The sequence below is a fragment of the Natator depressus genome, chromosome 7, assembly GCF_965152275.1.
Source record: "Natator depressus isolate rNatDep1 chromosome 7, rNatDep2.hap1, whole genome shotgun sequence".
NCBI classification, from domain to species: domain Eukaryota; kingdom Metazoa; phylum Chordata; order Testudines; family Cheloniidae; genus Natator; species Natator depressus.
The window spans coordinates 59,530,363-59,638,728 of NC_134240.1; the positions used below are offsets into that span (position 1 = coordinate 59,530,363).

General features: G+C 54.4%; 4 protein-coding genes across 6 annotated transcripts; 3 read left to right on the forward strand and 1 right to left on the reverse strand.

Annotated features, from left to right (window-relative positions):
• The first annotated feature begins 6,852 nt into the window (after positions 1-6,852).
• On the forward strand, positions 6,853-19,675 carry PAOX (polyamine oxidase). 2 transcript variants are annotated; one of them, XM_074958597.1, is made up of 8 exons: positions 6,861-7,269; positions 7,874-8,004; positions 8,143-8,363; positions 9,517-9,716; positions 16,016-16,271; positions 17,236-17,348; positions 18,094-18,251; positions 19,208-19,675. In XM_074958597.1, exons 1-8 carry the CDS (start codon positions 6,939-6,941, stop codon positions 19,355-19,357), a joined length of 1,560 nt encoding a protein of 519 aa, XP_074814698.1. In that variant the 5' UTR covers positions 6,861-6,938; the 3' UTR covers positions 19,358-19,675. The 2 variants fall into 2 exon arrangements, with proteins under 2 accessions (XP_074814697.1, XP_074814698.1); XM_074958596.1 differs by having other exon boundaries at positions 6,853-7,269; positions 7,874-8,363.
• Positions 19,676-24,530: 4,855 nt separating this feature from the next.
• On the forward strand, positions 24,531-36,722 carry MTG1 (mitochondrial ribosome associated GTPase 1). Its single transcript, XM_074958598.1, has 11 exons — positions 24,531-24,897; positions 25,417-25,481; positions 26,726-26,830; positions 28,548-28,628; positions 29,646-29,702; positions 30,426-30,516; positions 31,122-31,183; positions 32,224-32,320; positions 33,055-33,136; positions 35,052-35,164; positions 35,824-36,722. Exons 1-11 carry the CDS (start codon positions 24,570-24,572, stop codon positions 35,919-35,921), a joined length of 1,179 nt encoding a protein of 392 aa, XP_074814699.1. The 5' UTR covers positions 24,531-24,569; the 3' UTR covers positions 35,922-36,722.
• Positions 36,723-37,527: 805 nt separating this feature from the next.
• On the reverse strand, positions 37,528-46,203 carry SPRN (shadow of prion protein). 2 transcript variants are annotated; one of them, XR_012640277.1, is made up of 3 exons: positions 45,964-46,203; positions 37,983-41,398; positions 37,528-37,866 (listed from the first exon to the last, which is right to left on the reverse strand). XR_012640277.1 is itself a non-coding variant. In XM_074958599.1 (2 exons), the coding sequence occupies exon 2, from the start codon at positions 41,376-41,378 to the stop codon at positions 40,959-40,961; it is 420 nt and encodes a 139-aa protein (XP_074814700.1). In that variant the 5' UTR covers positions 41,379-41,398; positions 45,964-46,203; the 3' UTR covers positions 37,528-40,958. The 2 variants fall into 2 exon arrangements, 1 of the variants encoding a protein (XP_074814700.1); XM_074958599.1 differs by having other exon boundaries at positions 37,528-41,398.
• An 8,563-nt stretch (positions 46,204-54,766) lies between these two features.
• On the forward strand, positions 54,767-69,582 carry ECHS1 (enoyl-CoA hydratase, short chain 1). The gene is made up of 8 exons (XM_074958600.1): positions 54,767-54,900; positions 61,802-61,999; positions 63,658-63,785; positions 64,436-64,535; positions 65,727-65,831; positions 67,777-67,896; positions 69,016-69,083; positions 69,185-69,582. The coding sequence occupies exons 1-8, from the start codon at positions 54,813-54,815 to the stop codon at positions 69,248-69,250; spliced, it is 873 nt and encodes a 290-aa protein (XP_074814701.1). The 5' UTR covers positions 54,767-54,812; the 3' UTR covers positions 69,251-69,582.
• The last annotated feature ends 38,784 nt before the right edge of the window (positions 69,583-108,366 follow it).

Genomic DNA, 108,366 nt, shown 5'->3' on the forward strand with positions numbered 1-108,366 from the left:
CCAAACACAGCGTCCAAAAATTCCCTTTCTCGGCAGACATTACAGGGGGTTTTAATTCCTTGTATCTGTACACGGATATCGTAGAACATCAGTTTGTGGGGGACTTTTCTGTTCCCCTGTTACGTTGTGTCCCCGTCCAAGGAAGGAACAACGAGTTTGTCACCATCACCTACGATAAACCTCATTACGTCCCTATCAGTAAACACCACATCGACACCATTGCCATTGAAATAAAGACAGATCAGAACAAAAGCGTCTCATTTCGCTTTGGCAAGGTGATCATCAAGCTACACCTGCGCCCCCGGAGAGAGCGAGTTTTCTAAAAAAGCAAAACAGTATTATGGCGATCCTAAAAAATTACGGCGACCCCAATGTCTACAGAAACTATTACAAAGCTCAGGCAGGATACGCCCTTCCCGGATATCGTGGGGCCCCCGTGATGTATGGGGCAGGCGTGGGTGGAATATTCCGTAGCCTCTTTCGAAAAGCTGTACCACTTTTGAGGAGGGGGCTAGAGATTATTAAACCCCACGTAAAAACCGCCACTCAAAACATAGCTAAAGACGTGGTAGGTCACGTCTCCCGCGCTGTTCTGGAGAAGGTGGGGAACACAGCTTCACAGGAAGGATCGGGGCTGATGTACATTAAAAGGAGGAAGAAGAGAAAGAGAAATGCGTCATACCCGCGATGCGCAGGTCCCCCGAAACCCTTTAAAAGAAGGGCTTTGACCCGCAGGGTCAGCCATAAGCGAAAGTCCAAGAGGAAGCCTGGGCGAAAGAGGAAACACTCGCCGGCTGATACGAGAGATATATTTTAATCAACATGGCTTTCGTTCACTGCGGGTCTGAAGAATGCACCAAATCCGAACTAGACTTGTTCCAAATAGCCCCTACGCAGACCAGCATTGAGAAAAGCATCTACATCGAGGTGCCACCTCTGTCAGCCGTTACGGAGTCTGCCCCCATTGACTTTTTTATAGCAGGGAATGGCGTAGATTATATGGATTTAAACAACACACTGCTGTACCTGTGTTGCAAGATTGTAAAAGGAGACGGAACTGAACTCGACACGGACGCCGAGGTGGGCCTGGTGAATTACCCAGTGGCCTCTATTTTTAGTCAGCTGGATGTCACGCTCGGAGACCGCCTTGTAAGCCAAAGCAATAACTGTTACCCTTACAGGGCCTTTATAGAATCGGTGCTCAATTACAGCAACGACACCCTCGCCACGCAATTTTCCGCTGGCCTCTTTTACAAAGACACTGCCGGACAACAGGAAGACACAGACTTGGATGGCGAGAATCTAGGGTTTGTGAGGCGTGCAAAGCTGATCGCTCAAAGCAGAACAGTAGAGCTTCTGGGTCATCTACACAGCGACCTCTTTTTTCAAGAAAAACTATTGTTGAACGGTGTGGATGTGAAAATTAAACTGACGCGCAGTAAAGATCCTTTCTGTTTAATGGGCAGCGGAACCAAAGGCTTTAAACTGCGCATTCTATCAGCATCCCTTTTTGTGAAGAAAGTACGGGTGGCCCCGAGCGTTCGTCTGGGGCACGCTGAGGCCCTGCTTACCGCTAATGCCAAATACCCCGTGGACTGTGTGGGAATGAAAGTGTTTAGCATCCCTGCGGGCAGCAGGGTCAGTAACCAGGAGAACCTGTTCTTGGGACAGTTACCCAAAATGCTTGTCCTGGGGTTTGTGGATAACGATGCCTTTAGCGGAAGTTACGCTAAAAATCCCTTTCATTTTAAGCATTATGATATTAATTTTGTGGCCTTGTATGTGGACGGTGAGCAGATACCGACCAAGCCTCTGCAACCAGACTTCGAGGCAGGACACTGCATGAGAGAATACATGAATCTGGTATAGACGGCCGGTAAACACATGAAAGATCGTTCTCTGTTAATCGACCATGAGGAGTTTGCACAGGGTTACACCATGTTTGCCTTTGACCTGTCCCCCGACCAGGAATGTGCCGATCACTATTCCCTGATTAAAACCGGGAACCTGAAAGCAGAAATTCGTTTTGGGAAGGCTTTAACCATTACCGTCAATATGATCGTGTATGGGGTTTTTGACAACGTCATAGAGATAAATCAGAGGAGAAATGTTCTGTTTGACTACATGTGAACATGGACACCGTGCAGCTCTCACGTGTCTTATCAACGGACCCTTACACGAAAAAGAATTTCTTAGACGTGTTTCCCTGCGATTGGCTCCCTGGCGGCAAGCTGTCTCAGAGACCCCTAGGTTTGGTGGTCAACACGCATCCACACAACCAACCGGGTGAACACTGGCTTGCCGTGTATCTGGTGGAGGGTTTTTTGACTCAAAACTTGGAGAGTTTTTTGACTCATACGGGCATCCCCCAAACAGTGTGTTGTTTCCTAAAAGCATTATGAAATTTTTAAACAAAAATGCCACCGACATTGTGTTTCACAACAGACAATTACAAGACCCCAGCTCCGTCGCCTGCGGCTATCACTGCGTGTTTTTCTTACACCATCGTAGCAAGGGTTTATCTTTTGACCGGATTTTAAAATTGTATTCTAATGACTTAGTGCAAAACGACCGGATGGTGATGAATTTTGTAAAAAATAAATTTAAATACTTGGCCATGCCTAGCCTTGCTCAAAGCATGTTTCAACAAGCCCAGACATGCGTATCCTGCAATGCTTTTCATAGTCATGTTACCCAGTAAAGCACCCCTGGTGAAGGGTTTAAAGACAATCGATGTTTGGCGTGGTTTTTTTTAAAAAACAAAACACAATGACCCAATTCAGAAATGTTTTATTTAAAGCAAAACATTACCAGTTTAAAAAAAAAAATAGAACGTGAAAAAGATCACAAACTGAGCCATTCGGCTCTTTTAGCCAATTTTCGTTTGTTAGATGGCAAAAAAGGTGTCACTGTTTCTTGGTCCACACCGGTGTCGGCGATTGAGGCCTTGAGGCGTTCCAAAAGATCTCTGTTGGTCGCGTTGCCCATGACGGAAGATGTTCAGTTCCACCATGGCATTCATAAACACATCCCATCCTTTAGGTACATGTCTGCTAGGAACAGAGCGCGTCTGGGTGACGGCCCTAAGTCGAGCATGTTAGAACCATTAACCACAGAGCCTTTGTACACAAAAGACCCTTTATCGGTCCATGAAGAAATGTTTTTATCTTGGCCCAGCTTACTTAGCAATACTGATGCATTTTTCTTATAACGCTTATTCACGTTATCCAACACCTCCTGAGCAACAGAGTCTGAGGTCTTTGGTGTTTCGGAGGGTTTGGCAGTCACACTCTGTTCCTGTTCTGGTAGAAACAGACTTATTTTTCCTTTGTCCACATCGCTCTGCTTCACGTACGTTAGGTACCTTTGAAGCACGGTGCTGTAAAGTTTAGCCTTTTCATATTCACCTAAGTCAGTTCTTTGAAGAACAGATTTCATTTCAGCATCCAGTAAGCGTGTTGCGGTCGTTCTGATATTTTCCTCTGCCGGAGGGGGAGCGCTTAATTGCTCCAACTGCCAGCTGGGCACCCGGTACATTTTTTCTGCATACTCCATTATCGATTAGTTAAAAGCCCCGTTATCAGAGGGATAGCAAAACTTAACAGAGGTCCGATAAACCCCCCAGACTGCTTCACCAGACGCTTCATTCTTTTAAGTGAAACCCTTTTATTACACAAAGTTTTTATAAGCGTCTGTTTCTTTTTCAGCACACGCACTTGCTTCTGTGTTAAAGGTACGTTTCCTTTTAAGGTGTTGAGCGCTATTTCTGAGATGGCTGCTACTAGATCGTCAGAGGCTGAGCACAGTATAGCCCTCCTTTGCTGCGGGGACGATTTGCTAAGTAATTTTAAAAGGCCCAGGTTTCTTTTCACGCAGCTAGACATGTTTTCAGTCAGCAACCCCGGCTGTTAAAAAGGGGCCTGCCAATAATTCATCTCTTTTTATACCGGGCTGTTGTTCTTTTTAAAGTATAAACTGCCGGCCAGTCTGGAGGGAAAAGACCAGTTCTTAGCCTATAAGCTTCTGGGGTGGAAGCATTTAAATCCACCACCAGGTAGCCATAAGGCCTTTTGGTAGCATCCTCAAAAGCTTCTAAAAAGAACTGAGCTTTGCCGGGGTACATTTGCCGAGCGAGTGTAGCAATTTGTAATCTGTCCCTGGGGTATTTGAACAGAACCACGTACTTTGTGTTTAGGTTAATAATGTGACTCTTTTTTCCCTGGCAAAATACGTTCTGAACTATATACATAATGCTCAGGTTCCTGTGATGCACGTACTTGGTAAAGGCTTTCTTGATTTCATCGCTTTCACAAGCGGAGTTCATCAGATCGTCTATGATAATCATGTTCACTTTATTGGTAGGAAACAAACGGTCATCGTCAAAAGCATCAGGCAGACCCTCCACAAAATTGATAAAGGGGTATTTACAGAGGAGTTCTTTATACAGAGGTTGCCAACAACTGTAACACCACACAATATTCTCAGGCGTAACAGACAATGTTTGTTTGGCATTATCCAATACATTTTTTATAAAGTAACTTTTCCCGCAGTTGCTAGGCCCCGCGAGAATTGCAGAAAAGGGGTGTTTCCACCTCGTATCCATTTTTCAAAAGCCGTAGGGCAGGGTTTTAAACCCTTCTCCTAGGACCCTCTTGTTGTAAATGACTTTCTGTGTTTTTTTAAGGGTTTTTGTCTCTATTTGCCACTGATTTTTGTTTCTTACAATAGAGGGTTGCTGCACCTCTATCTTTTTTGAGGGGTTTTCTCGCAGACCCGTGCAATAGTCCAGGACTAGATCTTTCAAACTGTCAAAGTTGATCTTTTCACAGTTTGCTACGTTCAGGGTAATACCTTTGACCTTCATACAGGCCTTTCCTCCCGACAGTTTATACCCGTATGTTTTTGGGCCTGCCGACACAAACTCGGTGATGTGTTGATCTGGTGGGATCTCGCTCGTGAGGTCCCCTAAATAATCCCCCAGAGGGGGATTCCAGGCCCCCTCCCTTTTCACAAATATCACCGAGTCAGTGTTGTGGTAGAGGCACCGCTCTTGCAATCCGTCTAGGAGGCTGTATAGTTCTAAGCGGGCATAAGCGGTGGTGAAACAGGCTATGAAAACATTGGTATTGCCAGAGACAGAATAACGGTCTTTTGCGTGCTTCCAAGATACGCACGCTGTTTCATCGTCGATAAACTCACAGGATGAAACCTCGTAGTTGGGGGAAAATAGGTACTGAAAGAGTTCGTCGGGGTCTCTCACGATGCTGATATTGGGTAGGTTGGTTCTTTGGCCGAATTTACCCCACAGAGAATTTAAAAACAATTTAGCAATTTGGCGTTTAGCGGGGTTTAGCCTGATCTCGTGTCGGCGTAAAAGCACGCCTTCTTTCTGGTAGAAATCGTTAACATACTTATTTTGTTTGTCTTCGTCTGTGCACCAGCTGGGATACCCTGAAGCCTCTTGTTTCTGTCGGAGGTGTAATTTTATGTACTCTGAAAAGAGTTCATCAGATTTTTCATTAAAATGCCAGATTTCATAGATTTTAGCCACCACGTACCCCTCACTATGGCTGCGTTCAATTCCACCGTGCACCAAGTCCCCAGGATGGCCCTCTCCTCGTCAGTGTGGGTGCACATCTCCCGCTGCTCGGTTTCCGTGCAGGTTCGGCATAGCGGGAACATAAGCTTGCCGCCCACTCTGACAGGTAACAAGAGGGGTTTCGCCCCTGTAGGACCTCCACAAGAGGAGATTTGACAGTAGGGCCTTTATACTACTGGGGGTTCCAGGTGCAGGGGCAATGGGACTCTGCAGGGGATCCAGGTGAAGGTGTTTGGGACTCAGTGGCGGGGTCTAGGTGCAGGGGAGGTGGGGTTCATTTGGGTGGGGGTCCAGGTGCAGGTGGTTGGGGCTCAGTGGGGAGCGTGTCTGGGGAGGCTCATTGGGGTGGTACAGATGCGGTGGAGGTGGGGCTGCTCAGGGTGAGGGTTCAATGGGCCTGCTTAACAGAGAAACCCCAGCTTTTGCCAAGGGGATGCCGCATGCTGGGCTCCCGCTTCCCCAATTCTCTTCTCTTCCCCATCCCTTCCCTTCCACACCATTCCATCTCACCCCCTTCCTTCCCCCCGCCTCTTCCCCCTGCCCCCACTTCCCTCATCCCTTTCTCTTCCCCATCCCATGCCCCTTCCCACCGCTCCATCTCCTCCCCAGGCCGGGGCGGAACAGGGGTGAGAAGAGATGGGGTGGGACGGAGTAGGGGTGGTGGCAGCTTTTCTGGCAGGCTCAGCCAGCTGGGGGATCAGGCTGGCCGGGGCCCCTTCTGACTCTGGGCCCGGTCCCATAGCACCAGTGGCACCATGGTAAACCCGGTACTGCCTCTGGAGCCCTTTTTAAAAATTGGCATCACATCAGCTATCCTCCAGTCATCTGGTACACAAGCTGATTTAAACAGTAGGTTACAGACTTCCGTTAGGTTTCAGAGTAGCAGCCGTGTTAGTCTGTATTCGCAAAAAGAAAAAGGAGTGTTTGTGGCACCTTAAGAGACTAAACCAGTTTATCTGAGCATAAGCTTTCGTGAGCTACAGCTTATGCTCAAATATATTGGTTAGTCTCTAAGGTGCCACAAGTCCTCCTTTTCTTTTTGAGACTTCCGTTAGTAGCTCTGCAATTTCACATTTGAGTGTCTTCAGAACTCTTGGGTGACTGCGATCTGGCCCTGGTGACTTATTGCTCTTTAACTGTTTGTCCATTGCAGAGCCTGGGCCCACTCTGGGCAGACACACACTCTGTGCTCTCCCTTGACGGACGGACATGACATTGGTTCTTCCTCGGTCTGAGCTAAAGTCTGGTCCCAGTAAAGGGCTGTGGCTGCTGCTGTGTGTGGAATCACACGCCCTGGGGAGCAGGCTGCAGGGGCTGCGTCTGACACCGCCAGGACACCATGCGTGCCCCAGCTGAGTTCCTGCTGGGCGAGGGGAATGCCTCTGCCCCCGCTCCGGGCTGTCCCTCTCTCAGTCCCACGCATCACATGGGCGGAGGATTGGGGCGGGGCAGGAGGCGGCGAAAGGCCGGGCCGGAGGAGGCGGCGGGCGCTGCTGAGTTCCGCGGGATGGAGGCAGCTGGCTGGGCCCGACCCCGGGTGCTGGTAGTGGGCGCGGGGCTGGCGGGGCTCGGCGCTGCGCAGCGGCTCTCCAGCTCCCGAGCCTTCCCCCACCTGCGCTTGCTGGAGTCCACGGGCCGGGCCGGGGGCCGCGTCTGCTCCCAGCGATTCGGTACCCGCCGGGCCCCGCGGGGAGCTGGGCCCCGACCCACCCGGCGGCTGTGCCGGGGTGTGGCTTCCTGGGGCAGGGCACTGGCGAGCTGGGCCAGACGCGGGGACAGCAGGCTGGTGTGGCAGGCTCTGGGACAGCGCCCCTCTGCGTCCAGCTGCCTCTTGCTCTGCGGCCCAGCATGTGTCAGTGGGTGGGGGGATTCCCCCGGGGCTCTTTGACACAGAAACCTGGCTCTGCCTTTGAGTGGCCTGTGGGTGAATGATCCCCTTCTGGAAACGTGCACCCTGATCATGACTAGTGAGAACAACCACTCTGCGTGCTTCTTAACCCTCCCCCCTCCCTGTTAGAGACCAGGATGAGACCTGTTGTGGGGGCAGTGTCCCTGTGCCTGGCTGTGTGTGTGTGTGCCAGGTTCTGGGGCAGCATCTCTGGGGTACGGGGTTGGGGTTCTCTGCTGGGGGGGGGAGCAGCAGGCTGGGTGTGTCTGTGCCAGGCTGGGGGGTGGCATCCCTGGGACAGGGAGTTGGGGAGCTGTGCCAGGCGGGGGGGCAGCAGGCTGGGTGAGTCTGTGCCAGTGCTGTGTAATGTTTCCCCTGCCTCCTAGGGAGTGAAGTGGTGGAGATGGGCGCACAATGGATCCATGGACCCTCCAAGGAGAACCCTGTCTTCAAGCTGGCGTCCGAGTACGGGCTGCTGGATGAGGAAGCCATGTCCGAAGAGAACCAGCAGATTGAGGTGGGGGGCAACCCCTTCCTGCCCACGGTTTTCTACTCCAACGCGGGGCAAGTCCTGAACCCAGAGCTGGGGGAGGGGGTGAGGAACCTGTTCTCCACCCTGCTGGACCAGACGCGTGAGTTCCTGCACGTGCCGCAGGTCTCCGTGCCCAGTGTGGGCGAGTATCTGCGGAAGGAGATCGCCCAGCAGGTGAAGGAGTGGACGGACGATGACGAAACCAAGTTGCTGAAGCTGGCCGTCCTCAACACGTACTTCAAGCTGGAGTGCTGCATGTGTGGGACCCACAGCATGGATCACGTGGCGCTGGGGCCCTTTGGGGAGTATGCCATGCTCCCCGGCCTGGACTGCACCTTCCCTGGGTGAGTAGGGCAAGCTGGGGCTGGTTGCGCTTTCTCAGTGCTTGCAGGCTTTGAGAGTGACCTGACGCAGCGTCCGTCCATCATAAGTAGAGTCCCATGGAGTGGGAAAACCCAGCTCCCCCTTCCAGGCTCTGCAAACAACCCAGCCTCTGCTTTTAAAAATGGCCCTTCAGAGCAAAGAACTGGCTCCTAGCCCGCAGTGCAGGGAGCCTGCACAGTCCCAGCTGGCCCCGCCTGAGCCTGGAGCTGGCAAGGTGAAGGTGGGCGGGGCTTTCTCCCATGGAAGGCAGTGGGAAAGGCTCTTGCAGGAGTTGCATTGGGCCCAGCATAACAGGGGCTGTGTCCCTGGTTTAGGAGGAGCTGAGAGCTCTTTCCGGAGCCCTTAAAACGGGGAATGCAGGCAGGGGAGTGTTTCCACAGTGCTGTGTTTGCAGACAGCTGGGAGCAAGGCCCTGGCTGCTCAAGAAGCAGTGACCTTGTTGCAGTGTTGTTTGTGTCGCTGTCCCAGAGGGCAGCACGGGGTGACCTCTCGCTTGTCCAGGGTGGGCTGGTGTTACCCTGCATTGCCAGATGCTTAGCTTGTCCCCTATGTCTGTGCAAAGTGATAATAACACTACCAGCTCACTGGGCAGCAGGGTGCAGAGCCCCAGGTGCCAGCAGCCCTTGTGGTGGTGCTGTTTTGGGGCACACTGCCCGTAAAAAGAGAGACCCCCCACCATCCACCTCCCTAGGAAGTTGAGTCTCCTGCTGGCGTGCGTGTGCCCGTCTGTGTGTCTGTCTCCCCCACCCCTCTGCGTCCCTCTCCAGGTATTTCTCTGGTCTGCCCCGCACAGAGGGAGCCCAGCAGTCATACAGTCGCCCATGTGCTGGGGAACCCCAGTAGTCCAGGGCAACTCCAGCAGCAAGGGAGGCAGTGAGGGGGTGTCAGGCTCCCCAAGGGGAGCCAGGCCCGTGGCAGAGAGGGGGTGAATTAAAGCCCACTCTGCTGCCCCTCTCTCCTGAGCCTGGTCTGGGGCACTGGGGCTGCTCTGGGCCTTTCCCTGTGGGGAGGCAGCTGAACTTGCGTGTGGGTCTGTCTGAGCTTGGGGAGGAGGCCGGCCCCCCAGCGAGGCCCAGACTGATGCGCTGATGCTGGGCACTTCCTCTCCCGCAGCGGCTATGGAGGCCTGCCAGACTGCTTGCTGACCTCGCTGCCCAAGGAGAGCGTGGTGTTCCACAAGCCAGTGACGGCAGTTCGCTGGGGTGGCTCCTACCGGGAGGAGAGCCAAGAGGGGCGGACGTTCCCAGTCCAGGTGGAGTGCGAGGACGGCGAGAGGTTCCTGGCAGATCACGTCATCGTCACAGTGCCTCTAGGTGAACTGACTTGCGCCTCACTCCCGGCTGTTCCCACCGTGGCCCCTCTCTGGTGAATCAGACACTGCCCCGTGGGCTGGCTTGGCCGGGCCCTGCCCTGCCTGGACTCGCTGGCCTGTCTGCTGCCCACGGGAAGGGCAGCTCCCAGCTGTCTGACACCCCAGCTGTGGCATTGTCCGTCCTCCCAAACCGAGCCCTGGTGAAACCCCATTGCGGGGTGTTAGGCCGGGGAGGAAGGAGCTCTGGTAATAACTCAGCCTCCCCTCCCCCACCAAGGGGTTCTGTGCAAGAGAAACCAAATTTCCGTGCATTGTAAAACAAGAGCACAAGCCGGCTTTGATCAGTCCGACAGACCCCATTCCCCTCGCTCACCCGTCCCCTGGGATGCGCTTTGCTAGATCTCCTGGCCCCAGGGAGTCTTCAGGGCAGAGAAGACCCAAACCTCCAGTGTCAAAACCCAGGAGGAGAAAGACCCTTGGGTAGCATCTCTGTACCTCCTGAAGAAGCTGAGGGGCCCATGCCCAGTTGCGCAGAGAGCCCAAGCTGGGCAGTACGGCATTCCAGCACCCACGCCCGGAGGGCGTGGCAGGATAAATGGGGGCAGCCCTTGTGCACCCTGTGAGACTGAGGGAAAGGCCTTTTAGCTGGTCAGACTTGGGAGGCTTCCCGTGGGGAGGGCTGGCCAGGAAGGGCACCCAGATCCCTGCCCTGATGCTGGGCGAACCCAATCGGTAATGCAGCAGCTGGTTCCTGCAGGGGGCGGACGTGGGAGCTCCACTGCATCCCCCAGTTCAGAGAACCAGTGTGCAGGGCCCCTGAGGACAGAGACGTGGCTGCACATCTCACCAAGGGCTCTGGAGACAGCCTCACCTTTGGAGGCCCCTTGATGGATTGTCCATCTTGGCCCAGTGGTTCCTACCATCCAGGCCTGCCCTTTCCCAGATGATCGCAGACACCAGCACTGGGTCGTAGTGGCCACAGCAAGGGCTTGTGCCCTGCGACAATGAGGTGCCTGCACATTCAGCGCCTGGGCACATGTTGTGCCTGCTGCTTCAGCACCAGGGTGGATTTGATTTAAATCATGATTTAAATCACTAGTTAGGAAGACTCGGATTTAATCATGGATTTCTACATAAAAGTGCATTCTTGTTGGTTGTTACCAACCTGAAGATCCTGCATGTTCAGACATCTTCCTTTCATCATCTTCAGCGCAGCTTCCTCCTGAGAAGGAACACTTCTCGTGATGTTGTTTCATTGGGGCAACCAGGCCTCGCATTTCTTTGTTTGCATTTTGCACACATGCCTATTTTTACCCACAGGTAGAGGAACTTCATTAAAATATTCCCAAACTGGGTCTCTTTTACGGCCTGCTGCCAGTATAGGTTTTCCCTTCTATTGGGAGAATGGTATGGTAGATCTCAAATCAATGAAGGCTACACTCAGAAAGACCTCGAGACTTCTGGAATATACTCCTCAAACAGTTTCACTTTTGTTTCTGTTGCCTGTCCCTCCCTTCTCACATTTATCTCCAGACTTCATCTCCTTGTCCAGATCTATTCCGCCCCCAACAATCTTCTATTCATTGAACTTTTAGAAACTTTGCACTTTTAGAGAGAGGTAAGGTATAATCTGTGTACACAAATTTGCAGAGGAACAATGGGGTTGCGGTCTGTTATTTCTCACCTCTATTTATTTATTTAAAAATATTTTTGCTGTTAACAAGCATGTTATCTCTGGAGAGACAAATCCAGTTTGAGAACTGCAAAACTAAGCATCTCTGATGGTATCTTCTAGACTGAACCCTGAGTCCCATTGGGTAGATAGAAAGATTAACCTAAATAATCTATACAGAAGCCCCTGGAACCCCATAAGATTGCATCCCTAATCCATGAACTATTGAAACGCATTTACAAAATTTTTCTTAATCATTACATGAATATATTGTCTCATACTATAGAATTAGAATTTATAATCCCTATTCCATGACGAGATGTCTTTGAGCTGTAATGTATCTATCTTTAGATAGGTTTTTTCCTCAAAAAGCATTTTATCAAAAAAATCCAATTTAAATAAAATCCATTAAAAATCGATTTTTTTTTAAAAAAAAAATCACTGATTTTTATCCACCCTGTTCAGCACCCACCAAACATGTGGCTCTGGGCTTTGCCAGCCACGCCCACCCTCGCCAGCTCTGTCCTGCTGCAGCAGGGGCACTGAGAGCCCCGCAAGAGCAGCTGAGCAGTGCAGGGATGGAGTTCTCCCAGCCAATGGCCCAGGACCGGAACTGACCCCCAGGAGCAATTGGATGGGTGTGGAGCTCGGCCAGGTCCCTCTGCCCTGACCTGGTCTCCTTGCAGCAACCGTACGCTCAGGCTGTGGATGAGGCCGAGACCTTGGTGCCGGGTGGCATCCATGCCATGCTCAGTTATACAGAGGCCTGGGTGGTTAATGACGAAGGACCCCGGGCTATCGCAGCCATGTATCCAGAGCAGAGAAGTGGCCATGGCCGCTTCAAACAATGCTTGTGTCTTTTATAAAGAGCCAAGACTTAGAGGCTGCCAGGAGGAGTGTATGGGTCAATCTGCTCTCTGTAGCAGAGACCAAGGAGAGGGGCCAGCTCCCCTTTTGCAGTCTGTCTCAGTGTGCCGGTGCCCAGGTGAGGTGGAGCCCATCCACCAAGGGGCTTGGAGGCAGCTCTGCGAAGGGCACCATGAGGGGCAGGATCGCTGGCTGTGGCTGCTGCAGCAGTGCCAGGGACAGCAGCAGATTAACTTTCTCAGACCAAGCCCAGGAATTGACCCCGCTGCCAAGCTGGGTGTGATCTCAGCGAGGACAGACGGCTGTCAACCAGGATGTGCCAGTTCACCACATACTAGGGGAACTGAAACCCCGGTGGGCTTGGGAAGGTCAGGGGGTGGAGCACATGCTGCTCAGCGAGGGAGAGAGACAATGAGATGTCAGCCGTGCTGAGTGGCCCTTGGCGGAGCAGCTGCGTGAGAGCTGAGGGGACCTGCCGAGGAAGAGCAAGGGTGGTGGCCATGTTTGCTGCTCTGGGAGGAGTGCAGGAGGCTGGGATGTTTGGGTCCTGCCCACCCTGGCAGGGCCTCCAGGCAGTGCCTCCTGGCTGGTTAAGGGGAAAGGCTTGGTACTCGGAGCTGTTTAAAAGTGCTGTTTGTCGCCCGTTTCAGCCCAGCACTATAGAAGGAAGCTCTCCACACCCCAGCTGAGTGTGTGAAGGGCTGAGAATGCCCCATCCACATCTCAGCTAGCCAAGGAGTGCTCCCCCAAACCGGACACCCCTGCTATCTCTGCAGCAAAGAACCCCTTCCCTTAAAACTCTTTCTGCCTCTACCTGTCCTACAGGAGCAAAACATGGTCCAAGCCCATTGTCTCCCCGCTGGCAGGGCCCCGGATTGATGGCTTCCTGCCCCGGCCCCGGCCAAGCAGGGGCAGGACTAACTGCAGTCAGTCTGGGGATTAAATCTAGCCTGTCTGGCGTGGTCCCGCTCTCTCCCCTGGGTCAGATCCCTTCTCCAGCATTCAGGAGGCAGCAAACACTTTTTGTCATTGTTCGGTTCTTGAAAAGAAGTCATCCAGGAGACTTGCAATGTCCAGTTCAGAGGTAGAGTTCTTATGAATGTGCAGAAATGCCAAGTGATTTAGACATTCTTGGCCCATTGTTGTTCGCAAATAATTTTTTCAGTCTGCACCGGAAACTGAATGATCGCTCAGCGGTGCAGGTTGTAGTCGGAATTGCGTAGCACAATTTCAGGAGAGTTGTAACTTTTGACATGTTACTCAAGCCTTCATTTTGTTTCAGAAATTGCTTCACTTCGCTCACCGAATTAAGCTGGCGATTTCTCGATCTGCAAATATCACTCAACATTTCTAAATGAAGAGAGAGCCTCTCCGTGTTAATGTCACCATGGAAAGCTTCACTTATTGGGACACTGTCCCGTTTCAAGCCATTTACTGCATCAGTTATACGCTTCTCCAATTTTACTGGGAATGTAAAGCTTTCCATTGAAAACCCCTGTTCAATGACAGCTTTGCAAGCATAAATGATCCTGACATATATTTGATGAAAATACTGTTTGGGGTCACTGAAAGTGTGAGGAAGGCTTCCTTGGTCAAGCCATCTTGGTGGCTTGTGTTTTCTCAGGAATGTGGGATCATCTAAATAAAGATTTCTTGCCTTCTCTCCTGTTGTTTCCCAGAAGTGACTGTATGATGAGTTGGTGCTCATCCCACTTGCACCTCTTGCAACAGGCCAGCTTTCTTCATAATGCTTGCCAATGACATGCTTAGGTTTTGAATTTTTGCATTAACGTTTTCTACAGAACCCATGCATTTCACAAGAACTGTTAGTGTGAGGTGCGTTGAAAAAGACTGAAGTTGCTTTGAGAATCCACTGCATTTTGAGCCAAATTCATCTGAAGAGTGACTAAATTCATCCAGGCAGTTGATCATGGCCTCGTAGTTGTTGAGCAGTGATTTAATGCTGCTGATCCTTAGCGTCCATCTTGTTGGGCACAATGGTCGTAAAGAAGGCTCCCCTTCTCTCTGAATGCTGCCATATGCTTTGGTGACTCCCTGAAGGCACTGATGAGATCTTTCACCATTGAAAACATATCACGACATTCTGGATGCAGGGCATCCGGCATAGCAGGGTTAAGGGAATGTGCAGCAGAATGCACAAATTCCGCTCTTGATTCTTCACTGTGGCTTGGAAATTTGCCAGTAAATTTGCCAGACACATTACTGGCTCCATCGTAACACTGCCCCCGGCAATTGGAAAAGGGCAAATCACACCTGAGAAGCATATCTTCCACAATTTTGAAAAGAGAAGCAGCATCCATTGCATCAGTTTGGTAAAACCCAATAAACGCCTCATAAATCTCCCAGTCTTCGCTAGAAAAGAACCTTAAAGAAGAACTTACTCATTCTTTTCTTGACGACTCAGCAGTCTCATCCATTACAATGGCGTAAACTTAAAAGCCTTTATCTTTTGCACAATTTCTCTTAGCACCATCATTGCCATCATTTTGATTATTTCGTTAATAACCTCATGTGACAGTCACTTGTATTTTGTGTGACTAGGCCACTGTTTCAGTTCCTCTGAATCTGTGCTGCGAAGCAACAAGGGCTGCATCAAATTTGAACCACTCTCATTAGGTCCACATAATGCTATGCCTTGTTGAGGTAGGTACTGAACACTGTAAACAAATTTGTAGTTTATTCCTAGCTGCTTGTGATTCTTTTCTGTAACTGCTGACATTAGTGCAGAAACATTTACCTGTGATTGCAGAGCAGCCTGCTTCATTACTACTTCCTTGTGACAGGAGGATTTTTTGTGTGCTGTAAAACCAATCTTGAAAATAAACGTTGGTTCAGCCTTCAGACACAATATTGAGATCTTCTTTTCAGAACAGTTTTTTCTCTGTCTAATTTTCTATTGTACTCCAAGCACGTAAATCTTGATAGCCAAGATTGCTGAAAACTCCTGTTCTTATCTTGTCGTTTTGCCGTCACTTGATGAATGACCCTTTTTTTCTTTTTCTCTGGGTAACTTTTATTAAGAATTTATCCATTGTTGATCATTATTACTGGTCTTACAAATCGAGAATTTGTTGCAGGCATAAAATGAAGCTAAAGTGCGCCAGGGCCACAAGATTGCGAGGGCCAATTAAAAGTGGAAAGTCAGCAGCAGCACTCGCCTGCTTCAATATGTTATATTTTGTGATATGCTTACACAACCACTTATATACTTTATTTTAAGGAGTATAAAATAATCAAGGATTGTGCTAAACACGATTATCCCACAAGACTGCCGAAGTTGCGTGTTTTTTCCCTCAGGCACCCAAACAGTATCCGGACGCCTTTCAAATGAAGCCGGATCAGGGCCTTATTTGTAAGAGATGCAACAGTGCGGAGTGGGTGAATTCACGACACAGACTTTCAACCTTCTGCTTAGACGATGACGAAAATGACACCAGTCTGCATCACAGTCCCGCGTCATTGTCATCATTGTGTTTGCAGACGGTCTGAAGCCTGCGCGTCGTGAAAGCACCTTGATAATTTAGCCTGCTTTCATGACGCAGGGTTGCGCTACCTTAAGAAATAAGGTTAAGCGTGCCCTTCAGTTGATGCTCAGTGGACAATTGTGAACAGAGATAATGTTCACGTCAAAATGTATGTAAAATATAAGCCCAAACATTGTTGGAGCCGGGCCCACATTCTTGAATAGTGGTGGAGCACGGGCACCACGGGCCCATATAACTCACTGCCTATGTTCGTAGGGTTCCTTAAAGAGCATCATGAGACCTTTATCGACCCTCCGCTGCCGCCCCAGAAAGCAGACGCCATTAGACGGCTCGGCTTCGGGACGAGCAACAAGATCTTCCTGGAGTTTGAGCAGCCGTTCTGGCCACCGGACTGCCAGCTGATCAAGGTTGTCTGGGAGGACGAGTCTCCTCTGGTAGAGGCTGGGACTGACCTGCAGGCCGGCTGGTTCAGAAAACTTACCTGCTTCTTAGTCCTCCAGCCACCGGAACGGTATGTGGGGGGCCTGGGTTGGGGCGTGGGAACTGGCATCTGGGGGTGCTGTGGGTTAGAACAGATGGTACATTTCAGCTTATAAGAATGCCACACACCAGCCCCACACTTCCCTGTCACTCAGGAGACTGGTTCATGGCAGCATTGTGGCCTTTTCTCACTGGAGCCATCCAGCAAACTCTACCCACCCAGCCCCTTGAGAACTGTCAGTACCCAGCTAAGTGGGCAGAATGCCAGGGGCCAAATACTGGGCAATGAATGTTACTGACCGGGCCTTGTAGAATTGATTCATCCACTCCAGTTTATGTAAAACCCTTGGTTCTTGCCCTTGTAGCAGCACAGAGAATTTTCTGAGTGTGGCCCAAGTGTAACTGTTGCAGTGTTGCCCTCCTGAGTCTGCCGACAGGCAGCTCCAGTGCTGCTCAGAGCTCTGCCAAGCAGCAGCAGCAGAGTGCATCTGTAACCCTAAGAGCCCCTAACGCCCACTGGCATAGGGTACGCTGTCTCCCATCAGACCTTCCAACTCACTCCACCCACCCCTCCATTGTCACAGTATTAATTCAAAGGGTTCTGTCACCCCTAAAAGTGTGAAAGCAGATCTCTTGCCACCCTGAGTGTGCCCTGCTCCCAGCAGAGTTCTGGCTCACAGCTATCCTTAAGTGTGCCAGTCTCTCTTCACTCAGCATTTTTCCCCTGCTCCCAGCAGAGTCCTGGCCCACAGCTATTTCTTACCTGTACCAGTGACTCACCGCACCTGGGAGTTTTGGGCCACAGCACCTGCCAGCTGTGCCTCAGTTTCCCTGCTGGCTGAAGCGCTGGCCTGCAGCTTTCCCACCATTCCCAGCAGTCATCTTTGCTCTCAGCGGAGTTGTGTCCCCCAGCTATTTACCTAGCTGTACCAGTGTCCCCCCATGCCTAGAAGATCCTCTCTCTGGAATGAAGCTGCTCACCTGTCTTTTCTTAGGTATGGGCACGTCCTCTGTGGCTTTATTGCTGGGAAGGAATCTGAGTACATGGAGACCCTCAGTGACGCTGAAGTTCTTACGGCATTAACAGATGTAATCCGTAGACTAGCAGGTAACCCCCCTACTGGCCCACATGTAAACTCTTCGGTCCATTGGCCTGAGCTTTCAAAGGGACTAGTGATGTTGGGGCCTTGCTGCCTGGGGCCTCAGTTTGACTTGCCTTAAAGGGACCTGCTTTTCAGCAAGTGCTGGGCACCCTCCCTCTGGAAATCAGGCCTCTCCCTGGTGCCTCCAGCTGAGGCCCCCCAAAGCACTAGCCTCTTTTGAAAATGAAGGCCATGAACCAGAAGCCGAGCGCTCCACGCCGCCAGAGCCCCACCATAGGAAGCGAGCCACCCACCATGCGGAGGGAGAGGTCGCCTGGGGCGATGGCGGCTGTTGAGATTCCAGCTTTGCTGCGTTAGTTGAAGTGTGAGGCCCCGCGTTGGTTCGCAGAGCTGACTGCGGAGGTAGGTGCCTGTAGGGTGTGGAACGGTGAGCTGGGCTCTTCAGCCATGTCCCGGTTTGTAAATGATGCGTAAGCAGATGGCATTATCCTGCTCCTCATCTGCTAGCACACTCTGGGTGGGATCCCAAATTACCCCTTCCTGCATGGCCCCTTGTTGTTCACTTTGAAGCCCTGTTATAATCCTGAACTGGAGCTAACGTGACTCACCTGGTCTGGTTGCTAGGGTGAGTTGCAGATCAGCTCGGCATGTCTGTGCAGGGTCCTAGCGCCTGATGCTCTATGAATGCTGCTTGTGCTCTGAGATGCAGGCCCCCTTGCCAGGTGTTCAGCTGCTGTGTTTGTGGTTTAGGGAACCCTCACCTCGCCCCACCGAAGAAGGTGGTGCGATCTCAGTGGCACAGCGCTCCTTACACCAGAGGCTCCTACAGTTACGTGGCCGTCGGCAGTTCAGGAGACGACATTGACGCGCTGGCTCAACCCCTTCCTGAGGATGCAGCTGACCCCTGGGTAATGGGTTTGTTTTCATACCTGGGTACGGTAGCAAAGGAGTGCAGTGTTCCTTCTGCACGGCCTGTGGGGTGAACAACTGCAGTTGCCATGTGGGGCTGGAGATGGGAATTAGCTGCCTTTGTTTGATTGTGACCGTCCTTTCTGATGTCTGTTTTCCCCCACCGTCTCTCGCTGCTCCCTCTGTTCTGACTGGTCAGGGCCCAGCTGCTGCATTGTCTCCCTCTGCTGCAGTATGGAGCGTTTCTCCCTGGTTGGCTGGCATAGCACGGGGCATTGCAACAGGCTTTGCCGCCATGGGGAAATCTCCCCCCTCACACTAGTGCAGTCGGAGCTCTGGCAGGGCTAATGCGGGGATGGACGACACACCAGATGCTGGCATTTGTCAACTGTGAGCAGGGCTAGATGTGCTGATGGCAAAAATGCCCAATCCCTGCTGCAGCACAGCACCAGAATAATGGCTGCAGCACTGGCGCATGTGCCAAGGGAAATGGGAAGGGCAGCTTGGCATTGAAATACCCATGGAATCCACTGCTTAACAAAGCCCCATTCATCAAGAGCTAAACTAGGATGTGGGCTCTGGGCCTTCCCCAGCCATAATGAACCTACAGGGCATGGGTATGTTGCAGCAAAGCCCGTGTGGACGGTTCAGCAAAATGCCATAGGCACCATGACCCTGGGCAGGTCACTGGGACATTTGCTGTACCCAGCGTGGGAAGTGCCATGGGAGGTGTGGTATATGTAGTGCTGTGCATGTACAAAGCTGTGGCTGCAGTGGGGATTACCCCGGTAGTCCCCCTCCCTGGTTGTGTGTGCGTGACGCGTCCTGTGGGAAGCTGGATGATGATCCCTGAAAGGGGCACGCAGCCACCTTTCCGCGTGAGTCTAAGAACAGCGTGATTAACCTTGCGAGGGCTGTTCTGTGCTCACGCCTGCTTCTGCCCTTCCCATTGCAGCCACTGCAGGTTCTCTTTGCCGGAGAAGCCACGCACCGGACTTTCTACTCCACCACGCATGGGGCCCTTCTGTCGGGCTGGCGGGAGGCCGACCGTCTGCTCAGCCTGTATGACACGTCTGAATCCCACCAGCACAAGCCTCAGCTCTGATGCTGCTCACTTCTCCCTGCTGCCGGGATGCGGAGGTCTCTGGTTTCCAGCTCATTCCTCAACCTCCAATTCCTTCTGTCCCCTGCCGTTGCCAAGGGAAAGGGGTTAGTTTGTGTCTAGCTGGCGTGCCCGCTCTTTGTGGCTTGTCTCTCTGATCTCCCTGCGATCAGACTAAAGGCTGGGTGGCTGTAGGCTTAAACCCAGGGCAGGGAGCTGCAGCACCCCCACGGACGAGGGTGACTAGGAAACTGAAATGCCACCTAACTATGCAATGGAGTGCTGTCAGTAGAAATAAGTAAATCTCTATCGTTAAGGCTTTGCGGTTGCAGCTTGTCTTCTTTGTCTGCTCCTGAGAGGAACATGGTAGCCAGGATGCTCCTGAGACAGGTGGCGTAAATGTGTGACTCACATGCCAGGCCACAAACCCCGGTCGCTCCTGAAACAGGTGGTGTAAACGTGTGACCCAAGCCCCGAACACTCCTGAGACAACCGCTGTAAAGTTGTGACCCACACGCCAGGTCACAAGCCCCAAACACTCCTGAGACAGGCGGTGTAAATGTGTGACGCACAAGCCCCGGTGAAAGCAATGGGCAGAGTTCCGTTCTCTCCAGTGAGCCTTGACTTCAGCTCTGACCACATGCAACATTCCCAGCGCGAGGGTGGGAAGTCAGCCCATGGAAAATCCTTTTTTCCCCAATAGCAAATGTTTTGGCTATTTTAAAATAAAACTTTGTCCAGCACTGTATCTTGAAACAGGTCTCAACAGTTTCAAGGTTGAAATAGTTTTATTAATCTAAAATGGAGAATATACTGTCTGTGGCCCCATATCCAGTATGGGCCTGTGCCCAAGGTGTGGGGAAGATAGAACTGAGTGCTGTGCCCCTCAGCCTGCTCCATGGACACCAGCAGCAAGTCCAGGTAATACAGCCTGAGGGAAACCTAGGGGCAGCCACCTCTCTTGGGCCATAGCATGAGTTCTCCATTGTCTAGGACAGGGGTGGCCAACCTGACCCTGAGAAGGAGCCAGAATTTACCAATGAACATTACCAAAAAGCCACAGTAATACATCAGCAGCCCCCCATCCACTACCCTGGTTTAGCCCCCAAGCACCTCCCACCCGCTGGCAGCCCCACCAATCAGCGCCTTCCCCCTCCCTCCCCACTCCTTCCACCCACCACAATCAGCTGTTTCACAGTGTGCAGGAGGCTCTGGTGGGGAGGAGCAAGGGCATGGCGGTCTCAGGGAAAGGGGTGGAGTGGTGGTAGGACCTGGGACGAGCAGGGGGTTGAGCACTGAGCACCCCACAGCACATTGGAAAGTTAGCATCTGTAGCTCCAGCCTCAGAGTCGGCGTCTTTGCAAGGAGCCACATATTAACCTCTGAAGAGCCGCATGCAGCTCCGCAGCCACAGGTTGGCCACCCCTGGTCTAGGAGTTCGTTCACCCCGTCCCTGTGCAGACAGGAGGGAGAGGAGCACTTGGCTCTCGTTGCTGGTGCCCAAAGGCCTGGAACATGCTGCTCCTGTTCAAAGCAGAGCAGTTTCTGGGGACCGAGCATCCCCTCCCTTTGCCAGCAGGAGACACCCCACGAATCTTACACACGTCCTGGAGTGTGAAAGCATAGTTTGGCCTCAGCTTATCTGCTCCCTGGAAAAGGTTAGTGCCGGGTTAAACTTCCTCCAAACTCGGCTGGGCTGTTATCCACTCAACCTGCCTGGATTTAAGCCACGTACAAGGCAGAGGCCATGGAGATGAGCTGCGGGAGCCAGGACAACAGCAGCTGAGGCTGTGGTGTACTCAGGCAGTGCTGCAGGGGTGGGAACGGCAGGGCCAATGATGATGCTACGGTTATGCCGTGGAGGTGAGTGAAGGGTGGAGTCAGTAGGGGCAGACGTGCAGCTGTGGGTGGAGACTCTTCTCACCCAGGAGAGCTGGTGTCCAGTGGCTTCAGTTTACTTATCAGAAGAGGCATGGAAAGGGCAGTTTCTGCTTGTAGCCATCGGGACCCCCACAGCAATGTGACTGTGCAAGAGGGGACTAGGAACACAAACACACACACACCCCCAGCAGAGCTGGAAGAGTCAGGTGGATTTAACACCAAAGCCCAAGGAGTTGTTGACAAGAATGGCAATGTAGGGGGCATAGGCGGTGGGGGCAGAACTGAACTACAGGAGGAGGTAGGGGCTCATTTTCTATCCTCCCAGGCTGCTGGCCTGAAGATCCTGGAGCACTGAGAGATAGCAGGGAAAGGAGGAGACTGTAGGCGTGAGGAGCGGGGAAGAGAATCCATTGGGACAATCTAGGACAAAAGGAGGGAGGCCCAAGCTGGACACTTGGCAAAGGGAAGGAGGGAGGATCTGAAATCAGCATGGGGTGGTGGTAAGGAAAGGAGCAGCCAGCCTTGACGTGGGGTACTGTCCTGTCTAGAATGACACTGGGAACAATTCCATTTCACAGCCATCACCCTGCTCTTGAGCCAGAAACCCTAATGCCCTTCTGTCCCCCTCCCAGAGCACCGTCCGCTGGTCACACTGAACTGTCAGCTGCTGTGCAACGTCCCAAGGAGGACAGAGTCGTCAGAGGATTTGCTACAAGAAGCTGCCCAGGCAGTAAATCACTGCAGAGGAGTGCCCCATCTACCATGCTATCAGGACCAAGGTTCAGCCTGCTGCTGTGAAGACAGCCTCTATGGCCAGCAGCCAAGCTGCTGTGAAGTGAGACTGCACCTGTTGGGGCTGGAACACAACAGACCCAGTGGGGCTGTCGCCTGTAACTTAGAAATGAGCTCAAGCAATGCCAGACAGGCTACGGCCATGCACAATGGGGGTGGTCCCACCACCCCCACTCAGAGATAAAGGAGGGGGGAAATGAGGTGTCAACAGTACCCCTTAGCCTTCTCCCAGCAGCCTTGGCACCACACAGAGTTGCATCTTTCAGGCAAGTACTGAGCCCCAGCCCTTATTCTTAGAAAACTAATACATTGCCATTCTGTCAGTTGAATAAAGCGCCACCCTCCCCTCCTTCTGCCCAACGGGGAGATAGAGACTTCTTAGACCAGAGGTTCTCACTCTGGGGGTGCAGAATGTATTCTGGGGAGCACGAGAAGCTTTAGGGGGAAAAAACCCACACTTTACACATTCAGAGCTGGGCAGTCGCAGAGCGGTGGCTGCTGTGCGGCACTCAGAGTTGGGGGCTGTAAACTAGTACGGATACAAAGAAGGGAGGTGTGATCAAATAAGTTTGAGAACCATTTACACCGCTATTTTCAGACCTATAGCACAAGTTCAGATCTGACATGCACTTAAACCCCCATAGACCAAGTCTGGTTAGATCTGAACACATGAAGCCCAGTGCTGTTCCCCGCTAAGCCAGTGCAAACTCTAAGAAACCTACTGTAATGAAGTGGTGAGTCACGTTTCGACCCTGTGGCAATTCCCTGTCATGTGAGAGTCTATGTATTTTTTCTGGCTGGAGGAATCTTACCACATACCTCTGTACATTCCCCTGCGTACATGGCATTGGCCACATTGAAGGAGGTCTGCATGCTGGTTATTTCATTCTTTTCACACTTCTAGCAAAAGGACAAATGTTGCCTAAAGGCAATTATTTTACTCAGCATTTCAGGAAGTGAGCAGCAAAAATGATGGTAGAGGCAGCCCCAACTTCTCCAACTTAGGCTATACAATGGTTTCCGTTTCACACCGCTTCCAGTCACTCACGGGTCTGCAAACCTCATGCAGTTTGGGCTCCTGCTATTCACACTTGCTTTCTGGCAGAAGACAGTATTAAAAAAGGTTTCAGCTGCCTTGAAGTATTAGAGCCGTGGGAGAGGGAATACACTCACCATTATTAAAAATACCTGGCCTAATGTGTTCAACAACTCTGTAGCTCAACTGGGTGGGGTGGGGGGTTGGAAGGTGAATTTTGGTAAAGCAATATATTCTGTGGGGGAGAAGCACCAATCCAGCAAAAAGTGGATTTGATTCTGAAAACCGCAAGCTGTGCAGTCAGCACAGTGTGCTCTATTAGCGTACAAAGCACAAGAAGGCAGGACACGTGTGCACAGGGGAGAGAGGGGATATGGCCCCTTGGGAAGGAAAGTTTCTGTGGGAGAGAGTAAAGCCCCATGGTTACGGCCAGGGTCGCTGTCCTGGTGATTTGGGGATATCAGCATGAAGGCTGGTAGAACTGGGAGCTTAGTAGCAGGAGAAAAGAGCAGGAACTCAGCAGCTTTGACCCTGGCTCTTTATTCAAAGCATCAGATGCAGCAGTACGCAGGATGTCATCTTCAAGGGGGACAGTGACACAGGTGCTCCTGGGGACGACATGGAGCCCATCTGTATCCCTGGGTGCCTGGCGCACCAGGGTCTGGGACTTGCCCTCCAGATGCTGTGGTGCTGGACAGCTTTAGTACCAGTTGGTGCACGCGATCTGGTACCGCACATCATCCAGCAGCACGGGCGTTTCCTCAGCTGGCTTGGGGGATATTGTTTCAGATGCAGTGGGGGGAGCGGCCCTGGCAGGGGGGCTTGGGCCTGGCACAGGTGGTGATGCCATGGCAGGGGGCGCCACGGGGGGAGCGGCCCTGGGAGGGGGGCTTGGGCCTGGCCCAGGGGGCGCTACCGTGGCGGGGGGAGCTGCAGGGGCTGCTGTCCCAGCGGGGGGGGATGTGCCCGGCAGGCCAGGGGACGAGTCCGTGCTCCTTGTGCCACACCCGGGCTGCCTCTCACGCTGCGGCTCTGCCATCGCTGCCTGGGGAGAGAGACAGAGAGAGTGCCGCGGGAGCAGCGGTCCGGACCCTGCCTTGCCCCGCCCTCCCGCTACCACCCCCGGCGCCAGCCCTCCCGCAGTACTGGCCCCGGTACCAGCCCGCCCGGCCCGGGCCGCCGGAACCGGCAGCCCTCGCCGTGCCCACCGGAAACAGCCCGACCCCCGGTACCAGCCCGCTCGCCCGCCCGGCCCCTCCAGGTCACGGAACTGCAGCGCCCGCGCCGCCGTCTCACCTTAGGCCGCTTCCGGCAACACACGAGCAGCCACCATTGACCCACCCCCGCCAAAGCCCCGCCCTAATAGCGTATGCGCGCCAACCCTCCCCCTCCACACACATACAAAGCCCCACCCCTAACATCTGCGTCACATAGCCGGGCCCCCAATGGGGTCACACCACAGCGCGGGCCCCCAGCGTTCGGGCAGCGGCGGGGCAAGATGCGCCTATGACGGTCTTGTTGCTGGGCGATGAGGGATCCCCGCTAGTGGAAGGGTTATCAGGGGGCTGCTCTGGTCGTGACGTCTTCGCTCCTCCCGTTACTTCTGGCCCGGCTGAGCGGTCTGGGGGCGGGGTCTGTGAGCGGCCGGAACCGGAAGCTGGCTGGCGGGGGGGGGGGGTTACGGGTTGCGCGCTCCGGGTCGCTCCCCCGTGGCGGCTGGTGGGTTCCGGCGGCGGGATGCGGCTGGCGGCGGGCGCGCTGCGGGCCTGGCGGGAGCGCTTCAATTTCGGCGGCCGGGACGTGGCCGCCTGGTTCCCCGGGCACATGGCCAAAGGTACGGGGCTGGGTTCCAGCGCTCTGCCCCGGGGGGCCCCGGGGCGGCTCAGGGATTTGCCACAGGAACCGTGTCATCTGCCGGCTTATTGTGACGTGGGGCTCGCTTGTTCCCCCATCGCCCGGCGGGGGCGGGGGCGGGGGGGAGCCGCCTCTGTGCCCGCTGCGGAGCCTGCCGCGTTCCCCCTCCGCAGCATACGCGGGAGCCCGTCCCAGCCCCGAACAGCGGGTTTGAGTCCGGGGGGGGGAGAGACCCGATGTGATCGGTCCGCGGGGGGGTCTCGTCGCTCTCCAGGGACTAAACATGCCCGGGGTCCCGGCTCTCGCAATATTTGGGGTCCCGCTGGAAGTCCCGGCTCCTGCAGGCGCCTTATTATGGCCAGGCAGGCTCAGGCCAGGCCTGCGGGGCATCTGCCCGGGGCCTGGCCCGAGCTGCGGGCAGCACTGGCGGGGCTGAGCCAGTCCCTTCCCCTGGCGGCCAGGCTCGGTGGGCACAGCTGACCCGGCTCCACTTCGGCAGGCCTGCGGCGGATGAAGGAGACGCTGCGCAAGGTGGACTGCCTTATCGAGGTGCACGATGCCCGAATATCCTTCAGTGGCTGGAGCAGGTGGCCTGGCTGGAGCCCTGCCCCCCTGTGCAGCACCTTGTGTAGCCCCTGGGCTGCAATGTCCTCCCAAAGCCGGTCCCCATTGCACTGCACTGCAATGTCCTCCCTCCGGTCCCCACTGCCTCCCTCCCTGAAATATTTGTTCAATATCTTCATTAATGACCTGGAGGATGGCATGGACTGCACCCTCAGCAAGTTTGCAGATGACACTAAACTGGGAGGAGTAGTAGATATGCTGGGGGGTAGGGATAGGGTACAGAGGGACCTAGGCAAATTGGAGGATTGGGCCAAAAGAAATCTGATGAGGTTCAACAAGGACAAGTGCAGAGTCCTGCACTGGGACGGAAGAATCCCCTGCACCCATGCTGGGACCGAATGGCTCGGCAGCAGTTCTGCAGAAAAGGACCTAGGGGTTACAGTGGACAAGAAGCTGGATATGAGTCAACAGTGTGCCCTCGTTGCCAAGAAGGCTAATGGCATTTTGGGCTGTATAAGTAGGAGTATTGCCAGCAGATCAAGGGATGTTATCATTCCCCTCTATTCAGCATTGGTGAGGCCTCATCTGGAGTAATATGTCCAGTTTTGGGCCCCACACAAGAAGGATGTGGAAAAATTGGAAAGAGTCCAGCGGAGAGCAACAAAAATGATTAGGGGGCTGGAGCACATGACTTATGAGGAGAGGCTAAGGGAACTGGGATTTTTAGTCTGCAGAAGAGAAGAATGAGGCGGGGATTTGATAGCTGCTTTTAACTACCTGAAAGGGGGTTCCAAAGAGGATGGATCTAGACTTCTCTGTCGTACCAGATGACAGAATGAGGCGTAATGGTCTCAAGTTGCAGTGGGGGAGGTTTAGGTTGGATATTAGGAAAAACTTTTTCAGTAGGAGGGTGGCGAAGCACTGGAATGGATTACCCAGGGAGGTGGTGGAATCTCCTTCCTGTGAGGTTTTTTAGGTCAGGCTTGACAAAGCCCTGTCTGGGATGATTTAGTTGGGGCTTGGTCCTGCTTTGAGCAGGGGGTTGGACTAGACCTCCTGAGGTCCCTTCCAACCCTGATATTCTATGATTCTTGCAGTGGCACGGTGTGCTGACAGGGCTGCAGGAACCTGCCTTGTGACTTTGAGAGGTGAGAGTTTGTTTCCGATGGGGCAGAGTTCTGCAGGCTGGGCCCTTTCCTGTCACTGTGGGTATCTCAGTTGTTTGGCTTTCTTAACGGTGGCACATCCCATTCTCAGGCCGGAACCCGGCCTTCCAGGAAGCCCTGGGAATCAGACCTCATCTGCTTGTACTGAACAAAATGGACCTGGCTGATCTGACTCACAAAGCAGTAAGAACCGAGTTTAAAGTCTTTCTCCTCGCACTCTTCACAACCATCCTGCCGTTTAATTCACTGATGCAACTTCTCCTTGTAATCTAAAGTAAATGTTTGGGCTGAGGCCAGGTCTACGTTGCAAGCGTACAGTGGTATAACTATGTGGCTCAGGCATGAAAAATCCACACCCCTGAGCAACACAGTCATACCGACCTAACCCCCTTTGCACACAGCTTTATGTCGCTAGGAGGGCTTCTCCCGTTGATCTAGCTAATGCGCCTCACAGCGGTGGATTAGTTACGCCGGTGGGAGAAGATCCCCCGTTTGCATAGTAGCGTCTTCACTGAAGCGCTGCAGCGTTTTAAGTATAGACCTGCCCTGATGGTACTAACCACGTGGCACATCCGAGCAGGGCAGCAGGTTTTCTGGAGTTATCATAGGCAATGCCCATCAGTTACAAGGAGCCTTGTGCAGTTGTATTTCCTGTTATCACAGGAGAATTGGGGTTTCTATTGAGAGCGTGGTCCGGTCAAGCCGCTGGCAGGGGAGGCCCTGGCACCAGTCCACGGATCCATGGATCCGTTGTATAAATGCAGATGGAATCTATAGGCCAAATGTGTTAACAGAACCCAACATTAAACAGTGTTAAACAAGGTTCAGAGTTTGGTATACAGAGGCCTCAGCTTGCTTAGTGCCATGGCAAATACACCATGAAACATTCTTTTATTAAAGATCCAGAAGAAAAGAAAAAAATAGTTGAAGTGTTTGAAACGGGGAGGTATTAAGTACGGCTTTCAGTTCATCAACATCCCTTGTTCCTTCTTCCTTTAGTCCTCCATCTCCCAGCGCTAGGCTGCGGATGCAGGATGCGGCCAGCAGTCCATCAAGATGGCACTAAGGAGATCCAACACCCCCGACTGTCAAACAGGCCACGTCTTTACAGGGCCTGAGCCAGCTGCAGCTCTTTACGGAGACCGTCCAGCTAGGGGCCCCCAGCCACACAATGGGTGCAGTGGGGGAGATAGGTTCCCCATCGGCGTCTCCTTCACCCAGCTGGCAGTAATCCCCACTGGTGATACCTGGCTGTTCAGTGACCTGGGCGGGGCACCCTTGCTGCTGGCTTGATCTGCCACTAGCTCCGTGTTTGAACCATCCGTTCGCACACTGTCTTCTCGGCAGTCTAGCAGTGAGGCTAAGGCCAGAGAGCTGCCCTCTGGGCCAGGGTAGAGGCACCATGGGGCTGGGGTCCTTGTGTGGCAGAGGCAGTGGAGTTGTCATTGTTGTCATATACCCCTTGTCCTCACTTGGCTGAACGATCCTGGATTCAGCCTGCAGTCTCCATTGTAGATAGCATGGCCATGTAACGCTCTCTGATCCTCACTGCATTCCTGTGAGCTATGGTGTGTTGGCTGAGTGTTGTCATCCCCATTCTACTGATAGGGAAAGGGAGGCACAGAGCAGGGGGGCCTCCCACAGGAGCCTGTCTGCTTTTCTGAGCTGGCCAGCATTCATGCTTTCCAGACAGGTAGTGGGGAGCTGAACAGATGTTTGTGTTTTAGCATTGTGTCTTCTCTGCAAATGGTAACTCAGAGCTGATGGCTACAGCACATTTCACCCCAGTTAGCTCCAGCCTGAGCAACCTCACCGTCGTTTTGCCCTGTGTGACCGGGGCAAGGGGTCACTGTGGGCCACTGCATTCTCTAACATGGAAATCTCTCTCATTTCTTGCTAGAGAATTCTGACGCGCTTGGAGCAGGAAGGGCTCAAAAACATCCTCTTCACAAACTGCGTAAAAGATGAAAATGTCAAGAAGGTAACAGCCCCTGTCTCTTCTAACAGCAATTCCTTTCGGTGTGTGTCTGCTCTACAATGTGACTGCTTGGAGCTGAGGGCAAGCCGCGCTGCACTCAGCTGTTCAGCGCCCCGGGCGCCTCGGTGAAATCAGGTCCCATTAGTGACTGCCCTACGTTTTTACTACAGGATTCCGCTTTAGATGATGCCGCCTCGGAATTGTTGACTTCAGATCTAAGAGCCCAGCTTGAATCTCTCATCTTTACTCGAGCATCTCTTTACTCGTACATTGAGTGCACCTTCCCCTGGGCTTGCTGAGACACCACTAGGCAGCGCTGCCTGCTGGCATCCGTACAGCATGCTTTTCTGAGCAGTCCCCTAGTGGTGGGCATGGCCGTTGCAATACATGCAGAAGTAGGATCTGAGCACTCGTGCCAGGGACATCGGGGTCAAGCTTTGATTCTTTTAAATGTTGTTAAAGTGACACTAATGCTCATGCAGCCACATCTATGGCCAAGCGCTTCTCTCAGACCTGCAGGGGAGTCCTCAGCTCCCATATTCTGCCCTGCCAGTGGAAGATCTGTGCATGCAGAAGGAGCTCGGTATCAGCTGGCATCCGCCCTGTGGAGGGCAGAGGAGAGTCTTGCCTTTTATGTGGAACAAAACCACCCCAGTGTGAACATCCCCTGCTTTGCATGCATTAAAGCTGTGCATTAGTTGTTCTCTGAACACAGCTGGAAGTGAAAGCTGGCTAGGAAGGGCTCACCCCACTGTGTCTCTGTCCATCCTCTTAGCACCTTCATTTGGAAGCAGTTGCCATTTAAAGTTGTGTTAAAGTACAGGCTAGCTGCAGAGAAGTCCCTGGATTTCCCACTAGCTGGTGAGTTGCAACAGGAGACACGCCTGTCCTGCCAGTGAATTCTGCCTGGCTTCTCGTATCAGCACTGTGCTAGCCAGGGAGTCTAACAGCAGGTTACTACCCTCTCAGGACAAAGCCACCAGTGCTTTGCTTAACATCTGTCTTTGTATTGCCTTGCAGGTCATCCCTCTCGTCACGGATCTGGTCAGCAGCAGCCAGCGCTACCAGAGAGCTGAGGTCAGCTAACGGGCCAGAGTGAGAATGGGGCAAGTGTGCGAGTGAGACCCCCACACTGCTGCCCAGTTCCCCACGTGGGCAAAGGGCTTGTCCAGCTGGACACACTGATTGGGAACCTGCACGCACATTAGACGTGTAGATGGCACCTGAAGAGGTCCTGGTTCTCAGTGCTGAGCGCCCTCCGTCCCCACTGGAGCCAGCGGGAGTTACAGTGCTCTGGTGGCTGCAGGGCCCCCAGCATGCACTCAGCTCCTGGGGCTCAGTCTTGCTCCTGGTTACGTGAGAGTCAGTGCTGAGCAGCTGACTCCAGTGGAGTGAATCTGGTTTTCCATGGTCTGAGTGGGAGAAGAGTCTGGCTTCTCTCTTCAGATGGAAACATTCCACTGGTGGCCTGGGCTTCCAGCTGGTCTCTCCCAGGCTGTGCTGAAGCCAGGAGTGTAATGAACTGTACGAGCCTCCATTCCCTGGCATGTCTGGTTTATGATTTTCCTGGTTTCCATGCAGATCCAAATTAATCTGCCTTGACGCTTCCACGCTCCTGTTGTTAGCTCTGCCCTGCCTGGTGTGTGGAGGGGGCTGGCTGAATGGGACGGGGAGCCTGGCGTGGTGCCAGCTGGCAGATCTGGGGCTTGGCTGGGTGGGACGGGGAGCCTGGCGCGGTGCTGCCTGGCATTGCTGCCGAGGGAGGGCGCGTCTCATCCATCTCCCTTCCTGTTGTTCCAGAACGTGGAGTACTGCATCATGGTGATCGGGGTGCCCAATGTGGGGAAATCCTCCCTTATCAACTCCATGCGGAGGCTGCACCTCAAAAAGGGTACTTCCTTGTGTGCCTTTCCATTGCGCCCCGTGGTTCGGGGGGAGAGCACCCCCTGCCTGTGGGTCACAAATCCCTGGAGGGCTGGGGGCTTTGAGGTGGCCTTAGGGCGGGTTCATCAGACCTCCTAGTGGTTCAACCCTCTCCTGCAGGGAACTGGCTCTCCCAGCTGCTGAACTGGCCCTGCAGGCTGCATCTTTTCCCTGGCTGTTCAGTGACCCAAGCTGAGCAGGGCTGGGCTTAGCCAGTGTTTAGCTGGGAGGCCCCAGAGGCAGCAGGGGGAGCTGGGCCCTTGTTCCCCTCTCTGCAGCTGCTCTGCCGTTGCTGTGAAGTTTGATGAGGGATGCAGAGGGGCTGGCAGAGCTCCCTTAGGAGCAGTGAGAGAGAAACCATTGAGTTCTCTGGAGAACAGGTGCTGGCTGAACGGGGCCTCAGTCCCATGAGGCACAACAATCAGGGGGACGGCTGGGAGACCTCTCGGATATGCACAGGGCCCACCCCTGCGCCGTGAGGCCAGTGGCAAAGCTCCGTCACTGCCCTGGGAGCAGGCCAGGCCAGAGTGAGCCTTCCTTCTCCAGCTGACTGGGCCTCTCCTTTTCCTGAAGGGAAAGCGTCCCGCGTGGGTGGCGAGCCGGGGATCACCAAGGCCGTGCTTACCAGAATCCAGGTACTATCCTTGGGAGCTGTGCCCCTGAGCATGGCCGGCCGGGGCGCTGTGCTGGCCATGGGCAGAGCATGTGTGTGCTTGCATTGCGTAGCTAGTGTGTGCACAGTGCGAGGGGCTGCGTGAGGCCAGTAGCCATTCAATTGAAATGGTCAGAAGGTGGCCGGGTTAAGAGACCCCTGGGACAACACAGCGTTGGTAGCTTTCAAAGTAACCGTGGGGTGCTGCCTGGTTGTGTTCTCCAGGCAAGGCCTCCCGGTCGCTCCATAGTGATAGAGTATGGGGCTGGGTCCCAGGGACTGCTTGGCGAGGTCCCCAGGGCTGTAATGAAGTGTATGCCAGGATCTGTAGTCTCTGCAAACTGCACTGCTGGTAAAGGTCACCTTTAAAGGAAGTGATCCTGGGTTCGGGCCCTCTCTTAACTGGCTCTAGAAGATCTGCTGGCATCAGGAGGGAGGCGATGTTTATGCAGACTGTCTGACGATTGGGGCCCCTCCAGCAGCCCCAGGGGTGTTGGGGGAGAGCTCTCTAAGGATTCAGCATCTCACCCATTTGGATAAGGGCTGGGAGCTCCGAACCCACCTCCATTCATCCCCCTAGCAGAGCCAAAGCGCCAGTACCCCACACCTGGTGCGGAACCCTCCTGGGCCTCTTTGCCTGCCAGGACAGGTCCTGGACAACGCCAGCCCAGTGTGGTTCTTTGCGGGTGACCCGGGTAGGAGGGGGCTGGGCTCTGCCCTGCTTTGTGCTTTGCTTTGGCCCTTGGGCTGCTGGCAGGTTGCTGGAGGGATCCTCTGGGGCGGAGCTGGGGTGCCTGGTTATAATGGGCCATTTCCAGTGCCAGTGTTTGTGCTCCACAGAGTCTCTTCCCTGGGCTGGTGGAGCACAGAGTTGTCATGCCGTTCCCAAGCCAGCTGGTGGGGGGAATCGGCTTGGAAGTGCCAGTGTCCCCTCCGTTCATGCTGGTGCTGTTCAGAGTGCTGCTTTGGGCTCTGCTCTCTGACCCGTACGGCCTCATAACAAGCCTGCTTCTGCCTGTCTAGGTCTCCGAGAGGCCCCTTATGTACCTGCTGGACACGCCTGGAGTGCTGGCTCCGAGAATAGAGAGCGTGGAGACAGGCATGAAGCTGGCCCTGTGTGGTGAGAAGAGCTTTGGAGCTGCAGCTGCTTCTGGCCAGGGCCTGTCCTCACTCGGCTGGGGCTGAGAGAGGAATCCCCGGAACTCATGATCATGGGCACGGTGTGGGGGAGGGAGGCACGCTCCACCCAGGCAGCAGGGAGTTGTGGAGGCAGCGCGGGCCCTGCCTTGAGACATGTTGTTGTTGTTGTTGGGTGCTTGGGGCAGAGCCACTGCCTGTCCCCTACCCTGAGGAGCCCAGCTCGGGACAGGCGGCTGCTGCTCCCAGCTGTCTGGAGGAGGGAGCATCACCCAGCGCATGTGCTCCAGCCCAGCTGTCTGCCCTGGCCCTCTCCCCCGCCTGGCCATACCGACTGTGAGCTGCAGCTGGTGAACATCCAGATCAGCTGCTGGGGCTCTCGCCCGGGGCTTGAGGGGGGCACTGTGGGCTCTAGAGCTCAGTAGGAATGGCCCATCTCCCCACCCTGGGGAGTTCTTACTAGGCCAGTGGCTGCCTCCATACTGTGCCTGGCGCCGTGGGCTGGAGCCTGGCTGTGCCCAGGGTGGCCCCGCGGGAGCAGCGCCTCGGAGGTGTCCTGTGCACACAGTCTCAGGTTGGCCAAGCCGGCCCCTGAGCGCACTGCTGGAGCCCTGTGGGAGAGGGGTCGAGGCACAGCTCCCAGGCCAGTGCAGAGGGGCTGTCTCTTGGCCTCTGCCCTGCATGGATGGCACTCAGGCTTTGCTCTGTCTCTTATAGGGGCCATCCGGGACCACCTGGTGGGCGAGGACATCATGGCCGACTACCTGCTGTACACCCTGAACAAGCAGCAGCAGTTCAGGTGAGCACTTCCTGAGCACCTGGCTGCTGTGGGGCCAGGGGGTGGAGCTGGCTGGGCTCATGCACTGAGACCCCAGGGGCTTCCCTGGTTGTGGGGGCTGGCTCCTGCCTATGTCTCCCCAGTGCCACCTCTCAGCTCTTGCTTGGAGTCTGCTCTTGTGCACACTATTGGCAGGGAAGCTCCTGCAGCGGGGGCACTCCTTGCCAGAGCGGAGGGTCTGTCCGCTCCTGATGTGAGCCTGGCTGGCGGTGCCCCCGCACTGAGCTGCCAGGAGGGGCTGTAGGAGATGGAGTGGTGCCCAGAACGTGTCGTATGCAGAGTGTCACGCTGCATGACTTTGAGGGCCAACCTCAGGGCAGACTGTCAAAAGCAGGCCGACACCCCAGGCTGGTAATACGGTCTCTAATTAGATTGTACCAACCCAGTAACAAGTGTGAACTGAAGAACTAGAACAACCTTACTGTGGAGTCACAGACAGTCCCCTTGGGCTCTCCGGTCTGCCGTGCCACCCAGGCAAGCTGGACTTCGTGAAGGCTGGTTGCTCTACATCAAAGATCACAAAAGATTTGGGTTGCTGCTAGTCCCGTTTGTACCTCAGATCTCACGCCAAAGACAACACTTGTAGCCAAGCCTATGGTAAACTAACGAATGATGCATTAACTAGGAAAAGAAATGCTAGAGCTCTTAGAAGGTTAAAGCAGGCAACCGTATAGACACACATGATGTGTGCCTATGGTTTTTAAAGGTGACAGAACTGTAGTGATCTGTCAGCACAGAATGTCTAACCCAGGTTGACCCTGCGGATCTCTGCTTCTGTTTTGTGGCTCCAGTCCTGGGAGAGTCAAATGAGATGCACGTTTTTCTTGTTCGCTATTTTTATTTCCTTTGTGGCCTCTTCATGGATGTGGAAGGGACAATCAACAAAGTCTTTGTATTGTGATGTTCCACAATGGCTCATTTAGTTTTGATAGCCCTGCCTTCTGGGCAGGAGACATCCTGCAAGGCTCACCATTCCAGAGCGCAAACAGTTTACGGTTACAAAGCAAAAGCTTATTTATCTTAGATCATGTAATAAAGATAGGACAAGTGTGATTGATGTGAGCAGCAACTTTCAGACATTTCATAAAAGTCTAAGTTCAGTACCCACCTTAGCCATACTGACGCACAGGGGAAACAAACCTCGTTTCCAGCAATGAATTTGTCTGTGCTTGGCTGAGGCCTAAAGCCTTGGCAAGAGCTGGCACCTGTTGAACAAAATGCAGCTCTTGTCCCAGAATCAGCTGAAGCTCTGCTGTACTTTGCTGGTGCCTTCAGTGCTCTCTTCTGGCCGCTGGGAGGCACAGCGCTCATGGCTTGAAAGGGACAGCCAGCCTCCTTGTTAGCGGATCTGCAGGGGCTTCTGGGTGGCTTTGCTAGTGAAGGCTCCCACCTGGAAAGGGCAGGTATCAGCCCTGCTGCTCCATGCCAGAGCAGCAAGGTGTTCACTGCCTGAGGCCCCCGTAGCCGGCCGGCGCTGGCAGCCGCCCTTGTAGAGTGGCAGCTGGGGACACCGCACAGGTAGGAATGTGCAGAAATCCCTGCGGTCTCTAGGAGGTGGTGGTAGAGCTGCTCGGGTGACTGGTGGGGCCAAAAGGAGCCCGGAGGGACATGGGGCCTGTCTTCTATGCGGCTGGCTGGTCAGCCGGGGCATGGAGGGTGCTGGCCGTGCCCCAGAGCAGGCACTGCATGCATTGCAGCCACACCATCCCTCTGCACGCTCCAGAGCACCCTGAGCGCTGCGGCAGTGGCCCCCACTCGGGCACTGCAGCCCCTGGGTGAGGTGCTCTGCACAAGGAAAGCTGCCCTTTGCCCTGACCTGGCTGGTACTTCTGCCCCTGCCCTTTGGTGCTAACCCGCTCTCGCTGCCCTGGCACAGCTACGTGGAGCGCTATGGGCTGGGAGAGCCCAGTGACGACATCGAGAGCGTGCTCAAGCGGGTGGCACTGAACCTGGGCAAGAAGCACAAAGTGAAGGTGCTCACAGGGACAGGTGAGTGCCCCTGCAGGCTTGGGACCCCGTGGGGGGACAGGTGAGAGCCAGCTGGGGGTGGGGTGGGATGGATAGTTGAGTGCCCCCCCATGCTGGGCAGAGAGCCTGGCGGGAGGTGCCTAAGTGCTGTGCCCCATGCCACCTGGAGATTCCAAGGGGGGAGGGCAGGACAAGGGAGCCCCCTAGCTGGGTGGGTGGGGGAGAGAAGGGGAATGCCCCACCCACTGCTGGCTGGAGGTTCTGGGGGAGTGCCCCAGCCTGAAGGTGCGCGGGGTGGGGTAGGAGGGCCCGAGCTGCTGCCGACTGCAGACCCTCTGTTCAGCGTGATCGCCTCAAGAGGTGTGGCCAGGGCGTGGGACTGGCACCAGGATGAGCAGTGGGGGCTGGCAGGAGTTGCCCGTTGGGGCGATGGAGGCTGGTGACTGTGGGTGCGGGGAGGGAGGATCTCTGAGCCCTGGTGTGTTGTGTTGTGGGGGAGCCTCTTGTATCCTTTGCATGGAGCCAGGGCCGTGCAGTGCCCAGGGACCAGCCCGGGCTAGCTCCTTTCCCTCCCCTCCCTCTTGGCCTGCTTTTGGAGCAGTGTCTGTACAGTCTGGAACCCATCGAGGGGCTGGGCCATGAGCTCCCCCCTCACCTACAGCCTTTGCTTTCTCTTGCAGGGGATGTGAACGTGATTGCGCCCGACTATCCTGCAGCCGCCTATGAACTCCTGCGCACCTTCCGCAAGGGGGAGCTGGGCCAGGTGCTGTTGGACTGAGCCTTGCCCAGCCCCCACGCCTGGCTCGGGCTCAGCGGAAGGATGGACCCACCTGCCAGTGCGGGGCACTCAGAGACCTGCCAGTGGGTTCAGCCATTGCCTTGTCCCCTTAGTGCTGCCCACCGAGGGCTGAGAGTGCCTGGCCTCAGGGCGAGCCACCATCCTCTTGGCCAGGTTGATCATGGCATGGAGGTGGCTCACAGGCAAAGCGGGATGTGGCAGTGCCCAAGCTGTTTCCTCCTCCTGCCCCATGCACATGGAGCTCTGGGGTTGGTGTGACCAGGAGAGCAGCCCTCGTGTGGGTCTGTGTTTGGCTTCCCAGCCAGGGCCCCTATCATTGCTTGGGTGGGCTCTGCCTGCCCGTCATCCCCAGAGATGACGTGCTGTGAACAGACCGTAGCCCATGGACTCCCCCATCCTCTGTCGGGGGCAGGGAGGTCCTGGGGCAGTTCAGGGCCCTTCCTTTCCCTGGCGTAGGTTCATGTTCCTTTGGGCTGTTGCCCCCGTGGGCAGAGCCAGCCTCTGTGTTTCCTGGAAGAACAGGTCACCAGGGACCCTTTAAAGAGACATGCTCCAGCTGTGTCCAGGCAAACCCTCGTCTGCTCTGTCACTGCCGCAGAGCTGGCAGCCCACTGCTCTCCAGTGCCAGCAAGCCCCAGGTGCTGGGTCTGGACTCTGAGAGCAGGTACAGCGTGTGGTGGCAGCTTAGTTTAACATAAAAACTGGGGCACATGTAATGAAATCCAAGCCCTCTGCTGCTGGGATTTATTGGCCATTAAATTCAGTTCCACCTTGTCACCACATTGGTATTTATTAAGACCTCACTGCGTCGCTGGCATTCTCAGAGGCTGGTACTGGGGGCAAGCGTGTGAGCTGGATGTTTGTGCTGCAGTGATCTGTGGGGGGAGCTAAGTGTTGTGATGTAAATTGTCTTTAGGTTTCAGATACAACCCGAGGGGCAGCAGCAGCTCCCCTCTCTCAAAGCGAGGCGCTAAGGCTCTCTGCACACTCAGGCAGTGTCGCTGTGTCGGTCACACTCAGGGCAGCTCTCCCCTCAGAGCGAGGCGCTCAGGCTCTCTGCACACTCAAGCAGCATTGCCATATCAGTCATACTCAGGGCAGCTCCCCCCCCCCTCGCAGAGCAATGGGCTCAGGCTGTGTCTTACATTCAGGTCACACTTCCATGGTTCTTTTTGCAGGCCCCAGTGGGAGTGATGGAAGCCGAGATTGTGAACATGGTTCTGATGTAAGTGGTGGATCTTGCAATGGCAGGGCTCGTACCTCCCTGCAGACATAGGACAGCTGTTCTTTGGCAGAGGCAGAGAGTGAGTTTCCTGCAGAGCCCCTGAGGGCCCTCCTGTAGTGGGCAGTGGTCTGTCCAAGAGTAGTGTCATTTGCCCCTGTATTTGGGCGGGCAAAGCAAGGACTGAGGGGACAGTGCAGCACCTCTCATGCTGCCCCACAGGAGCTGGCTGCTTTCCCTGTGCAGCTGCCACTAGGCCCCTTGGGGAGTGAAGTAGCTGGGCCCAGCTGAGCTGCCTCCATGTGGGGTTGAGTCTGCCAGGGCAGGGTATCACACAGGAGTCCTCCTTGCAGACCAGACTGTGCTTGATCACCGCGTCCGTCAACCTCCCTGAGGTAGGGATCCCTACCAGGAGAGAGCTCCTAAATCCAACGGCTACCCTAGTTCCAAGGGCTGGAAGCAGTGACTGGACAAACTCCGGCTGGAAATAAGGTACACGCTTTTAACAGTGAGGCCAATTAACGCCTGGAATAGCTGACCAGGCACTTGGGGGATTTTCCATCACATGAAGTCTTCCCCCCCACAGCTCACTGAGTCACACTCTCCTCCTAGACTTTATTTCCACGTCACTGTGAACACACGTATAAAACCATTACAAACACGGAACATTAAAAACAGGTGAGTGCAAGTACACGTGGCCTCCTGCTTGCTGGGCGAGCTGGCATCAGGCCTGGGAAAGGGGCTGGGGCAGGGCTCTGCATGGGGAGGAGGGGGTGTCATAACTACCCTGTTCACATGCACATACAGCAAGCAGGGGCCTGTCTACACACACTGCCCAGAGCCCAGCCTGCCACACAGGGTGTGGAGGGATCCCCACCAGTCCTAGGGCACTGAGGAACAGCTCAATGCCAATCTACCGCCTGCACCCTGCCTCTGGCTGCTGGTGGGTTAAGTGGGAGTGGGGGGAGTTTGGTCCAAAATGTAGAGGGCATTTTTTAATAAAAGCTCAGAACCCCTGTGCCCCCAAGTGCAGTGATTCCATGAACAGCCCCCTCCCCGTGCTCTTCAGGGGCCAGAGCCTGCGCGTCTGTGCCAGTGTCAGGCAGCAAACCCCACTGTGTGTGGGGAGGCCAAGCTGTTTGATGGACGGCTGCTGGTGAGCCTGGTGGGTGGGAAGCATGGAGCCCCCTCCCCCAGCCTGTGTAGAGCAGGGGGATCTGCACCCCTCCAGGCCGGAGCCCCCTGGATGTTGGGAAGAGCACTCTCCCCCCACCGCCTGTGGAAAAGCTGCAAGGACTGAGACTATATTAACTCCTGGCTGTGTTGGGAAAGGCCGCCTGGCTGCTGGCTGGGGCTGGAGCCAGAGCAGGGCTGGTGACTGGAACTGGCTTCCAACCAATCTGGATCCCCACATGGATCTGCCTGTTTCCTGCCCTCTTTGCCCCCCAGTGGAACTGGGGGCAGTTTCCTCCCCCCCCCATTTGCACTTCCCCCATCAGCTCCTCGGTCACCTGAGCCCAGTTTCTCCCTCGGCCAGTGCCCAGAGCTCCCTGGCAAACTTGCTGCTGGTACCGGAGGAGTTTCCTGCTGCAGCAGCTTCCCAAACCTACCAGTGGGACAGCAGGCAGCACAGCTGCTGGCCAAGGCCCATGAGCCTCACCCCTGACCCGCCACCGTGGGACACGTGACTGCACTGAGGGCTCTGCCATTTATAGCGCAGAACAGGCTGGGAACCATGGTTGCTGCAGCAGCCAGCAGGGTTGAGCTCTGGCCTGTTGGAGACCTACCACGCAGCTCTGCCGGTGCCACCGGCTTTCCTTTGGGGACTGGCCTCTCGAGGAGGAAATGGACACTTGACCATTGGCTAGACAGCGTGGGAATACAGGACACAGGACTCTTGGTCCTGCTCCTGCTCTTGGAGGGGAGTGTCATCTCATGGTGAGGGACAGGTTAGCCAAAGTGCCTATATTTGGCACAGTCACTCTGCCAGGCAGCGTGGCTGAGTTTGGGTCGGCCATGCCAGAGGGTGGGGTGTTAGTCCCAACTTGCTTGAAGTGACCTTGTGCAATCTTCCCATAGTAAGAGGAGGTAGGGTTAATACCTGACTGCCCCTTGGGCCTGGAGTGCAAGGTAGTGGGGGGAAGGGGGCTAGGAGCTGGGGAGCGCACGGCAGTGACCGCAGGCAGGAGAAAGGAGCACTGAGCTCATGGGCTCCCCCTCCCCCCGCCTGATTGCTCTGCCACGTGCCTTCTGGGCTTCCAACACTGTGTCGTTCTCAAGCTCGAGGGGCCTGCAAAATCAGGGCATTTAGAGCGGGAACTCGTTCTGGGGCCAATTTCTGACGGATCAGCAGTTCAAACGCCAACGGACTGATTTTCCCGGAACGCCTCTGACGTGCCAGTGCTGCGCTGTGATTAGGTGCGGAGGATTTGGGGCTGAGGCACTGTGGTCTTCACGCAAAACCAAGAGACTGACCTGGTGTATGTGCGAACCTGAGCCCACCCTTCCCCATGCTGGCCCTGTGCTGTAACGGGCACCCGCTCCACGGCCCTAACCGAAGCAGCCGGAATGTTTGCTGGCTGGGACGTGGCGCGGCTGGGTCAGGAACGCAGCACGGCTCTGTGTGGCTGCGCAGCCCGGTCAGGGCAAACCTGCAGGCTGAGCGGCTCCCAAGGTGGGGCGATGGCCGGTAGTGCTGTTCGGGCCTTCCGCCCGAGCAGCCTGGCTCGACGGGCCTCGTTTGGGCAGAGAGTTCGCGGAAGCCAGTCCGTCCTGCGGGGGGGGCGTTGCTGAGGTCAGTGGGGGTCAGACCCCCTCAGCCAATGTCCGGCAGTCTGGGGGGATCCTGTGAGTGGCGAGGAGACGGCAGCTGGGCAAGGAGGGTCCTTGGGTGTGAAGGAGCCAGGGCGCTCGTCTCTGGTTTGGGAGCGGCTGGCTCTAATCGTTGCCTCCAGCTGTGGAATCAATTGGCACCATCCTCACCAGCCTGAGCCAGTGCCAGCGGCTGGGGTTCAAACCAGGGGGAGGTTGGATCCTGCTTCACACCCAGCTCCAGCCCCCCAACATGCTCGGACAGGCTGGCCCAGAGTCCCAGATCCTCTCCCCCCCCCCGGCCAGGAGATCCTGCTCCGCATTGGTACCGGCATAGGAGTGGAGCTGCTTCCCTCACCACGCAGCTTCACCCCAGCCGGCCTTCACCGCAGCCCCCACGGGACACACAAGGCCGCTCCGGCCTCCCTTCCATGTCTCAGCAGGAGAGCGGGGCCCCGAGGCACGGGGCTGGCAGCAGCTCCTTGGGGCTGGGACACATGGCCCTATCCCGGTTTGTGGGCCCAGGCTCTGCCCCTCATGCTCTGCCTTAGCCTGTGGGCCCAAGCCCCTCCCTTCGTGGCACAGGCTAGCAGGGCCGGTGCTTTGGGAAATGTCCATGTCAATCAGCATGAGTAGGGCCGTCACAAGCGGCAGTGATGGCAGTGCCTGGCAACCTCATGCCACCCACAGCTGCTGCGCTAGGTTCCCCTGCTGCACCACCTGCCCTCACCACAGCCAAGGGCAAAGCTGCAGCGGGATCAGGCCTAGGGGCACTGCCCCAGCTGTCTCACTGGCAGGTGCTCCCGCTCCAGCCCGCGGGGCAGCGCAGGCTGCTCCGGCCCCGCAGCAGGCGGGAGAGCCGCTTGGCCTGCAGGGGGCTGGGGCAGACGCAGCTGGACGGGGCTGGTGCTGCCGAGCCCCAGCAGGGTGCTGCCGCTCTGCAGGCTCCGACACGGGGAGGGTCGGTCGGGCGCCACAGGCCCTTACAGGGGAAGGAGCTGGAAGAAGCCAGTCACCAGGCAGAAGGAGATGGCAAGGTGCGCCGTGTCCTGGGCCCCGGCAGCCGAGGTCCACGAGCGGTAGCTGTACACGCCGCTGCCCGTCCTGTTGCCTTCCTGGAACTCGGAGCCGTCATCTGGACCAAGCTCCCCAGAGATCCTCATCCTCCTGTGGGCCGCTCCTGCCGCCACGCCTGCCGCCGCGCCCGCCGCCGCCGCTGCCGCCACCCGCAGCCCCGCTCCCGAGGAGCCGTAGCGAGGGGCAGCCTTGGCCCGGCTGCGGGCCATGCCCCTGCCACGGGCCGCCCCCCGGGCCCCGCCCCGCCCGCCCTTGCAGGTGACGCTGTCGCAGAAGGCGGCGGCCAGCAGGAGGAGCGTCCAGCAGGTGGCGGTGCGTCTTTTCATCCCAGCGCTACCCCCAGCACCTGGAACAAGAGGGACCAAAAGGCACGTCAGCGCCAGGCTCCGGGCGGGGCCATCAGCACGAGCGGTGCCGTCCCCTGGGGCGGGGAAGGCTAGGTGCGGTGCCAGCAGTCAGGCTGGGCTGCAGGGGACCCATGCCCCTGCCTCGGCCCCTGACTGGAGCTGGGCGCTAATGGCAGAGCCCCGCCTCTGCTGGTGTGGCCTGGCCAAATCTGAGCGCAGCTGTGCCCCTGTGCACCAGGTCTCAATGCCACTCAAATTTGGAGCAGCCGGGCAGGTAACCCAGGACCCTGCCTTAGCAACAGTCTGGCCGTGCCCGGCGTGCTGCCCTGAGCGTTACCCTCCCAGCAGGGATCGGCTGCTGGGCTCTGCCTGGGGCTGGCTGACGTGGGGGGCCCACGGGGACTGGATCCCAGGCAAGCACAGGAACGGCTGCCCCTGAAAGCTAGCCTGGCCAGCCCCAAACTGAACTCTGATTCTGAAATCCCTCCCCCTGCCCCGCTGCTCCTCCTGGCCATGATCTACTGCCTCCCACCACCAAGGGAGTGCCAGGGGATGTGGGCAGGCTCCGGGGAATGAGTGGGGTACAGGGGCTGGAGTGGGGTTGGGGGCCTCAGGGAATGTGGAGGGTGCCGGGGACTGGAGTGGGATTGGGGGGCTCAGGGAATGTGGGGGTGCAAGGGGCTGGAGTGGAGTTGGGGGGCTCAGTAACATGGGGGGCTGAGGGCTGCAGGGGTTTGGAGGGCAGGAGAAAACAGTAACCATCACACACTGTTTCACTCAGCCCGGCCAGTCCATCTCCCTTTGCCATAGGGCCCATTTCCCATGTTCCCCTCCTAGGCACAGCACCCTCAGGGGCTGGGCTGGGGGAGCAGCAGGCAGGGCCTTGCCCTTTGGCTTTGCGGGAGCTCAGGTTTGCCGTGTGTGGCTGGGCTGCGTGCCCTGCTGGCATTGCAGGACGTGGCGAGGCCCTGACAGGGATCCAGTGCAGAAGGGGCCAGGGCCTGGCTGGGAAGCCAGCCGTGGGTACATGGTGCCCAATCCACAGGCTGGCAGCAGAGAAGCCTGAAGGCAGCGATTTGTCAGACCCTCTGCTGCCGAAGGAGCCAATCCAGAGAGATGGGCGCCACCTTGTGCCCCGAGCGCCTATGGCCCAGTCCTGCCAGGCACAGGGCTCCCTCTGTAGAAGCTAATGGGTACGCTCCTGGTACTATGTGTGTGGGGCCCCACTCTGTGTCCTGGCCACCCACGCTCCCACCTGGCCCTTCACATGGGCACTCAGAGCTGCTGGCCCTGCCAGCGGGTTGGCCCCAGGACTCCAGGACACCATCAGCTCTTAGCACCCCAAACCCCTGGGAGCCACACTGCTGAGGAATACGAGACAGCCGGGCTTGGGTGCCATTGGGGCCCCCGGGTACAGCTGGGCTGGGAGCTGCAGGGCAGGGAATGGATGCCCAGGCCTGTAGCCCTGCATATGTGGGCCAAGCTGCACCGCGGCCCTTCACGGAACCCCCCAGCAGAGGCAGTTTGGAGCTGGCTGCCGAACATTGGCAATGGAGTGAGGGGTGGGGGAGGGGGGAACTGTGCCAAGGAGAACCTCCTTGAGGACGAGGGGAAAGGGTTGCCTGCCAGGAAGGGGGAGTCGGGCTCAGAAGGGGTGCCTGGCTTCTGGAAGGGGTGAGAGATGGAATAGCAGCATCCCCCACCGCCAGGGTGGGAGTCAGCAATGCCCCGCAGCTGCTGCTCCCCCCTCCCCTGTATCCATGCCAGGCAGCAGAGCTGTGCCCATGCTGATCCCAGCCGTGCCCTCCACTGAGCGTCAGGCTGCACACAGCACAGGCATTAGCACGCTCGTTTCTAAGCGACGAGAAATAGATTCAGCTCCAGCAGAGCTGCAAACCCCTCCCTCATAGCCAAGGCCTTGGCTTCCCTTGGCACCAGCCCTCCAGGCCGGGCAGGTGAGAGGCCAGGATGCCCACCCAGGCTTCCTGAGGGCTGCAAAACCCCCACCCCATCAGCCAGAGACCCCAGCGCCTCTGTGCAGCTGCTCCGAGGGGGAAATCTGCTCTGTGGCCCTGAGCACCTCAACTCCTGCCTTGTCCCCGCTGGCTCCAGGAGGCCAGCCTGCACAGCCCACATGGGGCCAGGCCTCTGCCAGATGGTCCCGTTAACGCTGCACGCACCACGCTAGTCTTGGCACTACGGTGCCCCCTTCCCTGCTGGTCCCCCCAGGCCAGCAAGCTGTGGGCATCCCTGCACACTCTGCGGCCAGGGCAGAGTCCTCTGCTGGGGCGGGACTGTTCCCGCAGTGCCCCATGCTGGACGCAGCAGCACCTGGCTGGGGCAGGTTGTTCTTCTTGGTTTGGTTTTGCCCGGATGAGAAGAGTCAGTCCCAGTAACTGGTTACAGTAGCCTCCTAGCCTGAGCCATGCAGGGCCAGCATGCCCACGTCCGCCCCCACACCCCGAGCACGCAGGAGCCCCCTACACCAAGGGGATCCCATCAGCAGTGAGAGCAGTAATGGTTCAGGTTGACTTTGAATAGCCCCCCTCGCCCCAGGATGGGCCAGGGTCTTGCTGGTGACCCCACAGCTCACCCAGCTGCCTCCAAACGTGCCAAGCTGCCACTGTTTATAGGCAGGGAGCCAGGAATAGGGGCGGGGAGGGGGCAGGGTTGTGAGGTGGGGAGGGGACAGGGGGTTGAGTGAGGAGCTGGGAGCAAGGGCAGGTTTGTGGGGAGGGGGCTCGGGGGCAGGGTTGTGGGGCAGGGAAGGGACTCGGGGGCAGGGTAGTGGGGCGGGCAGGAGGCTGGGAGCAGAGAGAGGACGGGGCAGAGGCAGGGTTGTGAGGTGGGGAGGGGATGGGGGCAGGGAGGCCCTGGGAGGCAGGGACAGGGTTGTGGGGCTGGCAGGCCCTGGGAGGCAGGGACAGGGTTGTGGGGCTGGCAGGAGGCTGGGAGTAGGGAGGGGACAGGGCAGGGTTGTGAGGCAGGGCAAGGGGCTGGGAAGCAGTGTGAGGAGCTGGGGGGCAGGGTGAGGAGGAAGGTTGCTGGAACTTGCAGGGTGGGGCTGGGTCGCTCCGCAGAGGGGATGGGCCCGGGCCCGGGCCCAGACACCTCGGCGCCCGCTGGCCGCAGGGGGTCAGGTCGCCCCAGAGCCACCTGAGCGGAGTCAAGCTGCACTCGCTGCCCGCTCCCCCAGCACAGGTAGCCCAGGGCATGGCCCCACCACACCCGCAGCCACCAGCATCGCGGCAGGGCCAGCCCCGCTCCCTCACTGCACGACCAAGAGGGATATGGACCCCGCCATCCTCTGCACCCCCCCACACCCTGCCATCCTCTGCAAACACACACACACACACCCTGCCATGCTTGGCACACACCCCCACACCACCTTCCTCTGCACAAACACACACACACACACACACTCCACTGTCCTCTGCACACCCACACACCCTGCCATCCTCTGCACACACACCCTACCATCCTCTGCACACACCCACACAGACACACACTGCTTCCTCTGCACACACACCCCACACACTGCACCATCCTCTGCCTACACACACACACACACTCCACCATCCTCTATGCGCACATCCACATGCATGCCACCATCCTCTGCACCCACACCCCCACACCCTGCCATCCTCTGCACACACACCACTATCCTCTGCGTGCACATACCTCCCCACACACCACCATCCTCTGTGCATGTGCCATTCTCTGTGCACACCCAAAAACACCCACACACACCGCACCATCCTCTGCACACACACACATACTGCCATCCTCTGCACACACACCCCACACAGACACACTCCCACCATCCTCTCGACACACACACACACTCCCCACCATCCTCTGTGCGCACACACACATCACCATCCTCTGCGCACACACATACAGAACCCACCATCCTCTGCACACACGTACCATCCTCTACACACACACACACAAACACAACCTGCCATCCTCTCTCTCGCACACATACCATCCTCTCTGCACAAACATACAAGCACACACATACAACCATCTGCATACACACACCCCACCATCCTGTCTCACACACACACATCACCATCCTCAGCACACACACACACACACACACACAGAACCCGCCATCCTCTGCACACACACACGCATCACCATCATCTGCACGCACGCACACACACCGCCATCCTCTCTCACACACACAGAGAACCCGCCATCCTCAGCACACACACACACAGAACCCGCCATCCTCTGCACACACACACACACACATCACCATCCTCTGCACGCACACACACACCCCGCCATCCTCTGCACACCCCGGTGCCCACCCCCACCTTCCTCTGCGCACACACACACACACCATCCTCTCTGCACAAACATACAAACACAGTACACACACACACAAACCTACCATCCTCTGCGCACGCACACACACACACACCATCCTCTCCGCACAAACATACAAACACAGTACACACACACACACACCTACCATCCTCTGCGTGCGCGCGCACACACACACACAAAGACAGACAGACACACACATACACAGCTATTGTCCCACGCTGCCTACCGGGCAGGGAGGGGCCAGCCCCGCGGCCGAGGCTCCAGATCCCCCTGGGCTCCGCGCTGCCGATGGACGCTGCGGGCACGAGGGACCCCGTGTCCTGGGCTCGGCTCCCGGGTCCCCGGTGCAGAGGCGGCGGCGCTGGCAGCTCCGGTCTCTCCTGCTCCGCCCAGGACTCCTCCCCGCCCAGCGCTAGGAGCGGAGCAGGGTGGAGGGAGAGCCGTGTGGTCGGCTGTGGGCGGGGGTTGTGGTGTTCAGCGGTGCTGTGTTGTGGGGGGGGTGGGGGGGGAGGGTTGCAGAGTGGCACCGGTGCTCTGTTTACGGGGATGCGGTGTGGCATGAGTGCTCTATGTGGGAGGGGTTGTGGTGTGGCACGGTTGCTCTGTGTGGGGGTCGTGGTGTGGCACAGGTGCTCTGTGGCGGGGGCTACAGTGTGGCACGGGTGCTCTGTGTAGGGGGGTTGCAGTGTGGCACGGGTGCTCAGGGGGATTGTGATGTGGCACGAAGGCTCTGTGTGGGGGGTTGCGGTATGGCACGGGGGCCCTGTGTGTGGGGCTGCGGTGTGGCACGGGTGCTCTGGGGGTGTTTGACACGGGTGCCCTGGGGGGAATTGTGGTGTGGCACGGGTGCTTTGTGTGTTGGGTTGTGGTGTGGCACAGTTGCTCTGTGGGGAGGGGTTGCGGTGTGGCACTGGTGCTCTATGTGGGGGGGCTGCGGTGTGGCATGGGTGCGCTGTGTGTTGGTTTGCGGTGTGGCACAGCTGCTCTGTGCAGAGGGGATTGTGGCGTGGCACAGGTGATCTGTGTGGGGCGGTTGCAGTGCGGCATGGTTGCTCTGTGTGTGGGGTTGCGGTGTGGCACGGTTGCTCTATATGGGGGTTGTAGTGTGGCATGGGTGCTGTGTGTGTGTGTTGGTGCGGTGGGCTCTTATTTTTAGTGACACCCTCATCGTTCCCACAGGATCTTTTTGCTAAGTCCCCACCCACCCCTCCCCCTCTCAGTGCCGCAGACAATGATGAAGATTGGCATCTATATCTGGGGCACGGCTGGATTATACCGCACTATGTGATGGCAGGACTCAGTGTATTTTCAGGGCAATGTATGTGAAGCGGTTGGGATTAGAGGGGGCAGAGAGCTGGGGGGCCCTTTGGGGGGGGAGGAACGGATGGAGGGAGGGGCAGGGGTGAGTGGGGATAGGGCCAGGGAGGGGACATGCAGGCAGGTTGGCAAGGGATTGGTGGGGAGACAGGGCATGCTTCTTTGTCTTCCTCCTGCTGCTGCTGGGAGTCCCCCTCCCCCACTATGTTGATGGGGGGCTAGAGAGGGGCTCAGGAATGGTGCAAAGGGGGTTGAAGCTGGGACCTGGCATGTCCTGTGTGCCCAGGCTGGGCTCTTGTGTCTGCTCTGAGACTGGGGCTTGCAACGGCACTGCTATCTTAGAGGGACAGCCAGCACACCATGCTGGGCACAGAGAGACCCAGAGCACGATCACTTGGGCCTACGGGGAGGAATTTGCTCTCTTTATTCTTGTGTGCATGGGTGCTTGTGTGTGTGGGTGCACGCATGCATGTGCACAAATGTGTGTGGGTGCTTGCGTGCAGGGGTGGGTGGGTACACCTATGTGTGTGTGCAGGTGTGGGAGGGTACCTGTATGTAGGTGTGGGGGGAGGGTGCATGTGTGCACATATATGCATGCCTGTGTTTGGGGACATGTGTGCCGGGCTGTGCATGTGTCTGCACAGAGGGGGTGGAGATGTTATTTATAGAATCACAGAAGAGATGGAACATTCCTCCACCCAGCCGCAGGGGTTAGCACAGATTGTTCCAGTGACAGATGCATTCTCCAGCGCTTTGTCCACCCCCGAGGAATGAGCTTCCACCACTCCTGTTGTCTCTCATCCGCTCACTCCTAGGAATTATCTCCGGCTGTTTGCAGAGGGCTTGGTTATGTGGCTGCCTTGCCTTTGTTTTCTAGGTACTGCAGGGTTATACCTGTAAGGACTCTGCTGCCTGTAAAGCTGCGGGCAGCATCTCATGAGCGTGAGTACCAACCTCAGGGCAGACTGTTAGGAAGCAGGGCACACCCCCAAACTGGTTGTGAGTTCTATACTTAGATTTCACCAACCAGCTATCAAACGTAAACTGCTCAGACGCTATAACAGCCTAACCATGGAGTCACAAACAGTCCCCTCACTGCTCCGATTTGTCTTGCCAACCAGGTGAGCCTGCCTTTGATAGATGGTCCCTTACATGAAGAATCACAGCAATATTCAGGTTACTTCCAGTCCCAAGGGACCAGCCATTTACCCCAGGTCAATTGCACCTTAGATCTCACACCAAAGGCAACGCTTGTAGCCAATCCCATGAGTCACTCCTGTGCTAGGTTCCAGCCAATCCACAAGCCAGGAACTGGCCGTGTGATTTCTGGAGCAGGTATATAAGCCCCACAGAAGCAACAGCAATTCAGTCTGATCAGTGAGACTTCAGGGCTTGGAACTCTCTCCTGCCTGATGGTGGCAAGACTCCCCAGGCCTCAGCTTGCCCTAGTCTTGCTCTCGTTGCTGCCCTGCTCCCAGTCCTCCAGCCTCACGTTGACCGTCATGGACTCCTAATTCCAGCTCTGACTGCTAGGCCTGGCCATCTCCATCCCAGTTTCTGACACACATCTCTGTACAAGGCAGGCTACTGGCCCAACATTTGTAGGCTTGTGGGCATCTGATCTTTGCACATGAGCATTTGATTAGCTGAAGGATTGATTCAGGAGCACATGGTACTTCACACATGTAACTCTAGTGCACTCGTGGCCGAGATGGAGTCCGCTCTGCCAGCAGTTCCGGCCAAGAAAAGGCGCCCACGGGAATGCAGCAGAGAAACTCCCTTCCACCCTGTCCAGGGCACCAGTTCCAAGCCCCCTGGAGTAAACACATACACACACACACCCTGGAATAGTACAATGAATATAGGAAAGGGAAATATTTACAGAGGAATGAATGGATAAAAATGGGGGGAAAGATAGGGGGAGTGGTAAAACAGCATTACATCCAAAAAGAGGACCCACCGGTCCAGTGCTACCACAATACGGAGTGGTAGTCACTGAGCAGTGCATCTACACTCAGAGTTCAGGAATCCTGGGCAGAGTTCCAGTTTGGCAGAGTCTTGGCTGCTCCTGGTTGTCTTTGGCATCAGTAAACTTTCCCCAGCAAACCCCTCTGGTGCCCTCTTCTGCCACTCCCTGCAAACCCACACAGAGCGACAACTTCTTTGTTTAACTAGCTACAGCCTCCCTCCTTACTGTAACGCAAAGGCACAAGCCCCAGTACTCACGGCCCCATGCAGCTCTGGGCAACAGCAATACTGGGTGTGACTCTGGAGCTGTGCTGCTGTAGTGCTTCAGTGTAGACTCCATCTATGCCAACAGGAGGGGTTCTCCAATGACTGTAATTAATCCACCTCACCAAGAACCCGCAGCTAGGTTGACAGAAGAATTCTTCCATGGACCTAACACTGTCTGCACCTGGGGTTAGGTAGGCTTAATTACATCCCTCAGGGGGTGTAGCTGGGTTAACCTATCTTTTTTAGTGTAGACCTCAGAAATGCCAAACACCAGGAATAAGATATGGGATGTTCATCGAATTCTTCAGATGCTTGTTCCGCAGACAAGATTTGCATGTGGAAGAGCTTCCCATTTTGCTGGTTGGCTCCAGGGAACCCCACAGGTTGACAAACAAAGAGTAGCATTTTGTTTTCTGCTGTAGAGTGGACCATTGACCAATTGTGTCCTGTGAATAAAGTAAGTGCCAGAGAGAGGGAGTCAGGAACTCTACATCAAATAAACTAGTTAAGGAATGGGAGGTAGTGTTTAAGGAATAGCTTCCCATGAGACCCAGAAACCTTCCAGAGGTCACACTTCCTGATACCTCAGCAAATCCAAACAAACTAGCTTTTACTTCAAATTCATATCTCTATATTGGTCCACTGTTGGGATCAGCTAGACCCCCTCTCTATATATGATTAACCTGTCTTGTTCCTTCAGCAGAATGTCTCTTGTTCTGCTGCAAGCATTGAAAGATGAGCAATTAATGGTACTATATAATCAAAGAATGTACAGGCTATCGTCCTTTTAATTTAGAGGCAGTATGAAGGAGGTCTCCTTTTCAAATGACTGTTGTATTATAGAAGTGATAAGAATTGCTATGGCACCAAAAGGAGAAAGAATATTGAAAGAGATAAGCACTTAATCAGTGTGTAACCCTGGAATATTAAAAGAAATGGGTAAGTAGGGGGAAATTCCATTTAATAGTAGGGGTTAATAGAGAAAGATAATCCTTAAAATGAAGAAAACAAAAAACCTTGCAAGAAAAGGTGAGATGTGTGCTATCCAACAGTGCCATCTACCTGATACTGATGGAAGCATCAGAGAAACTGAGCTGAAATCTAAGAGCTCTGACAGCAAGGGTCCAACAGAAAAAAAGAGAGTCACCACTCAACCCTTGTAAACACCCCGAGTATAAAAACTGAAGTCATGGGGTGGGAGCTCCCAGGTGATCCAACCCACAAATAATCTGCAGAACCTAAAAGTGGTACTGGACACTTGGCTTAGTAGGGAGGGACCACCAGTGCTACAATTGGGTTAAGACTAGAGCATCTGATCCTTCACTCCCTGGAAACATGAGAACCTTTTAAGATACTGCATTCCTGGTGAGCTAATAAACAACTAAGTGTTGTGATGGGTGCTTCAAGACTTCTCTGGCCCCTGCTGGAGTCGTTGTAGAAAGCTGACATACCAACGCGAAGGAAGAGCATTGCCTGGAATAGAAGGAGAGGGGTCTAGACCTCCCAGCACTGCCTAGGGACATCACTGATTGGGAGGCAGGACTCCTGGGTTCCATTGCTGGTTTTCCTATTGACCTGTTGTACTTTGGGCAAGTTGCTCCCCCTCTCTATCCTTGGAACCAACAAAACATGGTCCTCCAGCAGTTAGAAGGGCCGGGAGGGGGCAGTACCCTTTCAGGAGGCGTGTGGTGGTGGTCGGGGACTCTCTCCTCCAGGGGACTGAGTCATCTATCTGCCGCCCTGACCGGGAAAACCGAGAAGTCTGCTGCTTGCCAGGGGCTAAGATTCGCGATGTGACGGAGAGACTGCCGAGACTCATCAAGCCCTCGGATCGCTACCCCTTCCTGCTTCTCCACGTGGGCACCAATGATACTGCCAAGAATGACCTTGAGTGGATCACTGCGGACTACGTGGCTCTGGGAAGAAGGATAAAGGAGTTTGAGGCGCAAGTGGTGTTCTCGTCCATCCTCCCCGTGGAAGGAAAAGGCCTGGGTAGGGACCGTCGAATCGTGGAAGTAAACGAATGGCTACGCAGGTGGTGTCGGAGAGAAGGCTTTGGATTCTTTGACCATGGGATGGTGTTCCATGAAGGAGAAGTGCTGGGCAGAGACGGGCTCCACCTTACGAAGAGAGGGAAGAGCATCTTTGCGAGCAGGCTGGCTAACCTAGTGAGGATGGCTTTAAACTAGGTTCACCGGGGGAAGGAGACCAAAGCCCTGAGGTAAGTGGGAAAGCGGGATACCGGGAGGAAGCACAGGCAGGAACGTCTGTGAGGGGAGGGCTCCTGCCTCATACTGAGAATGAGGGGCGATCAGCAGGTTATCTCAAGTGCTTATATACAAATGCACAAAGCCTTGGAAACAAGAAGGGAGAACTGGAGGTCCTGGTGATGTCAAGGAATTATGACGTGATTGGAATAACAGAGACTTGGTGGGATAACTCACATGACTGGAGTACTGTCATGGATGGTTATAAACTGTTCAGGAAGGACAGGCAGGGCAGAAAAGGTGGGGGAGTAGCACTGTATGTAAGGGAGCAGTATGACTGCTCAGAGCTCCAGTACGAAACTGCAGAAAAACCTGAGTGTCTCTGGATTAAGTTTAGAAGTGTGAGCAACAGGAGTGATGTAGTGGTGGGAGTCTGCTATAGACCACCGGACCAGAGGGATGAGGTGGATGAGGCTTTCTTACAGCAACTCGCAGAAGCTACTAGATTGCACGCCCTGGTTCTCATGGGTGACTTTAATTTTCCTGATATCTGCTGGGAGAGCAATACAGCGGTGCATAGACAATCCAGGAAGTTTTTGGAAAATGTAGGGGACAATTTCCTGGTGCAAGTGCTAGAGGAGCCAACTGGGGGGGGAGCTTTTCTTGACCTGCTGCTCACAAACCGGGAAGAATTAGTGGGGGAAGCAAAAGTGGATGGGAATCTGGGAGGCAGTGACCATGAGTTGGTTGAGTTCAGGATCCTGATACAGGGAAGAAAGGTAAGCAGCAGGATACGGACCCTGGACTTCAGGAAAGCAGACTTCGACTCCCTCAGGGAGCGGATGGGTAGGATCCCTTGGGGGACTAACATGAAGGGGAAAGGAGTCCAGGAGAGCTGGCTGTATTTTAAGGAATCCCTGTTGAGGTTACAGGGACAAACCATCCCGATGAGTCGAAAGAATAGTAAATATGGCAGGCGACCAGCTTGGCTTAACGGTGAAATCCTAGCGGATCTTAAACATAAAAAAGAAGCTTACAAGAAGTGGAAGGTTGGACATATGACCAGGGAAGAGTATAAAAATATTGCTCAGGCATGTAGGAATGAAATGAGGGCCAAATTGCACCTGGAGCTGCAGCTAGCAAGAGATGTCAAGAGTAACAAGAAGGGTTTCTTCAGGTATGTTGGCAACAAGAAGAAAGCCAAGGAAAGTGTGGGCCCCTTACTGAATGAGGGAGGCAACCTAGTGACAGAGGATGTGGAAAAAGCTAATGTACTCAATGCTTTTTTTGCCTCTGTCTTCACCAACGAGGTCAGCTCCCAGACTGCTGCACTGGGCATCACAGCATGGGGAGTAGTTGGCCAGCCCTCTGTGGAGAAAGAGGTGGTTAGGGACTATTTAGAAAAGCTGGACGTGCACAAGTCCATGGGGCCGGACGTGCTGCATCCGAGAGTGCTAAAGGAATTGGCGGCTGTGATTGCAGAGCCATTGGCCATTATCTTTGAAAACTCGTGGCGAACGGGGGGAAGTCCCAGATGACTGGAAAAAGGCTAATGTAGTGCCCATCTTTAAAAAAGGGAAGAAGGAGGATCCTGGGAACTACAGGCCAGTCAGCCTCACCTCAGTCCGCGGAAAAATCATGGAGCAGGTCCTCAAGAAATCAATCCTGAAGCACTTACATGAGAGGAAAGTGATCAGGAACAGTCAGCATGGATTCACCAAGGGAAGGTCATGCCTGACTAATCTAATCGCCTTCTATGATGAGATTACTGGTTCTGTGGATGAAGGGAAAGCAGTGGATGTATTGTTTCTTGACTTTAGCAAAGCTTTTGACACGGTCTCCCACAGTATTCTTGTCAGCAAGTTAAAGAAGTGTGGGCTGGATGAATGCACTATAAGGTGGGTAGAAAGTTGGCTAGATTGTCGGGCTCAACGGGTAGTGATCAATGGCTCCATGTCTAGTTGGCAGCCGGTGTCAAGTGGAGTGCCCCAGGGGTCGGTCCTGGGGCCGGTTTTGTTCAATATCTTCATAAAAGATCTGGAGGATGGTGTGGATTGCACTCTCAGCAAATTTGTGGATGATACTAAACTAGGAGGAGTGGTAGGTACGCTGGAGGGCAGGGATAGGATACAGAGGGACCTAGACAAATTGGAGGATTGGGCCAAAAGAAATCTGATGAGGTTCAATAAGGATAAGTGCAGGGTCCTGCACTTAGGACGGAAGAACCCAATGCACTGCTACAGACTAGGGACCGAATGGCTAGGCAGCAGTTCTGCGGAAAAGGACCTAAGGGTGACAGTGGACGAGAAGCTGGATATGAGTCAGCAGTGTGCCCTTGTTGCCAAGAAGGCCAATGGCATTTTGGGATGTATAAGTAGGGGCCTAGCAAGCAGATCGAGGGACGTGATCGTCCCCCTCTATTCGACATTGGTGAGGCCTCATCTGAAGTACTGTGTCTAGTTTTAGGCCCCACACTACAAGAAGGATGTGGATAAACTGGAGAGAGTCCAGCGAAGGGCAACAAAAATGATTAGGGGTCTGGAACACATGCCTTATGAGGAGAGGCTGAGGGAACTGGGATTGTTTAGTCTGCAGAAGAGAAGAATGAGGGGGGATTTGATTGCTGCTGTCAACTACCTGAGAGGTGGTTCCAAAGAGGATGGTTCTAGACTATTCTCAGTGGTAGAAGAGGAGAGGACAAGGAGTAATGGTCTCAAGTTGCAGTGGGGGAGGTTTAGGGTGGATATTAGGAAAAACTTTTTCACTAGGAGGGTGGTGAAACACTGGAATGCGTTACCTAGGGAGGTGGTAGAATCTCCTTCCTTAGAGGTTTTTAAGGTCAGGCTTGACAAAGCCCTGGCTGGGATGATTTAATTGGGGATTGGTCCTGCTTTGAGCAGGGGGTTGGAGTAGATGACCTCCTGAGGTCCCTTCCAACCCTGATATTCTATGATTCTATGACCCATCAGGTGAGATAGGAAGGCCTCCCCATGGCCGGCCACCCACCCCCTCTCCTGAGCCGACCTACACCCCGATCCTCCCCTGAATTTACCCACAGCCCATCATCCCTGCTCTCCTCAACCCACCCACAGCCCCTGCTTCTCCCCGTATCTCTGAACCCACCCAGGGGCAGGGGGCGGGGCTATGCGACGAAGGTCTTGGGGGGTGGGGCTGTACTTATGAAGGCTCTGGGGGCGGGGCAGAGGCGGGGGCGGGGCTATGCGATGAGGGCGCTGGGGGCGGGGCAGAAGCGGGGGCGGGGCTATACGATGAGGGCGCTGGGGGCGGGGTCTGGGTCCCGTGGCTCAGCTCCGCCATGGCTCTCTCGCTCCGCGCGCTCCTCCGTCCGGCCCGGGGCCCAGCCCGCCTGCTGCTGCGAGCCCCGGCTCGGCTCTGCTCGGCGGGTGAGCGGCGGCTGGTGTCCCGGGGCCGGGGGTACAGTGGGGGCTGGGGTGCAGGGGCTGGGGTGTCCCGGGGTATAGTGGGGGGCTGGGGCGCAGGGGCTGCGGCACAGGGGTGATTCAGTTCCCCGCAGGGTGCTCGGCACACCCGCCGTGGAGCCTGCTGCCCCTGCCCGGCTGGCTCCTCGGGCGATCGCTCCCCTCTCTGGCTAGCATTGCTGGGCCTTGATGTGCTTTTTCTGTGTGTGCTCCCCCACCTCCTCAGGAGAGGGTCCTGCCCCATGGAGCTGGCTCCCTGCACTGCCCCATCCCTCTCTGTCTGCCTGATCCTGCGGCCTGGGGATTCTGTAGGGCGGGGGGGGGGCTGTGCCATGCTTTGAGATTACTGTCTGGAAGTTCATGCAGGGGCCTCCGGCCCAGCCAGCGTGGCCAGCTCTGGAGGAGGACTTGTTGCCCAAAAGCAGAGGGCAAAGTTCTCCTGAGTTGAGCTCTGCCAATCCAAACAAATGCGGTTCCCCCAGTAGCTCCTGTCTCACTCTCTTGCTGCTTGCTACCCACCCGTGGAGTTGCCGCCCAGGAGCTCAGGGCTGCATTGCACTGTGGGCGGCAGTAATGCCAGAGCTGTGCCCGGTGCCCTGTCTTCTCTTCAAGCTGACTGGGGAGCTGTCAGTCCTGGTGACTTCCAAGGCACTCTTTGCACCCACCCTGCTTTGTGGGCATGGGGCCTTGTGCACTCATGACAGCACCTCACAGCTGTCAGTGCCTCAGCCTGGTTCTAGGGGGCTTGCCTGAGGACTGGCCAGGGGCCACCTGGTCATACCCTCTTCCCTCGCCCTGTGCAGACAGCTCCTGTGGCTGATGTGGATGTGTCCAGAGCCATGCCAGCAGGGCTCAGGGTGACGGGAGCCCATCTGCGAGGCCTCCACATTCAGTTCTTTCTCAGTTAATTCGGGGCTTGTGAAAGGGACCGGATGTGCTGCCCTGGAGAAGGAAAACCTGTATCCAAGGTCAGGTTTAGAGTGGGCAGCAGCGCAAGCCTTCCCCATGCTGCCCCACGGTGTGCCTCAGGCCTGCTGAGAGGCAAGGTCAGTCTCCAGGCGTGCTGGTAAGGGGACATTGGGATGTTGCTGGTGCTAGGAGCTGGGTTGCCACTCGTGTGGGAAACTGAATGGCCATTGGGAGCTCCCCCCCAGCTGGCTTCCTACTAGCCATTATTTTGTACCAGGTTCTTTTCTGACACCAGCCTTGTAAAATTTACCAGTGGGCCTAGGCCCAAATCTCTTCACCCATCATTGCTATGGTGAGGATGATGGAAAAATAAGGGTCTGTTTTAATTGCAGACCAAAAGACTGACCTCTCACAGGCTGGGTTCTGCCAGGCTGCTCTGGCATAGTCGTGGGAATGTTAATTTCAGCTTTGCAGCACTAACTCTAGCTCAGTGTGTTCAGAGCCTTTTACAGATTCCCCTTGCTTGGTACTGTTGGTTCTCTGGGCATTTGTTGAACGCTCTGGAGAACAATTCGTGTTGCTTTTTTTAACACCTCTGAATGACACAAGTTTTATCTTTCACTTGCCAGTGTAGACAAAGCCTTAATGTCATATGTGAAATTATTCACTCTTCAGGAGGAGAAGTGAGGCTTCAGGAGAGATTTACACACAGCACAGGGAGTGGCTTGGCAGATTGGAATAAGGGCAGGGGGTGAGAAATGGAACTAAAATAGTTGTGGGAGGAACACACTGTGCATCCAAGTTGGCATTACTGACCGTGGGAGAGAGCTGATGCAATAGGAGCTGATACACAGGGCCTTGCATAAAAATATTGCTCGCATGGTCTCAATGAACTTTTTTTTTTTAATGTTAAGAAAAGAAATTACAGCCAAATTCATTTGATTGCAGGTCTGCTGAGGAGTGTTAGTGAGTGGGTTAGAGTGAAGAGACTTGCTACATTTAGTTTGTGTATATATATCTGGCAATTCTAGGTATTGTAGCTGCTGGATAATCTATTCACACAGCCTCTAGTATGCCTGGGTTGCTTTTCCTCACGTGTGTGTGTGGAAAGTGCTGTGGATTGGTTGTCCCAAGGAGGAGGGAGGAAAAATTATTGTTCTTAACCTCGGAGGATAGGACAAGAAGCAATGGGCTTAAATTGCAGCAAGGGAGGTTTAGGCTGGACATTAGGAAAAACTTCCTAACTGTCACGGTGGTTAAGCATTGGAATAAATTGCCTAGAGAAGTTGTGGAATCTCCATCATTGGGGATTTTTAAGAGCAGGTTAGACAAACACCTGTCAGGGGTGGTCTAGATCAGTGGTTCTCAAAGCCAATCCGCTGCTTGTTCAGGGAAAGCCCCTGGCGGGCCAGACCGGTTTGTTGACCTGCCGCGTCCGCAGGTTTGGCCGATCGTGGCTCCCACAGGCCGCGGTTCGCTGCTCCAGGCCAATGGGGGCTGCGGAAAGGGCGGCCAGCACGTCCCTTGGCCCGCACCGCTTCCCGCAGCCCCCATTGGCCTGGAGCGGCGAACCACGGCCGGTGGGAGCCGCGATCGGCCGAACCTGCGGATGCGGCAGGTCAACAAACCGGTCCGGCACGCCAGGGGCTTTCCCTGAACAAGCGGCGGACCGTCTTTGAGAACCACTGGTCTAGATAATACTTAGCCCTGTGGCTCCTTCCAGTCCTATGATTCTATGGATGAGTGTCTGAAGTGTGGGTGCATGTTTGTTTGCCTCCCATACCTTTCATACAGGAAATGATTAATGTGTTTTGGTTTTTTTGTGTGTAACATTCTTTCAAATCCAACCAATGAAGCAGGATTCAGGCATTGTGCTCTCTCAGTGGACGGTTCGTGCTGAGCACCATATTGGAGTTGATGCTCCTGGTGTATTTGAGGGGAGCTGTAGCCTGAGCTGGGTTGGAAGCTGGATCTGGTTATCCTAGAATATGAGGGTTGTAAGAGACCTCAGGAGGTCATCTAGTCCAACCCTCTGCTCAAAGCAGGACCAATCCCCAACTAAATCATTCTTTATTAAATTATGCTTTCCTTTAAACTTGGGGGTGGAATCCTTGTGATTTCTCCATGTATTCTTCTCCCCTTTTTTGGTTACTCAAGGTAGATGCTAGCCATCATAATGCTTTTGGGCAATAAAACTTATTTAGCCTAACTAAACCTTCCTTGGGACCTGGTGTGTAAACAGGATGTTTGTTCCTTTAAGCATCTGCCTGCTAATGTCCTCACTTAAGGTTCTGTTGGCTGCTGTGGAGGTGACTGTGACCTCACCAGTGGAGGGTTATGTCATCAGTTGTGGAGTAAGTGACCAGAACAACTGCGGCTCCTGATCAGAAAAGCACATGGGCAATTATTTCCCCTCCATTCTGCCATTTGTAATGTGGGATGATGATTGTGATCTTCCTTTGACAAATGCTTTGAGAGCGGTGTATGAATTACACTTAGCACCAGTTAGGTGCAATACAGAAATATACATAGGAGAGACGTGTATGTAGAATGCTTTGATTCTGTTTACACGAGATGAGATCTGCTACTCTTGTATGAGACTTTCATACTGGTGGTGCACATATAGATCAGTTTACTCGATCAGTCCACTTCCATGCAGTTAATTCAGGAATTTGATTTCAGAGGGCACCAGCTTCAAGGTCAACTTGAAAATCAACCTTGCTGTTGTGCCGTCTGTTGTTAAAGTTGTACGTAAGGCCCCTGTCCTCCCATACGATACCAGACTCCTGAACAGAGCCCCTTGTCGGCACAACATTCCCGTAACTGAAGGATTGATCGAGGAAAAACTATTTTCCTCTTTTCAGTTGTGCATCGTGCATGTGACAGCACCTTGCAGAGTCAGTTTCACTGGTCTCCTGGCTAGTCGGAGAGGGGGAGACAGCTAATTGGAAAAAGATCCTTATAAAACTCAGCAGAGGAGCGGGAAACCTCGTAGACGCTTTAAAAATGGAATTTAAGAATAAAATCCGGATTTATGGTGCCCCTGCACAGAGCATCAGAAAATGGCTTTTCTTACAATTCCAATGTACAGTGCCCCTTTAATCAGTGCCTGCAGCCAGGCTGATTGGTGGGTCTGTCATTGGTGGTGCTGCCAAAGGGGTCACCGCGGCTAATGTGATGTGAAGCAGGGTTTGGATAGAAAAATAGGTCCTGTAAGGCCAGCTATAGTGAGGACAGAGCTTGAACCCCATCATTGTCCAGGTTCACACAAGCCTGGGGAGGCAACTTTTGTGAGTTAAAAGCCTATGATATGGGCCTTGATTTCCATGCCTGGCTTCCTGTCATCCGTATTTAGGGTCCTATGTAAAAGCAGCCTGACTTGCAACATTATTGAGCACCTGCAGCTCGCACTGACTCCAGCAGTTCTGAGATCCAGGCCACTTCATTATGAGCCTACATATGGATTTTCAGGTACCCCAATTTGAAAATTTGATGGTTTCCCCCAATAATCCAAGGAGGCCAAAGAATGGGGCATCATTTCCCAGGCAGATCTGTTTCCTGCTAGATGCTGCAGCAAGGCCCCTAAACCAGTGCTTGGGACAGGGTTGCTATGGCAAAAAGTGCCACAAATCCCCATTCTGAGGACATGGCAGGTTCAGGTTAAGAGGAGCAGATAGTCTGGGAGGAGCCCGTCGAACCTGCATACACACACAGGAATAAATATAACTAGAACAATTGAAGGGATTTCAATTAGAATCATGGAATATCAGGGTTGGAAGGGACCTCAGGAGGGCATCTAGTCCAACCCCCTGCTCAAAGTAGGACCGATCCCCAATTAAATCATCCCAGCCAGGGCTTTGTCAAGCCTGACCTTAAAAACTTCTAAGGAAGGAGATTCCACCACCTCCCTAGGTAACACATTCCAGTGTTTCACCACCCTCCTAGTGAAAAAGTTTTTCCTAATATCCAACCTAAATCTCCCCCACTGCAACTTGAGACCATTACTCCTCGTTGTGTCATCTGGTACCACTGAGAACAGTCTAGAGTCATCCTCTTTGGAACCCCCTTTCAGGCAGTTGAAAGCAGCTATCAAATCCCCCCTCATTCTTCTCTTCCGTACACTAAACATCCCCAGTTCCCTCAGCCTCTCCTCATAACTCATGTGTTCCAGTCCCCTAATCATTTTTGTTGCCCTCCGCTGGACTCTTTCCAATTTTTCCACATCCTTCTTGTAGTGTGGGGCCCAAAACTGGACACAGTACTCCAGATGAGGCCTCACCAGTGTCGAATAGAGGGGAACGATCAAGTTCCTCGATCTGCTGGCAATGCTCCTATTTATACAGCTCAAAATGCCATTGGCCTTCTTGGCAACAAGGGCACACTGTTGACTCATATCCAGCTTCTCGTCCACTGTAACCCCTAGGTCCTTTTCTGCAGAACTGCTGCCGAGCCATTCGGTCCCTAGTCTATAGCTGTGCATGGGATTCTTCCGTCCTAAGTGCAGGACTCTGCACTTGTTCTTGTTGAACCTCATCAGATTTCTTTTGGCCCATTCTTTTGGAATGCATTTTATTGGAGGCTCCTGGTTGTGGAGGCTGCACCTTTTAACCCAGAAGTGCCTTGGATTATTGCTGCTTCTCTGCAGGCTGTCCTTGTTGGTGTACTGCTGCCATCTTCTGTAGTGTACTGCTACCGTTGAGGTATGTCCTGGAGGGCTTGGTAATGCCCACTACCAATGGAAGGGGATTGGGTTTACACCATCAGCATCTGCAGAATTTACACTTTCATTTGTCACTTTTCGCTGGACTAGGGTCCGGGACTCCTGGGTTTGGTGCAAAGTTCTGCCATTGACTTTTGGTGTGATCTTAGGGTAGTCCTTACCCCGCAAGGGCCGTCTATAAAATGGGATAATGGTACAACCTACCTTTGTAAAGTGCTTCTATCCTCTGCTGACAATTGCTAAACAAGAGCTAGGTGTGAATTATTTTAAAGTAGGTTGCTGGCCTTAATGATTATGAAAAAAACCTTCCAAATGGGATACCAGATGCAGCCCTATTTGCCTGAGACTGCAGACTCCCCAGTGCCTCTGCTGCTGCTGCCCAGAACTTTCCCGAGCAGCAGTATAGTGAAATTATCAAGGTTGGTTTGAACCAGCCCCAGCTGTGAAATAGACAAGACTCTGTCAGTGTCACTACTCCCTGGGGAAGCTCTGAAGGGAGACCAGCCTAGATAAGCCATGGGGAGGGGGCCAACGCTGAAGGCTGAGAGAAGGGACAGAATAATAGAGGTCATCTCTCCCAACCCTCCCTACAACACATTGCTAAGAGGCTCTAGGAGAGGGTACAGTAAGGGAGAGAGTCCTGCAGCAGTCAGGTGGAGACACACAGAATGCTTCTCCGGTCCAGCAGGTAGGGAGGGCTTTAAAGAGCTGTCAGCCAGAGGCTGAAATGAAATGTGGAGCCACCCAAGGTACAGGGTAGGAGTTCCAGCAGCCTGGCTGTGGGATAGCTGAGCTGCTCATTGGGCATAGCCCTGAAGGGCAGGCCCCTACAGCCTGCCCAGCTCTCACAGCCTCTGGCCAGGCTGTGCAGTCCCCAGCTAGCAGGGGCAAGCCCTGTGCATTGTAGGAAACGCGAGGGAAAGCAGCAGGCAGGTGCTGACTGTGTGCTCATAACCACAGAAAGCCAGCCCTGTCCTGAGTCGCTCTCAGTGCAGGACACTAGCCAGCAGAGCAGATTTGTGAAGCCCAGAGTCAGCAAGCCACAGAACTGCTCCACGCTGGTGCAGAGGCCTGGTAACCAGGGGCCCTGGCAGAAGTGCGACGGCTTTGGCAGAGGAGGGGCGGGTGCTTGCCCTTACAGGATAGGAGGGGGATCCCAGTCCGCGAGAAAGCAGGTCCATCCCGTGCAGTGCCGCCCACTGCTGTAACAATGTGCCGGTGTCCCTTCCCTGACAGGCACTCAGTTCCAGTACCTCGTGGTGGAGAAGAAGGGGGCGAAGCAGAATGTAGGAGTGATCCAGCTGAATCGCCCCAAGGCCTTGAATGCCCTCTGTGATGGCCTGATGAACGAGATGAACCGGGCCCTGGACTCCTTCGAGAAGGACCCACATGTGGGAGCCATCATCATCACCGGCAGCGAGAAAGCCTTCGCAGGTAGGCAGAGAGGGCACCCCGGGGCTCCCTTTGGCAGCTCACTCAGCACATCCCATAGCAAGGTGAGTGGGCTGGAAGCTGCTTTGCCTTAGCCACCCACTTGCCATTGGTAGGTGGTGGGCTCGCAGGGGCTGCAAAGGCCTCGGGGTGACGGCTTCGCTTTTAAATGTTTTGTCTCCTGGTGAAGAGGATGTGTGAGAACTACGGGAAAACTCTGAGCCCAACTGGGAGCTGCCTTCTGGATGCCCTCCCTTGTGGATGGCGATGCTAAGGAGCTCTGCTGTTCCTTGCAGGAGCACTTTCAGAGGAAAACACGGCTTGAGTTTAGGAAGGGGAATCGCTGACTCCTGTCGTGGGTCTGGTTTTGGATGGAAGAGCCTCATCCCCACTTCTCTTGGAAAGGGGAGAACCCAGCTGCGTGTGAGAGATGCAAGGCATTAAGCCGCTGATAATTCTGGGGATCCCGAGTGGTTGGCTGCTCCCCCAGAATGTTCAGAGACTCGTGAGCATTAGAGATGGGAAAGGCCCCCCTCGTACCCAGGGGCTAGTGAAGGATGCTTCCCAGGGCTGGCCTGCAATCCAGAGTTAGGTGGGCTTAACTACATGGCTCAGGGCTGTGAAAAATGTCATCCCCTGTGTGATGTAATGAAGCTGACCTTCATCCCAGTGTAGACGCTGCCAGGTCGATGGGAGAATTCTTTCTTTGACCCAGCTGCTGCCTCGCAGAGGTGGATTTACTACAGTGATGGAAGAACCCCTTCTGCCACTGCAGGAAGTGTCTACACCTCAGCACTGCAGAGGCGCAGTCACAACGTTTCTAGTGTAGACGTACCCTCCGTGTTTGTCCAGTTGGATTTTAAATGTCCAAACGCTAGAGGTTCCAGCCCTTCCGCTGGGTGAAGAAACAAATCGCACCTGGATCATGGCGAGGGTCTGGCTTTTGCCACTGAGAACCCAGTGTGAAAGCCCCAAGGATGGGGGATTATTTTTAAGGCCAGATGCTTTATAACCATGTCTTTCAGGCATGCAGTGTGACAGGTGCTTTTGTTAAAGAGACACTCAGCTTAAGCATCACACCTCTCTCTGAGCATATGTTACCTACTGCTCTTCCTACAAGTAAGCCCTAAGATCCCTGTGTGGAAAGAGAGTAGAGAAAATAGTATTTCTCTCTCTTTCAGTGGGGGAGCTCTGAGTGTAGAGTCAGTTTCCCGGGTTCCCCAGTGCAGTCTGAGCCCTTTCCTGCATCTTATCAGTTTTTCACACAGTAACAGGAGGCAAGAAAACTTTTACAAAATAGGACGATTTCTGTGATTTGATTTTTTTTTTTTTGCAAATCACAAATCTTATCAGGGCAACTTGGAGACAGGGGTTGGACCTGAAATTATTTCAATAGGCCCCTGTAAGTTTTAGACAAACCATTCTAGTGCTGATCGCTTACTGATCAAAGGATGTTAGCGAGAGAAGGTGGGGGAGGCAATATCTTGTATTGGACTAGCCTCTGTTGGTGGGACAGAGAAGCTGTCAAGCTTACACAGAGCTCTTCTTCCATTCTGCTGCATAACATCTAATATCCTGGGACCCACAGGGCTACAACACCACATGGCCCAAGGATGGTCATTTCCCAGTTCAACCTGACTACACAATATTCTCTCTCTCAGCTGGAGCAGATATAAAGGAGATGCAGAACAGAACCTTCCAGGAATGTTACGGGGGCAATTTCCTTGCACACTGGAACAGAGTCTCTCTGGTCCGGAAGCCGGTCATAGCAGCTGTGAATGGATATGCGGTGAGCTTGGGTTTTCCGTTCCTTAATCTACCCCACAGTCTAAAATGTTTCTTGGTAAATATTGTACCGTGGTTAACTTCTGTGTCATTGTCTCAGCCAGCTCAGGGCAGACCAAGATGCCAGTCTTAACTGGGAATTGTGGTAGTCTTAATATACTTTTTATGGAGAGGACTAATGGGAAATTTTTCTGAGTCAAAGCAGCAGGATAAGGGAAGTACATCCAAACACCACCTCCTTCCCTGCAGCTCTGGCTGTGGAGTTTTTTGCTCCTGCTTTGCCCAGGAAGCAGCTCTGCCTTCCTCCCTTGGGGAATGTCCCATCCCTCACCCCCTAGTCTTTTCTGGAAGAGAGGAGTGGAATGCTTTGTACTAAGCTGTTTCTCTTCGGGCTCCTCGAGTGAGTTCTATAGCTCTGTGCTGGTTAGGGCATCAGATGGGAACTTGGAAGAAGGGGATTCAAGTCCTGGCTCAGCCATACGCTCCTTGGGTGACTGTGGGCAAGTGACTTTAGTTCCCCCTCTCCTGCGTTGGATGAATACAGCACAGACTGTGAGGCCTCTGATCCCATGGGACCTAGCTTGACTGCAAGAAACCCTTGTGTGCCGGGTGGCGCTGTGCCAGTTCTAACCCGTGCCCCTCTCTCCCCTGAAGCTGGGCGGTGGCTGTGAGCTGGCCATGATGTGCGATATCATCTTTGCTGGCGAGAAGGCGCAGTTTGGGCAACCTGAAATCTTGCTGGGAACCATTCCAGGTAACCCATGTTGAGCACACTCCTGCCTGCGAGTGTCTAGGGTGGCCAAGCTCCTTCCCAGCTCTGGCGCTGGCTGGTGGCATTAGGGAAATGAACGCTTTTAAAAAGACGTATTGAAAGGTACTGTGAGAGTCCCAGTGACACGTGGTACACAAAGCATGGAAACCGACCCTTTCTGGTTACTCGGATAAAGACATGAGTGCAATCAGTTCAGACCAAGGCATCTCTTATGGGCTTGGTTAGTTCGGAATCCCGAACTACCAGGCTTTCAAATGTTGACAGCCCTCTTGTGGTGTGCAGAGACAAATGTCACTGTCTGACAACTTCCTGCTTCACAGTGAAAGCCCGCTCAGATCTCTGGCATGTGTCTTCCTCCCGTTTTTTTTTTTTTAAATGACCACACCAATCTCTGGTCCCATTCCTCCTTCGCTGTTCCTGCTGCCTTTCAATGCTCTGGGCTTGGCTGGTATCGTTTTTTTCATGTATGTATCTAACACCAGGAATCTGTAGGTCTTCCACCTGCTAGATGTGTTGTCAGGTTACTTTCTTGTCCATTAGACACACACCCCATCTCCTCCAAGGTCAGGTGGTGCTGTTGTTGGGTCATCTGGAGCCTTGCATTCAGTAATTAGCCTGATTTACCCTCTGATTTTTGATTGGTAGCTATTGATAGACCTGCCTGCCTGCATCCAAACACAGGGCAGCTGTCAATCATGTGGTCACTTTAAAGACCCATAAACGGAATGGGATCTCTGAGCTCGCCCCGATCTCAGATCCCAGATGCTCAAGAAATATACTTGTAGCGGGGTCCAGAACGCTCCCTTTGCCTAGATCTGTGTCGAGAATAGTTCAAGTGGTTACATACAGAGTGAATGGCAGTCAAGGGTGCCCCATAATTCCACAGGGTGGGGGTATGGGATATGGTGACATCCTTAAGCCTCAGGACAAAGCTAGAGCCCTGTGATAAAACAACAGCCAGCAGGTAGAAATGCGCCTGTCTCTTACTGCATGTTACATAAGGATCCAACAGCTTGTCTCCCTGCCCATCCCTTCCTCTTCTCCTTGCCGTGCTGCCACCCCCGTGTGCACAGACCTGACCCATTGCAGGTGTGTGATTAGGGTGCGTTTATTTAGGAAATTCCTCTTGACTGACACTTGCAAGCTAATTGCAGCCTTTCTAATTAACCACAGGAGCTGGCGGGACTCAGAGACTCACGAGAGCAGTGGGCAAGTCCCTGGCGATGGAAATGGTCCTCACCGGAGACAGGATCTCTGCTCAGGAAGCCAAAGAAGCAGGTATGGGCACAAGTGTATACGGCTTCCCACCAGGCCCTTCCTGCGGCACTAGGTGGGAAGGGAGGGGAGAGTGCTGAGAACAGGGCGGGTTCCTGTACCCATGCTGTGGGTGAGAGGGCAATCCGTGAGAGCTGCTCACGCATCATTTCTGGTCCTTGATGAGCTGACTGAAGCTGGCAAGTCACTTCATGCCCTTCTCCAGAACTCATGGCTCCTGGGGAGGGCTCCCCATCTGTGGATCAATGGATGACTGAGATCCTCCTGGCTCCGTGCCTTGGGCATGTGTCAGGTAACTAAATGAGTCAGGGGAGAGAGTGCATCCTCTGCTGCCAGGCACAACGGGGCCTCAGAGCCCTGCCGGAGTACGAGTCCATCACTGTCCCTTAAAGCCAGCTGTTCCCTGCTGCATGCGTGGCCCAGCCGTCCCTGTAGCACGGAGCAGGAGGTGGCTTCCCCAGGCTGCAGACCAGCCAGCACCCGAAGTTGTCCCCTAGGAACATACCTGGTTGGAGGCTGCTAGGGACACGTGGCTCTTCTGTCTTATGCCTCACTCTTCCACACTGATCCCGTCTCTGTCAGGCGTTTGCCCAGCCGCTCTCCCTGGCGCTCCTAGTGCAGAGGGTCCGCTGCCTGGCGTTATTTCTCTTTCCAGTGTCCTGGGATAGACCATTCAGAGAGAAGGGGACGTTCCTGGGAAGGATTTCCTCCCCCAGGCATTCTCCCTTCACTATTACTCCCCAAATCCTGGCTGATCATGATAAATCAGCTCAGGGGCTCTTCAGACCAACCCAGCAGGCGAGGGGTCCAGCCAGGAAGGCAGCTCTTTGCATATCATGGCCTTATGGAGGGTGTCCAGATCCCCAGTGGGAAGGGCTGCACTCAGCAGCTGATGCTGGGTGGAGGGGACCGAATTGCTGTCAACTGGAACAGCAGTTAGGTGTGCAATGGACCGTGTAGACAGCAGCCCTCTGCCCCATAGCTAGAATAGAAAGGGTAACAACCCTCCCCCATTCCATCTCCCGGGCGGAGTTTGGCATTTGTCCCTGTAGCTGGGCACACGCTTATTGTCCGCTCTGGATCCTACAGTTTCATGTGGACTCGCTGCCAGGAGGCAAAACGGGGATTGGGAGCGAGGTGCCTCCCGCTGCTCAGTCTGAAGCACAGAGGGAGCTCAGCAGGGGTGGCTTTTGGCTGGTGGTATCCCATGGCCTCCACAGGCTTCACTCGGGCATTTCTTTGCCGCAGGGGAAGCTCCAAAGTGGGGTGACAGTGGGAGCTTTCTGTGGGCTCTGCAGTGGCATCCCGCGGCTCCATGCTGGTGTCTCCCTCAGCTGTGCTCGGTTTAGAAGGAAGAGGGGTTTGCTAATGGGAAACACAGCCTGGGCTCTGGCCCCATCAGCAATAAAGATCCCGCAGCTGGAGCTGACTTGGGGCCAAGACTCCAGCTGCCTTTCGCACAGCCCTGCAAAGCCCACACACCTGAGGGCGAGAGGGCTGCATGGCCAGGCCGAAGCTGCTGGGTTCGAATGCTGCTCCGTGCTCCGCTTCCAGCCCCTCCGCACTCTGGTGCTGGGCACTACGAACTGTCCAGCTCAAGTGGTGGCAGCTGCAGCTCTGAGTACACATGGGAGTGGGTGTGGGGGATGGAAGGGGATGCTCGTGCACAGTCGTGCCTTGGGCCATGCCCACGCTGTACTCCAGTTAGGCTTTGTGCCATGTGCAGAGCCTGCTAATTGACCCGAGGTTCAAGCGCTGGGTCTGCTGACGGCAGCTGCTCTGCGTTACCGGTGTCAGACACTGGACCCCGGGCAAGACCGTCCGACGAGCACCGCTGCTCAGAGGCTGGGAGTTGTGAACATGTTCTCGGATGGTGGTGTGTGGGGAGGACACGGGAATGCTGAGCGCCAAGTGCTGACAGTCCAGTAATGTGCCCCCTCCTCCCTAGGCCTGGTCAGCAAAATCTACCCCGTGGAGAAGCTGCTGGAAGAAGCCATCAGCTGTGGGGAGAAGATTGCAGGGAATTCTAAGCTCGTAACAGCAATGGCCAAGGAAGCTGTCAATGCAGGTGCAGGCAGTGCTGAGAGATGGCTGAACATCGGGGTGGGTTCACTGGGCTGAAGTGACCCCACCAGGACCCAATGGGAGGCTGAGGTGCTCTGGGTCCGTGGCCGTAGAGGCCAGCCTTGCTGAGGAATGGTGTCCCGGAATAGGCACTTGCATGAAAAAAATAATATCACAGTTTCAATGGCAACTACACCTTTTAGCCCCCCGCCATGGCCCACTCCAGGAACACCCCTCGGGTCAGAGGTCTCTAGCCATCACCTGTCCCCCGTCCCTCCTATTCCTTGCCTGTGGCACACGGCAGTCTAGCCTCCTGCGGGCTGTAATACTTCGGTCTCGTTTTGGTTGCTGGGTTTGCGTGTGGGGGCTGTGTGGGGTTGGTGGCTTGTGATAGGCAGGAGGCCAGACGAGGTGATCTGGGGGACCCTTCTGGCCTTCAGCTCTGTGACCCCTGTTCTGCAGGCTCACGTCTGGCCAATCGCAGTATAATGATCTGTGAAGATAAGCCTGGATTCGTCGGCTCTGCTGGTTGGGTCTAAAACCTTGCAACTGTGGCCCGAGTGCGGCTGCTGCAGTGATGTGTGTGCGGTCAGACTGGTGCGCTAGCCCAGACAGGGTGACAGCCTGGGGTTAACGGGGACTATGGGCAGGCCAGCGTTTACCCTTTCACTGCTGATGCTTTTCGCGCAAACATCTAGCTGGCATGCTCATCCTGCCGTCCCAGCTGGCTCGCCCACCTGCCAAAGCACCGGCCTGACAGTGCAGTCCTGGGTTCATACAAACAGGTGGGGATGGCGGGGAATCGAATGTGCTGTGTCTCCGCGTGAGCGAGGGGTTCTTTGAAACCTCCCTGGTTTAATGTCAGCCGGCTTCGGGTGCAGTCTGGGGAGAGCCCCCTGCCCGGCCACCCAGGAGCTGGTAAAGGAACATGGAAGGAGGGGACGAGAGGTCTGGAATGTGCATGATTCTGGCCTTCCCCCGGAGAGGCTGCGGTGGGGCAGTACAAACCCTCTCACTTTCCTTGGAGGGCTCTCCTCTCAGGGAGCGGGCTAGATGGGATTGTTAAACACCCAGCCACGCCCTCCGCGTTCACCCACGTCTGCCACTGGCTCCTCTTTTTCAGCCTTTGAGATGACGCTGACTGAGGGGAATAAAATGGAGAAGAGGCTCTTCCATGCCACCTTTGCTACGGTAAGTACAGGCGCTGTCCCGCGGACCGCTTGTCTGTAGAGCGACTGTTGTACAGACCGTGCCCCTGAGCCCCTCTCTCTCTCTCTCTCTCTCTTTCTCAGGATGACCGGAAGGAAGGGATGGCAGCCTTCGTGGAGAAGAGAAAGGCAAACTTCACAGACCACTGAATGCCAGCGTGCCTCGTCCTCTCGAAGCTGCTGAGCTGGAGCCTCTGCCTTGATCCCCTTGCAGGGTGGGACTAACAAATAACCGTCGCAGCAGGTTGCGCCCGGCAGTAACCAGTACGGGTGGCAAATCCTGTATCATTGCCCTGGGAGGAAAGGCCCTTTGATTCACAAATGCTACATTACACGGGGTGTTGGGGAAGGAGCTGCCGTAGGCTAGCCTAACAGTTTGGGCCCTTCCGTGTAATCAGGTGACGGAGAATAGGGAACACGTCTGATCTGAATCTCAAATGACCCAATGCTTTTGTTCACGATAAGAAAATCGGAAATGGAGATTGTCGTGTGATCTTTACTCGAGGGCTCCCCTGGCTGTGTTGGCGGCACTGCCCTCGCCCGGGGAGGGTTGCTTCGGATTTCATGTGCCGAACGCTTTGGTGCGCCAGCTCCGAGAACTGGAGACAAAGGAGGGCTCTGGGGTTTGGGCTGGTCACTAATCAAAATGCCACTGCCCCAGCCATGCTGCTCTCCTCTCCCCATGGCAGGGACTCGGGGCTCCAGCCTCGGAGGTGGCCTTGGTAAAATGAGCGTAACAAACAATAGGAAACCACCAACTCAAGGGACATTCTCTGTCCTCAGACTCCTTCCTGCTCTGAGTTGGCCCAGCTGAGCAGGAAACTGGCTCCCTCCTCTCCCCTGGCTGGGCATGCGGGTCTCTGACAGGGGGCTCTGGAGCCAGCTCAGTCCCTCTGCCTGCCAGCTTCTTGGTGCGGTGCTCTCCTACGGGCTGGGGGGCAGTGGCCTTTGGAAGCCCCTGTGCTGAAGTGGGTCTGATTCCTAGTGCTGAGTGACCACGAGCTGGTGCCTGGCTTCGAGCTGTCGGTCCCCGGCTCACAGACGGGATGGAAGGGCTGGTGGCCCGGCTCGCAGAGACGCGCTGAGGTGTTCTTACTCTTACAACGTAGGAGTGGCCAGGTTGGATCAGAGCAGGAGGCCGTCTCATCCCATGGCCTGTCACTGACAGGAGAGGGTGTCAAGCAAAGAGACCCACTCGTGGGAATAACCCTAGGGGTGTCGCTTCCTGACCCATCGTGACTGGTTGGCTTGTGTCCTGGAGCACAGGGCTGACCACCAGGATGGCTGCACTGGACATGCTAAGGATATGTCTACACAGCAGCTGGGGTGTGTGAGCCACTCAAGTACACTCTAACCCCACCCCACTGCCTGTGCCATCACGGCCCCACTGCTGTTTGTCATGCGCTAGCTGGAGGATTGCTAGCACGTCTGCCTGCCTGCGCTGGCATCGATGCCGCCCCTCTGTGCAGGCATACCCTTAGTGGCAGTGCAGGAGGCTCCACCCCTGCGCAGATCATGAGCTCAGCCAACGGAGGGTAAATGGAGAGGGGAAGCCACCTGGCCATTGAGTATTTCCATTTACCTGCCAGTGGCTAAACTCATTACTGGGGGATGATTGAGCTCGTTGTGAGCTAAGGGGTGACAAGGAGGGGCAGAGTTAAGGATATTTGAATGAGCTTAATGTAGAATTCCTTGGCTCTTTGAAAAGCTACAGTGCAATGTTATCACCTAACCCTTTCAGTTACTCTCTCTGCCTGAACAATTTAACCAAGTTTTTTTCCAGTGGGAGTTTCCTTAGTTTTTGTTATACAGTGGAGGACAAATCCTGGTGCCGTTGCTGCAGGGAATTATTGATCCTGTCCCAGGTGGGTACATTGCAGCTTATTGGTGTACGTCGGTCTCCAGCTCACTCTAACTGCCCCATCAGCTGCCTTAAGGGCGTTCAGCTCAGCCCCTTTGGCAGTAGCCTGTTAGGAGTTTGTCACACCAGCAAGCTCTGCTAGGGACTCCACCACATCCCTGGGGATTATGTGGTGACGAGGCTCCATCCATATCCTGACCCCAACAAGAGCAATGACTTCTAAGCCCCACCAGACTCCTGCTGTAGCTATCCGATCATGGCTGCCCTAGCAGGTCTCCTGCCCTTGTTACCACTGGGTATCGCTGCTCTGTGCTAGCTTGGGCAGGCGTGAGTGTTTTACCACTGTGTGCTCTAACACAGCGGTGCGCGAACTGGAGGGAGTGCCCTTCTGGGGGACACGAGGTTCTCTGGGTGGGGTAGGGGGTGAGAAGAAACCGGGATCTCGCAGGACCCACTTCCATAATAGCAGGAGTGGGATACAAATAGAGTGGGCACTGCAGAGTGGGATTAAACCACAAACACAAACAACATGAATGCCCCGGCCAGCAGCCGTCACTCTCTAGCCGCCCAGCTCCAAAGGCAGTGCCGCTGCCAGCAGCAGCACGGAAGTAAGGGATGACTTCCGATTACAAATAATGGTGGGGGTCACGACAAATTCCATGAGCGGTAATGGGGATGCCACTGGAAAAGTTTGCACACCACTGCTCTAACACCAGGGTTAGATGCCCTCATGGGAAGAATAGTGGAGCCCTGTGCACACCGCAGCTTTTGGCAGCAGTGCTACAGTGGTGGTGATCACCGCTATGAGTGTGCTAGTGTAGACAATCAGTGATGCCAGATCAGCTGTGCTCATTTGACAAGGGTTTTCTGACTGCCAGCCCAAGAGGACCAACCTGGGATCTGAGAGAAAGTGTTGCCTTCCATCTTCTTTGTGATTTCATGCTGCTTTATACCCTGTCTGAAGGAGGCCTGGGAGGGCTTGTAAAGGGCTTCTCGGGTTGTGTTTTGCTTTTGACATTCATGTCTTGTTGACCATAGAAGACTCTGTGGACAATAGCAGACCTGGTAGGCTTATGACATCAGAGGCACCTGTGCAATATTGTAGTGTGAGCTAATATGCTATTCCAGTTCTGATACCACCCTTGTTACCAGAGTGTCTTAAGCAACACGACTACTGGCACTTGTTACCTGTGATTTTCCCCATAGGGAGAAAATCACATGAAATTTTAAGGACTCTGTTTTTATTATTTAAGGTGGGTCAAAAAAACATGCTGAGGACTATCAGGGCAGTTCTGTGGGCTGCCACTAGATGGGGCACAGAGCTCTATTGGGATTCCATAGGTCCTGGCCCCTTATAACTGGGTAAGAAACAAGTGAGGCTTCTAGCTTTGTGTTAACTAAAGTAAATGAGCAAAAGCATAAAATTGAAGACATGCAAACAAATCAGATTAACGAAGCAGGTGAGTCTCAAATAATCCAGCTAGTCTAATTATCAAATTGATGAAACTATATACAGTAAACCACCAATCCTTTATAAGCACTATGTAATGGGCTGTCTCCCTCCACTACTAAAACTGGGGAAAAGAGAACAAACCGCAAAGACTTCGGGGGGGGGAGGCTGTTGCAACTCTTGCAAGTTGTGGGACTCCGGTGGCGAGACGGCAGGGTGCAGGGAGCAAGGCCTCTTTATCCGGCATGGTGGTGTTGCATGGCTGAGACCAGCGTAGCCAGAAGCAAGTGATCGCCAGAGGCTGACAGCCAGACAGCGGTGGCTGCTGCTTTCCCTTCGGTTTGTGGGGATGGTGGCCTGGCCCTCGGGAGTGGTTTGTTGCCTCGGAGTGGGGCACTCCCCTTCTGGCATGACCTAACAAGGGTTGATTAGGTCACCTTAATGCAAACAATGCATCTTCCCCCTTGAAGTAATTTTGGGCTCAGAAAATCCCTGAATCTGCAGCTGAACCCCACAGGGTTTGAGGCATTTCAGGTTTGGGGTCAGTTCACAAGCATGGTCACAACCACCCTCTGACAGTCCCATCTCAAAGTGCAAAGCTAGCAAAGAGTTGAAATCATAGAAAAATACCTGGCCCCTGCTTAGCACTGCATATATCATTGGGACAGACAACGTCGGGGAGAAAGGTTAGACTTCAGCTCTGGCAGAGTACAGAGACTCTTCCTCTTCAAACCGCAGTTTGGGGGTTTGGTTTTCATGCACTGGCTACTCTCTCAGCAGCTGGCATATGGAGCATCAGGTGGCATGTCTGAGGATGGTCCTCAGCCCTGGCCCCTGAGAAAGCTCTGTCTCCTGCACAGACAGGCTCCGCCTTTCGAGTACTCTGCTCCTGGTGGCGGTGTTCATCCCAGAGCTAGAGGCTCTTGCAGGTCTGCTGGGCCCAGGCCAGTGAGTGCCTTGAACATAAGGACAAGCCCTTGAGGCTAAGCTTGCATGATGCAGGATTCTAAAAGGCAAGACCAACCCCTTCAGTTCCCCGCAGAGGCCCCCAGCCAGCCTGCACAGCTTGGGAATACAACTCCAGAGTGTCACAAGGTAAAGATCCATATGAGGAGCAGCTGCCCTGTTTAGCTAGTCCCACGGAGTCGCCCCAAGCAGAAGGCATCACAGGAATCTAACCTCGAGAGCCTGGGGGTGGAGCTTTCACAGCAAATTCTTTCCTCCTATCTGTATCTCAAGCATTTGAGTTTAAAAAAAAACAAACTGACTAAAATCTCATTCCCCTTTCGGAGGATCAGGTCTCACTTGTGTGGAATTGGAGCTGTTATAAACCCCACTAGCTCTCCAGGCCCCAGTAGAGCTGGCCAGCGAGCAGTACAAAAACAAATCTGGGGGAATGGACCTCCGCAGCAGGCCGCTGGGAACCAGCTGAGCGCAGTGTGAGGGAAAGTGCATCGTTTCCTCTCAAGGCCTGTAGGCTGGGGTCTGTGCCGGCTCCCCACACCCCTGTGCTTTTAGTATCCCAGGAGCACCAGCTGGGAGCAGGATCCCCCATGTGAGGCACTGTTCAGCCAGCTGTGAAACAGGGTCCTGGTCCCAAAGAGCTTGCAGACTCCTAGGCAAGGCAGATGCAGGGACTGCTGCTGTCCCCCATGCACACCTGGGAACTGAGGCCCAAGCAGAGACAGCGACTTGGCCAAGGTCGTCTGGAGAGGTGGTGGCAGAGCGGGGGCCTAGAGCTCCGCTCTCTCATGTGCCGGGCCAGCGCTCTGCTCCCCAGCCCACCCTCTCATGTGTGCGCTGGCTTCCCCCCGACGCTTCAGCGTCCGACGCCCGCCCTGGAGCCATCAGAGCAGCTCCAAAGCCGTCTTCCCGTGCACAGCCACCGGTCCTGTCTATTCCCCAGGCCCGAGATTCCTGGCTGCTCCAGTGGAGCACGGGTGAAATCCTGCCCTGCTGCCATCCTCACAGGCCCCCTCAGGCAGGAGCTGGCACCTTGTGTGTCCAGGTCGGTACGCTGGGGCTGCACTCAGCCTGCTCCTGCCTGGCCTCTGGCTGCTGGTGCTTTTCCCCTTTGTGCACCGCTCTCCTATCAGAGCACCCCTGCCCTCTTCCAGCAGCGCGGATTGCCTTTGCTGCCTTGCAGTCACCTCCTGCAGTTACTGAGTGTGAAGGGGATCTAGGAAGGGCCAAACTCAACTCCACTGACTCGGTGGGGTTTTGCGGGAGTGGAATTGGGCCACTTGGGTTGACCTGATGTTCTCCGTAGTGTTGGCAGCTTTTGTGATTTCATGGCAAGCCTCATGCTCATTGGTGTTTTTCCTCAAGCTCCCGGATGCTTGTGACGAGTTGGGACTCTCGGTGGGCATTGAAAACACACAGCTGCTAGTAGCAGAGAAAAGCTTGAAACTGATTTGAGTGCGTGAGCTGCAGGCCCCCGAGCCGGCAGCCAAATACAACCGACCCCACCTGTATTTTTACAGAACCTCCTGCTTTTCAAACCAGCCTCGTGAGGTTTTGAGGCCTGGCTGTTGAATTTTGAGCACCAGCATTTGATACTGGCGTCAGTGTGGGAAGCAAGCTGGCTGGGGACACAGACTTCCTCCCCCCGCCGCCCTTCCTTCTTGCTAATCAGCATTGAGTCTAATTAGCTAAAAACCACTTGGGCATTAACACCAGTCCTGTCCCAGCCGCCTGTCCTGCCTTCCCTGCTGATGGATGCCACTGTGTGGGGCGTGTTGGGTTTCACTGCCAGGTGGGTGCCTTTCAGCGGCTGCAATCCGCAGCTCACGTTACCCTCTGCCAAGGGGTTTGATGTGCTAACCCAGGAGGGTCCATTGTTCCCTGTCAATGGCCGACAGGAGGTGAGCCAGCTTCTCTGTTGCTTTTCATGAGCTGAAATTGCTGCCCGGGAGTGCTGGCAGGCGCTGTGCTCAGGCAGAGCAGTATCTCCTTTCGGGCTGGGGGGGGGGGGCAGCAGCCTTTGGGGACAGTGGTTCTGCTTAGCCTCCATAGAGTGTGGAGCCCCAGTGCTGTGACTAGAGGGGCCTGAGTCCAGTGCACCCTGAATGATCCATCCTTGGCCCCTTACAGGCAGGGGCCTCATTTCAGCAGAATTGGCGGTGAGGAGGCAGTTGTCCCAGTGACTGCAATGGCCCCATGGGGGCAGAGGTAGCCAGGTGCTGGTGTGGGCAACCCTCAGGCTGCTCTGACCACTGCCAGGGCTTGAAACAGGAGGAGGAGGTGCAGGAGGCATGAGGGTGGCATGAAGCCCTGGCACAGGATGAAATGGGCCCAAGGAGCAGCTGTTCTAGCTGCTATGCCCTGAGACCCATGAAAAGGGTGTGCACGAGAACGACCAGGCTGGAAATGGGGGGAGGGGGGAAAAGCTCAGGCTGGGACTAGGGGTCCTGGGTTCTGCTCCTGCCTATGGCCTGTACGGTGATCATGGGCAAGTCACGTTCCTGCTCTGTGCATCAGTTTCCTCTGGGTGTAAGCAGGGAGAACAGCCCTTCTCTCCTCTGCAGGGCTGGGCCTGAGCCTCAGGGAATGGTTTCATCCTAATGTTCTTTGTCATGGCTGTGGGAAAAGGAAGCTGGTTCCCATCCCTCCCCAGGGTGGGCAGCCTCTCCTTGCCAGCTGCGCGCTGACGGGCCTTTCAAGCCCATTGAGTTTCACCATGCTTTCACTCGCCCTCAGGAGCCCTGCGGTGCTGCAGGGAATGCAGCTGATGTTCGCCGTGTGGGTCTGGCTGGGCCCAGCCTCCCAGCAGCAGTTAGTGTGACGTGTTGTGGGGGAAGCTAGGAACCAGAGACCAGGCCCCACTAGGTTAGGTGCTGCCCAATCTCCGGGCAGGGAGGCAGTCCCTGCAGGACTCCCGAGCTCTGGGCTGGCCGCACTAGGCAAAGCGGGGATGGATGCCTGTCCAAGGCCCTGAGTCCACTCTCAGCCATGCCCTGGGCATTCACCAGTGCTAGCTAGAAGTGGGGCTCGCAGTGCCTGCTTAGGGTGCCAGCTGAGACCTGGCTGAACTGCTGCCCTTTGCAATGCTTTGGGTCTGGTTAATATTGTTGGGAAAGCAAATGTGTCACAGCGGCTCTGGTCACTGAACCAGCCCTGCTGCCTCCGGGCCTGAGAGCTCACCCCCCCATGGGGCTGCCCCATGCCCTAGTGGGCTCAGTCTGTTTCTCACTGGTGCACTGCTAGGTAGCCTGGTTTGTGTCCTGGGTGTGGTTTGGGGGGCAGCAGGCAGGGGGGTTTGGTGCATTTAATAATGTACCAGGACGGGCCCTTGCCAGCAGCCCTCCTGAGCCCCAGCAGATGGGGGTGCCGGCTGTTTGGTGGTCCCGGCAGAGCCCGCACTGCCATGCGGTGTCTCTGTGCGGTGCAGCGGGGAAGTGGGAGTCCGGCATGCAGCGTCCCCTTGGCAGCAGCAGCAGGAAGGCCACAGCAGCACTGGTGGCATCAAGTCCAGCTGCAGCTCCCGCACTTAGGTCGGCACAGTGGAGAGCCGCTGGGGCTTCCCCTCTAAGCCAGCCCAGGTACTGCCAGCGCCTGCCACTCCAGGGGGGAGAGAGAGCGTGGGTCCCCAGCCGTGGCCCTGTTGGGCTGGCTGGAGCTGCCCCCCAAATCTCACAGTCAAACCAAGTCTATGGTTTGAGTCCTCCCCTGTTCTTTTGCCCGGGCCGCTCTGGGCTCAGTGTCTCATGTGGAATGTCCCTGCACCATTTGTACAGCCAGCCCCTGGCATCTCAGCTGTGCCCTCAGGGCTTTCACTCAGATTGTTTCTGTGGAGCATGATCCAGCTGCTCAAAGGGAATTCTGGCCCGCCTGCCTGGCTGCTCAGGGCGATAGCCTCTGCCTGGCTGCGCTCTTGGCAAACCCAGCTCCAGAGCCAGGGCCAGAGCCCCCTTCGGGATGCCCGCCTGGACTTGGGGATCCCAGTGGCACCAGGAGGGCCAGATGTGCAGGGGCAGCAGGATCCTGGAGCCAGGTCCCTCTGGGGCATTTACTGGAAAGCTTTGCCCTGCCCGAGTGGTGCCTGCAGCATGTTTTGAAGCCCAAAGGCCAGCCCCTGTAGCACAGGGCAGGACCATTGCTGCCTTTTAATGATGGGAAAACTAAGGCACAGGGCCAGGGCTGAGGAGGCTGGTGATGCAGCCAGGAACAGAACCCAGCTCTTCTGGACCTCAGGCCTGTGCTGCCCCCTAAACCATTCCCCTCCCGCCTCCAGAGATGAAGCCCTGTGCTTGTGCGTGGAGCTGGGCATTGGTGGAGCACAGCAGGGGCCAGAGGTAAGCCAGTGGGTCCGGTACTCTCTAACTGGAGCCGCTGCATGGGGTGCATTGATCACCTGCAACCCAGCCCTAGTCTGGCCCCTGGGGCTGACACAGCCCTTGGCAGTAAAGCCGTGCGTGAGGCTAGTGCAGCCCAGCCATCCAGCAGGTGCAATGAGCGTGAGCCCCCACCCAGTGCTTGGAAAGGCTCCTGGTGCACCCCTGTGCTTCTGAGCAGGCTCTGAGTGACCCTATCTCCCCTGCACATGCCATGCCTGGGGTCACGCATGTGCAGCTGCTCCGGCTTGGCACTGTGAAGGTTGGTTTGGAGGCAGTACAGGATTCATTGGGACCGTTCCCCTTGGGCTGAACCCGCTCACATGGGGGCCTAGCCTTCCTCAGCATGAGCACCCAAGCCGGACCTCTGCCCCCAGGCCTGCTCAGGGGGGCAGTGAATCACTGGCCACAGCTTTTGGGGCGGCCCTGATTCATTTCTGGGCAGGGACTGGGTGAGGCAGACAGCCCAGGAACACCTGGGACAGCCCTGAGCACTCAGTAGAGCTGAAATTGCCCCATGGCTTGTTAAACATGGGCTCTGTACAGAGCCACTGCCAAGGGAGGGTGCCACCGAGTGGCGCAAGCTGCGGGAAGATCCCTGGACACAGGGGTCCACATGCTGCCTGGTTCTGGCAGGGAACAGGAGGAGGAGAACGCCATGACCCAGACGCAGCATGGCTGGAGAGAGTCATTCCCACTGGAGGCCACGGCACAGGCCAGCTGCCTCCAAACAGAAAATTCAGTGGGCTGTGGCGCTGCCAGTCCTGGGCTCCTGTACCCAGGGCATCATGTTAGGGCTAGCATGCAAGGTCAGGAGTGGTTCAGAGAGGCCAGTGAGACCTGAGCCTGAACTGCCCCAATGACCAAGAGACCCATGTGGGGTCTGCAGGTAGAGAGCCCCTGGCGATTCCTGAGCACCCCTTTGGGCCAGGCACTGGATGGGCCCAGGAAGGCCTGACAGAGAGAAGGGTTATTGCCTGCATTTTACAGAGGGGGCAGCGAGGCCAAGGCCTAGATGGGAATTGAACCTATCTTAACTGGAGTCCCAACTCAGCGCTTTAGCCCCAGAGCCACCCTCCTCATGTTTGTGAGGGCAGAGCAGCCCCTGCAAGCCACAGGAAGCGGCCCTGCCCCAGGCCAGGGGATTTGCCTTCCCAAGCTGAGCCAGGGAAGATGGTTCGTTTTGTTGCTCCTGCCCTGTGTACTAGACCCCCTTCCAGCAGTGCTCTCCTGCACCAGAACCCTGAGGCCTCAGAGCCACCTAGCAGGGGGTGCACCCCTAGGGATCCCCGTGTGCAGCCCCCAAGCCCCAGACTGTAGGGTTCTCCCCCACCCCACAACTTGAATCTGTCCAAGCTGGGTCCTGCTCCCTCTGCACGTGCGCGGGGCTGTCACTAGGTGGCGCCCAAGGCTTAGACATGGTTGTTGTATGGCTGTTTGGGCTGGGCAACCTGAGTGCTGTGCGGGCTGCTGCCCCATGCTGGGCTAGTGCCCCCTGTTCCAGTCACCAGCCCCAGCGACCTGCCCTCTGCTCCCAGCCCTCTCTGACCCCATTACTAGCCCTTTTCTCCCAACCATGGCCCCCAGCCACCTGTCCCAGTAACCAGCCCCTGCCCCCAACTTACCTGTCCTGACCCCTGTGACCAGCCCTCTACCCACAGATACCAGCCCTAGCAACCAGCCCCTGTGTGATGGGTTGCTCACCACACTGTAGCCTAGAAGGAGTTAAGGAGGCTGAGACAGGGCCAATTAACCAGTTAGGTGACAGCTGAGGGGAATTCGGTGGCAATAGGTGATGGAGCCCAGCTGAGAAAGAGCAGGCTGGGCTAATACAAAGCCAGGAAGTTGGCTGCTGAAGGGGGCTGTAGTGAGGGACCTGTGACCATGCTCAGGATGCTGGAGAGGAGAGGACCGGACCGGACCACAATGCCTGGTTGACTGTGTGGGCCTCAGCCCTGCAGGCACGGTTTATCCAGGCAGGTGGTGGAGCTAAAGCCTGAGAGGCAGAGAAGGAAAAGGCTCAGGGCGACATTGCAGACCATGGCTGCTGATCAAAGGGACCCTGAGCTGGAACCTGGAGTACAGGGTGGCCCTGGGTTCCCCTGCCAGCTGCTGGGGAAGTGGCATCACCAGGGCAGTGAGGGAGAAGACTGCCCTTTTGGCTAGATGGACTTCGATAACCCCTGGCAGGGGAAAACACATGGTGGCTGGCTGGAGGGACAAGCCACGAAGGGTGAGCACTGAGTAGCAGAGTGAGTGGCAGGAGGGGTGTTTGACCTGGAAGGAGCCAATAGCCAGAAGGAGGCACCCTAGCGGTGGATGTATCCCATGACTCCCAGAGACCAGCCCTGGCCTTTTTCTTCCCGACTGCTTCTCCAGTGCCTAGCCTGTCTCCCAGCTGCAATGTTACACTCTCGGCATGGGTTCCTATGACATACCGGGGTGCAATCCAGACCAGTGGGAGGCTGCGTCACCCCTGTCCTTTTCTGCGGTAGCTCCCACCTAGGCTGCTCACAAACAGCATGTAGGTCACACCCCGAGTGTCTGTGTAACTGCAGCCTCAGCCACACTCTGGCTTCCACCAGCCTGGGTTACCACTTGCGGAGTGATCCCGGCACACTCCTGGTCCCAGACTTCCCCAAAATGTGTGTTTTACATGGTCCAGCCTCTCCTGGGTTGGCCAGACATATTGGATCTGTTGCCCCTCTGAGGGGATCAATGTACAACAGTTTGCTACCCTAAATCAAGTTACCCACACAGTTCATGAGAGCAGATTAGTTTTGATTAAGCTGTTTGATTCTTTATTTAACTACAAGGAGACAGGTTTTAAGTGAGTACAAGCATAAGGTATTAAAGTCAGAAATGGTTACAAGAGAAACAAAGATAAAATGCTTCCTAGGACTAACACTTAACTACCTAGAGTTGGTTCAAAGGGAAGTCCCTTCCCACATGTTCCCAGTGACATTGCTCACCAAGTTCTCAGGCCAGGCCCTACTCCCAAAGGCCAGTGGCTGTTTCTTTCCTCTTCTTAGGTGAAAGAGAGAGAGATGGGTGAGGAGAGGTACCTTGGACTGTTTTTGCCCCTCACTTTTCAGTCTAGTCCCCCCTTGAAATGCATTTTCCTGCGGGTTACCCCACTGTGAAGATGGAGACAAGGAGTCCCATGGTGAAAGAGGTTCCAAGCTGCTGTTTGCTAAGATGCAGATTGATTTGTTCCTGCCCCCCTTCCTTGATAGGTGATGGCCCATCAACTTTGATGACACCTAGCTAGAAACATCATCCTGTTCTTTATCTTGGAGAAACAGGTTTATCCCCTCCCCAGACTTGTCTGGTAAACATACTTCAGTCGTGATTTCAGCTTGTGTTTGTAACTTTACATGTAAGGTTGCTACACACGTTTCCCCATGAGGTCATCAACCAGCAAGTTGTTAGTTTTCAAATGATACCTCACAAGGCATATTTTGTAGCATGGGGATTACAGGGGCATGTCAGCTGTGAACACAGGGTGCATTCAGTCACAGCTTCTGGGTCGGTGTCCTGCGAAGGGCACTCTGGCTGGTGAGACTCCCCTTCAGAGCAACAGACAAGCAAATAAACCCAGCCCCCTCCACTGGCCTCCCTTGTGTGCTACGCTGGGCCTTCCACAGTGTGGTGCCCTTCACACACCACTGGGTTCACAGAGTGGATTAGGATGGCTTTGGGGGGAGATGGCACTGGCCCCGTCAAAGCTGCCTGTGGTCCTATGGCTGCTCCTGTCCCTCTATCTGCATCTGGAAAGCAATGGAGCTGAAGAGGGGGGTGAGGGTGGGGCAGAGGGATTGACTCTGGGTCCCCAGGGGTTAAACACTGGTAATAGTGGGCTCAGGAGGTAGATTGGGAAGGACTGCACTCCCCAGCTTTGACCAGGGCTTGGGGCCTTTTCTTGCCTTCCCAGGAGGTGAGGTAAGGCTGGAGCCTGAGGGCGGGTGTATGGAACGTGCCCAGACTGTGGCTGGGAGGGGGCAGAGGGGCTATAACAGCAATAACCAATGCCCAGCTCCTCTCTAGCCATTTTCCATCCCAGCTCTCCCCATGCTTCAGCCAGGAGGGCAGGGGCGTAGTTCCCTGGCACAGGCAGGGAAGGGACTTGCCCAGGGTCCCCCAGCTGGGCAAGAGATAGAAGGGGAATGGCAGAGCAGCGATCCCCCTGTGTGCTGGGGAGCTCTGGGGCCCTTCGCCCTCCCCAAGTGGGGCATGCGTCTGGCACTGCGTGGGCATTCTCTGTGCTTCTCCCTTGCAGATTCTCCTCCCTCCTCAGCACAGACGGCAGGTGTAGCTACCCTGAGCACATGCAGTCCATGGGACCATAGGTTAGCCTCCGTGCAAACACCCCTTGGCACAAGTCTCGGCTGAGTGGCAGAGTCCAGGTTGCCGCCCTGAGCCCTGATCTGCATGGCGATCACTGGGCTAGAGCTGTAGGCGGTGGGTATGTCACTATAGGCAGTAAAGACGTAGCCCCAGGGCCCTAACCAATGCACCCCCAAAGCACTGCCTACACTATGAACAAGGTCTGTCTTCCTAATCCCCTCCCCTGCCAGGAGTACCCCAGGTCACCGGCTCCCTCCCCCCCTGCCAGAGCAAGCCCAGAGGATGGACCCTGGCCCTGCCAGGGCAAGGCTGGCAGGGATGCAGCCTTGGGGGCACTGGTGCAGATAAGTGTAGGGAAATGGAGTCAAACAGGCCTGTGCTTGCCCAGTGTTCCTCAGCTCCAGCCCCTGCATTGCTGACTGCAAATCTCACCGCCGTAAAAGTGACATGCGGACTGGCATGGGGGTTCCCTAGTGAGGGGAGGGGTGGGGGGCTCTGCTCCCAGCTGCTCTGCAGGGGGTGCCTAGCCAGAGCCCAGGGTTCCTATTGAAACATTTCTAGTCCATTCAGCACGAATAAGGACTGGGCATAAATATATGTGCTTCCCATTATCCCCCATGGCAGAGCAATTAGGGGGCACTGGCTGGCATGGACCTGGCACTTCCCCTGTGGTGCAGGGATGGAATGGCTGCCAGGGGGTGCAACTAGCTGCTGTGCAGTGAGTTTGGCGGGCCTCAGTCCAGTCCCTGGGGGGAAGCTGCCCACAGCTCAGCAGAACCCACCGCCCCCCCTCCACCCTTTGTCCGGGCTGCCTTGCTGCGGGGGCGGGGAAGGGTAGGGCAGACTGAGGCATGCACTGGTGATGGGTATGCTTGGTGGCAGGCTGGCCTATCCTATGAGTAAACCCTCCCAAAGGGTCTGTCTGGGCCCTCTGCTGCGCCCATGGCCCTGTGCTGCGTGCCATAGGAGCAGAGGGTGCTCAGTGCTGGCATGGGGATGGGACCTTTGCCTGTTCCTATAGCCCTGGGCATGGGAAGCCAGTGCACCCATCAAGCAAGAGCCGGAGGTGGCGGGGGGAGCAGCCCTGCTCCACTCTGCCTCTCCTGGCATTGCCTGCAACAGCTCATCCTTTGAACCCCCCGCCACCCCCAGCACAGTTGGACCCATGTGGTGCCCATTAACCCCCCCCCCCCCCCAGGCTGTGAGCCAGTGCTCTTCTAATCGCCTTTGTCCTCTCTGCATTCACAGCCTAATAGATCACGTGAGGCTGAATTCCCATCCTGGTGCAGCTATTGAAATACATATTAGATGGGGCCGGCTGCCTGGGCTAGCCGGACCAACCTCTTGCTTCCAGCTGGAGCCTGTGGTTACATCCCCACACCCTGGGCTGGGGGTGGCATTCCTCTCTGCTGCCCCCGACTGCTCCCAAGTCAGGTTTGTACCATGGAGTCAAACCATGAGGCCAAACCTGGGGTAAGGGCCCTAATTTAGAGGGTGTAAGGGAGAGCCCCAGAGGCCTGATTGCCTGTGCCCAGAAGCATGGGCATTGGTTACTCCAATGAGAACCAGATGCGCCCAGAGCAGAGTTCTCCACTCTATGCCCGCTTTGCAGCTGCGGGCATGGTGACCCTTGTGGATTACCCCCTACTGCAGCCCTTGGGAGCTGGTGACGTGGGGAGCTGCCCCAGTGCCAACCCACAGGCAACTGGTGGAGCCGAGCCTTGAAGCTTCCCTTGTCTGCAGTGGGGCAGCTGCTTCCACTCCAGATGCTGTGCCCAGTGTGCGGAGATGGGGCACCGTGATAGGCCAGGTGCTGTCCCCAGCGTAGACCAGACCTAACAGAACTGGAGCCTCAAGCCCCCTCTGGGCCGGGACAGCTTTGTCTGCAGGGTCAGGCTCCAAATGATTAAAGGCAGAGACAGGGATTTGAAAATGACCCACCTGTTCCGACTTCCCTGATAAACACCCACCAGCTCAGAGAGAAACCGGCCAGCTTTTCCAGCCGGGGGTGAGGGGAGGAAGCTTGCACAAAAATTGGCCCGATGTAGAGACACCAGTGTAATCATACTGGTACAGTCCCCGGTGTGGGCCCGGTTATACTGGTATGAAAGTGCTTATGCTGGGCTCGCTACTCCCATGCAGGACAGAGAATAAGCTCTGTTGTATAAGGCAGTGGCCTCCAAAGTTTTTGGATCGCGCACCCCCACGGTGCCACCGAAGAAAGAAGGAGGGAAGACCTGCCGCAGGCGTGCCGCTGGAGGGGAAGACCTGCTGCAGGCATGCAGAGTTGCCGCCCAAGAAAAGAAAAGGGCGGAGTGCTGTCTGGTGGCGCTCCTCCTGCCACGCACCCCCTGGGATCCTCTGGCGCACCCCCTGGGGTGTGCGCACCCCACTTTGGAGACCACTGGTATAAGGCACCTTTCTATTGGGATCACTGTACCTATGCTAGGGGGTGCTGGTGGAATTCTAGCAGTACCCTCCCAGCCCCGCTAGTTACACCCTACGAACGCAACCGGTAGGCCAGGGATTGTCTCAGTCTGGAGAGTGCGGCGGGTGGCTGGGTTTTGCTTTGTGCACAGTGGTGATACCAGTCGCCTTGGAATGAAGTGGGCAAAGAGCCAGGAACAAGCTGGAGCCCAGCAGTCCGGGGGCAGAATCACACACTTTTCTGCCTCTCCGGGGCAGCAGATGAAAATCCATTGTGAGGGGAGATTGCCAGCCATTACATAAGTAGGGCCTGGCAGACAGTGACCTGGGGGGAGGGATAGCTCAGAGGTTTGAGCTTTGGCCTGCTAAACCCAGGGTTGTGAGTTCAACCCTTGAGGGGGCCATTTAGAGATCGGGGGCAAAAACTGGGGCTCGGTCCTGCTTTGAGCAGGGGCTTGGACTAGAGGTCACTAGATGACCTCCTGAGGTCCCTTCCAACTCTGGTATTCTATGATTTGATTCTATGACCTGGATGTCACGCAGGAGCCCAGGGTTCTGTTCCCACCTCTACCAGGGGCCTGCTGGGTGACCTTGGGCATGTCACTGCCCCTCAGTGCCTCAGTTTCCCCATCTGTAAAATGGGGTTGATGCTGCTGACCTGCTGGGAGAGGCCCGGATGAAAAGTTGAGGACGATAGTGAGGGTTTAAATCACGCTGCTGTGTGTCAGGCAGGAGGGCCTCAATCCTGCAAACACACGAGCCTGACTTCAGTCCTGCCGCCTTCCCCCACATATTGTGTCCATCAGGGTCACGGCTCTCATGGTCTGAGAGCCTGGGCGCGGGGAGAGCTCAGGGGGCTGCCCTTTGAAGTCTGCCTGTGCCGTGTGTGTGTTTCCAACATCCACCCAGCACCGGCTGCAGAGCGGAGAGCCTCTGGCTTGTTCAGCAAGGGGAAGGGGAGATGTTTTCAAAGGCACATCAGCCAAAAAAAAGAGAAAGGGGCTTCTCAGGCAGCGGCTGCTGTGTGTCCTTGTGTGTGAGGGGGAGATACGGGGGGCCCCTTCCTAAAATAGAATGCTGACAAGAGAGCGGAGGGGCGTTGGTGTCTGGCACTCGGGCTGAATATTAACCGGCTGGGAAGTGGCAGGGAAAGGGGATGCATTGTCCTTGCAAAATCCAAGGCAAAAATATCCAGGGCTGGAGGCAGCCTTCTGGGCAATGCAGACCCAGTTATCCCTGGCCACAGTGGCTTGTGCCCAGCACCCCTGAACCTGCCTCCAGGACCCTCCTCAGCCCTGAGGGGCCAGCCCGGCCCCCAGCACATGCTCTTTCTCGTTGTAAAAGCGCCGTATTTAGTGCCTGTGATCAGAGAGGGCAGCAGCCGGTGCAGGGAAATCAACTGTCAGTGTCTGAAATTCAGCTAGAGAGAAAAATCAGGAGTCCCGGCAAGGAGCGTGGGCACAGCTGGCGGGGGAGAGACCAGGGCGGGATTTGGCAGCAAGAGACAGCCAAGCCCTGGCCCACCCTCTTCCCCAGGCCATGGCTGGCTCGAGGCAGCAGAACAAGGTCCGTCCGGGACACTCCCGGCTGGCTCCGTGTGAGGGCCCACCAGAGGCCATGCCAGTGAGGGAGACAGTGGGGTTACGATTGTTACTGATTATGGTTCATTACTAATAATTATTAACCACGGCTGATTCCTGGGTATTAGCCCTTTTTTGTGTTGTTAATCACTAATATACTCTGCCCCCCAGCGTCCTGCCCCTGGATGCTCTGTGGACGGGGGCTCAGCCTGGGTTGTTTTCCCCGCCCGCACTGAAGTGGTGGCAAGTGTCTGGGTTCACCTCGCAGCTCAGGCCAGGTGGGCAAAGCCGCTGCCACGGGTGTGAGGCTCCCGAAGCAGCCTGGCCCCTGCCAGGGGCCAATCCAAGCTCCATTAGCAGGAACTCAGGTAGAGGTAACAAAAGATTGAGGTGAGGGCAGCCTCAAGCTCCTGTGCCAGGTTGGCTTGCAGCCCAGGATCACAGCCGGGGTAGAGGGACCTCTGCAGACCAGAGCCTGGGGCCCAAGCCCCGGGCACTGCAGGGAAGCCAGCTGGGATAGGGCTTGGACTAGCAGGTGCCCTGTGCATTTGGTAGGCTGGGTCAGCTGGCAGTGCCAATGCCCCCTCATTCCCTGAGTTACTGCCCCTCCCCATCTATGGGATCCGCCCACTGGGGGTGACAGTCACCCCAGTCCCATTGACGTCAGAGCCTGGAGACCATAATCCTGCCCCCAGCAAGTCTTGGCTGAGCTGCCCCACCTGCCTCGCAGCAAGCAGCTGGCATGGCAGGATTGTCAGGGTAGCCCCTGGCTGGGTCTCCCCGAAACACCCTGAGGAAAAGGGCACCTGGTGCTCTGCTGCCACCTGGCGGTCCAGGTAAGCTGCGTCTGCTGCCAGCCCTGCCCGTGCCAGGCCCGCCAGCCCTGCTCTGCACAGCGCCAGCACCATGGCGGATTTGATTAGCGCGCAGCCCCGTTCTCACCCCCCTCCCCGCCTCCGCTGGCCCGGAGACGAATCGATTTGTATTGGCATTCAGGGCCGCCCCCGAGGGAGCTCTCTTCTCAGCGCCTGGGACAAAAGGCCCATGAAGGGGGCGGGGCGCTCCCGGCACAAAGCCCCTCACAAGAGAGCCGGAGCCCTGGCGGCTCCGCTTTGATGGCTCCCCTCCCCGGCCAAAGGTCAAACTAATAAATGTAGGGCCCTTGGCAGCGCTAGGGGCGCACAAAGGAGGGGGAGCGCTGCAGCGGGAACGGGCGGCCCCTCGGAGCGTGATAAACGCCTCTGGCAAAGGGCAAGCAGCATGGGGCCTGCGCCAAGAAAGGGCCTTTGAGCAGCGCAGTGCAGACAGCCCCTCCGCTCCCTGGCCTCTCCCGGCCCGGCAGCTGCTTCCCAGGCAGGGAACGCGAGCGGGAGCCCTTCCAGCCCTGGGGCTGCCAGCTAAGGTGCCCGCTGCATGGGCAGCAGCTGCACGCTGGGCTTGGCTGGCTGGGTGGCACGTTGGCATGGGAGCCTTTGACCTCGCATTGCACTGGCACACCCGTGTAACCAATAAACCTGCTGCCCTCCCAGCACTGCCAGTGTCCCCCTCCCCTCCCAGTGTGCCCTGTACATCCTCCTCCCCCGGGCTAGGGTTCCTGGGTTTGACACCCAGGGGGCCGTCCTGCTCCACTTCAGTCAGAGCCCAACTCCCCTTGGCTCCACAGAGCCAGGACTTCACTGCAGTCACAGGGCTGCGGCTGCTGTGAAGCAGTTCTAGCACGTGATGCTACCCCATTGCCCTCAATCCCACTGCCCCACAGCCCCAGTTACACACTGCTCCCAGCCTGGCCCCCAGCCCCTCACCACCTTTACACACTGCCCCACCCCACCCCTATTCACAGACACTGTCCCCCCTGCCCCACCCCCATTCAAATACCCAGCCTCCCAGCCTCACCCCACTATTACACACTGCCCCCCGCCTGGCCCCCAGCCCCTCACCACCTTTACACACTGCCCCCCACTGTTACACACTGCCCCACCGCACCCCTATTCATAGACACTGCCCCCCTGCCCCACCCCCATTCAATTTCCCAGGCTCACCCCACTATTACACACTGCCCCCCGCCTGGCCCCCAGCTCCTCACCACCTTTACACACTGCCCCCCACTGTTATACACTGCCCCACCCCACTCCTATTCACAGACACTGCCCCCCTGCCCCACCCCCATTCAAATACACAGCCTCCCAGCCGCACCCCGCTGCTATACAGTGCCCCCAGCCCCACCCCTATTCGTAGACACTGTTGCTGCCCCAGGGCACAGGTCCCTTCTCCACGCCAGAGCAGGGTTCAGCGGGGTTGTGGTATGGGAAAGGACCCTCTTTGCGGTGGCTTGATGGGGCAGTTTGGGCCTCTGGAGCAGGAACAGTGCCAACCCTGCCCCCTTGATTAATGGCCGAACATGGATGTGTTGGTCTGGCCCATCCCCCGTGGAGCAGCACAGGGGCCTTTCACACAACAAATGAGGCGAGTAATTGCCGAGCTGTTCCCAGCGGAGATATGTGGGGCGCCTCCCCTTGGAGAGCTGGCCTGGGCTCGGGCCCGGCAGCTGCACACCAGCCACTGGCTCACATGCTTCACTGTGGGGATGAATGCCGAGCCTCAGGGCTTGTCTAAACCAACAGCGCTGCAGCAGGGCTCTATGCTGATGGGAGAGCTTCTCCCGCCGGCATAGGTACGCCCCCTCCCCGAGAGGCATGTCGGCGGGAGAAGCACTGTCTGCCCTGGGGGCTGGGTCGGTATAACTGCATTGCTCACGGGGGGGGGGGGGGGGGAGGAGGGGGGTGTGGATTGTCTACACCCCTGAGTGGTGTAGCCCTACTGCCGTAAGTTCCTAGTGCAGACCAAGCCTCAATGAAAGGAAAGAGAGGGACTTAGCTAGAAACTCTCAAGCCAGGCCAAGACCACAGCCAGCCTCCCCGCAGAGCACGGCATAGTGACCTGGCAGGGCCCGCAAGGACTGGCTTTGGGGAAAAGGGGGATGAGCAAAGCAAAGCAAATCTGTGGCTGCAATGGTGTATTTGGAGTGTAGACTGAGGAGACTGTAGCAGTGACATCAGGGCACATACAGGGCTGGGGTCAGGAGCTCGTGGATCTGCGGCAAGCATCTTGCAGGCTGGACAGGCTCTGAGGCAGCAGCAGTGCTACTGGGCGAGGCCACAAGGGGGCACTGTTGTCTTTTGAGAACTTCAGAGAGCAGCCCAGCGCTTGTTTCAACCCCAGCCCTGAGCAAGCAGTCACAAGGCCGCTTCCCTTGATCTAGTCTGGCCTGCCTGACAGCGGGTTATCTATGCAGGAGAGACTTAGACAACCCACAGCCACTGCCTGAGCAGCAGGGGGTTTTCCTCAGCCCCGCATCTGAGTCTGAGTCCTGGGACAATTCTTGCTTGCTTGCTTTCTCCCTCCAGACGCTCTGTCCTCCTAGGCTGTGAAGCTGCAAAAGAACAATTCAAGTTCTTCTGCACACTGGCTGCAGCAGTGGGCCATACTGGGATGTCACAAATGGATTGCTTTCATTTGGGTGAGGGGGAAAATGTCCCTTGCTCTTGTTTCCTCTAGCCTGGCTTGAACTTGCTTCTAGATTGGCCAGGCCAGATGCTCTTGAATGTAAAGCAGCCCAGGTGAAAGCAGCCTTGCCTATCCTTATCTGGGACAGAAAGTCACTCAACTAAAAAAGGTAGAACTAGACTAATTTGTTGTTCCAAGATGTGTACAAAAGAGGAGCCGATATTTCTATGCTGTAAGGATGTCTGTCTGCCTAGCTGTCTGTCTATCTGGTCGCCATGTGTCAAAGTAAATTCATGCTGTAGTGAAAACTCAATTCTGGCAGCCCAAAAGCGCTGAGCCCTAGGGGGCTGCAATCTGAGCTTTGCTGGCCAGGGGAGGTGGCAGGGCTCTGATCCTTAGATATCCTTGGGGCAGCCCTGTGCCACCTGTACGCTTCCCTGGGGCAACGTGGAGCAACTCAAGGTTGCTCTAACTTATGCCAGCCGCATTGGCCCCGGTATGCATGCCCCATCCGTTAGACATGCCTGTGACCTGCCCCCTGCTCAGGGGCAGGGGGAGAGACCTTAGAGCTGTCCCAGCTGGGGCTTTTCTCCTAGTGCTGCTCTGGTGGTGCCATGGGGCCAGAGCTTGGGCCAGCGTCTGGCACCCAGTCTGAGGAGACAGAGAGACAGCAGGGGGAAGGGCACTTGGCAGCAATGGAGGGAGGGGAGCTGGCACCTGCTTCTCCCTGCCAGCAGTGTGATCTCCTAGACCCTCCTCTGCGGTCTAATCTGCTCGAGGTTTGTCTGGGCTCTCCTGGAGCCATCTCAGGCCCTGGCTAGCCAAAGGCTCCAGCCTCACCTCCCAGGCTGCCTTCCTTTCCAGGCTCCTGTTCTGTGCAAAGAGCCTATGCACGTGGGCTGGGCTTGCACGTTTCGGGCCTGTGTGTGTTCAACACTGGTGTCTCTGCATGTGTGAGTCCATGTGCCTGGCCAGCTATCTCTGCAAAGCCTTCGGGGGTGGAAGTGCAGCTGGCTCTGGGGAGCTGTGCCCGTTCGACAGGCGAGGAGCTGCCCGGATGGTTCAGGGCAGGGGCCACGTCTAGGGTAGGGTCCATGAAGTGCAGGAAGGAGAGAGGAGCCCGCCTGGAGCTCAAGGCCAGCTCGGGGCGATGGCTCTGAACATCAGGCAGCGACTGGCCCGTTGAGAGGCCTGTTCCAGGTCAGAGCCTCCGGAACTGGCAGAGCGTGTCCTGGGTCACCGTGGAGCCTAGGGAACCAAGAGAAGCTAGGATCTAAGGTTCAGCTGAAACAATGTTCATAGTGCGAGAAGAGGCAGTGCGTGAATGGGAGGTGGAAAGCTCCTGTGTCAACTCAGCAGAGACCAGAGCCCTGCAGCACACACACACCCATCCTCCTGCCCTCCCCCCCCCCGCCAGGTTGCAGAGGCCACGTAGCACCACAATGGCACTTTTCAATACCATGTTTCCCTCTGGAAACCCCTCCTGTAACCTTCTAGGGCCCCCCCTCCTCAGCCTGTGGCATTGCTGGGCTCCTTCAGGATTTCCTTAGCACACCAGGAGGTGCCAGGGGAGCACCCAGGCAGGGGGAGAATTTTAGAGAGGGAAGTTGTAACTGATTTCTGGTCAGAAAACTACCCCCAGCACAGAGAGCAGGGCATTCAGCAGCCAACTGTGTGTGAGACCTTTGGGTACATCACTTCCATTCCCAGTGCCTCCAATCCCTACCTGTGTGAGGTGAGAATAGCCCCTTTCTCCTCTTCCCTGTCAAGTTCATCAGGGAGCTCCCTGGGGCAGGGACTGGCTCCAATTACTTTCAGGGACAGCACCTGGCTTGCTGGAGTCCACATCCCCTTGGGGTTCTGTAAACTGTACGAGTCACAACAGATTTGCGGATTACTGCTTGTATTACTGCAGTGCCTCACCAGGCATAGACCAGACACTGAACAAAACGGCGGTCCTTGAACCAAAAAGCTGACAATATTTATTAGAATCTATTAATTATTATTATAGAATTGGCTGGGGCATGTTGTGGCAGCTGCTCATTTACAATTGCCGTTCTACAGGCCCTTTCCCTAGCTCCAGAATTTGTAGACTGGGAATTCTCTCAACCGGGTGTAAAACTGTCAGATGTGCGAAAGGGCCAGATTTTCAAAGGCCCCATAAAATGCAGCAAGGCAGCTGGTGGGATTTTCAAATGGGAGTTAGGCACCTAGACACGTCTGAGAACCCTACCAGGCACCTATAAGCATCTTTAGGCACCTACATGGAAAATTCTGGAACACAGGAGCCCAAGTCTCATTGAAGGTCAATTGAACTGAGACTTCTAAGTGCCTAATTCACATCTGAAGATGGACCCTAGGCCCTTTTGAAAGTGGTACTCTGGGTTGTTGCTCAAGGGTGAATTTTTTCTGTCAAGTTTTTGCAAAAATAATGCAAAAGGTGATGGAGGGAAATAAAACACATGCCTTTGCCCTTGAGAAATAATGACTGGCCTCGTGCATCCATCCGTCTCCCATGGCGGCTCCCGATCACTGCCCTGACAAAGTCCAGTCCTCTGCTATCTCAGTCAGCCCCTCATCTCATCCTGTTCACAAACTTATCCGGCTCCATCTTCAAACGAGTTTGGTTTCTTGCCCCCACTGCTCCTGTTGGGAGGCTGTTCCAGAACTTCACCCTCTGATGCTTAGAAACCTTCTTCTCATTTCCAGCCGCAATTTGTTCATGGCTAGTTTCTCCCTATTTGTTCTTGTGCCCACACTGTCCTTTAGCTTCAGTAGTTCATCCCTCTCCCTGGTGTTTACCCCGATGGATTTGTAGAGAGCAGTCAGAGCCCTTCTCAGCCTGCATTTTGCTAGGCTCAACAAACCGAGCTCTTGTAATTTCCTCTCATAAGACAGGCCCTTTGTTCCCCTGATCGTTCTAGTAGTTCTTCTCTGCACCTGTTCCAGTTTGAATTTGTCTGTCTTGAACATGGCTGACCCAAACTGTACACAGGATTCCAGATGAGGCCTCCCCAGTGCCTTGTACAGTGGCGTTAATACTTCCCTCTTTCTGCTGGAAGTGCCTTGCCTGATACATCCTGGGATTGCACTTGCCTTTTTCACAGATCCTTATAGTCATCCTGTGATCGACCTTCACACCCAGGTCTATCTCCTCCTCTGTCCACCCCAAACCCCTCATCCCTGGCCCCACCCCTGAGCCCACTTCCCCAGCCAGAGCCCGCACCCCCTCCCATACTCTGAACCCCTCAGCCCCAGCCCAGAGCCCCCTCCTGCACTCCAAACCCCTCATCCCTGGGGTGGTTCCCGGCCAATGGGAGTTCGGAGCTGGTGCTCAGGGTGGGGGTAGCGTGCAGAGCCCCCCCCCCCCACCTAGGAGCTGGACCTGCTGGCTGCTTCCGGGGTGCAGCGTGAAGCCAGGACAGGTAGGGACTAGCCTGCCTTAGCCCCGCAGCACTGCCGACTGGACTTTTGACGGCCCAGTCAGCGGTACCGTCCGCAGCTGTCAGGGTCCCTTTTCGACCCGGCATTCTGGTCGAAAACCGCACGCCTGGCAACCCTAGGCCCCACCCTTTCTCCACCTCTTCCTGCCCCTGCTCCATCCCCTCCCCTCAGCACCTCCCACCTGCTGCCGAACAGCTTCTTGGCAGGTGGCTGCTGAACACCCACTGTTTTTTTTCCGGGAGTCGGTGCCTATGGCCGCTAGGACTGTGTATCTCACCCAACCTGCTAGGACCACTTGTCCCCAACCCCTCTGCTTTTCAAACAGCTTTGACATCGCTACCCCCTGCTTCGTGACTGAGGTTAGAATTAGGGTGATGCCCTCAATTAAGGGATCACTGAGCACAGTTCTGCTGCCCGTTACTCATACAATAGGGATCACAACATTTCATTGCCCCAGCATCCAAGACTAAAGCGAATCTTAACTCAAACCAGCTGAAATTGATCACATTGACAGAGCAGGCTGCTCTGTTGATCACTTTGGCAAAGTGTCTGTGGATTATGGTCTGCCACTGATGTCCTGAAACCGAAAACCCCGGTATACAACTAACATGAGACACATGTCACTTCCCTTCCTGCTCCTCTGTCCATTGCTTCCCACCGCTAGCTCCCAAATCCCCGTTGCAGTGCCAGGCGTCAGATCCCCGCTGCAGGGCCAGTCCCGGATCTGCAGAGTCGTCACCTTAGAACTGGGGAACCGGCACACAGCAGCCAGGATGTCTGAGTTCAGTAACACTGTCCTGTCCGGTGCCATTCTGGAGGGTGGTCTCCGGCCTGAAGGGCCACTGCTTTTTCTGAATACATTGGCATTTAAAAAAAAACAAACTTCTGAATCTACATGAATCTCTCACAATGTCCCTGGTAAAATCCTGTAGGTTCGGCTAGATGCAGATCTCTCTGCCCTTGTGCAGCTCAGTCGACAGCAGGTTAACCCTAGGCAGAGGGTGCTAGAATGGGAAATGCTTCCCTGGTGTCTATAAAGCTGACAGGGGCAGAAGTTAATTTCAGAGTGGACAAGCAATTTGTCTGTAGCCCTGCAGTGCGTGAACAAAGAGCTGTGACGTCCCCTTCTCACCGCATAACTTTCATAGATTAAGACAAACAAACTCGATATCTATTTATTGATGATATTACGAGTTGGGTTGATAGTGATGATGCAAGATATATAGACTTCTGTAGGGCATTTGACTTGGTAACACAACATTTTGATTAAAAAACTAAAATGATATAACATTATCCTGGCACAGAGTAAATGGATTAAAAGCTAGCTAATTGATAGGTCTCAAAATGTAATTATAAACAGGGAATCATCATTGAGCAGGGGTGTGTCTATGCACTGCATGAAACCCGCTCCCCAGAGAAGGGGCTGGGTCAAGCCTCCTCCTTGGCTGGCAGGGGAGCCCTCGCCACTGTGGGATGAGGTGCTGGACTCAGCTCTCCCTGCTGTTAGCCATGGGGAGGGTCCCTGAAGGACTTTCCTTGCAGCAGGTATGTAGCCTGGATCCCTGCACCCTCCTCCTGAGCGTCTCTGCAGTGCCATCCAGATGGGCGCAGTACAGAGCCCTATTCATAGATACTAGATTCATAGATACTAAGGTCAGAAGGGACCATTATGATCATCTAGTCCGACCTCCTGCATAACACAGGACACAGAATCTCACCCACCCACTCGTGCGAAAAACCTCTCACCTATGTCTGAGCTACTGAAGTCCTCAAATCGTGGTTTAAAGACTTCAAGGAGCAGAGAATCCTCCAGCAAGTGACCCGTGCCCCATGCTACAGAGGAAGGCAAAAAACCTCCAGGGCCTCTTCCAATCTGCCCTGGAGGAAAATTCCTTCCCGACCCCAAATATGGCTATCAGCTAAACCCTGAGCATATGGGCAAGATTCACCAGCCAGATACTACAGAAAATTCTTTCCTGGGGAACTCAGATCCCACCCCATCTAACATTCCATCACAGGCCTATTTACCATGAATATTTAAAGATCAATTAATTACCAAAATCATGTTATCCCATCATACCATCTCCTCCATAAACTTATTGAGTTTAATCTTAAAGCCAGATAGATCTTTTGCCCCCACTGCTTCCCTTGGAAGGCTATTCCAAAACTTCACTCCTCTGATGGTTAGAAACCTTCGTCTAATTTGGTCTTCATCTAATTTTGAGTCTAAACTTCCCAATGACCAGTTTATATCCATTTGTTCTTGTGGCCACATTGGTACTGAGCTTAAATAATTCCTCTCCCTCTCCTGTATTTATCCCTCTGATATATTTATAGAGAGCAATCATATCTCCCCTCAACCTTCTTTTAGTTAGGCTAAACAAGCCAAGCTCCTTGAGTCTCCTTTCATAAGACAAGACTCCATGGTAGAGCTTTTCCCCTTGATCACCTTGCACATCTGTTTTAGTCCCATCCAAACTGATCTGGAGCCCTCCTCACACCGGGAGTGATTTCCTCCCAGCAGACTGGGCAGAGCCCTGCTTAGTGGACTCAGATCTGGCATCCATTGCAGCTGGGGCATCTACTCGCTGCTGGAGAAGGATGGGTGTTTCCTGCCCAATGGACCATTCCCGTCTCTCACCCTCGTCCAGCCTCAGCTCCCACAATTGCTTCCTCTGATTCAGGGAGCAGCCAAGTCAGGATCCCTTCTCCTTGCTTCCACCTCAGACAAGCCTTATGGAAATTCGGACTTTTGTCCTGAAACCCAGCTTTGTAGGCCAGTCCCCAGAGTCATCCACCTTGGGGCCCTGTCCTTCCTGGCTCTGAGATTCGAGACCCAGGCTACATTATCTGTTTCCCCAGGTGACCTGAGGCTATGGCATCTTTTCCGTTGAGCAGAGGCTGGTATCAGATTTCTCCTTGCACATGTCTGGGTGGGTCAGTTTTGGGCTGCAGAGATTCCACAAGGGCCAGCTGATTCCAAGCTCACTTGTTCCTCCTTGGGGGGGCGCCAGACAAGAGGATGGCAGGAGCATCAGGACGATGTGACTGAAGGAATCGTGCGCCCATGGTGTCTCAGGGTGGGCCCACAGAGGAGAATATTGTGACTGCAGGAGGGGGGAACATCAACAGGCGGGAGGGTGGGAGAGAAACAGCTACATCCGGTGGCTTGGAAGAGTGTACACGTGCCATGTTTTTGGATGTGGTGGGGGTGTGTGTTTACATGTGAGTGTGTCTGTGTTAGGATGACAAGGTGGGGGAGGTAATATTTTTTATTGGCCCAACTTCTGTTGGTGAGAGAGATGAGCTTTCGAGTGTTCTGTGTTAGTGTGTTTATCTTCTGTCTGTCTGTCTGTGTCTGTGTTTGTCTATGTGTGGGTGTGTCTAAGGGTGTGGGATGCGAGTGTCTGTGTGTGCAGGTGTCTGTATGAGTGTGTGTGTTTAGCTGTGTGTGTCTGTGTGCAGAGTTTCTGAATGTGCATGTTTGTCTGGATATGTTGGTCTGGGTGTGTGCTGCGAGCGTGCGGTGTGTTTGTCTGGGTGTGTTTAGCTGTGTGTGTCTTTGTGCGGAGTTTTTGAACATGCATGTGTGTGGTGTGGGTGTGTGCTGTGAGTGTGCGGTGCGTTGGCTATGTGCGGAGAGACAGATCTATTTAGTACATCCGGTGTTAAACTACAGCGGGCTCAGAGGCCCCCGAGCTGGGCTCCCAGGCAGGTTCCTTGCTGTCCCTGCACTGCTGATGCTGGCTGGCTGTTTCATGGGATACAATTCATCTGCAAATCTCTTCACTAGCGCCCCATATGCTGATAACATGCTGCTCATTCCTGCCCTTACCACAGCCCCCGGTAATTAGCCTTGTTACTAAGGCATCATTCCCTGTAATCCCCACATGCAGCACGGCTGTCTCCGGTCCATGGCGCCAGGCTGAGGCCCTGAACTCACACAGAAGCTGCTTGGTTTGACTGCAGTGGTTTCCCCATGCAGTGGGGCCTGGTCTAGCCTTTCCTGCTGACACACCCTGTTACTGCCAGCGCACCAGCGTCTCCAGGGAGTTCCTTGATGTGCCCAGGGCAAACTGTGCCCCTGGGAATGGGAGGCATGGAGGGAGATCAGAAATGGACAAAGATGGAGGGGCAGGAGGGCTGGGGTTTGACGTCCCTTTCAAGAAGGGGATATGCTGGCTATTGCTGGTGAGAGACACATGCACTCCAACCACGCAGACACAGAGCAAAGTGAAGATGCGGAGCACTGTGCTGGGCACCACGACTCAGCAGCAGCAGGAGGCATGTCAGCGGCAGGAGGCATTCTTTGCTCCCTTGCAAGGAGAGAGGGTGTTTACGTCTGGCTCCCTGGAATGAGGATCTGTCATACAGGGCATTGGCAAGGAACAGCACTGGATCACCTGGCTCCAGTCTCATAAACTGGGTTGGGCCAGTACCCCTGCCCCCTGGCAGGGTAGTATCCCCTGGCTGCAGGACTGCCAGCAGGAGAGCCGTCCACCAAGGCCCTGCTCTGACATTCTGCAGTTTATTTTGGAGGACTTAGTCTTTGGTGGTCTCCCCCGGGACCTTGAGTGTGTCTCAAACTGAGCACCCACTCATGGAGGCGCTCCCAATTAGCAGCCACTTTTGATAGTGCAGAAAAGTGAGGCTCCTGCTCCCCATCTGTGCCATGGGGAGTCGAGGGTTTGTCCTTGCCTGTGTGCTCAGTGTCAGAGCTGGGTGTCAAGCTGTCTGGAGTGGCTCATGACCGTGAGTGCCAGCCTCAGGGCAGACTGTTAGGAAGCAGAGCACACCCCCTGACTGGCTGTTAGTTCTGTATGTAGAGTTCACCAACCAAGAATCAAATGTGAACTCCTCAGGCACTATACCAGCCTTAACAAGCAGTCACAGACAGTTCCCTTGGGTATACAGGTGAGCCTACCTTTGTGATTGGTGGTCCCTTACACCAAGGATCACAGCAATATTCAAGTTACACCTACTACCAAAGGACAAGCCACTTACCCCAGGTCAAGTGCACCCTACATCTTTCACCAAAGACAACGCTTGTAGCCAATCTTATAATAAACTAGCTAAAGGTTTATTAACTAGGAACAAGAAATTAGAGTTATGTGCAAGGAGAAAGCAGGTAAACTTACACACACAAATGAGTTACAGTCTCAGGTTTCAAAAAGTAATGGAAGCTGCTGTAATGTGCAAACTCTATGTCTCCTTTAGGGCTAACCCAAGCTGAACAGCTGGGGATCTCTTGCTTATGCTTAGACATGTTGCCCTCTCCCTGAAGTCCAAGTAGCGTAAGGATAACAATTTCTTCTTCTCAAGGATTTTTATGCCCTTCCCCCAGTATTCAAGCTGTGATTGGATGAGCGTTTGTGCACATCCCCTCTTTAGGGGTGTGGGGAAAACAATCAACAAAGTCTTTTGTCCTCTGATGTTCCCCAGTGGTTTGTCTGGTGTCTATGGGCAGGAGATGACACCTCTTATGGTAATCTAATATTTCACACTTGGTACTGCTTCTCTCCTGGCTGTGTACAGTTTTAGAGCAAACACGTTTATATTACCTTATAACATGGGTTACAACGACCCACTAGCATTTCATAAAGTCCAAACACTAAACACAGCTCTGTAAATCTAATACCTATTTGAACACTACTAACATACCAGTGAAACAGACTGGTTTCCAACTCTGCATTTGTCAGCAGTCAGTGAGACCTAGGGGCCTTGGCATGAGCTGGCACATGGTCTACCAGCATCACACTGGGCAAACATCTTCTGTCCAAACCATTTTTCTATGGAAAATTGGGTAGTTCAACTCAGTGACCTGATTCCTGACAGGTCCTCACTTTCTGGGCAAAATTTCTTTTTTTATCAAAACCCTAAATGCCTGAAAATGAAAAAAAATGTCAGTTTGGCTATTCTGTGTGCCTCTGTCCCCCCATCCCACCCTCCACGAAGGAGCCACCAGCTTTCCTGACGGCAGCGTGGCTTCAGGACCACTCGGAATAACGAGAGCTGGTGGCCATCGTTACTGGGGGCAGCTTCACCTTCCCCTGCAAAGGCTGTCAGGAAAGGACAGCCATGTTGGCAGAGGGCAGCCTGTGGTTCCAGTCCCATTGATGGTGGGGGGGTGATGGCAGCCATTCTGGCCTGGGGGACAAACCTTTGAGTTTGCAGACAGAAATTGGGAGAGGATGAAGAGACTGAAATAAGCACCTGCTGTGAAGGGACTCATGTTGAACCTGGGAGAGGCAGCCCGGCAACAGCAGCGTAACTAGCAGGAGAAGCTGGCTCCATCCACCAAGTATTGCCTGGTCAAACTCTGTCCCCATCCCCCTGGTAGCTGAGCACTCCTGCTCTGTGAGGAGTTTGCCCACTGGGAGCCAGGGATGGGGGATGAGGCAATGAGAGACTAAGGCCCAGGGCCTGAAAGGAATGCAGGCACCTAACTCCACAGCAATCCAGGAGCTCAGTGGGAGTGAGGCTCCTAAATCCTTTTGAGGATCCAGGGCTAAGGGACTTGCCCCAGGGGGCCTATTTGTAGAGAAGGGACTTGAACCCAGGCTTCCCAGTCCCAGGCTAGCACCCGAACCATCCTTCCTCCCCAATCTCCCCAAATTCCACTGTCTGTTTTAATGGATCAGCTGTTGCTGGCAAAAACCAAGCCCTGTCTGCATTAGGGACTCATCTAACGGGCCGGGACTGCATGCTCTGCCTCCTGCCCCTCTCAGCTCAGGGTAACCTCCACTGCCTGATCTTGCAGGTCGGCTTGGCAGTACAGAGAGAAAGACAAAATGCTCATGTCCTGTTCTCCCCAAAGCATCTGGCCCTCCCCCTGCAACGTGATAGCTCACTCGTGACACATCATGTTTTATAAAGATGCGTTTGAGCAGCCTATTAGTAACCAAACTCTCTATGGCGGCGCAGAGCCCCGGTGCAGGGGGGCCACGAACCGCAAAGCCAGACTGAAAACTTGTCAATTCAAGAAGAGCCGGCATCAAAGGCTGGGAGCTGTCTCTGGGAAAATGTGCCAAAACATGGTTTGAATCACTCCGAACTAGCCAGGGTAGTGCCGCTCCCAGCCAGCCCACGGGAAGCAGCTGCATTTATTTCATATTCAGCTTATCTCTTTGCACTGGAGATTAAGATGACTTTAATGGACTGGCGTTTCAGAATGGATTTATTGAGCACATGTTGATAGAAACCAGAGGTCTGTGTCCCCGGGGCCTGAGTTACTCGGGAACAGCCTAGGGCCGCTGGAGGGCTGGGTGATGGGAAAGCTTTTGTCAGTCACTGTCTTTCCATGGGCTTTGCAGGCAGCACAATTACCAAAGACCCGCGCCGCGTGTTGGCTGTGGTTCAGGCCAGGTGCCCAGCTCAGCCAGGCCTCACTCTGACAGCACACCACATCCCACGCCCAGAGACCAGGGGGAGAGGGGAACAGCTGGTGAGTCGGCTGTCTGAGGGAAGTGCTGGCAGTGGACACTGCCTGGGCCACAGAGCTGGGGGAATGTTCAATGAAGGTGCTGGGCCCTGCAGCTAGCAGGCTAATGGAGCCTGGAGGCCAGCTGGTATTGAGATCCTTTCTCTGCCCTCAGTTACCCACAAGCCACCTCTCTGTGGGCCCAGCCCTCACCAGGTCAAATCCCAGGGGCGCTGGCACAGGCAGAACCAGGGGGCCATGCCCCCCCCCGCGACCTTTTACCAGCCATAAGGGTGAGTGACGGGGGAGGAGACAGAGAGGAGTGAGTTGGGGGCAAGGTCTTGGGGAGAAGAGGCGATGTGGGAGTGGGGCCTTCGGGAAAGAGGCAGTGTGGAGGCGGGGCCTTGGGGAGGCAACGCGGCATAGGGGAAGGGGCCACGATTTGGGTTCCTCTGGCTCCCCCCACCTTTAGGGCGCTTCCACCACTCCTGCCAGTGACTCCTGGCAGCTCATTTCACCCTGGGGGGGAATGTAAATTGGTGTAGAATCAGCCCAGTGCCGAGTGCGAGGACAGGGTAGGAGGAGCTTGTCTGGGTTCAAGGAAGGGTTGGTTTGCGGGAGAGGACGGGCTACGGGGTCTCATGGGTTATGGAGTCACCATGGCAACAAGCCACATGGGAGGTTTTTAGGGTTACTGGGCCATCTCTTTGTCAGAAATTCCTGTAGTTTTTGTTGAATTGGACATGCTGAACAAGCAGCTTGAAATTGTTCTCTTGTAACTTCAGTGAGAGCGCTTGTAATAAATGCAACCACCACATCCTCATCCTCCAGTGAACCATCTGGTGAAGGCAAAGGCAGGCAAGAAAGGCAATCAGCGACCACATTTTGGTTTCCAGGCTTATATTCCAGTTCATAATTGAAAGAGAGTCATCTTGCAGACCATCGAGCAATACGGTATCCTGCTCTTCCCAGTCCTTTCGTGGTGAGCAATGTTGTCAAAGGGCTGTGGTCTGTGCGCAGCTTGAACGTGCGGCCCCATAGGTAAGTTCTGCATTTTTCAGTAGCCCAGTCACAAGCAAGTGCTTCTTTTTTCTCTTAGCATTACTTAGTGTCCTTGAAGCAAATGCAACAGTCCTATCTGTGTTGTCCTCATGCAGTTGTGTGAGAACAGCCCCAAGCCCATAATCAGAAGCATCAGTAGTTACAATTGTGGGCAATGCAGGACTGAATAGTGCAAGTACTGGACTATGTACAATCAAGTCTTTCACCGTTTCGAAACTAGCTTGTGCATCTGTTGTCCACACTAAGGTTGAACTTCTCCGTAGTAATTCCCATAACGGTTCAATGACAGAAGCATAATTGGGAATGAATTTTGCATACCAGGGGATAAGACCCAAGAAGGAACGTAAGGTTTGCAAATCTGTTGGAGGAGGAGCATTTGAAATTGCCAGGATATGATCTGGATCAGGTTTTAGTCCAGCCTGTGAAATTGTATGCCCCAGAAAGGAGAGTTCAGTTTGTCTAAATTTGCATTTGGACCTACTGAGCTGGAGGCCTGCTGTGCTGATGCAGTTTAGTACAGACTGCAGGATATTGTCATGCTCCTCAGAAGTATTTCCAAACACGATAATATCATCCAGACAGCACTGAACTCCCTGTTGATTCTTCAGAATCAATGACATCATTTTTTGAAAGGCACTTGGGGCAGATGCGAGACCGTATGGAACAGGTTTAAAACAAAATAGTCCCTCATGTGTCATAAATGCTGCAAGGTCTCTGCTATCTTCATGCAACATGACCTGGTGGTATGCGCTCTGCAAATCAAGAGTAGAAAACATCTTTGCTCCACGGAGTTCTGCAAATACTTCTTCTGTGTGAGGAAGAGGATGGCTGTCAATCACAATAGCTTTATTTGGCTCCCTTAAGTCCACACAAAGGTGAATGCCTCCACCCTTCTTCTGTGTCACTACTATAGGTGAAACCCATTCCGAGGAGTCGATCTCTTCAATAATGTCCTTTTGAACAAGTTTTCTAAGTTCCTCTGAAATAGCTTCCCTGACTGAAAATGGTAAGCGCCGTAACTTCTGTCATACAGGCATCACATTATTCCACATTTTAACTTTATGCAGAAACCCGTAAGCACAGCCAAGTTTCTCCTCAACCTGGTGTTGGGTCCCAGCTGAAACTGGTGTGTGTACCACAAGGGTGCTTTGCTGAGGAAGATCAATTCGTCCATTAACTACCCTGAGATTTAAAGCAGCCAATAAATCTCTGCCAAGAATAGGAGTGCTTTTGTGGACAATGTAGAACTCTGCAGTTACACAGCAATCACCAAAAGTAACTATTACTGGCAGGCAGCCACGTACTGGGATATGGTTTTTCAAATAGCACACCAAGTGAAGTTGTGTTCAGTAAGAGGCACATCTTTAAAGTAATGCAGATAGATGGAATCAGGTAGTATAGATACTGCTGAGCCAGTGTCCAGCATTAGCTGAATAGAGTGTGGTTTGACTGAGGGTAGGGCAGAAACGTTTACAGTGCACTTTATCTGTTCTGGAATATGTGCAGTAGTGATTTTGTCCAAGCTCAGCACAGTAACATCTGGTATTGTAACTGCATGCACCTGTTGATTGAACTGGCTACTGCGACATATTTTAGCAAAATGTCCAATCTTTTTGCAATGATTGCACTGAGCTACTTTTGCCGGACATCCGGTGTAGCTTGCAAGGTGTTATGGGGATCCACTGTGAAACCATGCTTTTACTGTATTTTGAATTTGCTGATTCGGTGGTTTTTCATTAGTTTTCCTCTTGCAATTGTGTGTCTGCAGTGGTAGTGAACTTTTCTGCAAAGGAGTCACAGCCTGGACTGTGCCCTCCTGTATCCATGCTCATTATTTTGGTTTCAGCTGCAGCTGACTCAATCTGAGTAGCAATGGTTATTGCTTTTTCTACTGTAAGTTGTGGTTCTAGAAGTAAGCGTTCTCTTACATGAAGCATGGTTGTTTTCTCAATGAGCTGGTCTCTAATCATCTCATCTGCTGTATTCCCAAAGTCATAAATTACAATCAGACTCCTCAGGGAAGCAGTATACTGCATTATAGTTTCCCCTGGTTTTTGCTCATGCTGGCGAAATCTGTAGCGATTAGCTACTACATTCACTTTTGGCACACAAAAATTCTTTAATGCAGTGAGTGCAGTCTCATATTTAACATCTGCAAGGGGAAAAGTGTAAAATATATGCTGCCCTTCTGCTCCAAGGCAGTGGATTAGCAAAGCACGCTTTCTTACTTCAGAAATCTCTGTAGCACTGATTGCAAGCAGATAAGTCCAAAACATATGGATCCAGGTAGTAAAAGCAATTGGAGGCTCACCTGGGCTTTGCAGAAAGGGTGCAGGTGGGTTCAGAGGCAGAAGATCCATCCTTGTCGCCAAAAGTAGTATCAACCAGGCAAGGTACTAACAAGCTTCAATAGGACTTTATTTTCAAAGTGGAAACCTCTTTACCAAGCTGCTGCTGCATCCTCTGTAGGTTTCTCCCAGCCTCTCAACTCCTCCCCCCTCCTTCCTGTTTCCTGTCCTTTCAGACTCCCAGCAGCCAGTGCTCCCAATTCTAATAATTACAAGCAACATCTAAACGCCACACATCTCCATAGTTTACCACACCCTTTTACTCAGCTGATCCATGTGTTGGCACCCAGCCCTCCCGTCCGCCAGCATGACTGTGCAGGACACTGGTCCTGTGCTATCTTGAATGATAGCTGACACCCATTGCCACTCAGGCCAAAGTTTTTAGTATAATCAGCTTCTCCAACAGTAAAACTATGTTCTTTAGCATATTTGTCATGTTGCTGCTTTTGGCTTCTGTTATTTTTCCTGTATTTTCTCATTAAGTATGGCTGGATAAGGGCTAACTTTGACCTTTTCCTTCCATTAACATCTCTGCTGGGAACAGACCCGTGGTTGACTACAGTGTTATCTGACCATTAAACAGGTAATGAGACACTTTCATATCTATCGTACCTCCAGCTATTCTTTTAATATCTTCTTTAAGTGACTGAATTGCTTATTCAGCTAACCCATTTGATGATGGATGGTAAGGTGCCGTTGTAATGCGCTGAATGCTGTTTTGCTTCATAAATTTTTGGAATTTCCATGCTAGTAAATGAACTTCCATTATCTGATACAAGCTTTTTGTGTAAACTACGGATACCAAAAATGGTCCTTAGTTTTTCTGTGTGACTTCACTAGTGGATGTATTTATGGGATAGATGTCTACCCATTTGGAATGTGCATCTACTAGTACGAAAAATATTTTTCCCAGGAATGGTCCAGCATAATCCCTATGTACTCTCCTCAGTGGCTTCTCTGATCACTGCCAAAGATGATATGGAGCCACAATCCTTGTGACTCTCTTGGCATATAGAACAGGATGTACCTCACTCTCAATATCAATATCCCTCTTTGCCCAGCACATGTAACTCTGGGCTAATCCTTTCATTTTAGCAATACCTGGGTATATTTGATGTAGTTCATCCTTTATTATGTCACGTCCTTGCTTTGGAACAATGACCCGTGCTCCTCATAATACACACCTGTCTTGCACACTAAGTTCACTGTGTCATTTATAATAAGGTGTGAGATCCTGAGGCACTTTGGTCTGGGACCATTCCCTAAGCACCACTTTTGTGAATACGGGATCTACACCAGTCCATGATTTTACCTGTAACACTGTCACTGAAGGTGTGTCGAGACAGTCCATTAGTAACGCTGTCTCTTCACTTTTGTCTTTTTCCTTTGTCTCCACTAAAGGCAAATGGCTTAAAGCGGCTGCATTTCCCAGCTTCTTCCCAGCTTTGTTTGCAATAGCATATTCATAGGCTCTTAATGTCACTACCCATCTTTGGATTCTGGGTGATGTCATTTGTGGCACAGTCTTTATCTCAGGAATCAATGAGATCAGGGGTTTGGGTTCAGTGTAAATTGTAAACAGACACCCGTACATATATTTGTGAAACTTCTCCACCCCAAAATAACAGCTGATCCTTCTCTCTCTAACTGTGAATCCATATGTTCAGCAGAAGACAGAGTCTGGAATACAAAGCCATCTGGTTTCTCTGGTCCATCCTCCATCCGGTGAGCTAAAATCACTCCAGGAGATGCATCACAAGTCAAAATCAGTTCTTTGTCAGCTTGATAATGGATCAGGACTTCTGAGGACTGCAGAAATTGTTAGAATCCTGAAACACTTGTTCCTGAGCTGATTTCCAATAGCATTTAATCTCATTTTAAAGTAACATATACAGAGGTGTGATAGGCCCAGAGGCCCCCTGCTGGATGCCTCAGGGTGCCGCCACACCTGTCCCAGAAAAGGAGCAGTGGAAGAGTCCTCCAAGCAGCCTAGAGTAGCTCCAGGGAGCAGCCAATCAGGGCCTAGGAGGGCCATATAAAAAGGAGCTGTGGCACCAGAGACAGTCAGGTTTTTTTTTTTTTTTTTTTTTGCGCTGGAGCTAGAGGAGTGTAGATGGTGCTACTGGCTGGCCAAAAGGAACTGCAACACCATGGACAGCTCAGTGTGGGCAGGGACTGGGGGAGTGAAGAAGAGCTCCTGGCTGACTGCTGGGCCTGAACATAGAAGAGCCCTGAGGTCAGGATGAAGCTTTGGTGAAGATTGGGGCTGTGTGGAAGTGGCCCAGAGAACTGAAAGCAGTTTAGTTAAAGAGACACAGTGACATGTGACTGCTATTCTTAGGGTCACTGGGCTGCGACCTGGAGTAGTGGGTGGGGAAGTGGCCTACAATTGGAGAGTGATAAGCCTCCAGAAGGGGTTCAGAACTACTTAGTGGCTGAGCTGGGGCCAGAAAAGACCAGAGAGGGTGAAACCATTGCCTCCCAAGAGGAAGCCTTTGGGGTATGGCTCGATACCAGGGCTGGGACTGGTTTAAAGACTGCAGACACACATGACCAGAAGGGTCGCCTGCAAGAGGTGGGTGCCAGAAGGTTACAGGAGGCATTAGAAGTTTTGATAAGTTTGGCAAAAACTTCCTGTAGTAGTTCAGTAAGCCTTCAGCTCTGAAATATTCGTAGGTGCTGGGGCATCCCAAATTGCTTTCACTTAATCTCTGACTGGGTGTAGCCCCTGGGCATCCACTTTATAACCCACAAATATCACTTCATGTGCCAGGAGGGAACACTTACCCCTTTTTAGGCACACACCTGCTTCCTTTAGCCTATTGAGCACATCTGCTAGACGTTGTAAGTGTTCTGTGTCTGTGGTAGCTGTGATTAGTATATCATCCAGATATACTGCCACATGTGAAACTCCCTGGTCAATCTATCCATGGTTCTTTAGAAACCAGCAGGGGCTGAGGACACATCAAAAGGTAACTAATTATATTTCAACAGTCCTTTGTGAGGATTTACACAGACGTACTGCTTGGACTCTTCTTCCAGGATGATCTGTTGGTAGGCAGAGCTCATATCTAATTTTGTGAACAATTGCTCTCCTGCTCAAACTGCAAACAGATCCTCAGTTTTTGGAACTGGTTATTGTTCCTGTGAGACTCTAAGTACAGTTAACTTACAGTCATAGCATAGGCATATGGAGCCACGTGGCTTCAACACTGGTACTACTGGCACAGCCCATTCAACAAACTGCACAGTGTCAATAATGCCACTTGCCTGTAATCTCTTTAACTCAAATTCAGCTTTTTGTTTCATGGCAAAGGGTACAGACCTGGGCTTGAAATTACAAGGTGTGACATTTGGGTTTATGTAGATTTTAGAAGTAGTGCCTTTTAAAGTGCCCAGTTCATCTTTAAATACTTCCTATAGGTATTTAAAACAGTTTCCAGAGCTAGATCATCGTCTGATGTCAAGTGATGCACTTTCTCTTTCCAGTTCAGTCAGCCAACCATCCTTTACTAAGCAAGTTAGGGCTAATGCCTGCAACTACTAGTAAAGGTAGATACCTTTCTTGGTTCTGGTGGCTCAACTTCACCTTGGTGGCTCCCAGCATCTTTACTACTTCTCTAGTGTAGATATTTAATTTTATCCTACATGTCTGCAATGATGGTGGTTCACTGTCTTTCCACAATGTCTCATATGCTTTTTGGTTCACAATAGTCATACTGCATCCCGTGTCGAGTTCCAATTCTACATTTTTTTTTTCATTTACAATCAACCCAATATGAATGCTTTAGGAATATTTGCTTCCATTTTTTCCATTTGCTTCCATTCCATTTGCTATAGGTAGTATAAGCTACTTTCCTCCTTCGGTATATGGAAGGTACCATGGCTATGAGGCTGTGTTTTATTGTGGTTTTGGGATTCCGCTTTCTTGGGTTGTTTCGACACACTCTTCGAATGTGCTCAGTCAATCTGCAAATGTGACATGTTTCATGTTTAAATCTGAAAGCCATTAGGGTGTGTTTGCCTCCACAATGACAACGCTCTCTGCTAGCTGATTGGATCTGTTTCCCAGCCTGCCTTGCAATTTTGTACATAGTACCAGGCCTTTCCTGCATGCTATTTCCATCTCCCCCAGCTCTTGTAGCTTGGGTTTGTAAATCCTGTACATTTTTTATTTGCAGACTCCATAGACTGGGCCAATTTCAGAGCTGTTTCAAATGCTAACTGTGGTTCAGACTGCAATCTCCTTTGCATTTCATCATTAATGCTGCAAATTAATTTGTCTCTTACCATTTGTGTCAGAGTCGCACCATAATTACAACCTTGAGCGCGCTTCCTCGGTTCTGCCACATATTCTCCTACTGTCTCCCTGGATTTCCTCCAACGATAGTTAAACTAAAATTGTTCTGCTAAATTGCTGGGGGTTGGGCTGAAGCAGATTTACGAGCTCATCAAAAGTTTTAGCTCCAGGCTTTTCAGGGGCTAACAGA

Excerpts from the sequence above, each read along its gene's own strand:
- PAOX (XM_074958596.1), top strand. The coding sequence starts at position 6,939 with ATGCGTGCCCCAGCTGAGTTCCTGCTGGGCGAGGGGAATGCCTCTGCC. Across the intron at positions 16,272-17,235 it reads GTCCTCCAGCCACCGGAACG|GTATGGGCACGTCCTCTGTG; the intron begins GTATGTGGGGGG and ends GTCTTTTCTTAG. Across the intron at positions 18,252-19,207 it reads AGGATGCAGCTGACCCCTGG|CCACTGCAGGTTCTCTTTGC; the intron begins GTAATGGGTTTG and ends TTCCCATTGCAG.
- MTG1 (XM_074958598.1), top strand. The coding sequence starts at position 24,570 with ATGACGGTCTTGTTGCTGGGCGATGAGGGATCCCCGCTAGTGGAAGGG. Across the intron at positions 32,321-33,054 it reads CATGAAGCTGGCCCTGTGTG|GGGCCATCCGGGACCACCTG; the intron begins GTGAGAAGAGCT and ends TGTCTCTTATAG. Across the intron at positions 33,137-35,051 it reads AACAAGCAGCAGCAGTTCAG|CTACGTGGAGCGCTATGGGC; the intron begins GTGAGCACTTCC and ends GCCCTGGCACAG.
- SPRN (XM_074958599.1), bottom strand. The coding sequence starts at position 41,378 with ATGAAAAGACGCACCGCCACCTGCTGGACGCTCCTCCTGCTGGCCGCC.
- ECHS1 (XM_074958600.1), top strand. The coding sequence starts at position 54,813 with ATGGCTCTCTCGCTCCGCGCGCTCCTCCGTCCGGCCCGGGGCCCAGCC. Across the intron at positions 65,832-67,776 it reads TCAGGAAGCCAAAGAAGCAG|GCCTGGTCAGCAAAATCTAC; the intron begins GTATGGGCACAA and ends CCTCCTCCCTAG. Across the intron at positions 69,084-69,184 it reads TCCATGCCACCTTTGCTACG|GATGACCGGAAGGAAGGGAT; the intron begins GTAAGTACAGGC and ends TCTCTTTCTCAG.